Below are 144,179 nucleotides of genomic sequence, written 5' to 3' on the forward strand. Positions count from 1 at the left end.
GTGTAAAAAAAAATCTAATAAAGTTGGTAAACAAAGAACTCTTCTATCTGCACACAATATGGTTTGTGTAGTGCCTGCTTTTAATAATGATCTTGACAAAGATTTTAAAATTTAATGACATTTTTGACCACAAATGCAGCAAACAAGATCAGTTTCAGTGAAAACAGACACTTTGTATAGCTTTGCTATTTATGTAAATCAGTATTTTGTTTGCGATTACTGCAGTCTTCACATTGCTTTTTTTCAGAACAGGTGACAAACACCCCCCGTAGACATTTTCAAAATGTGACACATGCAATAGCATAATTATTGAAGCTATTGGTTACACCTTTAAATACATTAAAAGTAAAATATGCACCTCCAGTGAACATCTGGAAAAAGATAAGAAAAAAGAGCAGCAAACACTGGTTCTCAAATCTGTTTTGGAATAAAACCCTATTGTATTTCATGTTCTCACAAATTATCTTGATGACTCAAACAAACAGGCTGTGTGCCAAGTACACTGCGTGCTTTGTCTGAAATCAGGAAAGAATTTCAGTTAATAATTGTGACATTTTGCCAGTATAATACATTGGTTTTCTCTCTTTTGACCTCACATAACCTTTATCAGCCAGTCCTCTGGGTTAAAACCTCTATTGAAATGTGTTCAGATAGTCCCTTGTGTCTGATTAAAGTTGTGTTGCACAATCAAATCTGCAACTCCCTCCCATCTGGCTCTTGTGCCAGTAATGGGCAGTTGCTAAAGGAACTCTGATAGAATTTAAATAATCATTATAACCAGGTATGGTGTCATTTTTGTTTGAGCATATCACAAGTTGCAGTTTTGCTCAGGCCAGTGCCACGTGACTTCCCTTATCCTGCGGGAGACATTAATCATACACATACAGTCACATGTACACAAACAAGCAAACGCAGGCAAATACACACACACACACACACACACACACATATTCAACCATCCATCCCCACCTAATCCTCTGATTTTCCTCTCTTCTACAGTCTGAGCTCCCCTGTTTTCATTGTAGTCATGGGCCGTGAGTCATCGAGCGTCTGAGCCAAGCTATTTGCGCTGGTTCACACTGGCTGACACACCTAGCACCAGGAAACACACCCATTCCCACATATCCTTGTATTCAACTAAAGTGACCTGCACAAAGCAGTGACACTCAGAGGGGATTCAGTTTGTAAAAACATGCACTGCATGTGCAAATGATTCAGGACATCTCCCTTATAGCTGTTTATCCCGATTGCACAAACCGCATTATCTTAAAGCTCGGTCTCCAACTCTTCTACCAATTTTCATCTGCTTATCTTGATCTTCAGCTCTGGCTGTGGATTGATTTAGATTTTATACAGGCGAATCAATAAGTAATCAAGGCGTTTATCTAGAGTCGCGTCATCAGTGTAAGAATGAGCTCTTAAATAACAGTAAAAGTCAATAATGGTCATTTGGAGTTGTAAAGAACGCACTGCTCAGCCAGTGTTTACTGTGGGGATGACCTTAAACACTAAAACACGCAGAAAAGTTGTTGAACGGCACACAGTTCGGACAGACCTGCCGCTGTTTACATGTGCACACATCTTAGGACTTGTCTGTCTGGAAGCACCAATTGCTCTAAGCTGAAACTGTTCTTCAAAGGCAACAACAGCCACACCTCAGTGCCAAAAAGTCAAACATGCACAGAGCTGAGCAAACAAACGCAGTAGCAGGGAACTTTGTGTTTGATGAGGATAATGATCCTTTTCATCAGTTAAGCAACACAATTGAAAAGCACAGGGCAAGTACTTTAAAAAAGATAACATAAAAGATCTCTGCAGTCAATAAAATTACGTAATGCATGGTGTCCACCTACTCCAGAACTTTCTGAGATCAATTGTGTTTTAAGTTATTTTACTATCCTTCCGAATTGTTTATTTAAAGCACTGTTGAGGTCCAAAGAGTCAAGCAATACCACTCTTCATACAGAGTTCTTTAGGATCTCTGCTTATCTTGCACATAGTTGAGATTACTCCTTCTCTTTTATCTCAGCATGCACAGAATTACACATGCACCCATGCAAACAATCGGTCTTCTTTTATTCACAGAAGTGCACCCCCTTTTGAAGAGATAATAAAATCAGAGCTGTCTTGGCTCATGTGGTGTAATGTGATAATATTCAATTATGTGTATGCACATATGTACAAGCTTGTGTGTTTGTGTGCCACTCCCTGGTCGAGCCCTAAAAAGCCACACAGATAACTTCCTCTGTATTTGCTCTACTACGTGCATGTTTGCTATTTCACCTCACTGAGGACAGACGTGACATATATACAAGGAGGTAAGGGGTGTTTCAAAAACGTTCAGCACTGATGAGAGGCTGGTGAGAGGCTCAAGCGACAATGCATTTGCAAAACTAGATACACACAAATTGGTGATTCCCAGCCAGGAGAACTTGTAGCAGTTGCAGTGTACGCAGAAAGATTATAGAGTCACAAAACACATTTTTAAAAATTGAAATTATAGTTTGATTAAAGAAAATTATCCACATATTAGGTCAGCTAAAGTACCTAAAGCCGACACATTGCAATTAAGAGTGTGTGAATTAATAAATGGTTTTAAGAGATAACTTAAAGCAGTGGTGTCCAAATGTTTTTTAATGGGGGCCAGATTATATATTCCCAAAATACATCAAATAGGTAATTTAGGAAAAATCACAAACAGACAAGACAAACAAAAGTGTTTCATCTTAGTGAAAATATATTTAACTATCCACTGTTCCTGAAAGCAATGGACCTCACTGTCTTCTTTACACGTTTTGCTTTTGCTTTGCTGTGGCCATATCTCGTGCAAAGCAGGAAATATCTGTTGTTAGGCAACCGTTCAGTTTGTTTGTTTACTGTCTGTGTATAAAAATATATTTGTCCTTACTTGATGCATGTGTACAAGCTGTATTATAGTCTTGCCACTTTGAGGTGAAGGGAAAAAATGCAAATTGAACTCACTTCTACAGTTCTACAATTTCATTTAGCAGACGCTTTTATCCAAAGCGACGTACAACACAAGCAAAAATTTAGACTTAAGGAAAAAACCCTTAGTAAGTGCAAAAAGTGCTTCAGGTGTGATTGGTCACAGGTATTGCCGTCTAGTGGCAGAAGAAGTGCTGCACAGCGCCACAACCCCCCCCCCCCCCCCCCCTCGTTTTTTTTTTTTTTCAACACAACTAAAAAAACATGCGCTGCTCTCCCCCCCCCCCCCCCCACCCCCACCTCCCCCCCCACTCCTCCCCCCCCCCCCCCCACTTTTTTTTTTTTTTTTTGAAAACCAAAGTAATAACCAGTAGCGATCTCAGCATCTGAGATTCAACAATCTCAGTATCACTACTTACGATGACAATCAACATACAACATCAATTGTATTGTATGAGTTTTCAATTGTCTCTTAAAAGTAGAAAGGGACTCAGCAGGACGCACAGAGTTTGGAAGTTTGTTCCACCATTTGGGAACAACAGAAGAAAAGAGTCTGGCTAGAGATTTAGAGCCGTGCTGGGCTGGAAGCACCAGGCGTGCTTGATTAATCGATATTGTGTGGAGGGCCACATATAGCCTAATATGTTTTGAAAGTCAAGCCAAGGGCTGTTCAAAATTAGTCTACGGGCCACTATTAGTCCCCGGGTCAGACTTTGAACTTGCCTGGCTTAAAGTGAAGATAGTTCAACTACTTAGTCAAAAATTGATGGATTTTAGAGATGTAACTAAGTGTAATGGGTAAGCTCTTAATTTAAGGTAATGAATAGGCTACATTTTAAAATAGCTAGCTGGGAGTAGCCTTATGGACAAATGGTTGAAATAGCTGGATAAATTTATGGACAACTAGTTGACAGCTAACTACAAGTCATAGATAGAGGCTGAAATTGTTATTCCAGCTAACAGATGAATGGTTAAAACTGTTGGCTTAAAGTAATTTAATGATGAAACATTTGAAATAGCTTACTAAAATAATGGAATAATTAATTTACTTAGGCTACTTTTTCATTTACTCACACATTTATTTATGTGTTCATAATTTAATTAATTTATTTCTCCTTTCATTTGTCCATAGTGTAACACGCTACAGCATCTGCTAAAGGTTAGCATTAGCTTTGATGCAAACCAGCACTACAAAGGCCCAGGAGGAGAGTGACTCTGCCCTTGCACCTCATGTTAAGGTAAGTTTTTTGATTTTGGTTTGTTTTGTTTAATTGTTGTTTTACTTTTTTAATATGCCATTTCCTCATTAAATTCACGTCTAAAAAATGTTTGAGGCAAGCAATCACCTGTGTCACTTCCAACATTTACAGTTTTACAAACGTTTTCGGAGTTGAGAGGCTCCAGGAACTCCTGTGACATCAAGCTAACATTGGCGCGTTCAACATGGATGTATAATGAGAAAGAGAGTTGGAGATGGGGCCCCATTCATTCCTACGAAAGTCGCTGCATGAAGCCAAAATGGTTCAACTTCTGCATTTAAAATGACCATGATGAGCAGCATTGCTTCTGCACCGTGCGGCCAATAGAGCAGGTGCCCAGGTACACGGCTACTTCTAACTTTACGCTTTCATAACTTAAATGGGGATTAGATGATTCAATCATGTGACTCTGCTACACTTTCCAATTGTTATGGGACCTAATTGAATATATTCCGATAGTGAAATGAGTTATTTTGCACAGGTTGTGATACTCAAAAAATGTTTTCCTTTTACAGACGTCTCTTTCACCATGTAAGTCTATGGGAAAAAAGGCCTTTCGGGCAGCAGGCAGGGCATCACATGACGGTGTAATTACAATGTTTGACGACTATGAAAATTGGCTTCAAAGTTTGACACACTCCCTGGGGTCCTGTGTTTACACGAGTGATACCCAACAGACTTCAAGTCATTTTGAATTAAAATAGTGAGATGAAGCTTCAAATTTTCGCTCGAATCTCGCTGCGGATGTGTGTGAGTTCTGCAGTGGCTCGGTGATAATGTAAGTGGTCATGTTGTTGCATTTTCATAACGGAAACACTGCATCAGAATGACTGGCCGGCTGGCTAATATTAGCTCGCAACCCTCACAGGCCAGCATCAGAGACTCACAGTTTGAGTTGTCTGGAGCATTTTCAAGAGACCGATCTTACCATTTCAACAACTTAAAAATCAGTTTGGCCCTTTGGACTCTTCTTATATAAAATATGCTCAACTATCCTCTATTATAAGAAATGTGAAGAGGGGACTGTACCTGTTATCTATGATTTTACACCTAAAAGTAACATTAATGGATCAATGATAAAATAGAAATGGTGAAGATAAATAGTTTAAATGTTCAGCTTCTTTTACTCCAAAGTGATAGAAGCATAAAGACTTTCATAGATAGATAGATAGATAGATAGATATACTTTATTGATCTCAAAACTGAGAAAAAAATGATAGATCAGTAGCATGAAAAAATATTCTTGCTGTATTAACTTACATAACATTGTTAAATGATACAAGGTTTAAAATGAACCAGTGAACGCATTTTGAATGTGGCGGGTGGTGCCGATGAGGATTTTCTTGAGTTCACCTGATAAAGCAGAGAATTACTATCCTAAAAATATCAGTGCAGTTACAGAGTTTTATGAGACATTTTCATCTGTAAGCCTGTAAGGCCTCGTGTGCTGCCCTTAATATTACCCGTAATCCCATGCTGAGTTTTTCTGAGGCACTACCCAAAATGACTCAAAGGCTCATGTCATTTCTTCTTTTGTACTTCACCACACAGATGCATATAAATACATGCACAAATTCAACTGTGTCTCTCGTACAACTTTGGCGTGATCAATTGCAGTGTTTTCTAAAACAAACGTCACAAAGTGTGGGAAAAACGTTTTCTAATATTGGGGCGGGTTAAACAGCGCTCTGTTTGCTTTGGCTGGCCCGGCATTAGAGCTTGTAGAGACAAAGCCTGTGTATGAGCAGACTGAGATGGGTGCAGCATTGTGTGATAGCAAAACTGAAACATCATTCAGTAGACTACATCATGACTGTAAGAGGAACGGCATTGGCTATGACTATGTTTCATTCTAAAAAAAAATCTTTCATGTGACACTAGTGATTACAAATTTTTTTAAGGGAGGAGAGACTCGTCTTCACGCTGACAATGACTGAGATTACTAATACAATTGCAATAATTTCCACCTATGAAATGACAAAATAATGCTTTCAAAATCTTTAATATGTTTTAAAAATCCAAAACAGGCATAAAGTTATTTAACGGAAAACATGCAGCTATTAGTACAATTCAGTGAGACTTGTTTCAGGGTGGGCATTGTTCAAACAATAAACTTTGGAAAATCCTGCCCTGTAAATACACACTTTGTCTTTTGTGTGTAAGTAAAGGACTCACTGCTTAGTCATTTTGCTAATGATAACTTTGTGTCACTTTGTGTGCAGCAGTTTAAATGCTGTAATAACATGTTTATGCCATTGCCTATCATACGATACACATATTGTGGTGTGTTACTTTGTGTAAGCTACTTCATACAAGATTAAATTGGATGAAAAACCCGTTTTAATTTTTTTTCTTTCTATTTAATAAATAGATTATAGAATGACAAGAAGTTATGCAAAGATACAGTGAGTTTTAAAGGCTGCAGTGATTATTGTGTAAGATTTTATGCAAGGCATTTAAGCCTTTAAAACCTGAGCAAATAATTTAATCCCTCCAAAAATATGGGGAGAAGGCAATGAGCTACTCAACACATGCCCCAAAAGAGAGTAGTAAAAAAAAAAAGAAACAACAAAATTAACTAAAAATAATAAGCAAACAAACAAACAAAAAAGAATAGAAAGAAAAAGCAACTAACAAGAAAATGAACCAAAAACTGCAGAAAATGATAATAATAATAATGTAGATTTTTTTTAAATAACATAATTTACAATTATGTTATTTAAAAAAAATCTACATTATTTTGGCCCTAGTTTTGGATATTTTTTTAACAATCCCACCTCCCCCCCCTTTAAAAAAACTAATTTTCAGGTAATTTTCTTCACCACCCTTTACTAATTTTTATGATATTTCTTGACAATGGTCATTGCTGTTATCTCCGTGTTTTTCAGGAAAAATAACACCAATCTGCTCAGTGCTCAGGTTTTAAAGGGTTACATAGCTTGTGAGAGGCATCTGAACGCAGCACAAGAAAGGCCGCCTCTTGTGCATATTTGTCAGTTGGGTAACCTAAAAAAAATGCGTCACATGCCTTGAATTTGCTTAATGAAACAGTCAAAATTTATCTTTTTCAGTTTTTTATTATTATAATAGGCAGCAAAGGCAAATCTTGCTTGAATAATATATGAATAGAAAAAAATCCTCTCAGCCACTGGTAGTCGCTCACTTTGATATTATAATTACCTTTTATATAAAAGCAGTTTCAAAAGCACTGACTGCTGCTAAAAGTTTGGTGATAAATGTAAATACTTTTAAAGACATTTAATGTAGCTATGTTATAGTAAATTAACATTTCTTTCCATTTTTTTAAAGCAGAGGTTGGTTTTCCTACTTCATGTCATTGGAGCCCTCTATGTGAAACAGTGGGTGGTCCCAGGACTGCTGAGAACCACTCCCTCGCACCGGTCCCCTCCCCTGCATTCCCCTCCTTCTGCAAACCAGGAGCCCTACCCCAGCCCCTGTCCAACCACTCTGCTCAGCCCAGAGGAGCAGCCACACAGAAAAAAAGTTTAAATCAACTCAGAGCTGAGGAGGGAGGGAGAGAGGAGGGGGGAGAAAACGCCCTGGAAACTTGGTTGATCAAGAAATAGGAAAAGAGTGATAGAATCCTAACAGACTGCAAAGTTGTGACTGGAAGAAGAGCTTTCCTTGGGCTGGGGAGACAGGGACACGACACGTTTTCAAGGATGCTCAAGCTGGTGTGAGGCTTCTTGGGCGCAAAGACTGCGCACAGGTAAAGATGCACTTTTTTTCTTTTCTCACACTGAAGTGAATGCTTCTTTTAGAAACAGTTTTTGTAAACTTAGTTAGCAGCTGTGCTTTCCTTTAAACTTAATTGTGCTGAAAAAATAGCAAGTTGTAACAACTTGCACAAGGTTTACAGTTGCAAAATCCAACATTCCTGAAATATTCTAATGGGCACTTGTAGTGTGTGTATGTGTGTGTGTGTGTATCAGTGGTAAGATTACTGTGCCTTTGTCCTACTTTATTGCATGTGTTTATCTCCTGTGGTGTCCTATGGCTTTTCCTTCAAGGAAATTGTGCTGTCTGAAAGTTTAGTATGAAGAGAAAATGTGTAGAGAAATAGTTATGTTTTTTTTCTATAAAGCTGCAAAGTGGCAGTGTTTTTGTGTGAATATCATCATACTGTAAGTTTTAAATGACGATTTAAAATTGCAAAAGACCTGAGAAGTGGGTGTGTACCCACAGCCACCACATGAATGCAGAGGACTTGAGTGGAGTTGCGCACTTAATTTTTCTTTTCAACTTCACACAAAGGTTGTTATCCAAGGTGCATATGAGTTCTGAACCAGCTGTCATGGAAACAATATAGAGCATTTTCTCATGATTTAAAGAAATAAGAGGTATGCAAAGTACCTCTACTTGTATACTGATTTGACTATTGTGCAACGTGGATGTCCTTTGCGCACACATAATCTCTTGTCTTTGGGATAGTTAACTTTTTTAGCACATACATCCCACACACTGAATGAAAGTTGAACAGAACAAGTTGGAGAAAGGAAAGAGTTTTAAGCAAACACCCTTTGTTCAGACTAGGAAGTTTAAAAAGTAAAGGTAATTCTCCTCAAGAGCCTGCAGCAACGAGCTTGGGTGTGGATTCCTCTCTTTCACCTCCCTCCGCCCCCTCCTTTTTCCCCTCCCTCCCTTTCTTGCTTTGCTGTCTCCTCACAGAGGCACACCCTTTATAGCCAAAAAAAAAAAAAAAACTGAAAAAAACCCTATACATGCTGCCGATGTCTGTCGCAGTTGGAAACACATCCAAAGGTCTTTTATGGAGTATTCAGATGGTTTCAGCTAAATTAAAAGTACTGATCATAACTTTTCTCTGCCTGTGCTCTGTGTCGTAGGGTGCTGTATAATTATTAGTCATATGGATTAGTCAGTGGAAATCTCATATGTGGGCCTTTTTTAATGCAGTCTGCTTTTGTGGAATGTGACAAACTTGTATGAGGGTTGTTGATGTGATAAAAATCAGGTTTTGAACAGCTGTGTTACGTAAGAGATAGTTGGATACTATCACTACTGCTTTGCACTGACGCATGTTTGTTTCTTATGACTTACTTTTCAAAAAATCTTGGACGGGGCAAGATTTCTCTCTTTCTTTTACCTTGGGTCTCTTAACCTGGGCGGCAAGCCAGGGTGTGCAGGGGAGGAAAGAAGGGGGTAGAGAGGGAGAAGGAGGGAGGAAGACAGGGAAAGAGAGTCAGGGAGTGAGTTAGTGAGGGGGGATGGGCGGGGCGGGGGCGAGGAGGGGAGTAATGGAATGTAGTGGTTTGGAAAGACAAGCTAATTGAAACCAGGTTTGAGGCGTAGAGGGGGGAACTTAGACTTCGCACTTTTGGAGAAAGAGAGAAACACGCTTTATCTGCCCCAAAAAGTTGAGAGATATTTATGTTTCTGCCAAACGTGTGCACATATTTAAAGCACAAACAGCATCTTTCCAGTTGTGCCTCAAACTAGAATCATAACATATAGTCTGGTCTGCGTTTGATGTGACGTATTTGTTCAAGTTGAGGGAAAAGTTTAGGAAAAATGCAGACCAGATGTAATCCCTTGTCGAATCTCAGTTGAAAGTCAAACTTCTCAGTGTGGAGCAGCCTGTCCTCCACTGCTCCCTCCTGCCACACCCAAAAATCATTTCAGTGTTAGGAAGAGTTGCTTTTTGTTCGCTCTGCACAGCCTTTTTCTACAATGCGCAGTTAACTCATGTCGAGTGCCCCACAGCTGTAAATGTCTGGCATTTCTCAAATTACTCTTGTCAAGGTGATTGATTGTGACACAGTCTGCTTTAAGAACCAAATGGTGACATAGGCCTAAAAGGTCTGTGGGCAGTAAGTTATAATCTAAGCAATCACATGTTTTGTGTTCCCAGCATTTCAAAATTTAATGTTTTACTAGCTGATAATATGGCTCAATATGGTATCCATGATGTTACATATGATAGTGTGGATGTTGAATTTTGCTGCAAGCAAGGGTATGGACTTATACAAACACAATAAATATGAAACAGATATTTCCAGCGCTAAAACTTTCAAAACCGGTTCTTGACTGCCTGCAGCTAAAGCGCTTGTCGGTTAACAGGGCCTCATCTCAGCCCAGGGCGGACACTGTTTGTCTAAATAGTTGCGCTGTCTACCAATGCAGCAGTACAGAGGCTACATTATGTTGTCACCTGGGGTAATATAAGACATTTGAGATGCCAAAGAACCACACTGTGAAATACAGGGGAAGCTTAGTTGCTCAGTCATCAGAGGGAGTGCGCAGTGCCGGTCATGCCGATTTTGTTGCACTTGCCACCCATGTGACAAACAGTGTCTTCCCACTAGCCTTAAGAAAAGGACATGCCTCATGACTGTTTGGAGTTCTAGCCCGATCATGTTAAGATATTTTTCACAGAAGCACTATATATTCTTGGACCGTTGAGTGGCAGTCAAGGCAAGAGGAGTGGTGTTACTCAGCCGTGCCAGTGTGAAACGGAAAGAAACTGGTCTCTAGCACACTTCCTCTGTCATTTCCTCATGGGTTTGTTGAGTGGGTGGTTTGAAGGAGGGACAGCGAGGAGAGGCAAAAAAAGGGAGGTGGATGTATTGAATAAGCTAGAAGAAGGGTGGGTGACTGCGATCAAACTAGCTTATTTTTTTCACACTTCTTTAGAATCGAAGCTCAGCTTTCGGACACCCGGCTGACTCTCTGAAGTCACACCCAAGGGATTGGTTAAATAAAACAATAGAAAATTTGCAGATGGGCAACGGCTCCAGGATGGGAAGTTTAGTTTTCACCCAGCTGCAAATAAACATCTAACTGTAGTGTGCGAGTTTAGAAAGTCTTTCGAGGCAATCCATCCAGCTGCCACTCCCTTCTCATCCATCCAGTGCTGGTTTTGGAATGTGTCAGCACGTCCTCCTCAGTATGCTCTGTGGAGCACCTATCATTAGCATGGCTTGCCTTGTTGTTAAGAAATAGTGATTTAAGAAGTATGATGAGATAGTCCTCACAAGTCACTCATAATACCTCTGAAAGTCACACCCATGCACATGCATGCAATTCCGACTTGTTTATTGTCGCTCTTAGCTTGGTGTGGCCTCTGCAGGTTTGGGATTTAAAAAGGGTGTGAATCATTTTTTTGATAAGCTGATAACTTTCCCCACTGCTCTGCTACACATCTGCTATATGACTCCATCCAAAAACAATCAATCTTAGCCCTTCGAAACCTAAGCAAACTGGCTTGATTTCCTTTATAAACATGGGAAGGAGGCAATGAGCAACAAAAGAAGTAATTACCAAATATTAGCAAGAAATTAATAAAGGTAAAATAAAATGACCAGAAAATTAGTTCTTGTTTTTTTTAAGAAAAAGGGGGAATGATCTAGAAAAAGTGCTTAAAATTATAAAAATTCTAAATATTCTGTCATAATAAGTAGCAATAAATATAGTTTTTCTCTGGCTTTTTCTTCTTTCCTTAGACATTTTTCCCTACCGTTACAAAAAAATTCTAAACCTACTAATTTCTTACAATATGTGGAACTTTTTTTTTTTTTTTACCAAGTTGCTTATTAAATTTTTCCCCATGTTTTTGAAAGAAAGTGCTCCAATTTGCACACAGATCAAAGAGTTAAATTCTTTTGAAAGGTGTTTGAAAGCAGCACAAGAAAAGTGATGTCCCTCCTCATTGACTGTTGCCTTACTGCCCAGTCTACTTGCACCCAAGTAATTGTCTGTCTTACACCCCCAACCCCCATGTTGCCCTGCGCAAGGAATGACGCGCAGCATCTGTTACAGAAACTCTATTTGGAGTGAGGCAGCCAAAATGTCAGGGCAACAGGGCTTGGAATGTAAATTTAGAAATACATTCGGCTTTGTTTAGGTTTTCTTTATCTGCCACGAGATACACAAGAATGGTGCTCGTAACAATCCATCACTCCCTCTTGCTCTTAACTCTGCACCACTCTGGTGTGGTCTGAATACGTATGTATGAAGTTTGAATATGTAAGATATGTAAGTATGAATACATATCCTAAAACTCTGTGCTTATGCTTGAAGCTCCTGAGCTAAGGAAGTCTATATATACATCTGCTGCTATGGTTGCCATCTAACCCTCCTCTTAACCTTCTTGTCTCCTGCTCCATGAAAGGACTTGCATTTGTTCTTGTTCAAACAGCAGCTGCGAAAGACAAACTAAATTGAGTTGAAGTTGTGCAGTTATATGGCGTAGCCTATATAAGGTTTCTATGGATGTCTTTACACCTCATGCAAGCTCTTATTTATGTAGCGGCACTGTGTGAACTCCCCTTTCTCTCTCTCTCTCTCTCTGCTGTAACTAGTTATGCCACTTCAAAATTTGCATACACAACTCAGTTATTTTGCAGCTCTGCTTGTCATCATTTTATTACTTGATTAATTTATTGCTCAATGTGTTTGGCTCTAAAACTGCTGTAGGCACTAGTCCAGGATCACTTCTCATTTCAGGACTTCAGCTATAGCAACACTGTTTTGTCACATTTTTGCAACAATATTATTGTTGTTTTTTTTTTCTTGTATAGCCCATGACACTATAGTGCAACTTAAGCTGAGACAGAGGGAAAAACTCCCCTGAAAAACTTGACGCATAAGGAAAAAATGGGAGAAACCCCAGGAGAGGAAATTCAAAGTGCGATCCTCCCTTTTTGGATGCCTAGGGGTGTAATAGAGAACAATGAGTAAAGATAGGAGCCGTGATTTATCTGATACTTTCCGCCTCATATACTGTAAAACATTTCTTTTACCTTCTTTTTGTGAGGACTTAGAATATCATTCACATGAAACTCAAGAAATGAGCCCTGGTCTTGTTTGTGATCTCATAAAGAGGAAGAGAGGAGCATTTTAAGAGTTTTCTTCAGTTTTTCCATTTTGTGCACAACTCCTGCCAAAGTCACAATAGTTTAATCAGCAGCAGGCCAAGTTGGCGTCAGTGGGCAGGCTTTGGTCTTCTGCAGGACTTGTGGTTTGGTTTAGGGCTATGTTGACTATGGAGTGCAGAAAAGAACCATTTATTTTGGAATGGATTCCTTTTATATGTGTCACACATATGTCCTATCTGCGTTTTTTAGGCAGGGGTTGAACCTACGCTGGGGCCTGCTGTGTCTGTCTGTACTTGCTGCGTCAGACTACAATGAAGAGAGGAACAGGGAGTCTTGTCTGTTCTGGCAACACAAATGATTTGGTCACTGCTTGTCTCTTTGCTTCTGTGCTCTGAGTGCCTTTTTATTCGTTCATAATCAAATCTTATCACGACGCAGCATTGCTACGCCTGATTTGCTTACGATTGAGCTTTAATCATTGTCACACTGCTCGTGTTTTGTTCCCCAAATTGATTGGATTTGGCAATCAACCTGATGGATTGCCTGCAGCCATTTTGATCAGTTTCCAGTGTGCTGTGACCTACTTAAGCACAAATGAGGACAGTCCAGGTATGCACCCTCAAGATATAGAAGACACAAGCGCTGCTGGGATGGGGTGTAAACAAACAGCAGTGAGGTGTTCAGTGCTGTTAGTGCATCTACCTGCTACACAGGTGGAGCCAATTAAAATGTTGGCGGTGACATGGATGATGAAAATGGAATCTGCTGCTCCTGTGCTGCTTTCAGTCTCCATTTGAGCGAATGTGCCTTTAAATGTGCATATCTGACTGAGTGTGGTGTTCTTGTTTATTTGAGCAGAACCTGGAGGTTGGGGGTGATTGCAGGGGGAGGGTGGGCACTCAGACAGGGTGCAGGGTGGGCGGCATAGAATGAAGCTAGAGTCAGAGAGAAAGAGGACATTTCTTTGGAGTTAGTCACTGTGGGGAGAGGCTGGGCTCTCTTCCAGCTGGCCTGACGGCTCTATCAAGGAATGTGTGTGACTAGAGGCCTGGGTGGGGCTGTGGACTGAGCTGCTCCCTCTGTAAGCAGAACACACAGGCAAAGCGACGTGATCCGCCTCGTGGACTCTGGCGTGGTATTTCTACTCTGCAACGCGGCATTTGTTTTTATTTGTTTTCCCCGCCGTCGGTGACCGCGCTTCACCTTACTGTGCATGTTTGTGTGTGTGTTTATGTGTGTGGCCCCACACAAGTATTGACGATAGAAGGAGGGGAAATCTTTTTTTGATCTTTTGAGCCATGTTTGTGGATGCTATCGCAAAGCACATTCATCAACAAATCTCAGGGAGAAAAAAGTCATACGCATTTCTGTCACAATCAGAGATCTCACATTCCCTTTTTCTAATTTTGTTTTGGACACTAGTGATGCACTAGACTGATACTTGACAAAAATGTACCTCCGTCATTCAGTCCGCCCTTTACCTGGGTGACTCCCAACATGGCAGTCTGATTAATACGTCTCTGTAACAAGAGTACGTGTTAGAAAGTGTACACAGCTGCTCCGACGCAAGTCTCCCTACACAAACAAAATGACAACCACGCATTGGCTGGCATTTATCTCAGCTATGTCCCGTCTATGTCAGTGTTGGACCTGTTCAAAAAGGAAATCAACAACAATGCACCCTTAGGCAAATCTTTGAAGAATTTTACAAGCTTTGCACCAATGATTTAAGGAGTGTGTTTACTCACCTCATTTAGCATTTAGCATAGGTATTCAAAATCAGAAATAGTTGTGCAATCACAGTCATTTGGCAAAGTTTTCATAAAGTAATGAGCAATTTAGTTTATTGAGCAGGAGAGGAGAAGGTTAATGACGGGGTTGCAGAGTCTGTCTCTGAAGAATTTTTGTGAGGGACATGTTCCCACTGGTAGATGCCTGTCTGTACACGCATCAAGTTTGGTTCTGTTTGTACTGGGACTGACAAAGAGAAGGCTTTGTTTCACATTGTGCCGGTGGGCTGAAGCAATAATCCTCGTAAGTCCGGTAAAATTTTGGGCTTGTCACAGCGGGTGAGAGTAAGATCGACTTGGTATGGAGGCTGACACTAACAATCTAAATCATGAATATGGTTGCAACATTACTTTATTGATTTATTGGCTTATGCGGCTGCCCATTTTTGCAGTTAAACTACACTAGTTTCATACTTTACTCCTTGGTAGTGCATTCTTGTCTGACAGTCATCATAGAAGTAAATGAAACTCGAGCAGAGGAATTCATAATCATAACACATTTCCTTAAAAAATATCTTGTTTCTTTTTAACAATCAGGTTTAAATTCCATCAAGCTGAACTGGATCCTGGATAGGAAGTGTGCCCATCTATCTGGTCATGTGCACAAGTGAGGGGCCACACCAAACAAGTAGCTGGATTTATTTACTCAAAGGGAGTCTTTTGCATAGCTACCTGCCAGGGTCAATACTGCTGCTACTGTTGGTTAACTATTAAAGGCTCTGATTGGTCATGTGCGGTCCATTGAGCCTGAACGATAAAATGCCATGAGTAAATCTTGAATATAAGTGTGTGTGACTTTGTGTTTCATGTTGGGTCACACCTCTTTACACAACAATGACTTGTTGTGGAATGTAATTAAGTACATTTACTCAAGTACTATACTTTAGTTTGAGATGCTTAACTTGTGTATTTTAAACTTTAATCTTATTTTTTTACTTCAACTCCACTATACTCATGAGGGAAATATTGCAGTTTTTACTGCAGTATATTTTTTTGATAACTTTTGTCACTGTACAGACTTTTGTAAGCAGACCATATGAAAACATACAAGTTTTGCTGAAATGGTTGATCAGTTGTTTAGAAAATGTATTGGTAAATATTTTCACAATTGTTGGAAAAGAATCGAATGATTCCAGCTTTGAGGTCGGAGTTGTTTTTCCTTTTAATTATTATGATTTAAATGTTTATGCATTGACTACTTTTACTTTTAATATTTAAGTATATTTACCCGATTGCATTCAGATGATTTCTTTTGAAATGGCTAATTTCTTCGCCAACATATTTTTAAAAATGATTTTGTTATTTATTGATGATTTTTTAAATTTATTTTACATTTTTTTTCTTTGTTTTTTTGTTGCTAAATTTCAGATAATTTTCTTTCAGCTCACAACCTGTAACTTTTCCCCATGTTTAAAAAAAAAAAAAAATCAAGCCAATTTGCTCAGGTGTTAAGTACAATTTTTAAAGCAGGACTTTTACTATCAACAGTGAGGAATATTTTTCGTGATCTGTCAAACATACAACTGAAATATGGCATGCTGCTGTGAATGAGAGCAGCATGATGACGTCAGCGCAGGCTTCTTTCAATGATAACAGTAGAACTTCTTGTCTTCTTGTACTCATATCATTTTAATGTCAATCCCATTTTTTTGTTTTTCTGTCAACAGAAGCTAAGAACACAAGAAACACAGCGTTGGACCGAAGGCCTCGGCCCTGCTTGAGCAATCCAAGGTGAGCGTCCTCAGACATAATGCACAAGATCCAAACATCTGGTACTGGTTCAGTAAAGGAAAGACTACAGTTCTTATCACCCATCACTCTTTTCCAAGGCCATCTAGTCAGTGTCACCTTAGAACAGCGTTTTTTTATGCGGCCAGACGTCAAACCCCTGTTGGAATGTTTGTTGCAAAGCCTCCTTTGAACCTGGAAGGTCATAGCACTGCCATTCAGCTGTGAAAGGCCCGCCTTGTGGAAACCTGACACTCGGCTGCTTCTGCTCCCCTGTGACTCCTCTTTGCACCCCTCCTTCCTGCCCCAAACACCACCTGTTCCGCTCGAACCCCTTTCCCCTTCTTATGAAACAACCCTGTCAAGAGCCAGCCGAGCTCATACTGTTTTAACTGTTTGTAGTCGGCAGCTGTGAGCGATTTATTCCTAAGGAGTGGCGGGAAAGCTAGCAGGAGAGGCTGTACCAAGCGTTATGCAGGCCAGTGACAGGCTATAAGAGAGGCGTTTCCACAAAAGCTCCTTGGTCGCATTCTAGTTAACTGAAGCTTTTGTCTGGCGCACTGTCCTCACATCCCCCCTTGCTCAACACACATACCAGGCCATAATAAAATGTGAGAGATAAACGAGCTGATCTGTTTCCCTTGGCCCCCATGCCTCCACGGTTTCCTCCAACGCTTCTCGCAAAAATCTGGTTTTCTTTCATCTTCAAATATGCTTTTGATGACGTCATTAATCCAATTTACAGACATTTGGCATCAGGAATGTCAATCTCTGGCATGTCGGAGAAATGCAAGGGAAAGGAAAGAGGACGGGTTGATTGTCATGTTGCCTGATTGCTTTGAGTCACAGGCCGCCTGCCTGTCTTATGATCCCAAGAACAGAGCCTTACTTATTTAGAATCCATTCACAAAACAATTCATGTCTGATCACATGATCTTTGTCAACTCAATTGTGTCTCTGTGCTCCATATCCGAAATAGGTTATGCTATGTTGGAGCATATTCTAAGCTAAATAGGGTGATTCTTAAACTTGAGAGTGATAAAGAATGAAGAGTGAGATGTGTAAATATTCAGGATGCCATCTGTGCAGATGTAAGCTGCTGAGGAGACCCTTCAGTTATTGCGCTGTGTTTTTCCTCCTCTTACTTTCAACTCATATGCTGACATTCCACAGAGCGGTTTCACAACCATTCCTCTCCCTTTCTCGCTCTTTAATTTTTTTTATTTTTTTTTACCATTTCCTCTTCTCTCCATCTCCCTCCCTCTCTTTCCTTCCCTCCTATATTGCTGTGAGCCTCAGCTCCTCCCTGCAGCCTGCTGCCAGAAATATGTCAAAGCTGTGAGAACGGGGACAGCTCACATAGTTCAATGAGGGAGAAAGAAAATAAGTTTAAAAATCTAAGATAATTATGTAGGAAAATAGATAGATGGATAGACAAAGTTGTGTCCCAAGGTTATCCCTGTGAGTGAGATATAAAGGAATGAATTAAAAAAAAAATGTTTTCTCTCCTTTGCTCTTGGGGATGTTTTGTGAACACATGGATGTTGCCTCCCCCTTCCTTCTGTAGGATTTTAAAAAAAAAACAAAAAAAAAAAACAACTTAATCCAGCCAACAATAATATGTGCCTTGTTTGGGAGTGAAATGCCTCATATTCACTGCCCCCCTTTCAAACTGAAACTGAATAGTTCTGAGTAATGTCAGCAAGCCCTGAGAAGCATGTGGAAGGAAAAAAGTGGGAAAACGAAGATCATGTGAAAGGTTTGTCGGCTATTCTTGTCTGTTTTCATTAACTGAATGAAGAGAGGAGCTAGATGTGTAAAATTAACCGTATTGTGACCCATGGGATGAACACAAATTGTTTTGGTTCAGTCCAAATACTCTCAGGCTGGGATCAGAGGGGCTTGAAAAAGATGCTGTCAGTGGCAGTGTCAGTTGACCTGAGCGATATTTGATCTACATGAGCTAATTGGGTGAAGCTGGATCTTTGGCACTACAAACGGCCTTGTTCGTCCCACTCGCACATTTCAGCTGTGTTTGCTCCACGTTATGTTGGGAATACTGTAAGACTTGCAAGCTTTACATAGATTTATGTTACTTGCTTCTGTCATGTCACACTGACAGAGACGAGAGAGAGAGAGGAGGGAGAAGATCAGGTTGTAAGATGCCTGCAAGTGTTTGGCGGCATATTTGGCATAAACAACATCCCTATCTCTGGTATTATCATGCTCAGTGGCCCTTGCCCTTGTTTTTCAGTCCTGAGTGTGTGAAGAAAGATATTTTAGTGAGTAGGCTTAATGTTACCACAAAGCATCTCATGCATGTGGGATCAATCTATTAACTGACTAGTGTTAATTGGTGCATTGCTTGTTGCGTGCTCTTGGACAGTGTCCAGTAAGCTAGGGAAACCAGTTTGCAAAACACTTTGCTTTCCGAGCTGTACGTTTATAATGCCTTTTCACACATCCTGACATTCACAAAAATTCTGCTCTGTTAATGTTTGAGAAACAAGTCTACAAGCAAACAAGTCACACACACTCAACGAAGAGCTACTAAATTTACAGTGCACTGTTTGACATCCCAGCAAGCTAGCCAAAACATCAGCATCTTCTTCTAAGCTGCTCATTTGTTTAAAAAAAAAAACTGTAAACTGGCAATGTGGTGAGAGTGGCAGATGGCCGTTGACCAAATGATTCTTATTACCGACCCTTTTGAACGAGCTGTTTCTTTATCGCTGCCTCAGGTTCCTCTTGTTCCCAGCAGCTTGTTATCTTGCAGAACAGTGTGGCAGCTTTAGTGAATGGGGAATGGGGAACGAAAAAAATAACCCTTTCTTCTTCTTTCCTGATCTGTGACTTTATATTATTGAAAAAAAAAATTATGTCACCAGTTATGTTAAAATTTTACAAATGCAATGTCTGAAAAAATGAGTCATGATTGCCAACATCCTATGCCTTAGCATTCTTAAGACTTTTGAAAGATTGATTTATGACATTTTATTGCTAGTTAAGGCCTTTTTTTGAGGAATAAATTTGAAGCATTTCCAGGCTTTTTTAGGATCTGCGAGAACCCTGTAGGAATGTAGCTGTGACCATGCCTGCCCTAAAGAGCAGGAAGGCAAACCACACCAATTTTCAAAATTCATATATGTTATTCCTATGGTCAAAAATGTTAGTAAACATGGATTACAGTCTGGCAAATCAAACAGCCAGAGTGCTAAAACTCAAATGTGTGATGTCCTAAGTATAAAGTCTAAAACTGCTCAAAGACTATGAGTTGGAAAAGATGTTATGGATGACACCCAGGAGGATGTTCTGAGTTTATGGGATTTTTTTCAGGACTGAGAGCATTGTAATAGAATTAGGCTCATTTGAGTTCATTGTTTGTGGAGAAGCTCCAAACTTTATGCTTGATGATATTACAAGTTTGAGATTTCTCTGGTTTTGGGCTTTGAGAGAAAGGAGCTCATGTGCGCAAACACTGATTGATGTTTCTGAGGCCATAGAAAGAAAAATTGTAATTCTTAACTTGTAGTGGTGTGTGGTGTTCCCACCTCTAGTGGGGGTAACATAGGGATGGGAGATACCAAGTTTAGTCAGTCTTGTCACCATACAGTAGTAAAAAGGTGTATTTTTGTAAAGAAAAAGAAATCAAAATACAAACATTAAAAGTCATATGTCCCTCCCCTTAAGCCAAATTAAAAGACAAAGCCCTCCAAAGTGCTTTAAAAATTATTTGACATGCCTTCCCAATTTGTTACCCCTCCCCCTCTGCTCATAAATAACAAATAGTCCCTTATCTGGTTATTTCTACAATAGTATTTGAATAAAATTATCACCAGCAGTTTGTTATGTATTATCTCTGCAATCTCACTGCATGTCATCACCTCTAATAATGATCTTGGAGGAGGTCTCCTTATCTCAAGGTAAAGATAGAGGCAAGACATGCCAAGTTATATAGATCACACAAACAAAGGGAGAAAAAAAGGCATATTTGACTACCCCCAAGTATTAAGTGCTTAGCTGACCACCCAGGACTTGTATCTTGCAGTTCTCTGAAAAATGATAAAGCTCGGTGATAAAACTACTAAAAATCCTCTACTGTCCCTTTCTAAGTTGCTCTCTGGTTGTCAGGTCCACCTCATAAAATGTATGCAACCAGTCACCACTATGACTCATATCCTGTTTCCTTTGTGCCAGCCTGTGGCTAGGCTTTTGCCATTTATTTTGGCTGATTAAAGGCAAATAGACAACTTACTGAAACCTACCAAGTTGCTGTGCAGCTTGATGTGGTAAGCTGCACCAGGCAGCTGTAGAATGAGTCTGTTATTGAAATGGCTGTGGTAATATAGCTTTGTCAGTGTCTCATAGTGCAATATCATTCAGCCAAAAAGCTTCTGTACTGCTAAATATTGACTGGTTTCTGTTGGTACAATCAAGTCAAATTCTCCAGCACTGGATAAAACACTGCACGTGAAATAATTTTGCCTAAATTAAACTATCAACAACAAAATTGTGAGTCATGTTGCACGATAGTGGTTGACAAATGAATGCAATGTAAAACATTCAAAGCATTGCTTGCTAGATAGAGACACATGGGTCAGACAGCTTTATGTAATTGAAGGTTGTGGAGGGTTTGGTAGTAATGAAACAATGATTGTCTGTTCCAAAGAGGTGTATGGGTATGTGTTATGCATTTCTGCGCTTCTGTGTGTGTTTTCATAAAGCAAGGCAGCTTCAACCATCATTTTTCTTTCTATTGACATCGGAGCTCGGGAGCAGGACTGGGCCGCTTTCCTCAGGGCAGGGTGTGGTCTGACTCCAAGCAAATTTCCAAAACATAATAGCACTCAGAAGCGAGGGAGAGAGGGAGGGGGGTGGAGGCTGTGTTGTGTGACAGGGTTTCACTACCATCTAGTGTTGCCCATTGGGTCCTACAAGCCAAACCTACTTGAGTGCTGCTAAATAGGATTTATCTGAAGGGTGACAGAAGATCATTTTGTCTGGAAGAGAATACTTTATGAACATAAAGTGATGCACTGTTTTTATGATTTTGTCTTAATGATTATTGTTGTCTTTTCTGAATGCAGGAAAACCAAGATAGCGCTTCCATCACACCGGGGCTTAAACTCAGGAAAGCAAAAACAAGGTATTTTATAAAGTTAAGATCAGAAAAAAATCCCTTGTATTTTCTATATTTTATCCTGCATACCTTGGTGAAAATGCACATGCTGTAAGTTCTTGCTAACTACTTTATGTTTTTTTCACTTGAGCCTATTATTTACTGTATATGCTTATTTATACAGATGGCTGAAGAGGAGGAAACAAGAGAGGTGCTCTTTCCAGATTGGGAGGGTCCTGACAAAACTGGCTTGACCATTGAACAGACAAGTGGAGGAGAGCTCTATGTTAAGGAGGTGAAAGGAGAGTCCCCTGCGGCACGATCTGGAAAAGTATATGAAGGTAGAAAATACATTTTGTTTCTCAAATCATTAAGTACTAGTGCAACAGGCCGAGTGCTTGGCCTGTAGTGTTGCTGCTTGCAGCTTTCTCAAGAATTACCCATTCAGACACACTTGACACCACACCTTTTTGGGTCCTGAGCAAGACACCTGGAGCCCAAATAGCTTGTTCATTCATCGACATCAGTTCGTTTGTCTTTGAATATTGCGAACATTAGACACATAGAAAACTGTTTTGTTAGAGTTAAGTTACTGAATATTACATAATATTGCACTGCATTAGCATGAATTTATTCATCAATTTTTTTCAATTAAATTTTCTATCAATGTGTTACAAACTAAGTTTTGTTTTATAACCAACAGGACACCACTGATGTGTGACAACTTTTTGGGATAGTAAAATTGTTAGAATAAAGCATTGACTATGTTTCCAAACAAAACACCAAAATTATGCGAAATCATTTTTTTCTCCAAATTAGGCATTGTGGTATAACCAAAAGGAGACCACTGATTTGTCATGTGTGAAGTTATTGAATATTTTTGTAGTATCTTTTTTCGGTGCACTTTGTAGACTGTCCCTTTGCAGTCATCTCACAACAGGCTGCACAGAGAGAGCAGTGTAATCTGCTCAATTGTAGGACAGCTCATTTTAGACAAAAAGTTGCTTGTTGTCTCAGTTGGAAAGAGGCATTGTTTGTATTTTAAAAAAATTTTGCTCATGAGTTTTTGATCTAGGAAGTTCAAACCCATGCATATATATCATGACATATATGCATGCAGCATAAAGCAACTGCTTTAGTCAGGCAGCTGCTGTTCCCTTTTCCTGGTACTGCACACCCGCACTTAGTCTTTTCACAGCACAGAGTAGCGGTCACTGGCCTTTGACCCCTGGTTAGACGTTAGTCAACTATGGCAAAGAAATACACCAAACCTCTCAGATAATGTAATTAGTGGTCAGAAACATTGTGAAATACACATAGTGAGACATACGCTGCTCACAGTCTGCTCTCTGCAGAGCCCTGAAGCCCTGCACCTGTTGCTGCACAGAGTCACAGAGCCTTGTTTGCTTGTTTATTTAAAATGTATTAATACTGAATGTTTCACATGCTCAATTGCACCAAATTTTGACAATGCACATCTTTGGGGTCCCAGCAAAACATTCACCAAATGGGAAGAAGATTGGATGAACAGGGACACACACAAAGACAGACAGAGAATTCTTGTGTTATAGTAAGACGAAATGAGATTTGTCTTACCTACATGTTGACAGGTATTCTAACAGACTTTTTTGTCTCTAAAAAATTCATAGGTGATCAGATTGTGGGTGCCACTGTCTACTTTGACAACATGAGCTCAGAAGAAACGGCTGAGCTACTGAAGACACTGAACCGCCACAAGGTTGGACTGAAACTACAAAACAAATCTCCTTGCTGCTCACCCTTGAGCACACCATGTCGTTCACCAATCGGCACCCTAACATGGGAAGGGAAGACTCGGTTTGGAGGTTCCAGTCCAGACATCATCCTTGTAAGTTGTTGTTGTTGTTATTCTAAATTACATAATTATGTATTTGTTTATTTAGAGGCTACTGCAAAGGACATGTTATAATAACAGTTTCATATGGTACGTCCTTTCTTTTTCTATCAATAGAGTGGGGAGGATGAGGACTATAAGAGAATATACACAAAAAAGATTAAACCACGGCTGAAATCTGAAGACCTTGCAGAAGGAGTGGATGTTCGCACAGAGCGGCATAGCAGCACAAGCAGCGATGGCAGCACAATTACTACCATCACCCGCCGCATCACTACCTACACCGTTGATATGCCAGGTGGCATAAGTGAGCATCTTGAACTTTCAAGCCCAGAGTTCAAGGGGCTAAAGCACGAATCTGGAGATGGCTCTCCTCATATCAGAATCTCACATGGCAGCCCTTCAGGTAAAGTGGGAATAGAAGGGAGTGTTTTTGAGGCAAGCAATATCTCTTACACTGGGCCACAAGTCAGCATCACAGAGACACACTCAGTCAGTGGGGGTGTTCAGACAAGAGAGGTAGAAAGAGAAAAAGGTGCATATCCTGGATTTAAAGGGTCTAACTTTGGAGTAACAGGGGTTAAAGGCCAAGGAGACCTTGAGAGCTCAAGAGGAAGAGGAGAGCAAGGTGATAGAAGCATTCAGGTGTCAGGGACAAGCATGACACTAAGAGACAGCACAAACACTGGTAGTAAGCATGTTTCAATAGGAGGGCTGGTAGGTGCAGAGATAACCTCAACTGATGAGAATGGAGGGTCAATTAGTATGTCTTTGCCAGGAAAAAGCATGCAGATTTTGACTTCATCCACGGATAAAACACAAGAGGGAAGTGTCGACACCAGTTTAAGTGGGGGGACAAAGGTGAAGGTATCAGAAACTACCATCAGTCACCCACAGGCAAAGAAATCAGGCAGTACTGATATTCAGAATGTCAGGCTTGATGGAGGTTCCATACTTACTGATGCTGACTTGAGAAGTGGCAGGATAGGAGGATCAGCAATAACAGTAGGCACTGTTACCTCAGGATATTCCTCAAGGCCAGGCAAGATTTCAGTGGCAGGTGTGGATGTCAACCTCACAGGTTCAAAGTTGAAAGGTGATGTTGATGTCAACCTGCCAAGCACAAAGGGAGTAATAAAACCATCTGGAATAGACACTGAAGTCCCAGGCTATGAAAAAGGTCAGACAGGGACAGATAGTTTACCTAGCGCTAACATTAAAGGACCAGTTGTAAGCGTAAGTCTTCCAGAGGCTGACTTTGAAGCACCAGAAATCAACTCAGGCATTCAAACCAATGTACCAAAGGTTGATAGCAAATACAAAATGGAAGTGTCTAAGGTAAAGAAATTATCTTTATCCGGGCCAGATACAGATTTGAACGTGAGGAGTAGCAAGGCAGATGGAGATATTGATGTAGCAGCGCTAAAGCCTGAGGGGGAACTCAGGGCACCCAAAATAGACATTAAAGGGGCCAAGGAACCAAAAGTTGACATAAAACCACTTAAGGTTGGCATCAAAGCACCAGAAGTTGATGGTGAAGGAGTGAAATCCAAGGTGTCATCCAAAACAGGACCCACAACGCCAGAATGGGATATCGGTCTAAAAGGAAGTAAGGTGGAGGGAGATGTGGATATGTCATTTCCAAAGATTGTGGGACATACAACAAAACCTGAGGCTGAGAGTAAAGGACCAGCTGATTATGGAAGGCCTAAAGGTAGATTTGAGATGCCTGGAATCGAAATCAAAGCATCCAAAGTTAATGTTACTAGCCCTGATGTTGACATTGACATTGAAAGGGCTGATGCAAAACTCAAAGGAGACAAATTCAAAGTGCCAACCATATCAGGAACAAAAATGTCAATGCCAAGTGTCAATCTGAGAGGACCAGAACTTAAAGGACATTTGGATGTGTCAGAGAAAGACATGAAAACTCCTGGAATTGAAATCAAAGATTCAGGCATTAATGTTAAAGGGCCAAAGATTGGATTTGAAAAAACAGAAATCAATGTGCCACCAACTGACATAAAAGGTCCAAGGTTGGAGGGCTCAGATGTAGATATAACCCTTCCTAAGGACAACACTGATGTGAAACCACCTGGAGTTGTCATCAAAGGCCCAGAGTTTGATATCAAAGGACAAAAGATTGGATTTGACAAGCCAAAGATAAAAATGCCAACAATTGACATCAAGGGTCCAAAGGTAGAAGGTCCAGATGTGGATATAAACCTTTCCAAAACCAATATTGATGGGAAAGCTCCTGAAATTGTAATTAAGGGTGCAAAACTGGAAAATAAGGATGTTGATATGAATGTTGCCAAAGCAAACATTGACGTGAAAGCACCCAAAGTTGACATAAAAGGACCCAAGGTTGATGTTAAGGGACTGAATTCAACTGATATGGATTTAAATCTGAGGGGTCTCACACTTAAAGGTGATGTGGATGTGTCAGTGCCAAAGATAAAAGGAGACATAGAAACACCTGAAATAGACATTAAAGGTCCGAAAGTGGAGGTTCCAGATGTTGATGCAAAACTTGCCGAAGGCAATATTGATGTAAACATAAAATCTCCTAAGATTGACATGAAGGGACCAGATGTTGACACCGAAGGTCACGTGGGTGGATTTAAAATGCCCAAAATCAAAGTGCCATCCATCGGGTTGAAAGGTCCAAATTTTGAGGGGCCAGAAGTTGATGTCAGCCTCCCAAAAGCTAAAATTGATATAGGAGCAGCTGAATTGGATATCAAGGGACCAGATGTTAACATTGAAAGGCAAGGTGGTAAAATCCTAGGACCAAACATCAATATGCCAACCATTTCAGGGCCAAATGTGGATTTTAATCTGAGAGGTCCTAGTTTGAAAGGTGATAGTGATGTGAAAGTCCCAAATATAGAGGGAGACTTAAAAGGCCCTGAGGTCAACATCAAAGGTCCACAGGTTGATACTGAAGGGCCAAAGGGTGGATTTGGGTTGCCAAAAGTCAAATTGCCATTATTTGGCATCCAAAGACAAAAAGTGGAGAGCCCAGATGTTGACATAAACCTACCCAAAGGCAAGATTGATGTAGACATCAAACCTCCCAAGGTTGAAGGTCCAGAAGTTGACATTAAAGCACCTAAGATTGACATCAAAGGTGCACAGGTTGACATTGAGGGTCCAAAAGGTGGATTTGAAATGTCAAAAATCAAAATGCCATCACTGAACATTAAAGGTCCAGAAGTGGAGGGTCCAGATGTTGATCTAAACCTTCCAAAAGGAAAGATTGATGTAGACATAAAATCTCCCAAGATCGATATAGAAGGACCAGAAGTTGACATGGAGGGCCACAAAGGAGGAATCAAAATGCCTAAATTCAAAATTCCTTCCTTTGGATTAAAAGGTCCAAAAGTGGAGGGTCCAGAAGTTGATGTTAGCCTCCCGAAAGCTGATATTGATATTAAAGCCCCCGAATTGGATATCCAGGGACCAGATGTTGACATTGAGAGCCCAAGTGGTAAATTAAAAGGACCCAAAATCGGCATGCCAAGCATTTCAGGACCAAAACTGTCCATGCCAGGTGTGGATTTCAATCTGAGAGGTCCCAAACTGAAAGGTGATGTGGATGTGTCAGTGCCAAAGATAGAGGGAGACATAAAAGCACCTGATGTTGACATCAAAGGTCCACAGGTTGACATCGAAGGTCCGAAAGGTGGATTTGACATACCGAAAATCAAAGTTCCATCACTGAACATTAAAGGTCCAAAAGTGGAGGGTCCAGATGTTGATGTGGACCTTCCCAAAGGCAAGATTGATGTAGACATAAAAACTCCCAAGGTTGACATAGAAGGACCAGAAGTTGACATGGAGGGCCACAAAGGAGGAATCAAAATGCCTAAATTCAAATTGCCTCACTTTGGATTTAAAGGTCCAAAACTGGGGTCCAGAAGTTGATGTCAGCCTCCCGAAAGCTGATATTGATATTAAAGCCCCCGAATTGGATATCCAGGGACCAGATGTTGACATTGAGAGCCCAAGTGGTAAATTAAAAGGACCCAAAATCGGCATGCCAAGCATTTCAGGACCAAAACTGTCCATGCCAGGTGTGGATTTCAATCTGAGAGGTCCCAAACTGAAAGGTGATGTGGATGTGTCAGTGCCAAAGATAGAGGGAGACATAAAAGCACCTGATGTTGACATCAAAGGTCCACAGGTTGACATCGAAGGTCCGAAAGGTGGATTTGACATACCGAAAATCAAAGTTCCATCACTGAACATTAAAGGTCCAAAAGTGGAGGGTCCAGATGTTGATGTGGACCTTCCCAAAGGCAAGATTGATGTAGACATAAAAACTCCCAAGGTTGACATAGAAGGACCAGAAGTTGACATGGAGGGCCACAAAGGAGGAATCAAAATGCCTAAATTCAAATTGCCTCACTTTGGATTTAAAGGTCCAAAACTGGAGGGTCCAGAAGTTGATGTCAGCCTCCCGAAAGCTGATATTGATATTAAAGCCCCTGAATTGGATATCAAAGGACCAGATGTTGACATTGAGAGTCCAAGTGGTGAATTAAAAGGACCCAAAATCGGCATGCCAAGCATTTCAGGACCAAAACTGTCCATGCCAGGTGTGGATTTCAATCTGAGAGGTCCCAAACTGAAAGGTGATGTGGATGTGTCAGTGCCAAAGATAGAGAGGGAGAGACATAAAAGCACCTGAGGTCGACATCAAAGGTCCACAGGTTGACATTGAAGGTTCAAAAGGTGGATTTGAATTGCCAAAATTCAAAATGCCATCATTGAACATTAAAGGTCCAAAAGTGGAGGGTCCAGATGTTGATGTAGACCTTCCCAAAGGCAAGATTGATGTGGACATAAAAACTCCCAAGGTCGACATAGAAGGACCAGAAGTTGACATGGAGGGCCACAAAGGAGGAATCAAAATGCCTAAATTCAAAGTACCTTCCTTTGGATTAAAAGGTCCAAAACTGGAGGGTCCAGAAGTTGATGTCAGCCTCCCGAAAGCTGATATTGATATTAAAGCCCCTGAATTGGATATCCAAGGACCAGATGTTGACATAGAGAGTCCAAGTGGTAAATTAAAAGGACCCAAATTCAACATGCCAAGCATTTCAGGGCCAAAACTTTCCATGCCAGATGTGGATTTCAAACTGAAAGGTCCCAAACTGAAAGGTGATGTGGATGTGTCAGTGCCAAAGATAGAGGGAGACATAAAAGCACCTGAGGTCGACATCAAAGGTCCACAGGTTGACATCGAAGGTTCAAAAGGTGGATTTGAATTGCCAAAATTCAAAATGCCATCACTGAACATTAAAGGTCCAAAAGTGGAGGGTCCAGATGTTGATGTAGACCTTCCCAAAGGCAAGATTGATGTGGACATAAAAACTCCCAAGGTCGACATAGAAGGACCAGAAGTTGACATGGAGGGCCACAAAGGAGGAATCAAAATGCCTAAATTCAAAGTACCTTCCTTTGGATTAAAAGGTCCAAAACTGGGGTCCAGAAGTTGATGTCAGCCTCCCGAAAGCTGATATTGATATTAAAGCCCCTGAATTGGATATCCAAGGACCAGATGTTGACATAGAGAGTCCAAGTGGTAAATTAAAAGGACCCAAATTCAACATGCCAAGCATTTCAGGGCCAAAACTTTCCATGCCAGATGTGGATTTCAAACTGAAAGGTCCCAAACTGAAAGGTGATGTGGATGTGTCAGTGCCAAAGATAGAGGGAGACATAAAAGCACCTGATGTTGACATCAAAGGTCCACAGGTTGACATCGAAGGTTCAAAAGGTGGTTTTGAATTGCCAAAATTCAAAATGCCATCACTGAACATTAAAGGTCCAAAAGTGGAGGGTCCAGATATTGATGTAGACCTTCCCAAAGGCAAGATTGATGTAGACATAAAAACTCCCAAGGTCGACATAGAAGGACCAGAAGTTGACATGGAGGGCCACAAAGGAGGAATCAAAATGCCTAAATTCAAAGTGCCTTCCTTTGGATTTAAAGGTCCAAAACTGGAGGGTCCAGAAGTTGATGTCAGCCTCCCAAAAGCTGATATTGATATTAAAGCCCCTGAATTGGATATCCAAGGACCTGATGTTGACATAGAGAGTCCAAGTGGTAAATTAAAAGGACCCAAATTCAGCATGCCAAGCATTTCAGGACCAAAACTTTCCATGCCAGATGTGGATTTCAAACTGAAAGGTCCCAAACTGAAAGGTGATGTGGATGTGTCAGTGCCAAAGATAGAGGGAGACATAAAAGCACCTGATGTCGACATCAAAGGTCCACAGGTTGACATTGAAGGTCCAAAAGGTGGATTTGAATTGCCAAAATTCAAAATGCCATCACTGAACATTAAAGGTCCAAAAGTGGAGGGTCCAGATATTGATGTAGACCTTCCCAAAGGCAAGATTGATGTAGACATAAAAAACCCCCAAGGTCGATATAGAAGGACCAGAAGTTGACATGGAGGGCCACAAAGGAGAATCAAAATGCCTAAATTCAAAGTGCCTTCCTTTGGATTAAAAGGTCCAAAACTGGAGGGTCCAGAAGTTGATGTTAGCCTCCCGAAAGCTGATATTGATATTAAAGCCCCTGAATTGGATATCCAAGGACCAGATGTTGACATAGAGAGTCCAAGTGGTAAATTAAAAGGACCCAAATTCAGCATGCCAAGCATTTCAGGACCAAAACTTTCCATGCCAGATGTGGATTTCAAACTGAAAGGTCCCAAACTGAAAGGTGATGTGGATGTGTCAGTGCCAAAGATAGAGGGAGACATAAAAGCACCTGATGTCGACATCAAAGGTCCACAGGTTGACATTGAAGGTCCAAAAGGTGGATTTGAATTGCCAAAATTCAAAATGCCATCACTGAACATTAAAGGTCCAAAAGTGGAGGGTCCAGATATTGATGTAGACCTTCCCAAAGGCAAGATTGATGTAGACATAAAAACTCCCAAGGTCGATATAGAAGGACCAGAAGTTGACATGGAGGGCCACAAAGGAGGAATCAAAATGCCGAAATTCAAAGTGCCTTCCTTTGGATTTAAAGGTCCAAAACTGGAGGGTCCAGAAGTTGATGTCAGCCTCCCAAAAGCTGATATTGATATTAAAGCCCCTGAATTGGATATCCAAGGACCAGATGTTGACATAGAGAGTACAAGTGGTAAATTAAAAGGACCCAAATTCAGCATGCCAAGCATTTCAGGACCAAAACTTTCCATGCCAGATGTGGATTTCAAACTGAAAGGTCCCAAACTGAAAGGTGATGTGGATGTGTCAGTGCCAAAGATAGAGGGAGACATAAAAGCGCCTGATGTCGACATCAAAGGTCCACAGGTTGACATCGAAGGTTCAAAAGGTGGATTTGAATTGCCAAAATTCAAAATGCCATCACTGAACATTAAAGGTCCAAAAGTGGAGGGTCCAGATATTGATGTAGACCTTCCCAAAGGCAAGATTGATGTAGACATAAAAACCCCCAAGGTCGATATAGAAGGACCAGAAGTTGACATGGAGGGCCACAAAGGAGGAATCAAAATGCCTAAATTCAAAGTGCCTTCCTTTGGATTCAGTGGGCCAAAACTGGAGGGTCCAGAAGTTGATGTCAGCCTCCCGAAAGCTGATATTGATATTAAAGCCCCTGAATTGGATATCCAAGGACCAGATGTTGACATAGAGAGTCCAAGTGGTAAATTAAAAGGACCCAAATTCAGCATGCCAAGCATTTCAGGACCAAAACTTTCCATGCCAGATGTGGATTTCAAACTGAAAGGTCCCAAACTGAAAGGTGATGTGGATGTGTCAGTGCCAAAGATAGAGGGAGACATAAAAGCGCCTGATGTCGACATCAAAGGTCCACAGGTTGACATCGAAGGTTCAAAAGGTGGATTTGAATTGCCAAAATTCAAAATGCCATCACTGAACATTAAAGGTCCAAAAGTGGAGGGTCCAGATATTGATGTAGACCTTCCCAAAGGCAAGATTGATGTAGACATAAAAACTCCCAAGGTCGATATAGAAGGACCAGAAGTTGACATGGAGGGCCACAAAGGAGGAATCAAAATGCCGAAATTCAAAGTGCCTTCCTTTGGATTTAAAGGTCCAAAACTGGAGGGTCCAGAAGTTGATGTCAGCCTCCCGAAAGCTGATATTGATATTAAAGCCCCTGAATTGGATATCCAAGGACCTGATGTTGACATTGAGAGCCCAAGTGGTAAATTAAAAGGACCCAAATTCAGCATGCCAAGCATTTCAGGACCAAAACTTTCCATGCCAGATGTGGATTTCAAACTGAAAGGTCCCAAACTGAAAGGTGATTTGGATGTGTCAGTGCCAAAGATAGAGGGAGACATGAAAGCACCTGAGGTCGACATCAAAGGTCCACAGGTTGACATCGAAGGTTCAAAAGGTGGATTTGAATTGCCAAAATTCAAAATGCCATCACTGAACATTAAAGGTCCAAAAGTGGAGGGTCCAGATGTTGATGTGGACCTTCCCAAAGGAAAGATTGATGTAGACATAAAATCTCCCAAGATGGATATAGAAGGACCAGATGTTGACATAGAGGGACATACAGGAGGATTTAAAATGCCCAAATTCCATCTGCCATCCATCGGGTTGAAAGGTCCAAAAGTGGAGGGTCCAGATGTTGATGTCAGCCTCCCGAAAGCTGATATTGATATTAAAGCCCCTGAATTGGATATCCAAGGACCAGATGTTGACATTGGGAGCCCAAGTGGTAAATTAAAAGGACCCAAATTCAGCATGCCAAGCATTTCAGGACCAAAACTTTCCATGCCAGACGTGGATTTCAATCTGAGAGGTCCCAGACTGAAAGGTGACGTGGATGTGTCAGTGCCAAAGATAGAGGGAGACATAAAAGCACCTGATGTCGACATCAAAGGTCCACAGGTTGACATTGAAGGTCCAAAAGGTGGATTTGAATTGCCAAAATTCAAAATGCCATCACTGAACATTAAAGGTCCAAAAGTGGAGGGTCCAGATATTGATGTAGACCTTCCCAAAGGCAAGATTGATGTAGACATAAAAACCCCCAAGGTCGATATAGAAGGACCAGAAGTTGACATGGAGGGCCACAAAGGAGGAATCAAAATGCCTAAATTCAAAGTGCCTTCCTTGGATTAAAAGGTCCAAAACTGGAGGGTCCAGAAGTTGATGTCAGCCTCCCGAAAGCTGATATTGATATTAAAGCCCCTGAATTGGATATCCAAGGACCAGATGTTGACATTGAGAGTCCAAGTGGTAAATTAAAAGGACCCAAATTCAGCATGCCAAGCATTTCAGGACCAAAACTTTCCATGCCAGATGTGGATTTCAAACTGAAAGGTCCCAAACTGAAAGGTGATGTAGATGTTAAGGTGCCAAAGATAAAGGGAGACATAAAAGCACACCAGAGGTTGATATTAAAGGTCCACAGGTTGACGTTGAAGGTCCGAAAGTTGGATTTGACTTGCCAACAATCAAAATGCCATCATTTGGCTTCCAATGTCCAAAAGTGGAGGGTCCAGATGTTGATATAAATGTCCCTGAAGCTAACATTAAAGTGCAAGCACCTGATGTTGATGTCAAAGGTCCACAGCTTGATATCCAAGGGACGAAGGGTGGATTCGAAATGCCTAAAATTAAAATGCCATCAACATCAGGACCCAATTTGCCTGAAATTTGACATCGGGTTTAAAGGGCCCAAGATAAAGGGAAATGTGTCAGCACCAAAATTTGAAGGAGACATAAAAAACGCCTCAAGGTGAGATCAAAATTCCTACGGTTGAATTTGAATCTCCATCAGGAGAACTTAGCGGGCCAAAGGTGAAATTACCTAAAATATCTGGACCAAAGATATCATTGCCAGATGTTGACATCAACTTGAAAGGATCAAAATCGAAGGCCGATTTGAAGGGTGATGTTCAGCTGCCAAAATCAGAACTTGAGGGACCAGATGTTACTGTTGATGTTCCGGAAATTGGCGCAAAGAAATCTAAATTCAAACTGCCAAAGTTTGGATTTAAGGGCCCAAAGATTAAGGGTCCAGAAACTGATGTGAAAATGGCTAAAGGGGATATCAGTATCAAAGGGAAGACTGGTAGTACTGAAGATCTTGATCTTGACATGGGATTGACTGGTCCAAAAATTAAGGGCTCGAATTCAAGCTGCCGAAATTTGGCTTCAAAGGTCCAAAGGTTGAACTGCCAGAAGTTGATATTGATCTTCCCAGAGCTGACACTGAAATGAAAATTCCAGATGTTGACATTGAGGGAACAGACATTAAAATTGAAAGTCCAGATGCCAAAATTAAAGGCACAAAACTAAAATTGCCAACTATTACAGGACCGAAAATTCCAATGCCAGATGTGGATTTCAAACTGAAGGGTCCAAAACTCAAAGGTGATGTGGATGTGTCGGTTCCAAAGATTAAGGGAGACATATCAATACCTGATGTTGACATCAAAGGTCCAGAGTTTGATATCAAAGGTCCCAAGGGTGGACTTGACATGCCTAAAAATAAAAATGCCGTCATTTGAAATCAAAGCTCCCAAAGTGGAAAGTCCTGATGTTGATATAAATCTTCCCAAAGCAAACATTGCTGTAACTGCACCTGACATTGACTTAAAGGGTCCAAATGTTGAAATCGAAAAGCCCTGATGCAAAGCTCAAAGGACCAAAATTTAAACTACCATCAATATCAGGACCGAAACTGCCAGATTGGGATATGAGCCTGAAAGGGCCCAAACTGAAAGGTGATGTGGATGTGTCAGTGCCAAAGATAGAGGGAGACATAAAAGCACCTGATGTTGACATCAAAGGTCCACAGGTAAACATTGAGGGTCCGAAAGGTGGATTTGAAATGCCAAAAATCAAAATGCCATCCTTGAACATTAAAGGTCCAAAAGTGGAGGGTCCAGATGTTGATGTAGACCTTCCCAAAGGCAAGATTGATGTGGACATAAAAACTCCCAAGGTTGATATCCAAGGACCAGATGTTGACATTGAGAGTCCAAGTGGAAAATTAAAAGGACCCAAATTCAGCATGCCAAGCATTTCAGGACCAAAACTTTCCATGCCAGAAGTGGATTTCAATCTGAGAAGTCCCAAGCTGAAAGGTGATGTGGATGTGACAGTGCCAAAGATAGAGGGAGACATAAAAGCACCTGAGGTCGACATCAAAGGTCCACAGGTTGACTTTGAAGGTCCAAAAGGTGGATTTGAATTGCCAAAATTCAAAATGCCATCACTGAACATTAAAGGTCCAAAAGTGGAGGGTCCAGATATTGATGTAGACCTTCCCAAAGGCAAGATTGATGTAGACATAAAAACCCCCAAGGTCGATATAGAAGGACCAGAAGTTGACATGGAGGGCCACAAAGGAGGAATCAAAATGCCTAAATTCAAATTGCCTTCCTTTGGATTTAAAGGTCCAAAACTGGAGGGTCAGAAGTTGATGTCAGCCTCCCGAAAGCTGATATTGATATTAAAGCCCCTGAATTGGATATCCAAGGACCAGATGTTGACATTGAGAGTCCAAGTGGTAAATTCAAAGGACCCAAATTCAGTATGCCAAGCATTTCAGGACCAAAACTTTCCATGCCAGATGTGGATTTCGATCTAAGAGGTCCCAAGCTGAAAGGTGATGTGGATGTGTCAGTGCCAAAGAGATAGAGGGAGACATAAAAGCACCTGATGTCGACATCAAAGGTCCACAGGTTGACATTGAAGGTCCAAAAGGTGGATTTGAATTGCCAAAATTCAAAATGCCATCACTGAACATTAAAGGTCCAAAAGTGGAGGGTCCAGATATTGATGTAGACCTCCCCAAAGGCAAGATTGATGTAGACATAAAAACTCCCAAGGTCGACATAGAAGGACCAGAAGTTGACATGGAGGGCCACAAAGGAGGAATCAAAATGCCTAAATTCAAAGTGCCTTCCTTTGGATTAAAAGGTCCAAAACTGGAGGGTCCAGAAGTTGATGTCAGCCTCCCGAAAGCTGATATTGATATTAAAGCCCCTGAATTGGATATCCAAGGACCAGATGTTGACATAGAGAGTCCAAGTGGTAAAATCAAAGGACCCAAATTCAGCATGCCAAGCATTTCAGGACCAAAACTTTCCATGCCAGATGTGGATTTCAAACTGAAAGGTCCCAAACTGAAAGGTGATGTGGATGTGTCAGTGCCAAAGATAGAGGGAGACATAAAAGCACCTAATGTCGACATCAAAGGTCCACAGGTTGACATCGAAGGTCCAAAAGGTGGATTTGAATTGCCAAAATTCAAAATGCCATCATTGAACATTAAAGGTCCAAAAGTGGAGGGTCCAGATGTTGATGTAGACCTTCCCAAAGGCAAGATTGATGTGGACATAAAAACTCCCAAGGTCGATATAGAAGGACCAGAAGTTGACATGGAGGGCCACAAAGGAGGAATCAAAATGCCTAAATTCAAAGTGCCTTCCTTTGGATTCAGTGGGCCAAAACTGGAGGGTCCAGAAGTTGATGTCAGCCTCCCGAAAGCTGATATTGATATTAAAGCCCCTGAATTGGATATCCAAGGACCTGATGTTGACATTGAGAGTCCAAGTGGTAAATTAAAAGGACCAAAATTCAGCATGCCAAGCATTTCAGGACCAAAACTTTCCATGCCAGATGTGGATTTCAAACTGAAAGGTCCCAAACTGAAAGGTGATGTGGATGTGTCAGTGCCAAAGATAGAGGGAGACATAAAAGCACCTAATGTTGACATCAAAGGTCCACAGGTTGACATTGAAGGTCCAAAAGGTGGTTTTGAATTGCCAAAATTCAAAATGCCATCACTGAACATTAAAGGTCCAAAAGTGGAGGGTCCAGATATTGATGTAGACCTTCCCAAAGGCAAGATTGATGTAGACATAAAAACTCCCAAGGTCGATATAGAAGGACCAGATGTTGACATGGAGGGCCACAAAGGAGGAATCAAAATGCCTAAATTCAAAGTGCCTTCCTTTGGATTCAGTGGGCCAAAACTGGAGGGTCCAGAAGTTGATGTCAGCCTCCCGAAAGCTGATATTGATATTAAAGCCCCTGAATTGGATATCCAAGGACCAGATGTTGACATAGAGAGTCCAAGTGGTAAAATCAAAGGACCCAAATTCAGCATGCCAAGCATTTCAGGACCAAAACTTTCCATGCCAGATGTGGATTTCAAACTGAAAGGTCCCAAACTGAAAGGTGATGTGGATGTGTCAGTGCCAAAGATAGAGGGAGACATAAAAGCACCTGATGTCGACATCAAAGGTCCACAGGTTGACATCGAAGGTCCAAAAGGTGGATTTGAATTGCCAAAATTCAAAATGCCATCATTGAACATTAAAGGTCCAAAAGTGGAGGGTCCAGATATTGATGTAGACCTTCCCAAAGGCAAGATTGATGTAGACATAAATACTCCCAAGGTCGATATAGAAGGACCAGAAGTTGACATGGAGGGCCACAAAGGAGGAATCAAAATGCCTAAATTCAAAGTGCCTTCCTTTGGATTCAGTGGTCCAAAACTGGAGGGTCCAGAAGTTGATGTCAGCCTCCCGAAAGCTGATATTGATATTAAAGCCCCTGAATTGGATATCCAAGGACCTGATGTTGACATAGAGAGTCCAAGTGGTAAATTCAAAGGACCCAAATTCAGCATGCCAAGCATTTCAGGACCAAAACTTTCCATGCCAGACGTGGATTTCAATCTGAGCGGTCCTAGACTGAAAGGTGATGTGGATGTGTCAGTGCCAAAGATAGAGGGAGAAATAAAGGCACCTGATGTCGACATCAAAGGTCCACAGGTTGACATTGAAGGACCAAAAGGAGGATTTGAATTGCCAAAATTCAAAATGCCATCATTGAACATTAAAAGTCCAAAAGTGGAGGGTCCAGATATTGATGTAGACCTTCCCAAAGGCAAGATTGATGTAGACATAAAAACCCCCAAGGTCGATATAGAAGGACCAGAAGTTGACATGGAGGGCCACAAAGGAGGAATCAAAATGCCTAAATTCAAAATTCCTTCCTTTGGATTTAAAGGTCCAAAACTGGAGGGTCCAGAACTTGATGTCAGCCTCCCAAAAGCTGATATTGATATTAAAGCCCCTGAATTGGATATCCAAGGACCGGATGTTGACATTGAGAGTCCAAGTGCAAATTAAAAGGACCCAAATTCAGCATGCCAAGCATTTCAGGACCAAAACTTTCCATGCCAGATGTGGATTTCAAACTGAAAGGTCCCAAATTGAAAGGTGATGTGGATGATGTGTCAGTACCCAAGATAGAGGGAGACATAAAAGCACCTGATGTCGACATCAAAGGTCCACAGGTTGACATCGAAGGTCCAAAAGGTGGATTTGAATTGCCAAAATTCAAAATGCCATCACTGAACATTAAAGGTCCAAAAGTGGAGGGTCCAGATATTGATGTAGACCTTCCCAAAGGCAAGATTGATGTAGACATAAAAACTCCCAAGGTCGATATAGAAGGACCAGAAGTTGACATGGAGGGCCACAAAGGAGGAATTAAAATGCCTAAATTCAAAATTCCTTCCTTTGGATTAAAAGGTCCAAAACTGGAGGGTCCAGAAGTTGATGTCAGCCTCCCGAAAGCTGATATTGATATTAAAGCCCCTGAATTGGATATCCAGGGACCAGATGTTGACATTGAGAGCCCAAGTGGTAAATTAAAAGGACCCAAATTCAGCATGCCAAACATTTCAGGACCAAAACTTTCCATGCCAGATGTGGATTTCAAACTGAAAGGTCCCAAACTGAAAGGTGATGTGGATGTGTCAGTACCCAAGATAGAGGGAGACATAAAAGCACCTGATGTCGACATCAAAGGTCCACAGGTTGACATCGAAGGTCCAAAAGGTGGATTTGAATTGCCAAAATTCAAAATGCCATCACTGAACATTAAAGGTCCAAAAGTGGAGGGTCCAGATATTGATGTAGACCTTCCAAAAGGCAAGATTGATGTAGACATAAAAACTCCCAAGGTCGATATAGAAGGACCAGAAGTTGATATGGAGGGCCACAAAGGAGGAATCAAAATGCCTAAATTCAAAATTCCTTCCTTTGGGTTAAAAGGTCCAAAACTGGAGGGTCCAGAACTTGATGTCAGTCTCCCAAAAGCTGATATTGATATTAAAGCCCCTGAATTGGATATCCAGGGACCAGATGTTGACATTGAGAGCCCAAGTGGTAAATTCAAAGGACCCAAATTCAGCATGCCAAGCATTTCAGGACCAAAACTTTCCATGCCAGATGTGGATTTCAAATTGAAAGGTCCCAAACTGAAAGGTGATGTGGATGTGTCAGTGCCAAAGATAGAGGGAGACATAAAAGCACCTGATGTCGACATCAAAGGTCCACAGGTTGACATCGAAGGTCCAAAAGGTGGATTTGAATTGCCAAGATTTAAAATGCCATCACTGAACATTAAAGGTCCAAAAGTGGAGGGTCCAGATATTGATGTAGACCTTCCAAAAGGCAGCATTGATGTTGAAATTCCTGATGTAGACATGACGTCTCCTGAGATCAATATTGAAGGACCAGATCTTGACATAGAGAGTACAAGTGGTAAAATTAAAGGTCCTAAATTTAAACTGCCATCTCTATCTGGACCAAAGTTACCGGACTTTGATATGAGTCTCAAAGCGCCCAAAATAAAGGGAGATGTTGATGTGTCTGTTCCAAAGTTTGAGGGTGACATAAAAGCTCCCACAGTTGATATTGAAGGACCAGATGTTGATATTAAGGGTCACAAAGGAGGATTTAAAATGCCTAAATTCCACATGCCATCCTTTGAAATGAAAGGTTCAAATGTTGAGGGGCCAGATGTTGATGTAAACCTCCCAAAGGCTGATATTGATGTTAAAGCCCCAGAACTGGATATGAAAGGACCAGATTTTAACATCAAGAGTCCAAGTGGTAAAATCAAAGGACCCAAATTCAGCATGCCAAGCATTTCAGGACCAAAACTTTCCATGCCTGATGTGGGTTTAAATCTGAAAGGTCCTAAACTGAAAGGTGATGTGGATATGTCAGTTCCAAAGTTAAAGGGAGACATAAAAACACCTGAGTTTGACATCAAAGGTCCACAGGTTAACCTCGAAGGCCCAAAAGGTGGACTTGAAATGCCAAAAATCAATATGCCATCGTTTGAGATCAAAGGTCCCACACTGGAGGGTCCAGATGTGGATGTAAATCTTCCTAAAGCTAACTTTGATGTGAAAATGCCTAAAGTAGAACTTAAAACTCCAGAGACTGACATTAAAGGCCCTGATGGAAAATTTAAAGGGCCTAAATTCACTAAGCCAAGCATATCAGGACCCAAATTTTCAATGCCAGATGTGGACATTGAAGGGCCAGATGTTGACATCAAGGGTCCTAAAGGAGGATTTAAAATGCCTAAATTCCACCTGCCATCCTTTGGATTCAAAGGTCCAAAAGTGGAGGGTCCAGAAGTTGATGTCAGTCTTCCAAAAGCTGATATTGATATCAAAGCACCTGATATAGATATCAAAGCACCAGATGTTGACATTGAGAGTCCAAGTGGTAAATTAAAAGGACCCAAATTCAACATGCCAAGCATTTCAGGACCAAAACTTTCCATGCCAGATGTGGATTTCAAACTGAAAGGTCCCAAACTGAAAGGTGATGTGGATGTGTCAGTGCCAAAGATAGAGGGAGACATAAAAGCACCTGATGTCGACATCAAAGGTCCACAGGTTGACATTGAAGGTCCAAAAGGTGGATTTGAATTGCCAAAATTCAAAATGCCATCACTGAACATTAAAGGTCCAAAAGTGGAGGGTCCAGATATTGATGTAGACCTTCCCAAAGGCAAGATTGATGTAGACATAAAAACTCCCAAGGTCGATATAGAAGGACCAGAAGTTGACATGGAGGGCCACAAAGGAGGAATCAAAATGCCGAAATTCAAAGTGCCTTCCTTTGGATTAAAAGGTCCAAAACTGGAGGGTCCAGAAGTTGATGTCAGCCTCCCGAAAGCTGATATTGATATTAAAGCCCCTGAATTGGATATCCAAGGACCAGATGTTGACATTGAGAGTCCAAGTGGTAAATTCAAAGGACCCAAATTCAGCATGCCAAGCATTTCAGGACCAAAACTTTCCATGCCAGACGTGGATTTCAATCTGAGAGGTCCCAGACTGAAAGGTGATGTGGATGTGTCAGTGCCAAAGATAGAGGGAGACATAAAAGCGCCTGATGTCGACATCAAAGGTCCACAGGTTGACATTGAAGGTCCAAAAGGTGGATTTGAATTGCCAAAATTCAAAATGCCATCACTGAACATTAAAGGTCCAAAAGTGGAGGGTCCAGATATTGATGTAGACCTTCCAAAAGGCAAGATTGATGTAGACATAAAAACTCCCAAGGTCGATATAGAAGGACCAGAAGTTGACATGGAGGGCCACAAAGGAGGAATCAAAATGCCTAAATTCAAAGTGCCTTCCTTTGGATTAAAAGGTCCAAAACTGGAGGGTCCAGAAGTTGATGTCAGCCTCCCGAAAGCTGATATTGATATTAAAGCCCCTGAATTGGATATCCAAGGACCAGATGTTGACATTGAGAGTCCAAGTGGTAAATTAAAAGGACCCAAATTCAGCATGCCAAGCATTTCAGGACCAAAACTTCCATGCCAGACGTGGATTTCAATCTGAGAGGTCCCAGACTGAAAGGTGATGTGGATGTGTCAGTGCCAAAGATAGAGGGAGACATAAAAGCACCTGATGTCGACATCAAAGGTCCACAGGTTGACATCGAAGGTTCAAAAGGTGGATTTGAATTGCCAAAATTCAAAATGCCATCACTGAACATTAAAGGTCCAAAAGTGGAGGGTCCAGATGTTGATGTGGACCTTCCCAAAGGAAAGATTGATGTAGACATAAAATCTCCCAAGATGGATTTTGAAGGACCAGATGTTGACATAGAGGGCCATACAGGAGGATTTAAAATGCCCAAATTCCATCTGCCATCCATCGGGTTGAAAGGTCCAAAATTCGAGAGTCCAGAAGTTGATGTCAGCCTCCCAAAAGCTGAAATTGGTATCAAAGCACCTGAAGTCGACATCAAAGGTCCACAGGTTGACATTGAAGGTCCGGAAGGTAGATTTGATATGCCAACAATCAAAATGCCATCATTTGGCTCCCAAGGTCCAAAGGTAGAGGGTCCAGATGTTGATGTAAACCTTCCAAAAGGAAAGATTGATGTAGACATAAAATCTCCCAAGATGGATATAGAAGGACCAGATGTTGACATAGAGGGCCATACAGGAGGATTTAAAATGCCTAAATTCCATCTGCCATCCATTGGGTTGAAAGGTCCAAAATTCGAGAGTCCAGAAGTTGATGTCAACCTCCCAAAAGCTGAAATTGGTATCAAAGCACCTGAGGTCGACATCAAAGGTCCACAGGTTGACATTGAAGGTCCGAAAGTTGGATTTGACATGCCAACAATCAAAATGCCATCATTTGGCTTCCAAGGTCCGAAAGTGGAGGGTCCCGATGTTGATGTAAACCTTCCCAAAGGCAAGATTGATGTGAGTGCATCTGGCGTTGACATTCAAGGACCACAGATTGACATAGAAGGACCTGATTCAAAAGTCAAAGGACCCAAATTTAAAATGCCAACTGTTTCAGGACCACAATTGTCCATGCCCACCGTTGATTTTAACCTGAGAGGTCCCAAACTGAAAGGTGATGTGGGTATGTCAGTGCCAAAGATAGAGGGTGACATAAAAAACCCTGATGTTTCCATCAAAGGTCCACAGATTAAAGGGCCGAAGGGTCAATTTGACATGCCAAAAATCAAAATGCCATCAGCTGACTTTAAAGGTCCAAAGATGGAGGGCCCAGGTATTGACATAAATATTCCTAAATCTAATGCTGATGTTAAAGTACCAGATGTTGATATCAACCTCAAAGGCAAGATGGATGCATCAGTGCCCAAAATGAAAGCAGACATCAAAGGTCCAGATGCCAGTGTTGCAGTACCCACCATCACAATGGAAGGTGTGTCTCTTGATCCTGCAAAGACAGGCGTTACATTTCCCAAGTTTAAAGGTCCTAAGTTTGGAATGAAATCCCAAGAAGTCGAGGGGAAGACACCCACGTTGAGTGTGGGAGTAAAAGGTTCCAAAACAGAAGTTAGTCTCCCTGATACTGAAGCAAGTCTTGATGCCCCTGATATTGATATAAATGTAAGGGGGAAAAAGGGGAAATTCAAACTTCCTAAAGGGAAAGGAAAGTCAAAGAAACCTGGTATTGACATAGAAATTCCAGCAGTAGACCTAGATGCAGACACACCTAATATTCATGTCAAAGGAACAAAGGTAAAGAAGCCTCTTTTTGGTAAGCTTCATTTTCCTGATGTGGAACTAGATATTAAGTCACCAAAAATGAAAGGCGATGGATCTTTATCAGAGGGATTCAAATCACCTGACATAGAGTTTCCATCTGCCAGCTTCAACACCACTGTTGAGGGTTCTGGTATTGGCAGTCCAAATGTTAATTTGGGAGGGGCAGACGTGAAATTAAAGACTCCTAATATTAAAATGTCAAATGTGAATGTGTCCACATCTGATGTTGATACAAATCTAAACAGACAAGGAGAGGCAAGCATGTCTGCAGGTTTTAAAGGCCCAAAAATAAATTTGAAAGGTGGTGCAGGGATTGATACAACTGGTTCAGGGGCTAGTGCAAGTGGTGGCCTTAATTACCCAGAAGGTACTGTAACATTTCCCAAAATTAAGGTACCAAAATTTGGTATTGCTCTGCCTCAGGTGGAAAGCCAGGGAGATGGAGGAAATGTTGAGTCAGCTAGCGGAGGCATAAGTATACAGTCTCCATCTGTTAGTTGCCAAGTCAGTTCACAAAATATTGAGGTTCCCAGTCCAGAACTGAGGCACAGTGAAGGCAAAGTAAAGGTAAAGATGCCAAAATTGTTTGGCAAATCAAAAGCAAAGGGCAGTAGTGCAAGTGACCTTCAGGGACCGGATGTAGAATTGAGCACAAGTGGAGGAGGTGGAAAATTTGAAGCAGAGGGTGATCCTAGGCTCAGTGTATCAGCTAAAGGCAAGTCAGCCTCACTGGATCTATTTCAGAGATCAAGACATCGGTCTTCTTCTCTGAGTGATGAGGGGGGACTTGCAGTTAGTTCTCCTTCAACTCACTTAGAAGCTGAGGGTGGCGACATTTCATTAGACCTAGGAGGAGGCAAGGTCAAAGGAAAGAAAGGCAAGTTGAAGTTTGGCACCTTTGGAGGTTTTGGTTCAAAGTCAAAGGGCTCATATGAAGTGTCACTTGGTGAGGAGGGTGAAGCAGGTGCAGGAGTTTCTCTACCTTCTAAAAAATCGCGATTGTCTTCATCTTCCAGCAGTGACAGTGGTTCAAGAGGTGGTTTCAGGTTCCCAAGACTTGAACTATCTGTTTCACCAAAAAAATAATTAAATATGAGGCAAGTTAAACTTTCTCATGTACACCCAAATAGTCTTTTCTGATGTGGCATTTTTTCATTCTAAAGCTGTTTTAAAGGCGATGTACAGCCATCTCAATATTGTTAAATATAATTGTTTTCAGTAATTAGACAACAGTGCATGAGATTGTTTAAAATCCCTTCAAACTGTAAATAAGATAAATTTGTATTGTAATAATAAATGCTGTTTCTTGTACATAGTCCAGATTTATTGAACATATGCCATCTCACCAAATTTTTACCAATAGTTTAATATGGGATTTGCCTTTTTGTCATGTTTCATTCTATTACATGAATGGTATTAATAATTGGGTGTGGTATATTTGTATCCAGGGGTCTATTGCACAGAACAGATAGTTATAACAGTAATTTTGAAGGACAGTGTTGCTTATACATCCAGACACAAATATAAACAGTTACCATTTTTTAAATGTATGAAATTATTTTATTTTCAAGCTTTGATATTATATAATCAGTGCAGAAGCATATCTAGGCAATATAGAGCTGGCCCTTTGTAACACATTCTGAAGAGTAATGGTGTTGTATATACCATAATTGCAAAGACAATCACTGTTTGGAAACTATCAACACTTTGAAGTGCTGTCAGTACTTTTCTGTTAATTTTTCAGAAACTTTATTCACCCTCTGATTCTGTGCCATTTATCAAAAATATGCATTGTTAAATTTGTTTTAAATATGTTTTGTCTCCTAATCCTGTGTCAATTTCATTCTTACCTGTTTTGTGATCCTCTTAATTTTATTTCCTGTCACTCTCTCTTTGTACACAGACCTTTTGATTATGTAAAAAGAATGTCACAAATAAACTGTCACTTTTTGATTGCAACAAAATCTGTGTTGATAAGAGAGTTGCATAGTTTTGATCAGATGGAGGTAGAGCATGATTTTTGGGTCTTTTCTTTTGTGTGCATTCTGCCAAATAAACAAAATAAAAAGATTTATATAATTTACCAGGTTTCTTAAGTCAGAATTTGCCAGTGCCTGAATCCCATGATATGACATGGGCAATACTTAATTGTGTTTGTCTATATTTTCTTTTACGTTAAAGTTATTTTATCTTTTTTCTAGTCAAGTAAATTTCCCTCAACTGCATTACCTTTTAATGGTTCCTGTATATATTATGTTTGGTACTATATTTATTTCAGTGACTAGATTCACTGTTATATTACATTATTTGTTATTCAGACTTATTTGGATTGATACATATTTTTAATATTATTGAAGTTGTTCTGAATTTTTAAAGACACATGCATCTGTCTTAAGGAAACATGATAAAACAGATGCTAGAGGGGTATCTAAAGCATCACACTTTGAAGTACAAAGACATAACAACTGTTGTTGGATACAGCAATACACTGAATTTAGTGAGCTGGTTATTACACAAAACCAGAGGTAGGGGAAGTACTGAAGTTTTTTTCACTTAAGAAAAAATACCAATAGTCTATAACAATGTAAAAGTACTCCACTACAAGTAAAAATCCTATTCAAAATCATAGTTTAAAGACTACTTAACCCACATAATGACCATTTGTAAATTAATTGTCATGCTGTGTTAATTTTCTGATGAAAACTTTGTTTTTGGCACATGCCTCCGCAAAAAACAAACAGGTTTTTTGCTGTCGTTAAACATGGTCCAAGGTAACAGGCATTACTAATTTATATACAAATGGCATTTTTTGTGGGTTATGCATTTCTTTAAGCAAAACTACAAAAGAATTGTTAGCTAAATGTATTGAAAGTATCAAGAGTAACATGACTTTATGACTGATCATCATTGTTTTTGCAACATTCTAATGTTGTGGCAGGTTGAGGTGGAACTGTTACAATTAATTCATATACAGTTTTGCTGAATTAGCCTCAAACTGTCATTTAAATCAAACAATCCAAGAAGTTTTGCTTTTTGGTAAATGTTAATAAGAATGTGGGCAGAATCTGCAATCTGATAGGCCACCCCATTATGAATGGCTATTTGCTCAGTTAGTTAAAGCTATTTAAGTAAACTGAATGTTCATTTATAGGTGCAATTCAGTCTTAAATCTGATAGGCAGTAATGTGCCAGGGTAATGTCTAGCCTGACTATTTTTTTTGCATTGTTTCTACATCTCAAGGAGGAATAGACTTAAGACTTTTCAAGGCTGTTTGAATACCAGTTGAAATTAATTGTAAGACCAGTTTGAAGAATAACCAAAATTAAAGAACAGGAACTGACATGAAATACTTAAGGTTGGGGAAGTGACTAAATGTTTATTGTTACATATAAAATAAATTAATGAAGCTATTTTCAATATATAGATCATTTAGGCTAAAATTTAAGCTAAATTTTGGTGATGGAAAAATGACATGGCCATTTAACAGGGGTCCCTTTATCTGACTGACATCTGAATAAAAATGGGTTTGAAGTGTACTCACGGGTCTCCCCTTTACAGACAAGCCCACTTTACGCTAGTCCCCTGCAGTTTTTTTTCTGTCATTTGATTCCTAATCAAGAAAAAACTAGTAAGACGTGCTTTACCTGGTAAATTAGGACTTCATAACCATTTTGTAATGCAAAATATTGGAACTGAAAACATGTTATTATTCAATGTGATTAATCATAATTAACTTTTGAGATCCTGCGATAAATCATGGTTTTAAAAATTGATAATTTGGCAGCCACATTTGTGTGGTATCACTCTGTTGTGTTGTGATTGTAGGTCAATTTATCATTTAAACTAGTAAAGATCATAAGAATCTGCAATGTTAGTAATTAAAGTAGGTAAAGACTAGACACTAAACCAGTATTCACTCTAAACTAAAACAGACCAAAAAAAGAAAAAAACGTTTTTGATAAAAATAACCTACTACTAGGAAATATTCAAAGAATAGGAGAGGGGGAGTTACAATTTAAGAGGAATTGATTTTAAACCTTTTTTTTAAAAAAAAAAACAAAAAAAAAACAGTGTTCATACTGTAGGAAAAGTTTTTGTTTATTAATCTGTAGAGTGAAACTAAGGAACAGTTTTAATGTGGAGCTAAAACAATGTCTAAACATAAGCCAGTGAAAATTAATGTATGACAAAATGATTTTCACAAGGCACAGAGATGAAGATGGGGTTTTACAATCACCAGGTCGTTCAGAGGGGTTTCTGTTTGTTTATTTATTTGGTTACTTAATATTTAATCTTTGCTAGTTTATCTTCCTCTTTTTTTCTAAAATTAATAGTGTAAAATGGTTGAGATGTTTGATTTGGGGTATGTGGGTGTATGCATATATGTTTCATTAATTGGAGTATAGGTTTAAACAAGAAAGCTGTTAATTAAAATGACATGGAAAAGGGGTTGGATTTAATAAATTTGCACTCCTTCTCACTCCCTTTCCAATGTGTGAATAAAGTCATCATGTGTCTGACATTTTCTTTTGCTGTATGTTATACATTGTATGTAAATATTACTTTTTTTTTGTCTGTCTGCTTGTTTGTATGATAATTTCTCTACGTATTTTTTTACATGTTCGAAATAAATTAATTAAATCAAAAATCAAATTAATTCACATGACCTAACCGAAAAGACAAACATAAAAAAAAAAAAAAAAAAAAAAGATATATATATTATAGTAATAATCCTGTGACGTAAATCCAGCGGAAGCTTTGAAATTGGGCGCTGTGTTACCGTGAATCTGCTGCTGCTCAGGCCGCTGCTGCTACAAAATTACACGCCGGTTAGTGGAAGGAATATCCCGTGTGCAAAACTCCTTTAGCCGGCCATTCTTCAGGTCGACTGCGGACCGAAACCGGACACTTGAAGGTAGAAAGCGGAGCCTCCTTTTCCAACAGCTCAACAGGTTCTTCATCCAGATGGAGCTCCACTTCACCCAGCAAGCTAAGTCTCCGTGTTTGCTAACATTACATCCTCCATGGCTTAGCAAATATCACCAGGTAATTTGCAGTTGACACGTAAGTGCGTAGCTTTTTTCTGGCTTTCGTTTTGCGGCTATGTTTGTAAGCAATTTAGCCTGCTTGTTGCTCTTGCTAGCTTAGTGATGTAGGCTAATATTGCTAATGTAGCCTAATATGAGTTATTCTTCAGGCCCATATGCTGAATTATTTCGTTTTTAACCAAAGCTTTTTGATAAACAAGCTCAATTTGTGCCCTTTAAAACACTACAGCAGTGATACTCAACTTTTCAGGCTAAATCTGGCTCCTGATATGGTGCCAGGTGGCCCCAGACAATTTTCTAATTCACAATAAAAAAATAAATGATAAACACTGGGAATTGTTTTTGTACTTTTACTATACTTAAGGTGCCAGAGTGCATAAAACAGCATTAAAATAGAGCTCCTCCCTAATGTCCTAAGATTCTAGAAACATCTTAAAAATCCTAAAAATACTCTTATATTGTAGAAATATCCTAACAAATGTTTTAAAATCCTGGAATTGTCCTGAAGTCCCAGTAATGTCCTAAAATCCTAGAAATGCCCTAAAATCCTACAAAACATCCTAAAATACCCCTACATCCCAGAAATTTCCTAAAATCCCAGAAATGTCCTAAAGTCCAAGAGACTTCCTTAAATCCTTGGAATATAATTTTATAAATGTCCTTAAATCTTAGAAATGTTCTAAAATCTGAGCAATTTCCTTAAATCCTAGCAATGTGTATGGTCTAGTTGAGTATCCTTGCTTTAATGACAATAACAGCTCAAAGTGAGAGGTTTCCAGGGTTTAACGCCTGTGTTTGGCGATAGTGAGGCAGGTGGAGCAGTTTGGGGAATATTGCCCCACGTGCCCATACCTAGAACCGGCTTATGCTTCATACTATGTTCTTCATATCACTAAAGCGCCTCAAGACATATTCTTCACTTTATGTCACTGTTTCATCAGTTGTGTGCTCATTGCCAGTGTAAAATCACGTCATACAGATCGTCGATTGCACATAACGCCTAATTTAAGCATTGTCTGTGTCAGGCCATATAACTGTAAATATACATAAATTCATTGCTTTTTTCTGTACATGTAACCTGCTGCATATCAGGTGGATTCAGTCTAAACCCTAAATCCATCTAAACTTATTGGTAAAGGGCAAAGCCTTTCAACTCAGCATAGTCCTCACTCATTAAAATTCTAAGCTATGGGCCAGTTAACTTTAGGCAGCTAAAACTATCTGGGTAGGGTCAAAGTTGCAGTTATTGATTTTTCGGGGGTTTGGGGGAAACAAAGTTGTGAACACTACAAAAATGTATCACCTTTTATAGTAATATGGCAGATTTGTGAGAAAACAGTCACTTTGCAAATGTAAGTCCAATATGCACTTTCCTTTTTACAGTTTATGGTCTCTACCAACTTAAAGATATCTCACTCTTTAAGGCCCTGACACACCAAGTCAGTTATTGAGCATCTTTTGCCGCAGTCACTGAGGCGTGTCCTGCATTGTTGGCCCTTGTCAAACGGCAGAGCCCAGTGGAGAATGAAATCACTAATAGGCAGGTCAGTTGAGCTGAGAGCACAGGAAGAGAAGTGAGGAAAGCAAACAAACCGCTTAAGTCAAGAGGGAGTGGGATCAAAAGAAACTTGTTGCTTTAGGTAAAATCCTTTTTCTTGTAGCCATTGAGCTCTTTAGCAGAAACTTTTCCTGATGGCTTGTGTATTGTTCAGTGGGAGACAGTAAATATACTTTGTTCTGTCAAGTTTGGATTGTGTTTGTAATAGGGGTGTCAACGTTTACAATTTTTTCTACACGTGTAAACGGGACTTCTAACCGACGTGTACCCGGTTACACGATTTATGATCTTTTTCTATCGCAGTTGCGCTATATAACCACTAGATGGTTCTGTCTCCATTCAAATACCTCCTAATCTCATTCAATCAAAGCCATTCCAGTAGTTAGTTATCGCACAAAAACGTTTATTCGGCGAACAGAACTTAAAAAGTAGGCAATCCATCTCACCATTTAAGGCTTAGACCTACTTATGACAGAAAGTAAAATGAGTTGAAAATAAAATCATCAATTTTGACAGACAAGAAAACGTACAAGTGAAAGCTGGAAAAGGTTTAACCCTTTTTTAATCATTGTTTTAACTATTGCTCACTTTTGTACAATATATTTTTTTAAGCTCCGCTTGTTCATCGCCTGTTGCTTGTTGTCCATGCGGCCCCGAGTCAACTTGAAGTGACGCGACACTGGCTGTGGCTACGTTTTTTTTTTTTTTAATATCAATGTAACATTGCCACCTGTGCATCTATTATGTATGCGGATAACTGCATTAGTGGGAACATTTAAGTGTATAGTTAGTTAATGTTATTATCTTAAGCTTTCAGGCAACATTATCACCCCTAAAAAATACTATTGGTGAGAAATGAAACGAGGAGGAGGAGAGGAAAAAATGACGTGTAAACGGTTATTGATTTTTCTGAACGGTTATGATTTGTTATCCGTGTACCCGTTTACACGTGTAGATGTTGACGTCCCTAGTTTGTAACACATACATGCTGGTTGCCCGTTGGTTGTGGGCAAGACACAGGCAACGTATCAGTTAGCTTTATCGCAGCTAGTTCGATAGTTGATGTCAGTTTGTCAGCCTTTAGCTGTGCAAATATTCAACTATGTTCACCAGCTACTTTGCGGTTGAACATTTGGTTTACAGTTTTTTTTTGTTGCTGCCTGTTGCAGACAAAAGCAGTGATATTGAACAGAAACAGTAAAGTTCTGGACCAAACAACTAGCTGGTTTGAGTGATGAATTTCTCTGGGTTCATCACTATGAGCAACCCCTTTCATTGTCGCAGTGTTTTTTTTATTTTCATTTATTATTGTTGTAATAATAATTATTATTTTTATTATTGTAATTATAGCTGCTTCAAGGAAAGGTCATGGGCATGGATTAAACATTATTATGGTTACAGGTAACCAACAGAGTGCAGATTGTGGACTAGATGCTGAGGTGATTCGTTTTTGTGTCACCTCAGCATCTAGTCTATTTTATGATGGTTTAAAGTCCCTCTCCAGATATGTTTTAAAGAATGATAAAGTACTTATCTCAATACTGAATATGGTTTTCCCACATAATAGCTGAATAATGCTCTGAAAAAGGACTGGAAGCAGATCCTCTCTTTTTCCTCTCATTGTGAAATTTGCTCACAATGACTTTGCTTTTGCTCTCTGATTTCTCTGGCTTGACTGGTGAAAGAACAGAATGCATCATGATGTTTGCATTAGAGGAAACATCAGAGAGATTTAGCCGTACACGTTTGAGCCTCAGTCAGATAGAGGGTCTGTTGTCCATAAAAATTGGCAGACTAGTGTTGTTACTAGTTATTAGTTATTTATGTTGGTTGTTAGCTTGTAGATCAACAGGCAGTGGCTGACATAGTGTTATAGTGTGTGAAAGATACAATAATATTTGCTACAATGGGATTTTTCCACCTTTGTGACTTCATTACACTCACAATTGCAAGAGGGTGCCTGTCAGGGAAAAGAAAAAAGTTTTGTGCTGTTAGTACAACAACACAGTTTATTTTGCTGTTTTGTTGAACCAATGGGATATTGCAATAATGCACAGAAGAAGAAAAAACGATTTATATACAAGGATCACTTCATAGTTCTTTACTTTCACAAAATATTATAACCAAACTGTTCACACTATCTGCACTGTAGCTCAAATTTGCTTAACTGTGAAAATGTTGAAAGAGAATAGGATCATTTTGGCAAAATGAAAATCTTTTATGTCTCCTTGTAATGCCTGATGCTTGAGAGTGAACTTCACTGAACTGTGGATATAGGTCTTCCTCAGTGAAAGTGTTAAATACGCCACCCAGTGGTTGAATGAAAGTGCATCATCACTGATAGAAGAATTTGATTTTTTTAAAAAAACAATCTACAAAGGACTTCTAGCTGAACCTTTTTTGATGACTTGATTCTGCACTATATTTTAACAGACTCAAATATTCATACAAATGCATGTTTACAAATTTTGATTTGTTGTCTGCAACTTTTTGTGCGACATTATGATGACTTAAACTGCATTTGCAACATACACAAACAGGCTAGTTTTCTTTTTTTATTATGTTTTTTTATTTCAGGCATCAGTTAAACCTTGTTAACGGAAGTGTTGCAGAAACATGGTTTGTAGGGTACAGCTTTGTGAAAGCAATGTTTTGCCTCGAACACAGGATGTGATCCCAGAGTTCCTGGTTGCTTGAATGCAATTGTTGTTGTAGCACAGAGGAAGGAACTTATCAGAAGCTTCCTTTGAAAGAGGAAAGTGCCCCCTTCCTTTCTGGAGATGCAAACTTTTTTTTGTGTGTGGTGAGAGAGGGATAGGAGAGAGGAAAAAGTTGGAACAGTTTAGCACAGTTGTGATGAGTAAATTACTGGATTACGTGCAGTTCGCTTCCATTGGTCATCCATTTTAGAAGATAATTCCTCTGTTTGAGCGCTGAAGAGTAACTGTTAGAATCGGTTTCTCAGGTAAGAGAAGAATTGCTGACATCTGTTCTAAATTTATGTGGATACGAAGCCAGAAGGAGAATTGAGTTTCACCAGCAGTATAACTCTTGTCAGTTCTTCTGTTAAAAGACAAACAAAAAAAAAAAAAAACACAGTTTTTCTCTTTGCATTCGGGTTACGGTATTTTTTTGTGACATTCAGATGTCTCGTACAGTAACCTAGCCTGCCGTATCTGCCATCAATGGAACATTAAAAGAAATATTCTCATTCGTTTTCGACTGGTCCCCCCGACCTCCATTGAGTGAAAGGCTGTATTTCTACACCCTAGTCATGGCCATGTCAGGTCAGGTATAAAGAATTAGATAGATCAGTATTTTATATAGCTCTGAAACTTCAGATCAGTATTTGTATGCGTATGTATGAATTGTAGATGCTGTGCGAGTGCCGGTAAGCACGTGATGGTATGTGTGGTTGATTTTGTCATTGCATTTTATGTGGTGAGCTGTACTCATTTGTTAGTCTCATGAATATGGACAACGGTCAATTATATTTGAAATGTCACTGCCCAACACAGTAGGAAATTTGACATGCGAGGCCTTTCCCTCTTTTCCAAGATGCATTTAGTTGATACTGCAGTCCATAGGTGGGGGTGGAGAGAGTGTTCCCATTCATGCTTGCATCCCACATTCTCCGATGTAAACCTGTGTATACAATGTACAATATATACACAAACAGCATATCCTGTTGCCAAATTTTTGACAATGCGTGAATTTTGTAGTTTTCCTAACATTTTTCTGGTTTGCTGCCAGGGCAACCTGAGAATATCTACAAATGAATAGCCGTCTCGGCACGTATGTATGTTCGCTGGAGAGGCAGATGTGTGATGATAATGTGCTTTACCACACCAGTCTGACATCTGACATCTCATGTGTCATGCGGAGTGCAGCCAGATGGTGTCCTTGACTCCTGCAAGAATAAAAGAGGTTACACAGTGTGATGGCTTGTTACTATACATTAGATCATATCTCACTCTAACAGGCTTTTATTATGATAATATACTTAGATGTCCTAGACATAAAGATAGTGTCCATAAAATACAGTATTTATTCTGTGTTGCAGTGATTGTAATGGTAATGGTGGATAATGCATTGAAGCTGATAGATATTTGGATACATGGTTACATTTTTTTTTTATTTTCCATATACAGCTTTATTGAAAGATAATTTTATGAAGGCTGCAATTAAATCATGTTTGATTAAAAAAAAAAAAAAAAAACTGCAAAAAAAAACGAGTGACTCCCAGACTAAAATAAATATATTTGAGGAGATTTTCTTGTCACTTACACAACAGAGGGGATATTACAGTCTCTGTTTTCATCAGTTTATGCATACAGCTAATGCCTCCTGCAGTGAAAATGACTTCTAGTGATTAATGACTGTGCCAAAAGATTAGAAGAGGCTAAGAAGGGATAACAACAAAACCAAAAACTATATAATTTGATTGTTTAGTCACAAAATTAACCCCTGCCTGAGCAGTAATATTTAAAACTATTATTTGATTTAGGTCAAAAACTACTGTTTACATTTTTAATGCCTGTAATAAAGTGTGTCCCATTCTGGTTGTAGAACAGCAGAGGCAGGTTAGTAATTCCACAGTTTTATGTACATGCAAAGAATATGCATTATTATGGCACTTAAAGAAAGTGGTTATAGCATCACTTAATGCACTACCATAAAAAATTTGTGCGCATTTGTGATCAATAAATTATGCACATCTGAAAGATCTTGCTGCCTTTAATTAACGGAAGTCAGTCATTCAGTTATGGCAGTACAGATGAACTCTATCTCAGTCGAGAAACAGCTAATGTCAAAAGCTGAAGGTCAGAGGCAAACAAAAAAAACACAAAGGAAAGCCTGGAGCAACCGAACCGTTGCTATTGTGGATACACAAAGTCAAAACATGAGTAGAAACTCCTTCAATTATCAGACTCCCCATCAGGGACCAGTTGCTGTGTGCTGGTGCTTTTGGGCTCCAAAATAATATAATACAATGTAAAATATGTTTATAAGCAGAGAAGGCTCTTATTAATAATTCAGTGCTTTGCCTCTTGACTGTGAAAATAATATTTGAGGCTCATCCACTCTTATTGTATCATTAGCATAAACACTTGGATAAAAACAAAGGATGATCCACACACTCCATGTAGCCTCTCAACCTCCTGTAGTTTCTACCATAGAGTTGATTGAATAATGTATAGGCTTGAACATTTTACAATGCCCATTTCTTGATCTTACTGTAGATGTGGGAAAATCCTCATCTCTGTAGTAATCATAATCTTTGTCTCTATTGTGTTGTTTGCATGTGAAGGACACAAAGGCTTAAAGTAAAAGAGATACTCTGCTCATTTTAATTGCAAAGACTGGTGGAAATAAAATTGTGCATTTCATCCCTGGCTTTAAAGGGAGTTGTTTGGCTATAATAGCTGGGGTTTGTGAACAGGAAGTGGGAACCTTACTGCTTCCTTTATAGTGAAAATGGAGACTGAAAAAACTGAGCTCTGACGGTAAAACAAATAGAAAGATAAATTAAGATCCCTGTTACTGTGTTGCCTATCGCTCACTTCAAATGCTTTCAAAAACATGTTTTAGCTTACTGTAAAATTACATTATTTATTACCAGTTGGTTGCCGTTGTGTCAAATGGACGAGTTTGCATTACGTCACCCACCAGCAGGAGCGTCAACTGGTCAATGGGACCTAGTGCATTCTGGTAGTTGCGAAAAATGCGAAAGCCACTTTGTGCTGTCTTTGCAGTAGAGCTATGCTGACACTTTTGAAATTGGTGCTATGACCAGAAAAAACGAGATGAAAGACTGTCTTTCCAGCAGTAAAATACATCTGTATGTTACTCATAATAGCAGATTGGAGGCAATCAGTCTTTGAGTGAAAGATATTCAAACATTATTTTGTTGGCCAGATCAATTCCTGTCCTCATCAGATAATGTGCAGTTATGATTGAGGTAGATACTAGTGGGCACAATAGCTGGTTGCGTCCACTCTTCCAAACCTGCAGTGGGAGGTTTGTGGAGGCGGATGAGAGATTGTACAGTATTGAAACGCAGCAGTTTGAGTGCAAGGTCCTCCTCTTACCTTTGTCAAGGAAATGGAAATTAGGAAACAACTACAGAGAGAACAGGAATAAAAGTTCACTGCCATTTTTTATGTCAGTGTGTGGACTTGCAGTGATAAAAAATCATGGAAACAGTTAATTGGGAGCTCAGGTGCCGAACATTAATATTAATTGAGTTATTGCAATATCCATAAATCCTAACTAGATGGTATGCAGTGTTAAGCAGGCAGGTTAAAGCTTGTTGTGTTTCATAATCTTTCATGGCTCACAATCCATTTCTAAATCCAATTACCACCTGCCCCATGGGCACATACAGCTTCCTTTGACAACTGGATCAAAATAAAGTTGTTAAAACACTCAATCCAGTAGTGTAGTGTAGATGAAATACCCTATGGCAGGGGTTCTCAACCTTTTTGGATATGGGACTCAGCAAGCTGGCAAAGAGTGGTGGGAGGATGGGGTTCTTTGTAATTCAAAAATCCAGAATTTATCTGATCTATGAATATGCAAATGTGTTGGACAGAAAATGTCTCCTACTTCACTGAAAAGTCAGTTCTCAATTGCACATCACACTTGTGCAAACTGCGGAGATTTAAACTGAGCACGGAGGAAAAATTCACAGCCTACATCAATCTGCACAGTGAATTTGGAATGATCGGCTCTTGTCAGACAACACCTTTGCAGCCCGTTCACCTACACTATGCCCGGTCCCCCCACAGCATAGCACTATTCTCTTTTCATATGCTGGTTATGCAGTCAGCATTGATCAAATCTCCCCAAATTACCTTGTGTACTGTTCCCCTGTCCCTTTGCCTTTGAAGTATGAGTTAAGGTTTGGTATCTCAATTACCTGCATGGTGCAGTATTAACCTTTTCCAGAAGCAGGATCAATTTAAATGCAAAAGACTGTTTTCTGAAGCCCTGACGGAAGAAGAGGCCGCTTACTGACCTTGAAGGTTCATCAGTATGTAGTTTTTCACTTGTAATCGCAGGGGGCTTTCAAGACAGCGACTGAAGGGGAATATTTTTTTCCGCATGGCTACATACACTGAGACATTCCCCACGGGATTGTGTTTGATGTGAGAATGGCAGACTGCACAGATGTGTGTTAGTGTGAGATAAATTTTGCTTGCCTTGAAGAGTGTGTGTTGGTTATTTATGAGAGAGTTATTAATGTATCCTGCTTTTCTGTTTATGGATGAGCGTGCGTGTGTATCTACATACATTAATGGATTACAAGCTCCTTCTACAGTAGTAGTCCTGATCGTACAGTGTAGTTAGTAGTCTTCCCCTTTCCCCTTCTTGAGCAGTGAATTACTTTAAGGTGTGACCTCATCATCCTGGCTCTATGATACCCCACCTCCCCCCTCACTGGAAGAGCAGGCAGCCCTGTTATCACACACACACACACACACACACACACAAAAACATACACATACTTACACAGGGACACACAGAGCAGCAGCAGAGGGGACTGGGCAGGGCTTGGGAGATTTTCTCATTTTATTTCCAGAGTATATATGTCCATCTCTCAGAGTGTGTGTGTGCATGTGTGTGTGCGTGTGTATCTACATACATTAATGGATTACAAGCTCCTTCTACAGTAGTAGTCCTGATCGTACAGTGTAGTTAGTAGTCTTCCCCTTTCCCCTTCTTGAGCAGTGAATTACTTTAAGGTGTGACCTCATCATCCTGGCTCTATGATACCCCACCTCCCCCCTCACTGGAAGAGCAGGCAGCCCTGTTATCACACACACACACACACACACACACACAAAAACATACACATACTTACACAGGGACACACAGAGCAGCAGCAGAGGGGACTGGGCAGGGCTTGGGAGATTTTCTCATTTTATTTCCAGAGTATATATGTCCATCTCTCAGAGTGTGTGTGTGCATGTGTGTGTGCAGGGGAGAGACAAGCAGAGAGAGAGAGAGAGAAAGCGAAACAGGGGAGACGAAGGGGAGGGAGTGTGGATCATGCATGTGCATTAACTCAGCTCCAGCGGCGCAGCAGCAGCAGCAGCAGCAGCAGCAGCACAGGAGGGAAAGAGAGAGAGAAAGACAGAGAGGGAGAGTTGGAGGGAGGGTAGTAGTCTCAGGCACAGGAACAAAAGCTGCAGAGGACTGCTTTCCATCTCCACCAAAAGAACAACGGAGGAGTAATAGAAGGAGGAGGGGGTGGTCATGATAGTAGTGAGACAATAACGGCAGAGAAGAGGCACATTGTAGTCAGAGAGGACTGAAAACAAGGCTCTTCTCTCCTCTGCTCTCCATGTTTTTGGGGACTCAACGTGCCATTGCCTTCGTCTCCAAAACCAGAGGAGGATGTCTGTGTCGGGGAAGAAGGAATTTGATGTGAAGCAGATCCTCAGGCTCCGCTGGCGCTGGTTCAGCCATTCATCTCAAGGTTCGGCCGGCGGTGGAGGCGGCGGCGGCGGCGGCGGCGGCGGGGTGGGAGGCTACATCCAGCAGGATGGCCTGGACCACAGAGGGACGCCTGTCCAGGGCCGGCTGAAGAGTCACTCACGGGAAAGAGGCATTGGAGGACTACGGAAGACTAACAGCCCGGTCCACAGCATCTTGGCACCGACGCCAGGGCCCACACCTGTCTATGTCAGAGCAGGTCAACAATCATGGCAGCATCAGCAGAACACCATCCAGGGTCTCCAGGTCAACGAGGAATCCTCAAAGAGCAGCTCCTCACCCAGCACCACGAGGAAAGAGGACGCCATCACTGGCCAGGAAGCTGTGAAGAACAGCACAGAGGAACCTGCAGAGGTGGAGGCCAGAGACAGGTACGACTGTGAGGAGACACAGATTTATTATGTGGCGCCACATCAGTCACGCTGCATATCGCATGATCAGTCAGCGGAAACCAGATTATGGGATACTATTTTGGTTCGCTCATGTTTCATAGTGAAAGTATTGCTGCTAGATAAAATCTGCATCTAATTGAGAAAGTCTGATGCCTGAGGCAGCACCCCAGGATTAGAAAGTAGGAATGTTTTGTTGTCATCAGGAAAAATAAGCACAGTTGTGCTATCAACATTAAATGCTGCTTACTTAGCACCTAGCAGCCATACTTAAAATCTGTTTTCAACATTTCTGAGACTATGTACACACACACACACACACATATATATATATGAAGAGTATATCTACAGCTTTTTCACTTTACTAAATATTTGCACTTTCAGCCTGCATGTAGATCCTTTAATTAAGCAAAGATTAAATTATCTGCACAGCTATCATGTTCCAATTTACTCTGGCTCGGCAGCTGCCACCATGGCTCACCTGGGGACAGCTCACTCTCATTGTCCACAGCATGTTAGGCAGGGTAAACCAATAAAGCATCCTTTTAATTATTCAGTTTCCTGAGAGCCAAGGTTTTTTTTCCTGCTATCTGGTCTGTGTTGTGGTCCAGATTATATGCACTGTATGACTTTGCCTGATTCCTTCAGAGCATTTAGTTTTTACACATTACACTAATGCATTCTTTCGTAGAGTTAAAAGTGGATAGCGGGAAAGAGCCATTACATCACGAAACATGTACCGGACCTATAAAAAGAGGAAGCAATGCAATCACATGAATTATCTAGACTGCCACTACAAGCACTTTATAAGCCAAAAGCTGTCATAACTAATGGCTGGCACAGGTTATTTAATTTATTGTCTACTAAAATCTTATCACAAACCCTGATGGCAAACTCTCAGGGTCGTACATGCTTTTGTTCACCAGCTATAAATCCAACCCCCCGCTTTTCCAGGTTGTATTTTCACCCCGTCTTCCCTGTGATGCTACGTCTTCTTCCAGGAAGTAAACAGGTTAGAGGTGTGTGTGTGTGTGTGTGTGTGTGTGCGTGTGTGCGTGCGTGCGTGCGTGCGTGCGTGTGTGCGTGTGTGCGTGCAGAACACTAAAAGCACCTCACATCAAGGATGAAAAGACCAAGTCTCCCTTTTATCTTGTCTGTGACATTCTAAGGTGATTGGTCCTTAAGCTTCCCTGCGTGCTTTTGTTCTATGCACCTGGCGATGAAATGAACAATGAAAGTGAACCTGTTTCTTTGTTTCATAAAGAGCTCGCAGTGATTAAGCAGGCAATTCTAAATACACAATCTCAGTCTACAGCCAAAAATGTGTCAATGTGGATTAAATGAATGCCACAGGCAGTGGACGGTCGAGTTCCCTTAAGAGAACATGAATTATTCTGAGTCAAGATACACTTTTGGAACGGGCTTGACGTTCTGCTCTTCTCGTTGGTATAATTGGCAGATGTTCATGTTTTGGGGTCCCTGTATGTGAGGAGTGCATGCATAAAAGATGTGCCTCACAGTGAAAATGTGTAACTCTGGCTCTCAGGGGGGACCTTGAGTTCATGCTGGCCATGTAAAATACAGCAGAGCCATCATATTTTGACAATGATACTGAAATATTAAAATAGTTCTGCTCTGGTGGATCATAAAATATATCCTTGGCTCGGCTGGACTTGGTTGTAGTGATATCCATTTATGAATTTGATAATCAGCGACAGAACCTGATATTTCAGTATTTTTAGTGGTTTGAATATCTTTTCCCACTCAAGCTTTCAATAATATCTACAGAAAATACATTTTTTTTTTTTTTTTTTTAAATAACAGTGATATCGTTAAAGGTATACTGTGTAGAAGTTGTCTAAAAAAAATAACGCACCAACTCTCAATCATCACTTGTGACCCACTAGAAGTATGTGGCAGTATTTGTTTAATCTACCCACTGCCTGTATTTTCTTCTTATTTTGCGATGTTCAGGATGGTCCTGGGCATAGTTTCCCTTCCAGTTTCTGTTTTGGTACTCCCACCTAATTTTGAACTGTTCAGAGCATTTCGACCAAAAATAAGTTGGTTCTGATTATGCAATGACTTCGATAGTAGAAAGGCTGCAACTTCAGTTTGACCTGAGTTACAGGGTCCGCATGGTCATATGAAGCATGTAAAAAGTCATACATGTCACAAAAAAGTTGTGATATTAGTAAAAATAAATCAGAGTTTTGGAAAAGTCATTGAATTTTATTTTGTAATGAAATTGTTATTCCAACTTCCACTTAATGTGACATGAGGGCAAATTTATGATCTGTAGCTCTTGACCTAACGTAGCTCTAATGTGAGTCGACTTGTGACGTATGTTTACCATCATGTACGTTTCTCATTTTTTTCCCCACTTTCTGTCTCCTTACTCATGTATGCATATTTCCTTCAAGTATTTTTAGACTTTGAATCTCATATGTTTAAAAAAAACGCCTGGCTAATGGAGCAAGAAAAAAAAACATTTATTATGGGTCCTTGAAAAGTCATGGAAAATATTTGAAATTTTGCCCAGCAAAATGTGTGGGAACCCTGTAGTTTTGAAGGAAGTTCAGATAGTTTCATGTGCCATGGTGCCACTTTTCAATCAAGTTTGTTCATAATGGAAGAGCTGCTACTCTGTAACTGTGCAGGACTTTGTTGTAATGTTTGGACAGGCGCCGCATCTGTAGATGTTCAGAGTTGCACGGCGAATTAGGCCAGTGACTGCATGACACATTATGGCTTGCATGTACGTCGGCGACTAAGCAGATGTGTGGATGTCACTGAGATATGCACATTCATTTACTCCACCAGCTGGGTGGCCCTATTACGTCTCATATCATAAATCCTTGACACATAATTTGTCACAATCCCTCAGGCCGAATGAAGAAACGAGATCTGCTGGCTGTGAAAAATACAAAAGTTTTGGCCGTTCCTGTGTAGTTGGAAAATATGTGTCAGTCATTTTGTGGTACATGCTCCTCAGTGATTAGTTTCATTCACACAATGTCTACAAGGAAGCCGTCCCATCAGTTTATTTCACTCCGTCATTAATATGGTTTCTTACATTTTGTTATTAATATTCAAGATTGCTGTCAAACTGAGCTAACTGACAATGTCTATGAAAACAGCTCATCCTAACTCGCTGCTGTATCTTATTGGAATAAACCATGTGATAGAAGCATACATTTAGAATTCTGCATGACTTTAAGGCCCTATCTATACATATAGAGATATTTTTTTAAACTGATATGTCTCCCCTCTGTCTTTTAAAAAAATCTGTCCACACAACCTTCATTTTACAGAATATCCACACAAGAAAAAAATAAAAACGCCAACCCCAAGTAGTCTCCACTCGTCACAAAGTTAGTAAAGCCATTCTTGTTGTTTCTAGTGTATGCTCATTACACAAAGCAACAATGGGCACATGCAAATTGAGGAGATTATTTACATGTCCACACAGATAACACAGTAACCCGCGTTTTGAAAAATCTGCCCTTTAGAAAGCATTTTTGTTTGTTTGTTAGTTTTAAATCTGTTTTAGTGATCCTAAACTTCTTTCGTGCATGTAGACAAAAAGCCAAAACATAAAGAAAAATATCTTTTTATTAATATTCCCATTAATTAACAGGTGTTTTATATGGTAGGAATAGAGTTATTAGTGCCAGAACTATTAAAAAACAAACAAACAAACAGTAACAGTGCCTTAACAGTGCCTGAACCAATGCTTTTTTCAAAAGAAAGCACAAAATATGCTTTTTTTTCATTGCAAAGGCAAGCTTGCACTGGAAATGAAATATTTTACCTCTTGACAACTTGAAGTAAACTTAGATATTTAAATATAAAATTAATACAAAACACTATTAAAAATTCATATAACACATTCACATAATAAAACTTAACCCAACAAGAATAATGTCACACTAAATAACAGTTACAGTAATAATGACAGCAAAATACATTTTGAGTTGGGATCTATTATTGTCTCCCTAACTCAAGAGAAACTCAGCAGCCAGAGATTTCTCCATCATCTGATTAGCAGCTGAGATTGTCACTACAATCAGGATAGCTGGTCCACCTTAACAGTCCACCTCCCAGACTGCATATAAAGATGGACGATGCATCCCCACTTACCCCTGCTATGCTTAAGTGAAGCAAAAATATCCCTAATGGGAGCGCTGCAATCTTGTGTTGGTGATGTCATTCGGAGCCGGAGTATATGCTGTAGCGATCTCAAAGGTGGGGGCGTTTCACCAAAACACCCATTTGACTACCAATGAGCAGCCCCATTGAACACACAGATTGGCTGTCACAGCTATCAGTAATGATTGAAAATCCCCTTTTTGTAGAATCGAATATCTCATTAAAACCAAACTTATCATAAAATCTATCACTTGCAACAAACATCAGGATGATGAGAACTACTTTCAGCGACTGAAACCATCTCTGAGAAACATTAATTTGGCATGTACTTTGAGTTTTTAGTTTGGCCAATGTCCCATTCACTAACATGGAGGGCTGGGCTTTACAAACTATACTGCAGACAAACCCCAGGGGGTGATTAAGATTGAAAAGTTACACTTTGGGGGGAACTGCCACATTGTCCATCTTAATATACAGTCTATGTTCCACCTTAAGAGAGCCTGGTCAATGTCAATATGAGGCTAACTTCGCGAGCTAACTTTGGGGCTAACCCCCTTTCCTTTTATCAGTGGGTGGCAAGCAAAACACCACAGTTTGGCTCGGGTCTTGAAGAGTTGCAGCATTTATTAACTGTCAAATAGCCTCGGCTATACTGACACTGCACTGCTATGTTTAGCTTCATACTCTGCCCCGGTTACGGCAGCCTCACTGTCACTATTGCATACGCTCTCTCTCTCCGGCTTTCTTTGGCACACTTGCAACGCACATAATGTGCCACCAAAATCTGTGTCATGATTCATACTGCTTGAATAGGAACCAGTGTCAATGTAGCACCAGGTTTCGGTACCTAACCCAAGGCTAGAGGGTTACTGGAAACATTATTGAGTTAATGAAACAGACCTTTTTTATTCATATACTTCACTGTAGTTAATTTAGTTTTTAAGCACATTCTAAAAACTTTCCTGAGTGCCATGAAGTCAGTGACTTATTCATGTTGTGGTTTGTGCCGGTATGATAATTCTCATTCTGTTAGCTTTCTACTGAATCTAGTTAACCTTTCTCTTTCAACTGACTGGTACTCATCTACAGAGCTGCTAAATCAAATGCAGTTGAGCACGTAGATGATACTGTGTTGTTTCCTTCATTTGCTTCTAGTGCTCTTTAGTAATACATATACTGCATATCTGTTGTGTTCACATGACTCTCATCCCAGTAACCTCCACCCACCATTGCCAGAGAATATATGACAGGAGTTAACCTGAATGGAATGGAAACCCTGACCTCTCCCATATAAACACTAACAGAGGCTTGAGTCAGCGGGCTGTTAGTTTGAATGATATCTCAATTCCCTCTCCATCGCCTTGGAAAAGAAATACCACCACCTCTTCCCCTGTCAACAGCAGTAATTCAGATATTTGTTCGATGTCTCTCAACAGCACAAGGCTTATAGGGTCTCGGTCTGCATGTGACACATCCAGCAGAGGCGTCCTTAAGAGGCTGTAAATTGCAAAATACAGTGTATCTGTTGTAATCTCAAAATGACATCCTTGGGGGTGTAGGAGATTTTGTGCTTGCATGTAATTGATTCTGAGCGTTCCCTAACTTTGCCAAATCAGCATTCTGTACGCAGCATGGCCATCGCAGATGGAAGCTAAAGATCAAGCCAGAGTTTTCAGTAGCCCCTCCTTGTGCTTTTTGCAGAAGGCGATGAGATACAGTACAATTATATGCTGGACACATACCCTCAGTTCCTTTCAAATGCGGATCAGTCACTTATTTCCCCCAAATGGACCTAATTCAAAGAAAATAATGCCTGACACATCTTTCTATGAATTTTACATGGGCACTATTAGTAGGGGCCATGACTCCGTTCAGGAGTGTCCTGAGGCACTCACATCCAGTAATTTACATCGAAAAAGAATCATAGAGGCATGAACAACTGTGATCAAGCTGAAAATGTGGCAATGTAGACAAAAAATAACTTCTAATCATATTCAAAGTAGGGAGGTGTTTTAGAAAATATCCAGTAGAAATTAGTAGGAATTAGTAGAAATTAAATTTTATTACAGTTTACAGTTATGCAAAGTTAATGGCATTGTCACTTTGAGTGACAGGCTGTTTGCAAGGCATAACCACAGTCTGTAGCCCCTTTCCCACTGCATTTCTTGGCAGAAGTGGTATACAGTATTGTTAACTATGCTTTGATTAGTTTATAATAAACTAAAAATAAGAATACTTGAGCGGTTCCTCTTCCACGGTGTCCGCCATGTTATTCTATAAAACCCAAGAATGAACAAACCAAACACTGGCTCCAGATAGGGACAGTTGTGTTTTTGTGTTGGCTACTGTAGATCTCCTACACACAATGTGCAACCTCTCTGCTAGATGTCACTAAATCCAACACATTGTATCTATAAGCCTACCGCGCTAGATGGGTTGCAAATCTAATATATAGTGGGCGAGCGAGGACCGACTGCTTTAATAATTTGGATTAATTTGTTTACCCACTAACATCAGATGTAAATAAATTATGGACAATCCAACAATGATGACAGTCTCATACACTTTGCAAGTTAACCTGCCATCAGCAAAGCAGAGAGGAGCTTTCTGCTAAGATCTGCACATTTTTCACTTACAGGATGTCCCCAACCCCCAACACACACACACACACACACACACACACACACACACACACACACACACACAGACACTACTCCAACTTCCTCATCATCACAATCCCAAGGCCGAGCTCGTGGTCACAGTTAATCTAAGATCAAGGACTGAAAATCTCATTATGGAATTAAAATGTGCCATTAAAAGATACCATACCTGTACCGTTCTAGTAATAACAGGCTGGGCTTAACAACAGGAATTTAATCACTATTTTAAAATATATTCATCTCCTGGCACATTATTCCTCAGTGGCTTCAAGCAGATATTTCATTTATGCGTGCAAGTCAATTATGGAGATTTTCATTATTAAACGAACAGATTTTTGACTGATGAGTTTTCATTTTCTCTGTGCAAGATTTAACTTCTCTTGACACAGTTTCTTAATATTCAAAACAGGAATTGGTACGCCACCTGAGATGTTCATTAGCTCCTCGCAGACATTCTGCTGACATGACTTCTCCACCATCAATTCTTCTTTACAACGTGTGCGGTTTTGGGTAAGAGCTGAGGGGAGATGCTATAAGGAGGCAATATTTCATTTCTGTTAATAGCAGTGGTAATTTTCCACTGCACTCTCTAACATAAAGGCCCGCTGGCCACATTCAGAGCAGATTTCAAAAGACATGGTTCCCGTACTCGGCTCCATTTCCTCCATCATTATCAATATTAAGTATGTCCGGTCTAACAATGGCATCAGAAGAAGAATGTCTGTTGCGAGGCCTCGGTGAGATAGTAAAAGTGCATAGAGGAAAATCTATTTCTGCTCAGAGTTATCATCTCAGCCTCACTGCCGGGATCAAGTTATTACAGTCAGTGTGTATATTTCTCTCCACACAAAGCCGAATGACAGTAATACCGACTGTCAAAGCACAGAGGCAAAAAGATCTCATGGAATATATAGACTTGGCACATGCTGCATGAGGCTTTGTATGAGTTGTTGGATTCTCAACCCAACCCAAGCTCCTCAGCAGCCTTCAGGGGCAAATGGCTGTTATAATCCATTTTGAAAGAGACATTTCCCATTTGGCCCAGGCAGGCACGACTTTCCCTCTTGTAGAGAGATGGAGTTGACACTAGTTGGAATAAGACTGAGATTCTCAGCAACATGTCTGACTCACAACCTCTACAGCTCGGGGCTAATCCTGGCTGACGAAAGCACATCCTGAATCGTCCGACCATTCGTCTAGGAGGGCAGTTTTCTGCACAGCGAGAGGTTAAACTGATTACAGCAGATGGAACAGAGGAAGAGACATAAAACATGATATTTTAAATATCTCCGATGTTATTAATAAGAGCTGCAACAATAAATCGATTAGTTGTCAACTATTAAATTATATCAGCAACTAATTTTGTTATCACTTCATCAGTTTGAGTAATTTTTTAAGAAAAAAAACCCCAAAAATTATGTGATTCCAGCTTCTTAAATCTTAATACTTTCTATTTTCTTTACTCCTCTGAAGCCCAGTTTGAATGGGACTAATAGAAAACCTCCAAAATGATTACAAATAATCAGAGGTCCCTCAGTGTGATTTTAATTCTGAGTGAATCTGCCATGTCTGTAATTTGTCAAGTTAAAATCCACCACAAATTACCCACCGTATTTCTCCAAACATAGAGATCGTGTGATGAGATTACTCCCAAGCTAATCGGCATCCTGGTTATTCGGGGTTTTATTTGGGCTTCCTTTTTTCTCCATGCCTCATTTCTGTCTGCCAGTCGAGAAATAGAAAGGCTGCGTTGGCAATTATAAAGAAAGTTTGACAGCATTTTAGGTGCAGAAGGCTCATCTCGCTACACAGCATGGAGACCTGTTTGCAAAAAAAGCAAGCTCAAATCAATCAGGAGGGTGAAATCTCGAAAGGTGATGAGAATGAGGTGACAATATGTGGTAGAATCGGTTGTTTGTTTTACCCACATTTCAAAGAACAAAGGAGGTTAACAGTGTACATCACCACTATAGTGCTGTGTAGTGTTTCAGTGTTGTATAGACTTGCAAATACACCATATGGAGTCACTGTGTGCATCATATCTGGGAGATAATGAGTAAATTCAAGTAAAATACAGACTTCACTTATCCCAGGGCTTCCCAGTTAAGGGAAATGGGATCCTGGTACCAGTTTGCATACTAACATTGCAATACAGTAAAGTACAATATGTGTTTGCCTGTTGCCCACCATTAAGTTTATTTTATGGCCCTCCAAGGGAAAACGTGTGGGCACCCTTAGCTCATCCTATCAGAATGCACTGCATGCAACACAGACATAGGGAGTTTCTTTATTAATTCCACAAAGTTACCAGGCAATAGTAGTCCTTTGCAAATATGGCTTTAGACAGTAAACTGAATGTCTTTGGGTTGTGGACAAAACAAGACATATGATGATGTTATCTCGGGCTGAGGGAAACACTAATCAATATGGTTCACCATATTCTGTCATTTTATGGACCAAACAACTAATGGATTAATTAGAAAATAATTAACATCAAAATAATCATGAGTTGCAGCCCTGTTGTTAATGGGTGTCATTTCTTTGTATTAGCACTGTATCTTGTGCTCAAATATATATACCATATGGAGTTACTATATCGCAGTCTTAAAACAGACTCCTCACCACACAGCGTCTGCTTCACCTGAATATCTCGTTAGAGTATTTTGATTATGGGGTGTTTTTTTCTCAGATCCAATTAGTCACATTGCGGTGTGATATCTTTGGGAAGGTGTGAGGCGGAAGTGACAAGACTTCAGGTGAAATGTGCTCACTGTAGAAAGAAAACATCATGTGTACTACTGCAGGATAATGTGGATGTGAAATAGAAGCCCCTGTATTCTGTTCTGTTCTATTGTATTCTTTTATATAGGCTAATTTACCTTCTCACTGTTGAAGGAACACAAGTTGGCACATTGAGATGGTTTGTAGGGCACAAAAGAAATCTATAGTCCCTGTTAGGATCTGTGGCTCTCTGTGAATTGCTTAGTAATATGCGATGCACAGCAGTGTCCCTACAGCAGTTTCTCCAGAGTAAGGTGTTCTGGGGCTTTACTGCCTCAATAAAATTGGGCTATACCTCTGATGATCCAACTCTCTACTGAAAGCGAAATACACACCTCAGAGAAATTTACTGCTCCCTAGAATGTGATACCAAAGCAATTAGTGTCGGAGAGATTGGTAGGCATGAAAAATCCTTACAGCATGCCTTGGAGCCAATACAAAGGCAATGCATCTCAGTTTTACGGCCCCATTGCTTATTCAGTCTTGTTTGGTGTTCCTCTCCAAGACTCCAGAGTCATTGGGGAATTATTGTGACAAGGCAATAAATTACTCTTGCATTTAGCATAAAGTCTCCCAATAAAGGTTAGACTATAGGATACTGCAGTGACCGGAGGGCAGTATAAACAATTCCCAGAGGGAAGATGTTGTTGCTTTTGTTAATCAAAGAGGAGAAAGTCACACACTTGGCTAAAAACTTTATAATAGTGTGTTAATCAGGACATCGATAAGAGCCATCGCCCCCTCTATCCCTTCTGTGTTATCAATCTTAGTATGTGCCAATACATTGTGCTGCCAAGCATTACGGGGTTTGCAGTTCATTTGTATTGACAAATCTGCAAGTTTACTAGCTTACACAGCTCTCATATCAGTATATGAGTTGTAATGAGTGGGGGGAAATAATGTGTTGATTTAAGTAGCAGTGACTTTTTTCTTGAGCACAATCAGTCTTTACACAGCCGCAGGACCGTGAGATGACAGTAAATTCCCTTGGAGAGGCAGCTTGGGTCTGTTTATGTGGCGTAACAAACAACCCTAAATGTCAATGAGTGGACTTGCTCTGTGAAGGACACCGAAGTGTCTGGGCTGCATTATTTGCCACGAGTCTGAGGGATTACTTGGGTGCCTGTAGAACAGCATGTAATCTAGCAGCCTGTGGGGACAGGGACTCAGCCTCAGCCACAATGCTGTGAGGAACAGGCTTGTTCACTTGTTAAGTCCCTGTCTGTGGGAAACCCACGTGCACACACAGATATGCAGATGCACACAGGAACAGACACAAAGGCATCTAGGCATACAGACACAGGGAATTCTGTCTGGAAAGCTGTTGCATAGATTGTGGTGCTCGCTTGCTTCATTGGACTGCAGCGCTTAGTTATCGACTTATGTACGGAGTTTAGTCCATAACAGTTTTAATTTCAGCTTAGAGTGGAAAGAAAGATGCAGATACACTGCTGGGAATAGAGGATCCAGGAGTGCCATGTGTCCAAATAAGCTCTTTTGTGTCCTCAATAATTTGCTCCTTATCTTGCCATGTACAGCTTTTTGATTATTTTTTTCATACTTATGATGGTAAACAGAGAGAGAAAACTGTGGGGGAAATTAATTTGTTTAGTTAATTAAATTAAATTTTCCTTGTTTGGTTCACCTGCAGTTTTTTTGTCTGCATTTTGTGAAGCCTCCCTCAAGTGATGTTATTGCTTATGGCTCACTATTTCTTTAGTTTTCTATTACCAAAATAAATACAGTGAAAACTGCTTATACTGATGAAAATTACAGTGATCAGCTGCATATATGCATCAAAACTTTGGCACAGAATCATTCCTAAACAAATCCTCAGTAAACAATTTACTTATTTACTTTACTGTATACAATACATTTATAAGTAGTCGACTCACAGTGTTAATTTAAGGTCTTTACCACCGTAATTCTATTTATTTATTTATTTTTACACTATTTCCATTATGCTTGCCTTCCAACTTTTTTCCAGGATGGCTACCCGAGACTTGTTTTGCGTGCACACTGAAATCAGGACGGCAAAAAGTAGCTCACAGGATGCAGCAGTGAAACTTGGTGTTCCTCAGGCCACCTTGTCTACTCAAAAAAGAATATGCTTGTTTTCAGACTGTCAACATTGATAGCCTACAGGCTATTCTACAGGCCGTGAAATCATGATGGCTCATGTTTTTGTTTCCCTTTGATTTCAGTAATTGTAAAATTAATTGGTCTCAAATTTAATTCTGAGTGACATTAAAAAAGTCTTAAAATATCTTAAATATATCTAAGCTGTAGAAAGCACATGTAACAGAAAGCCTAGTTCAGTAAGTGCAAAAGTCTTGTTTTTTTTTGTTTTTTTTAATTTGAACCAAAAAATGCATATAGAAAGTACATAAAGTTAAGATGCTGTAGATACCCAGGCAAGGTTCATGTTTTCATTCCATTTTCTTATAACATCTGTCTTCTTTTCCTCAGGTTGGCTCTGAGCACCTTCTCCAGAATGAACACCAACTCCTCCGACGAGTTTTTCCAGGCCACAAATCATGCAGAACAGACTTTCCGTAAGATGGAGACCTACCTCCAGCACAAGCAGCTGTGTGATGTCCTCTTGATAGCTGGGGATCACAAGATACCAGCACACAGGTTGGCGTTTGTGCTTCTGTCTGCTTTGAAGCCATTAATTACACCTGCATCGGTTTGAGTTAAGAGATACACAAGCTCAGCTGGATTCACTTCATTAAGTTGTCGATGCAGGCGTTCAGGTTTTGGTCTGGACCACATTTCGCATGCTGAAATATATTTTCTCAGTCCTGAACCATCTGAGAAATAATCAGATAATCTTTGAAATGCAAAGCAAGTTTCTCTTGAGTTTTTAGGTGACAAGAAAGAAATGCGCACTCTAATGTTCACTGGTTTGCATCTAAATAATGCACACTTCTGTGATCTAATTACACCTCTGCCCTTCCTCATTTCCACATTACATCTTCCCTGTGGAAAAGCACGGTGATCCCATACATGGAGGTGTCAATATTTGGGCATCCAGCCCTCGATTCAGTGGCTGAATTAAACAGATCTAAAGACATCTCCTGAATACAGAAAGCATCACGTTCACTGGGTGCATGTGCTTGTGTATGTCTATCCGCCTGCAAATGTTGTTAGTTCACCCAGACAGACTCATGAAATAGAAACCTGAATGCTCCACAGAGAGAAAGAAACATCAGTAACTGACCTAGTTGAAATAATCAGCTCTCTGACTGCCTGTTTCACTGTGACTTTATATCTGCTCAGAGGACACAACCAAGTACAGCAAGGCTGGTGTGTTGACAAAATAAATTACACATTATATAACAAGTACTATAAAAATATTGGAATCCACAACATCATGGAAATATGGGTTGGACTGTGTCACTCGATCTCAATCCCACGGCATGTACTGCCATATGATCTCTCCGTTCTTTCAACTACTGTGTTATGTGAGCTAGACAAATGAGCTAACATAATTATAAGTCTGACCAGTGTGGCTATTAGCTATTAGCAACATGAAGTATGTGGGATAATTTCATTTATTTTACACTGACAGAGTGGAATAATGCAGGATGTGGGGTGACTAGAGGCTAACATGGTGTAAAAGCATGAAAGCAGTATAAATCAGTTAGAAACAATTAGGGCTGTACCAAATATCTTTTTTTTTTTTACATTCAAAGCTTTTATTGAGATTTTTAAGTGAAACTAGTAATTCAGCAAATGAAATGTGTTAGTCTTTCTTTATTAAACCAACTCCCTTTAATAAGACTGCCTTGTTATTGCAGTTGTGTCATAGAAGGATTGCTGAATGGGCTCACTGGAAATAGACCCAGGAGCCCAAAGTGTATGAGAAGCCCCCTGGCCCTCACTTGCAAAATGTCACTCAAACATGTACTGAAGAGCTTCAAAATTACCACAGAGAGATGCAACAGAACTGAAAAGAGACATAAAGGAGCATAACAACCACAAAGAGACACAAAATGTCCCCAAAAGACACTAAATTACTTTATAGAGATACAAAATGTCCACAAAGAAGCTCAATAACCTCAAAGAAACACAAAATGTTAAAAAAAAAATACACACTGAATTATCTTGAAGACACAAATTATCCAAAATAGATGCTAAATTACCTTTAAGAGACAAAAAATGCTCAAAAAATATACTGAATGACTTTCAAAATGTCCAAAAAAGACACTAAACTACCTTTGAGAGACACAAAATGTCCAAAAAAGAGACTAATTATCATAAAGAGACACAAAATCTCTTCAAAGACACACAAAATGACTGACAATAGATATAAAACCATGCAAAGATGCATTATCACCACAAAGACATGCAAAACAAAGCTGAGCAACTATTAAGTGTGTGTGTGTGTGTGTATGTGTGTGTGTGGGTGTGTGTTGGTGTGTGTGTGTTGCTCCTTTGAAGGAGAGATGGGGGGCCTATTGCATATCTGCGCCCAGGGGCCCGTTGTTTGATAATCTGCTCCTGGGTACGTGCCTCCCTTTGTGTGCGGAAAGCGGTCGAGCAAACACTTTCTGACTGCAGTGAGAATGTTGGTTTTTAGAGGCTAAATGCCAAAAAATCTGGATTGAAGCAGAATGTTTAGTTAGAGAAAAACACATTTATTTGGGAAATTATGACATGATTCCTTTTCTTTATTTCCAAAAAATGTTGTCCCTGGGACTTTACAAAACTTTGGAGTTATAGGAAATATTTGGATCGCACAAGTCTGAAACAATCCTACGCAGCCACGACTGGAATCTAATTCAAACAGTATAAAACTAGTAATGTTAGTATAGCCTAATTGTTGACTGCAACTGTGCAAAAATAAAGTGTTCAAAGAGACAGATTAGACATGCAAGGTTGGAAGACGAGAAAGGCGCTATAGAAGTGCAAGTCCATTTACCATGGTTGCACTAACAGTACGATGACGATCTGCTCTTTTCTTATGCAGCAAAGCTACGTACATTTGAGGAAACACAATCTCAGGATTGATTCAATAACCACTTAAATAATCAGCGTAAAGATCTCCCATAGACCAGTAAACTAATGTATGGTACTGCATTTTGTTTATGGCAGACTGGTCCTGAGTGCCGTGTCGGACTATTTTGCTGCTATGTTCACCAGTGACGTGAGAGAGGCGAAGCAGGAGGAGATCAAGATGGAGGGAGTTGATCCAGAGGCCCTCAGATCTCTGGTTCATTTCGCCTACACCGGTGAGTGCTCGTAAAGACGTTCACTAGCTCTTGTAAGTAGTTATGAGACTTCTGAAATCCAGCATGATTAAAATGGATCAATAAAGCAGTTCATCACAGGGTTGACTGACTGGGCAGCACTTCAACATAATGTTGCTTTATGTTATGGGACAAATCCCCTTCGATAAGTGCTGTTGTTAGGAATATCCACCCCCACAGTATTTAAATTGTAAAATATATAAAAAACAATAATGATGATTATCTCATTTGCTTGTGATACTTCTCTTCCTCCAGCTTCCACCAGTCTTGACATAGATATTTATTTTCTTTGTCCTGACATTGCAGGCGTCCTTGAGCTCAAAGAGGAGACCATTGAGAGTTTATTGGCAGCAGCTTGTCTCCTCCAGCTTTCACAAGTCATCCAGGTCTGCTGTAACTTCCTGATGAAACAGCTCCATCCCTCCAATTGCCTGGGAATACGCTCCTTTGCAGACGCCCAGGGCTGCGTGGACCTGCTCAATGTGGCTCATAACTACACCATGGTAGGAGGGCGGACACAGCCAGACCACATTTACATGGCTGGGTGGGCTAAATTATTTATTTTGGAAGAAGAGATCACACTCTCAAAGTGTCTCTTTATTGCAGGAATACACACAGGTAGCCGTGGTAATAAAAGCTCTAACAGTAATAAGAAAAAAGACACTGAATTCCTTAATCTAAAAATAAGGCCTTAATTTGTATTAAAATGACTTAAATTAATTTTTCAAAAGTCTTAAAAAATGACATGGGAGGTAGGCTGCTATTGTGCGTTTTTTGGGGGGGGGGGGTTGTTTTGGGTTTTTTTTTTAATCACGTTGCATTGTGGAACCTCACTATAACTGGAAACATCTATTTTTGTTAAAAAACCCTAAAGCAATTTCTTGTGCTTAAACTTGTAATGATGGGAATCTAGGCATTGGATCTCACATGCAGAGTAAAAAAAAAAACAAAATCACCAAGAAAACAGGCCAACAATTGTCGGATATTTATGAATTTGGTTGGTAAACCAAATAGATCATTATAATGTGTTCATTGTCTTCGATGTGTTCCACTTTATGTAACGTTTGTTACTGGACAAAAAATGTCCAGTTTGATGTTTATGTTTTTAAATTGTCCTTCAATTTTGTTTACAAAATCAGTCTTTAATTTAATTCTGATTTGCAGTAAAAACTCATAGAAATACATTGTCTTTAGCTGTAGGTACCCTGTGAATATATAACGTCATGGCTTATTGAAATATCCGTGGCCATCCTTTGTTTTGAGGCTAGTAAATTTAAATAACCTGTCATAACCTGTAAAGGAGTGAAGTGTTGTCCTGGTTATTTATATGATCTAATTTCAGCAGAGAAATGGGCAATGTCCACATTTAAATAGAAATTGAATAGTTTCATGCTTTCACTTTATCTAATTTGGTTTTGTAGCTGTCAGTAACAGATACCGCGTTGCCTCACATTGATTAGTGCTCTGCCAGACTTGTGGAAATGCGATTTCTATATATTACTGCAAGTAATATTTGCATTGGATTAAAATTCATGCACATATTTGTCAGATAACGTCTTGCTGGCCATGCAGAAGTGACAGCATGAGGCAGCCCTTATCTCCTAAAGGACATCTGCTCAGGCTGTTTACATACGCCCCATCCAGGACCAGGAGGTTAATCTAATCATCAAACTGCACAAGAGGGCCAACTTCCTGCTCAATCACTTCAGTAATGAACAGCGAGGGCTGTGTTCTTCCTGGAAGTCCGTCCTCAGGGTTGTGAGTGGAGCGAGTTGTGTTATGATAAGCTTGTTTTGAGCATGGCAGCTGAGATCCGCCTCTGACATCCTTTTCCTCTATGAAGGAGTTGCCCTTTTCATGTTGTAGTAGATAAAAATGTGATGTTGTATTGTTTGAGATGACAGTATTTCTTTCCAGCATAATGCTATATTTCAGTTACATATCTCAAAAAATAGAGAAGTTGTATTTGGAATACAAAATCTAGCAATTAGGGATGGGAACTTGAGGTTTTACCGGTAACAATACCATTATTGTTTCTGCTTATTTGTAAGATTCTGTTTGTATTCCCTTATTGATTCCTGATTAATTTTCTGTGTAAAAAAAGCATAGCCCTATGTGGGTTTTCAGTATCAACACACATTTTTTTTCTCTGAACACAGTGTTGAAATGGAGAAGAAACAAGGCATGCATGTGACTAACATTGTCAAAAACTGACTTCTCAATACCTTTAAATTCTGCAGGGTTTCCCAAACATTCATTTATTTGTGGTCAGGAATGCACGATAATATCAGCAAGTCATCGGTATCGGCCAATGTTGGCTTTAAAATGAAACGTCGGAATCAGCCGACATACTGATTGCTGCCAGTATCACAAACCCACAAACCATTTTTTTCCTTGAAAATGTGAACATGTACAAAATAGTAAGTTGAAGTATTTTTCTTACTTTGCACTGAATGAATGAATGAATATTAACTACATAGAAAAGCACTGCATTTTATGTCTCAGTCTGCTGGTGGGCCATCATAATGAAAGTACGCATAATATGATTTTAATTCCACTACAGACGAGAATTGAAATATCGTTATCATTAATCATTGTTGGCCACACGGGGTGATATGTAGCAGCATATTGGACATTGGCAAAATCAAATCCAGTATCATGCATCCCTATTTGTGACAGTTCGCCAAAATAACATCATTTTCCGCCACAAAATTATTTTTTATAATTGGAGTTAGACATTTTTTTCATGAGTTCTATTAGAATATGTACAGTCCATATACACTGTTTGGATATGCATTGTGCCAAGAGCATTATCTGGGCCTAGACGGAGCAGCAGAACATCACGGGGCAGTGAAAGTAAAACTTAACTGTTAACTGCGCTTGGTCTAAATTTTTGCATTCACTCGCTTTTGCAGAAGCTGCCTCTCTCATCCATCAATCTGATCTAATCAGCTCTGATAGGATCAACTGATCAATTCTCCACCCGTGACTCAAACACCACAAACTGCTGCTGGGGAAATAAAGAACTCATGAAGAGCTCCAGTTGCGCTGCATTCATTGACCTGCAACAACCTCAGAATTTAGAGAGGGGACACAGAGTGCTGCTGACCCAAAACCCACAGTTGTCAGTTACTGCCAAACATAGATTTTTTTTTTTTGGCTGAAACACAGTAATTAAAAAAATGAAATGGTTTTTAATCATCATTTTGTGGAGTATTATTAGTATAAACTTGCACCAGCATTTTCTCACTCTTATTATTAGTGTTTACTACCGTCATTCTGCTGTTATCTGCTACTACCCAAGAATAGAAAGTCCTCTTTATCATGTTAAAGCAATGTTTGTTTGTTTTTGTTTTTTTGTTTGTTTTTCAATTACATGACATGCCGTCAATGTCCATTTTTGCCCATGGTATCATACAATGGTATTGAATATAGATATTTTTCAAAGTATTGTATCAGAGTTGGAAGATTTGGTGTTGTGACACAGTCTGTCATCATCTAAAAGAGATGAAAAGAGAGAATATTTGTACAGTGTTTGTTTTCATGTAGGTTTTTAGTCAAACTTAAAACCTGCTAAGCCTGCCTGTGTGGTGCTAATGTTATTATAACATAGAATATTTACCATCTGGAACAGACGAGCTGCTCGGTTGGGAAGCAGTGGCACTCGTGTGTAGAGTATTATTAATGGCATTCCTGGAGTTTAAGCCCATGTTGCGTAGAAAGATGTTTCTGCATATTGCTGGTGTTTCCACCCTGACTTGAAATCATCATTTTACAGATATTTCAAGCATTTTCTCCATAAAAAGAAGTCACGCTTTGGACCGTTTCTTCCTCTCTGCCATGAGACTCCTTCATGTTGCAAGATTTCAGCAGCCTAGACACATGAGTTTGATGTTGCAATGCACAACTATCAGAAAAAAAACATTGATAAAAGGAACTGATAAGCTTGAAGGCACACTATTTGAATGGATCGGATAATATGGAAACTACTCTTAACTGCAACCAGTTCTTGATTCCCCTCCGTGGTAGCAATCTGTCTTTGCCAGCCTCTGCAAATTGCATGGTAATCAAAATGTTGAAATGTAATTCTCCTAGCCTCATTCCCATTAAACATCAGCATTCACCCTCCTCAGAAAACACTGTTATTACACAATTACTCTTTTGCAGTAGTTAAATCAATTAGTATCCTCTCCTGCTGATCTTGTTTTCCAAGCAGTTTACCCACCAATGAGTTTGCCAGCGTTTGAAATCACATCCTTTTAAATGTTTATAAAACAAACTCACTTGAGCTTTCAATTTTGTTGTCAGCTGTTCGAGACTGGTAATTACAAATAATTGGTCTAAAGCAATGTCAGTGAGTTGGCTGGCATTTCTCCCTGTGTTACCACAACAGATCGATAGATGTCCCTCATTTCATTAAGGCTGTCTGTGTTAAGCTCTTAAAACCCACTCTTATAATAGATCAAACCGAGACGTTGTAATTTGCTGCAAGTTGATGATCAATAGCGTGCCTGTTTTTCGTAATTGTTGAGCATCCAGTCTAAGTTATTCAGGCAGCTTAATAATTAATGCTCAGCCGCCTCGTTCATAAAGGAATCAAGGCGTGATTATGGCCACAGATTGCTCTGTATGTCTTTTGTGTGTCTTAATGTTAGATACAACATAAATGTAGAGGCGTGGAGGCAGGAGGGTGTTTTACACGATATCATCTCTAATGGAACTGCCCTGAGACAATGTCCTTGAAGAGGTAGTCATGCAGTGCTGTAATATCGCCTGGGCTTCTGGCCAGTAAATGGAAGATCAATCATAAGAAATACAACAGTGAACAGCTTTCCACAAAACTTAGAGCTGGACACTGCATTGGTGTGATGGTAATATTGGTGTGCAGTGCCTTTCTGTTTCTCATTAAAAGGATTATAGTGGTTTAATGGTGTCATGTATGATCAGAAGCAAAACTGTTGTATAAGCTTATGAAGAGGCTTTTTTTTGGAGATGCTTAATGCCAGACTGATTTGCAGCCTGCTGTTGTTTGGATCATTGGAGCTAAGTGAGACAGACGGCATTATCATCTGTTCATTCAAAATTTCTGAGAAATTGAGTTTTTCACTGTGGTCATCAGTTATGTAAGAAAACATCACTAGAGAGCGCTAAATTGGCGTCCTCTGTATGTTTGCGCTCATTTTTCCACACCTCTCTGTCCTTGTGCCATTTGGTCCTCATAGGTATAGAAACATGAGCACGCACACACAACGCTGCACCGACTGACTCCTCGGCTAATGACTGATGATTATCTGCCTCCTACACGTCTCCTCTGTGTTCCAGGAACACTTTCTGGAGGTCATTCAGAACCAGGAGTTCCTGCTGCTCCCCACGGCGGAGATTGTTAAGCTCCTCTCCAGCGATGACATCAATGTCCCCGATGAGGAAACCATCTTCCAGGCTTTGATGATGTGGGTGCGGTACGATGTCCAGCATCGACAACAGGACCTCGGGGTGCTTCTGGCTTTCATCCGCCTGCCTCTTCTTCCTCCACAGGTGAGATATTGGGTAAAGGGGTGGAGGCGGAGGTGGTGGCTGAGGAAGAAAGGCGTCATATATTGTGCTGTCCAGGGTGCAACTTCCTTGATTTATAATCCACTTTTCCCATAATGTTGTCTTAGTATTTATACAGGATTTCAGTAGTTTATATGGTTTATGGTTTATATAAATGTCAGGAAAAGGAAAATAAATGAATAATAATAATGATTTTCCAGAGCATTAAGTGGGATATATCCTTCTGCGTTGATTTGAAATGGCACCTACAGTGTAGACTGAGTAAACACTCACCCTTTGCCGTAGTCCAGAAATGTAAATACATGTGGTGGCAACGTGACCCCATGTTTTTTTCTGTAGGCTGAAAATTATTCCCCTCAGAGGGAGCAAAGCTTTTACTTACTTACATTTCACAGAAGAATCACAATAAATTGTGAAAACAATAAAGCACCCAAAACATAGAGTTTCAAGTCCTGTGTGTGATTTATCATATCAGTGGAAGAAAATCTGCTGGACACTGTGCTAATTTATGCGGTGCTAAATGTCATAGGCTTCTGCTAATAATGTTAGTTTTATTTGTGGGGATTTGTGTCCAGTAAAAGACTCTTGTTTTGTCGGAGAAACTTGTGAGATGTCATGGAGCCAAATATTGTAATGTTACCTGTTAAATGTTTATGTTGTTAATGGCTTCATATGGGTAGAGGGAAGCTTGTCTTACCATCAGGCTAATTTATGTTATGTAAAATGTAGTAGGCTTGTGCTAATAATGTGAGCATGTTGTAATTGTGCGTAAGATGTGTCTGGCAAAAGACAAGTGTTTTGTCTGTGAAACTTGTGAGTTATAATGATGATTTGTATACATGTGTTTGTAATTGTTGCTATAGAGAACCCCAGGAATGAGTCCTAAAATCTGGTAATCTGTTAGCGTTTTAGCGCCTCCGGTTCCCTCGTCTCAAAGTCAGTGGGGTTTTTTTTTAATGTTTTTTTTTTGTTAGAAGCCTGAAATAAAGTCTGTTGTTAACAACAGTATGATACACTTTCACGTTTTGTTATACCACATAAAATTTGTCAGTAGATACCCCATGTGAACTTTGAAGTTTTTATTTGTCTTAAAGGTGGTTGCTAACAAGGGGCTAAATCAAGCCAAACCTCACCAAACACGGCTTCATGTCAGTGACGATGCAACCGTAGTGTAGTTGCTTTAGCCTAGCAATAACTTTTTACCTTTGGCAACTGCATTTAGGATTCAAAAACCCTGCAAGTGGTATTCATTTATGGAGATTATTTTGATGAATAAGACGTGTATAAATATTTGTTCAGTACAAAGCTTATTTTCTGCAATGATCAAAAATCCAATGGAAAAATCCCATAGGCTTTTTGATGAAGGAACCATAGCTACATAAAAACATCATCCCTGGGGCGCTCTTTTAAGCCATGTTTTGTTTTGTTTTGTTTTGAATCAGTCAAACTGCACATTACAGAAACTCCATTGTCGACTATTGTTTTGGAGGTATAAATGCAGAGTGAAACAGATACATCGTCTTATAGTATATGCTCTCAGTGGTGCAGGCCACTTGCATAGGCTACGTCTACCAATCAATGAATTGACGACTTGTTTCAGTTTAAGTACCATACATTTATGGCAAAAGAACCACCCAGTTCACCTTCAGTCCTCCAGCTTACCACTGAAAGGCAATGAGCTACAGCATTGTCAATAATCACTTTGTTTATGCTAGTGGTTGAAGAAAAAAATCTCCCCTCTCAGTGATAACTCAAACTAACAGTATGACAGCTGCACATGAGTTTTTATAAGCATTGTCAGCCTGCTTAAGTTTGAATTATTATTGTTTAAAACACTGCAGCTCATGTTTTATGAATGCTGTATTTCTGAGAGGAAGCACAACTGTGTCATGTCTGTCTAATTTGCATAACATCAAACCCAGATAAGCAACTTTTGGCAGATCTGAAGTGTGAAAATATCTCCCTTTATAAATCAAGGCAGCTTTATCTTCACTGACAGATTTCCAGAACTAATTATGCACACGTGTATTTTATTTTTTGTATTTGCATCCATTTATTTTGGGTGAACAGATGCAGGAAAAAAAACAACTTGCAACACTGTTGTCTGCAAACAATGATAAAGAGAATGTTTTTATGAATAAAAATGATGTGGAAAATATGATCTAATACACAATTTATCTCATCCATTGGCTGGGGAGATATTGTTGGCTGTGAGGCAAATAAACAGAATGAATCACTGTATTTGTCAAAACTGAGACTGTATGTTGTATAACTGAAAAGATGAGCAAAGCAGTGCCACTGACATTACTTGCAGGCATAACAAGATCAATAGATATATACAAAACCTTCATTCACAAAAATAAAAAAGGGCGTTAAAATATTCAACAAAACAACACAGGAAAATGTTCTCTTGTAAAAGCAACTGCTTCAAACTTCACTGTGGGCGAAATATTTCAAACAGATGCAAAATAAAACTACTGTGGCTACAAATGTTTTTATGAAAATGTTGATTTCCAATAACAATAATATTTTAATGAAAGACTTGCTGCTACCAAATTTAAAGACTTGTTTATGTATAAGGGTCTTTGTGTTACATGAGTTTATCTGTTATTCAAGAAGCTCTTTAATGGTACATTCACAGTACGCAAGGTAATTTTGAGATTTTAGATTTACAGGCATTTCACAACATTTCTTAAAGGTGATTTGTGAATACACTGAAAAATATGGCACTTTGTCTACATAGTACATTTTTAGGGCATTTTTATCTTTACAATGTGGCCTATTAATGTGATCTCTTGAAATTTAGCTCCTTGCAGATCTAGAAAACAACAAGATGTTCTCTGATGATCTGGAATGCCAAAAGCTGCTGATGGAGGCCATGAAGTATCATCTTCTGCCTGAGAGGCGTCCCATGTTTCAGAGCCCAAGAACCAAACCCAGAAAGTCCACTGTGGGTGCACTTTATGCTGTAGGAGGGATGGATGCTACAAAAGGTATGGCCCACACACAGTATTTAGTATTTAAAGATCCCCTCCACTCAAAAAGTCTTTGTGTTGTCTTTGTCTTTGTTTATGTCACTTGAAATGTGTGACATTGACCATACTGACTTGAATTTGTGCAAAGTTTGTCTCAAGTGAGGTATTTTTACATTTTTATACTGGAAGGAGCGTTCTCTATGCATTTCACTAAAATTCAAGATTGAAATTTACACCAAGCAAACTAGATTAGGTATGTCAATAATATGAAAGTCATTTGTTGTCTAATACAAGAAACACATATTGACTGGAGAACAGACTTCGACACAACACCATCAAAGAAAAAAGACATCTCCAGTGCAGAGTGAACTTGTCAGTACAGAGAGCAGAGTTTGCCAGAGGGCTCCCACGGACATGAAATTCCTTGAAAAATTATTAAGTACGAAAAGCTGTCTTCCAGGCCTGGAAATCGTTTGGAATGAAACAGGTGTTTGGGAAAAGTTCTGAATATATATTATTTTGACTTTTATAGAAACATGTCTAACATTATGTGAAATATGTTCCTTGTGTTATTAATTTAAAATCTAATGCTGCATTGCATGATTGTGCAATGATGGAGTAGCATGTGATTCACAGATGAGATCAGCATTGTGTCAGTGCCAAGGCCACGCTCCCTTTTGAGGCAAAGAAACGCTCTGTCACATCAGGAGAGAAAAAGGAAAATACTGAATTAGCTGTTAAAGTTGGTCAACCAAGGTTTTCGTTTTGAGATCTGAGGCACATAAGATACATGAATATTCACTGTCAGTTGGGTACATCAACAGGCTGTTTGGTTTTCTATCCTGCACAAAGACGGCTTTAACATTTTTCAAAGTACCCATATGTGCCTGTATGGTCTGTCACCATAGGCAGGTATTTGTAATTTCTAATGAGCATGTAAAGTTAGCAAGTGCTAGCAGTTTGCTTATCCACAAATGCCTGGGAAATGTGTGTTCAATAATTTATGGCTGTATTGCTATATAAGCCCATCCATTGTAAACTACTTCAATAAAGTCATGGAAATGAGGTTAAATATTATGAAGAAATTTTAAAAATTCATGAGCTGAAAATGTGTGGGAACCCTGGTATTAGCATAATGAAAGTTTTGACAGCAAGCATAGTAGTGTGCAGTTTTTGGATGTAAACTTTGCCAATGTGAACGTAGTGTAACAGCGTAGCAGATATTGTATTTTTCATAATTATAAACACTGTATCAGCCGCTGTATCAGAGAAACAAAACATGATAACTAGACTTACCATTCTGCTAGTCGACAATGTTGGTGCAAAATACACTCCTCATCTGAGTCTGGGTCTGGATGAGGCTTAAACATGTACGGATGAATATCCTGATGCTTCCTACTGACGCTAATGCTAGCTATCTTGATGCATACTGTTCTTGTACCGGTCAGCCTACTACAGGAAGCCGTGGTGAACAAAATTGCGGAGTCCTTTTTACATACTTTAAGCATGTCTGGAGGTGAACTTTAAATTGTAGTACTTGCTGTCTCTGTGGTTTTAGGCTCCACCACCATAGAGAAGTACGACCTGCGGACTAACACTTGGGTCCAGGTTGGTGTCATGAATGGACGCCGGCTGCAGTTTGGTGTTGCGGTGATAGACAACAAGCTGTATGTGGTCGGAGGTAGAGATGGACTGAAGACGTCCAACATGGTGGAGTGCTACAATCCAATCAACAAAGTGTGGTCCACCATGCCCCCCATGTCAACACACAGACATGGACTTGGTGAGTGTGTTCCTCCACATATTTCATTATAAAGAAAGGGAGTCACTGCAAGATAATCGAATGATATGGGCATGAAACATTGCTTTGTTTAGGTCAGATAATCAAAAAAGGGCCAAAGCCATTCCAGAATATATAATCATTTTTTTTAGTCATTAACATTTTTTAAACCAAGTAAGAAATGTGGAAACTCTAGGATGGCTAATATGTCAGTAGGGCTGCATCTAATGCTGACTTTACGCCAAACAACTTTTCACTGTCATACAAACTTCAAATGTTGCTATAAAAAGTCAGTCTTTCTCATGACTTGATTTTCCATAGCATCAAACATGTTTGATATTATTCTAAGTTATCAGTCTTGGCTTCTGAAAGAATTTGGTGTATCTGATCCACCAACTAGAACTTATTTTAATGAGAAATCTTAATTTTTTAAAGCTGTTTCACAGTCCCTCAGACTCCTCACACTAAAATAACCCCAACTAACCAACAGAAGTGGACAGGGAATTGAGATGAGAAAATCCAAAATGTAAAGTTTGTTCACAAATACAGTTTTTATTAAACACAGTATATAAACTTGTACAGTTTTTACAACAAAAGAAATCCCATCAATTTTGGGTGTATGCTAGATTGATAGTGCCTTCACAATGATAACATGGATCAGGATCAGTAATAATAATAATAATAATAATAATAATAAGAATAGGAAGAAGAAGCTTTATTTGTATAGCACCTTTCATACATAAAATGCAGCTCAAAGTGCTTTACATGCAAGATTTAAAACCTAACAGTTAATGAGAAACGTGTTATATTAATACATATATAATCTCATACATATGTACATATACATACATACACCCACATATTTACATATACACAAATAAAATAAGATGAAATAAAATAAAATCATTATACAACACATGTATGAAATTATCTCTGGCAGTAGTTTCAGAACAGGTCAGAGGTGGAAAACAAGTAAAAGAAATAAAAAATATAAAAGAGCTATTAAACAAGAAGAGTCAGGTGCAAAATGATGCACTTTATCTTGTGTTTCTAGAGTTATGTGTTTTTGTGCATCATATATCATATTTTTTAAAGGGATTTTCACATAATATTTTCCACTAGGAGCAGAATTGGAAATAATCTTAAAAGGAATCTTATTATAGTCTTAATTATAACAAAATCCCCAGTCTTTGAAAAATCTCAGTGTGACTAAATAATGTCATTGTGTTTTTTTAAGTCCAGTCCAGTTTGTGGTAGGCATAACTGTTGTTTAGTTTATAATTATTTTCTCATTTAACCAATGAATAGATTTGTCTATAAAATGTTACAAAACAGTGCAAAATACCCATGACAGTTTCTCAGAGCCCAACATGATTGATTCTAATTGCTTGTCTTATCTGTTCTGCAGTTTAAAACAGAGGGACATTTAGTGTACTATTATGTATGACATAGAAAATCATCAAATCCTCTCATTTGAGAAACTGCAACCAGTGGATGTTCATTCAATCAATTTAATAATTACTAATTATTTAATTACAAAAACTCATCCAGAACATTGTTATCATCCTCAAAGTCTTTTTGTCCACTGATGGCATTATGTGTATTTTCAGTAAGATTCCTTGTAACTGACTGTTTTCAGAGGACGATGACAGTATAACACAATTCTTTCAGCTATTGCAAGGTTTGAGGTTTTAGCTTGGTCAGGCTACCTGGTGTTATGAAACACCAAAAACTGTAGGATGCAAGTTCAGGAGGGTCACAGCCGGCTTGCTGTTAAAAAAAAAAAAAAAAAATCATACATTTCTTTGAGATAGACCTTTGATATTTTCCCATTCCCCTATCAAAGCCTGGCAGGCTGTGCTGGCCCTGCTCTTCCTTACCCTTCCCTGCCCAATAAATCTCATATCAGAAGCGTTTTGATTCACAGTTGAAACAGTTCTGGGTAACAGAACAGGGAGATCTTGTCAAAGCATTCAGCTCACTCACCCAGTGTGGTCGGAGGTATCAGCCAGCCCAGGAGATCACACTGTACAGATTACCTGTGTTGTCTTTGATGTTTCCCGTGGCAAATATCTCTTGCTGCTTCGCTTGTGGCGTGCATATTTTGAGCCTGAATATATTTGAGCTTAGTGTCTACCAATATCCCTGCCCAACCATTTCCTGCTGTGTGCATTATGGGTATAGGCAAGAAAAAAGTATTTCCTTTTTATTACAAAGCCACCAGTCGGTAAAAAAGGAAGTCTCACTTCGAGAATTGTTTCTATCTGACAGTGTTTATGTCATTTGAGGTTCTCTGAATGTGGGCTTGCCCTCATGTTACTTCCAAATAATTGAACTCTCACCAAAGGAAATAAGGCTGGTAATATAAAAATCCATTGTGTTAAAACATCCTCGGCATTGTTGCTGAGGAAAAACGGCTTTCCTCTGTGACTTGGGAGTGAGGAGTAAGAATGCAGCTCTGTAGTCTTCCTGTTTTCTACATAGATTTGGTCAGCAGTATGACTCACTCTGCCCACTACTAAAATGAGAAATGGACCTCAGCCTCAGGTCTCTCCAAGAATTTTTGAAAGAAAACAAGTGTGTTTGAGAAATATTAAATTCCATTGAGTATTCACAACAAGCATGTGTGAATACATATATTCATGTAGAATTAAGCACAGAAATTAATGGTACCATCAAAGGAGTACTTCACCTGCCAGATGTCCATTTGTACATCATTTACTCTCCTCTTTCACTGCCTCCACTGAATGAAGAATTCAAAGATGGAGAAAATTCTTGATGAATTTACGCCGTAGGTGATTGTGTCACGTTTACAAAGTCTCACGCAGCTCGTGTAGTATAATCTGAGTCTTATTTATCCAGTCGTATGCTCAATTATTCCCAAACAGAAAGCCTTTTCTGACCAGACACTGAACTTCAAAGCCAGTCTCCAGTGATAAAAACATACTTTTACCTCACTGACCACGGGAGATGCTGGTCTATCACTGCCCCCATTGTTAGTTTCTTTGTGTTATTGTGTGACTCTGGTGAATCTGAACTAACCCTTTAAAACACCAAAGTCATACAGTAACACAAGGAAACTAACTAATCAAGGCAGTGGTGGACCAGCAGCTCTCATGTATAGCCAAGTTTCACATTTAGTTCAGTTCTCCATCGAAATAAGCCGTTTGTTTGGAAAGTACTGAGCATACACCTGGAAAAATGAGCCTTGTATTATACTGCACAAGTTTGTAAGTGATTTTTTGATGTAGTTATGCTATTTGTAAGCGTGGACCCTTATGAATTCAGTTTATTAAGAATTTTCTTCATTTTTAGATTATTTGTTCACTTTGGAGGCATACGAGAAAAGCAGTTTTCTTTAGGAATTCAACATAACACAGGGTGAGAAATTATAATAATAATAATAATAATAATAATAATAATAATGTTTTACTTGTATAGCACCTTTCATACATGGAATGCAGCTCAAAGTGCTTCACAGGGAGATAAAATCAGATGCATGAAGGCATAAAAAACAGCAATAAAGTATACAGATTATAAGAATCAGAGGGCAAAATAAAACATTTAAAAATAATACAGAAATTTAAATAAAAATAATGTACAAATGATCATTTAGATGGGCAAAGTACTTTTGAAATGATCTAAAGGGAAAATATTCTCTTTCTTTTTTCCAAAATCACCTTTCTGTATCTCTTGTTTCTATTTGTGTAGGTATCGCTGTGCTGGAGGGCCCCATGTATGCTGTGGGAGGTCACGACGGCTGGAGCTACCTCAACACAGTGGAGCGCTGGGACCCGCAGGCCAGACAGTGGAACTACGTGGCCAGTATGTCAACGCCGCGGAGCACCATGGGAGTCACAGCTCTCAATGGAAAGTAAGTTGCTTTATCGAAACCTATAGACCCAGTGACATTTTATTGCTAAAAATGTGTAACCTTACACTTTGAGGCAAAGTTTGTTGTTGTATTTCTGCTGTTTTGAAATATCATGGGGCCTGAGGCCAAGGTTGGGTAAAGCCACAACTGACACGAAGGAGGCAGACAAGAACAGGCAATGCACAATAAAAAAAAAAAGGAATGCCAGTGTTAGTCCATGATTTTGAAAGGGCCCTGTCTGTCTTAAAGATACAGTTGGTAACTTTATATGAAAAATATTTTTTCAGATTTTTTTTCACTGTATGTATACAGAACTAAATGAGATAGATAATCTGATAAATCACCTTCCTCTGCCCTTTTTATTACTTTGTAGCACTTTGAAGGGCCTTGCTGCCCGAGAACATAAACTACAGTGGCTGTACGGCGGTACTTCAGTCGACTGTATTGAACACAAAGTCATAAGGTTTCTCATTATACAGCTAAACAGTACACTAAAATATGTGTCTGAAAACTTCTGAGGTGATGATTTGGAAATTCAGTGTCAGAATTTTGATTCACATTTGATCAACGCTGCCAAGTTTGATGGTTTGATCGCAAGTAGTGATTGATTGACAGCTGTGTTACAGACTCCTCCGCGCTTTTGTGTGTGTGTGTGTGTGTGTGTGTGTGTGTGTGTGTGTGTGTGTGTGTCTGAAGCCATATGAAGAAAAGGGACAGGATTTTTTTAAGACTATCAGTTTCATGTCCTCCTTAAGAATATAATGAAAGTTTGAGCAAATATGATACAAACATATTTTCATGGATGTTACCAACTGTAGCATTAAATGTTTTTGCATTTTTAATGTAGAGAAGTCGATTATTACAGTGTTTAAATTGGGGATGCACAAATCCGGTACTGGTACCAGGCTGAAGCTGACTCAAATAGTTGGATCAGGTATTTGTGACAATGGGGCCAATCTAAACAGTTCAATCCTCTGTTTTACCTGCTGTTTTGTTTTATATTGGAATTTAAATTCCTATTTGCACTAACTGTTTCAAAGAATTTGATTCCTGTTTATTTAGAAAGTTTATTTGCACTAATATGTGAATTAATTGTGATTTAATGTTTGCATGTTTTTCCCATTTTATGCAGTTGTATTTTTTTATTCCTGTTTAATTTTTGACCAGTTTGTTGCTGCATTAACAAACGATTCCACTTGAATTGAAATTTCAGTTAAAAAAAAAACCAAACAATACCAAGTAGCTGGTGCACAATATATTATTTTAATGATAAATATTAATTCAGAAAACATGTATCTATGTATTTATTGGTTACATTGTGTTTTACAAAGTTAGGAAAATAATCTCTAAATCAAACCTGATGTTGCCTTACAAATAAAACAACGAGCTAATCACTTCCACATGTGAAGCATACAGCTTAAAAACTGAACAGTGGGATCAGATGGGTACTCGATATTGGTATCAGGACTCAAAAGAGTCAGATCAGAGCAAAAAAGCAGTAAAGATCACCTTGTTTATAGGCTTAAAGGAAGAACATCATGCCTGCATTTAAAAGCCATCTGTTGTTTTCATGCAAAAACAATGTGACTTTGACAAAAAGCTAAGGCAGAGATTATGCTTCTGCCCACCATTAAATTGTCTGAAGGCTGATCTGCAAACTGCACTGAAATGAATAAACACAAAAAATTCCAAAATTTGCTTTTGAAAATGGTCAGCAGTAACGTAATACGTAATTTGGAATGGAGCATGCAATAACACAGGCATGGTTATGTAACTCACTGTGCACTGGTCCAGGAAAAGCTGAAGTGCAGCATTAGTGCAGTAATAGTTTGACAACATTATACCTCTTGAATGCAGAATCGACCTTTGTGGTCTGTGTGAGACAAATTCCAACGTGGCTGCGGTAGTCAGCAGCTCACAGCAGAGGCTGTTATGATCAGTGTGGTAATTTATACAGAGTAATCTAGACTCTATAAAAGCAAACCGCTTTGTGTATTTGTATGTATTAAATGCCTAACAACACTACTTGAAAGTAAATTAAGCAAAGAACAGGCCGGCTCTCAGCCTAATTTAAATATGTTTGTGTGCCGAAGGAGGAAAGAGGCTGCTGCTCGGCTACATCCAGCATTCAGTGTTAAAGTCGATGCTGAGTTATTTCTGCTGCATCTAGGTCAAAAATAGACAACATGGAAACTGTTTCCCTAGTCTCTACTTTCTTGCTGTCGGGCCGGTGCGCTACAAGCACTTAAAACGCTGGTGTGATCATTCTGGGAGAGAACACTCTCAAGGAAAGGGCCTTTGAAAAATGCTATCCACTGCTCACTGCTGTATCTCACAAAATCTGTCACATTATCACTGCTCTGTCATTATTTCTGCAAACATCTGACAAATGATGTGAGCTGCCAGATCCAGTAGTGCTGTACATACACGTCAGATCTTTGAGATTTTGAACCCATTTTGTTTAATTTCTTAGATTGTTTGCAGTGGGTGGCCGAGATGGCAGCTCGTGTCTGAGGTCGATGGAGTGCTTCGATCCGCACACCAACAAGTGGAGCATGTGTGCTCCCATGGCCAAGAGGCGAGGAGGAGTGGGTGTGGCAACGTACAACAACTTCCTGTATGCTGTAGGCGGACACGACGCCCCGGCCTCCAACCATTGTTCCAGACTCTCTGATTGTGTTGAAAGGTCGGTAAACGCTTCTTCTCTGGAATAAACACAAAAATGTTGCATAAGTGGTTTTGGATTGCAGCTGTGGGTAGGGACAACGCTATGAGAACAAAAGGGAGACACTACTCTTGATCCACACCCTGTTTCTGCATTTTGAGACTTTTCTGTAGTGTACTAATATGATACTCACTTGAAGAGATCATAGTTTCCACACATGGTTTTATTTTATAGTATCTGGCACCATCTGGTGGCTGCAATATCCTCCTGTATCTGAATCTGATGTATCTCACGGTGGAGCACCTTCAGCTTTGATTCACTGCTAAGAATATCTTTTCCCATTTTTGACCACAAACTACACTAAATTTTTATGTACTTTCCATTATTTGTGTATTTAAAGGTAAAGAATCTGATGCTGCTTCCACCTTAGTATTTATGTCAAATAAATATAACTATGTTTTGTGACTTGGAAGCACAGATATTTCCACCATATAATGTTTAATTTCAACATCTTAGTACTTTCCCAAACATTCATTATAAATGTAAGCATACATCCCGTCAGCTTCCTCATATTTTCTGAGTTTAGTCAATGTGACTGCACTTCAGTGGTGGTCAAAACAGTGATTTTACTTCTGGAAAACATTGTGGCTCATTTGTAGGGAGCTTTTTCCAGTCAGTTCGCCTCTTATATTAGTATAGAAGTCTCCAAGATTAGATGGAGTATTTTAACTGTTAGATGCAAAATATTTGATGCACTGGAAGTTTGCATGGAGTCTTTTCTATGTACAAAACTACGCACAAGGCAAGGCAGTTATGTTTTTAGAGCACATTTCATACGAGGTAGATTAGAAGTGCTGTAAGAAGTACAGAGAATGCAACATAACACAAAACAATTAATTTGTTTTGACATTAAACACAATCACATTTCAAATTGAAAACTCTACAATTAAGTAAGAGAGAGAGACAGAGATACAACAACAAAAATCAAAAATGAAGTAAACAATTTAAAATAATATAATGATAATAAGACCTTTGGTTTAAAACACAATGAGTTAAAAGCGACCGCGGATAATAAAGTTTTCAGTTTGGATTTAAAAACTGCAATTGGTTCCACCTCTGTGCTGCTGTATAACACAGCACAACATACAGTATAATGTCAAATAATTGTGAGTATATTGGTACTTGCTAGTGCCTGTGGTGGAATGTAACAAAGTCAAGTACTGTACTTAAGTACACTTTTCAGGTACTTGTACTTCATATGAGTATTTCTGTTGTGTAATACTTTATACTTATTCTGCTCCATATTTTGGGATCTAATATTGTACTTTTTTGCTTCACTAAAACACCATAAACTAATAAATGATGATTTATTATTATAGATTAAATTGCCCAGCAGAGTAATTACAATGACCCCCCCCCTAACAAACTGCAACATTTAAAGTGATGAACATATTAATGTTTCACTAATTATAATTCAGTAATTAATATATATGAATCTGAAATTGGCCATTCTGCATAATGAGTATTTTTTTCTTTTCACACTTTCAGTGTATTTTAATGTTGATCCTTTTTTTTTTTTCTACCAATTTTTAAAAAATATTTTCAACCAAACTTTCAGGAATACATCAACCAGTAACTGCCCTCAGTATCACAACACTTAAATATCAGAGCAATTAAAAGATAGGTTAACTAAAGAGCACACAAACACAACAGCAGGACATCATAATTGCTTGTTAATTGATAATACTTTTATACTTTTTGAATTTTAGTACTGGACTTACTTGTAACAGTATCCCTTTAGTATTGCTTCTTTTACTCAAGTAAAATATCGCAATACTTTTTCCACTAAGTTTTCTGACATTATGGCTGTTTTGCTTATTATCAAACAGTGTTATTGGTACTGTAGTTGCATCTGATGTTAAAATATTCAGAATACAAAATTTCCTAATTGCAGATCAATTTCTGTCACATCATTATTTGACCTTATTAACCTAAAACGAATACAAAAACTGCGCGAGGAAGCTTTAAACAAGTCTTAGCAAGACATGACTTAATTTGTAAACATATATTACTTTAACACCCAGAATTCATTGAAAGAAAATCATATAATATGTCTTCACTTTTCTCCTCTAAGCTGTTTTTTTTGTGCCTCCTCTGTATCGAGCCGAGCTCTCTGTGGACCCAGAGGCTGCCAGCTGCTGTTCAGGAGACAACTTTTTGATATATTCAACATTTTATATAAAGTTAAAACAAGGGCACAAGAACCACTCCACTGAACAGGAGATCTATTGGAAATGGCTTCTATATACACATGCACAAAATAAGCAGGATGAATAATTTTAAAAAAATAATTAAAAAACCCAAACAAACACACACTGGCACCTACTCCAAGACTGACCTCTAAATTTTGCTAACAGTTTTAGCAAAGCAGTGCAAGCATAAATAACATGATAATGATAATTTAACTGTTGTAAAAGCCAAAATACTCATTTTCTTTTAAAATGAGGACATGTCATAATCCTAGAGTACCAAAGTTGAGCCAAAATATACAGTTAAATAAACAGCAGAGACTTGGAATTTCATGTTTAGTAATTTGAAAATAACCTGTTGGATATTAATCGACCAGTGTCTAAGTACTGGACATGCACAGAGTATATATGCCTCTTTGCATTTTAACCAAGAGTCCATTGTTATCAATTCCCACTTATGTAATTTTGTGATGTCTGATGCCATCTGTGCACTATTTTCAGATGGATAAACCAAGTGCCCATTTTTTTGTACATTGTATTTAGTTCAATTAAATTCTGTTTTCTTTATAAAGCCCAACATCACAAATAACAGTTTGCCTCAGAGGGCTTTGCAACGTTCAGCATCCCTCTGTTCTTGGATCCTCAGAGCAGATGAGGAAAAGCTCCTCCCAAACAAACTGAGGAAAGGAAAAATTAAAAACCTCAGGAAGTGCAACTTGGGGGGAATCCTCTTCCAGGACAGACATGCAATAGAAGTCGTATGTACAAAACAGATCGATACAGTAAGATTACAGTAATCCATATGACAAAATACTAAAAGAGAGAAAGACATGATGTCCAGTCTTAAGGAGATGTCCACTGCCCGATGTATTTTTAAAAAACTTTTATGAAAGAGTTACACAATCTTTCCCCCAACAAGTGATAGGTCTTGGTAGCAGCGCCCCTTCATGATGATAATGTTTCTTTATTCCTAACAGATGTAGCGAGTTGTCCCAAAGTAAATTTAGAGTGATTGTATCAAAATCTTTGGGAGCAAGACTCAAGGTTTTTTTTTTTTAAAAAGTACAAATCACCCCAAATTTCAAAATTTAGATTTTCCCTTATTTCTTTAGTGACCTATTTTAAATCACCTCTTAAAACCCACTTTTATATACTTGCTTTTATGTCATGTCGTCAGTTTTAAAAAATATTTATTTATTTATTATTTCATCTATTTTAGCTCATATTTTATTTTATCTTTTGACTTTTTATTCTTTATTCTGCCCCGATTGTGTTTATTTCTACTATCAGTAATATTATTTCTGTGTTCACCGCTAATATTCTTCGAACAGCATTTACTCTTATTGGTATGGCTTGTTGTTGTTGTTTTTGCTCTGTAATTTTCTGGCCTTAGTTGGTATTATTGTTGGCTCACATTATTATGTTCTTCTGCAAGTAACCCCTTTTGCACTTTGTAAACTCTGTTTTTAAAGGTGCTATATAAATAAAGTTATCATTATTATTATTTAGCACTATTTATAAATCTAGATTGTTTTGGTGTGGATTCCTGAGTGTTGGAGATATCAGCCTTAGAGATGTCTGCCTGCTCTCCAGTATAACGGATCTATATGTCACTTGGCTTGTGATGCTCCATGAGCAAAAAAAAAAAAGAGAAAAAAAAAAAGTAATTTAAAAGTCAACAGCAATGTCTCATTCCAGAAATCATGACCCACTTAGGATAATCTACAGACCTTTTTGTGAGCAGTTTCATGCAGGAACTTCTTTTTTGTTTTTACTGAACTATACCTCCTAACTGTATCATTGCACAGATCCATTATGTTTGAGTGAAGGCCGACATCTCTGTCATTGATATCTTCAAATCTCAGCAAACCACAACAATCTAGATTGTTAAATAGCACTACAGGTTAGAGAGAAAATATGTATTTTTCATTTTGGCATAAACTGTCCCTTTAAGTTTCAATCTGTTTCTCTATATGTGCTAAAAGGAGTTGCCACCGGTTACCATTCAGTCATTAAAATGCAGACATACGGATGTCTCAGTGGAGTCGGGACACTGTTCACCTTGTCAGATTCATGCTGATTTGATAAAATATTTTTCATCCATTATGCAAAAACTATCCAAAACTTACAGGTATGACCCAAAGACGGACACGTGGACCACTGTGTCCTCCCTCAGTGTTCCCCGGGATGCAGTGGGTGTTTGCCTGCTGGGTGACAGGCTTTATGCCGTGGGTGGATACGATGGCCAGTCATATCTGAACACTGTCGAGTCCTACGATGCTCAGAACAATGAGTGGACTGAGGTAATCACATCGACCAGAACATATTCATAACAGTTACACAACAAAGTGCACTTAGAGTTATTTTTTTAGGTATAGATAAAAATAGGGAACTTTTGACATTTTAGATGCTTAAGCTAAAGGTAAAGCTTTTTTTGCCAGAATTTGTTACATGTAACATAAGGCTAGGCAATATATCAATGTTATATAGATATTGTGATATGAGTCGAGATGTCGTCTTAGATTTTTGGATATTTGAAGTCTTTTTCTGGTTTTAAAGGCTTCATTACAGTTATGTCATGTCATTTTCAATCTTAGCAGACTCATCTAGCTGTTCTGTTGAATGCCTTTACCCACGCAGTCATCATCATATACACATTGCTGATTATCAATTACTATTTATCAATTAATTATTCATCAAAAATCTAATCAAAAACGAGATATTTGCTAGAAATATCCAGGTCCTAATGTAACTTCAGGGTTCCAGTTAAAACCCGTCAGGAACATAAATCCGCTGAAGTCCCTGAATCCTATCAATATTTTATAGCTTTCTTTCCTTTTTTGTTGCAATATGTTTTTCCAATCTTGCTTCTGTAACCCTCTTATCGGCATGAAGTAAAATAGGATTCTTTTTGAAGTCCGTCTCAGATGAGAGGCTGCATGTTAACCTCTCTGTCGTCCTGTAGGAGGTCCCTCTCAACATTGGCAGGGCAGGCGCCTGCGTGGTGGTGGTGAAATTGCCTTGAGCGTTTTGTCTCACGACAGCATGGGAAACAAATGAGAGAGCGGCGAAGAAGAAGAGTGGACAAACAAAACAACGGATCAAGGACATATCCTTTGAGAGTCGTGTTTTTTTTCCTCCTTCTTCTTCTTTGACTCGGCTGTCCACATTTTTCAGAGGGGAACACAGACAGAGCCTTGCCCATAAACCATTGTTTCTATCATTAGTGGACATGCCTGCCCACTGGGGAGGACTTATTCAGAAACTGGAATGCACTGCACATTCTCCACATTCTCAAACGATCAAGAATTTTCATAGACTTGGCTAAGCTGTAGCAAGTGCCAAGCCTTTGTTGTACTGCTTTGTTATACTAGTTTTATGAAATGTCCTGTGTTTGTCAGTAAGATTAAATGTAAAAGTTTTGAGAAAAAGACCCTGCAGGTTAGTTTACATCTTTACAGAGACTTTTCTTATCGGTGCCATCACATGATACAGTCTATTTTGGGGTTTATATTTCACTTTATAGCCACTCAAATGAAAGTTGTTATGATACATAAATGATACCAAGTACCTGTGTCTTTTCTCAGTGGGTGGTCTGAACAGTTTTCTTTGCGAAGATGACCACCGTGAACACTGAGGGTGATGAGGCTAGTTTGAAGAACACGAATGAAATCAAACTTATATCGCTGAATAATATATTTGGACATTTCTTTTCTGTTTTTTATTGAGCCTGTAGCTACAGAACACCAAAGTCATTTGCTTGTCTTAGACGTATTGTTATAAATTAAAGGTCCAATGTGTAAGATTTAGGGAATATATTGGCTGTGATTTTGTTACCTAAGAATGAGCTCTTCAAACCACATAGGGAGCGGGTCCTCACCTACAGAGGTCGCCATGTTTCTCCAGTAGCACAGAAGGGACCAACTAAACACTGGCTCCAGGTAGGGCCATTCTTATTTTAGTGTTTTAGCGTCAGCCACTGTAGTTAGCAGCTCCTCCGCAACAGGCAGCATTGGAAAAAACATGTATTATTTCAATATGAAACTGCTTTATTCAGTGTTTTTACCGTTTTAAATCACCTGTCTTATTTTGTCTTTACTGTTATGCACAGTAAATGTTATAATTAAGTACTGGAGCCCAGGAATAATAGTGGCAGCTATGCTGCAGCTTCTGGGGATCCTAAATGAAACTAAACTAAACCTGGTCAGTTTGTTTTTGAGTCAAGGAGAACCTCTGTGGATAATGTGTGGTCTGAATCTTCAGTTATCAGAGAAAAAGAGCTAGCACCAATTAGCAGGGTGCTGGGAGTGGCCTGTGTCCAACATGCCAAACAGCATGGCGAAACACAGGTCAGTAACGTGACAACTCTTTATTTAGTGTTTTTACAGATTTTAACCTGGACCATTTGTTTTGGAGGGGAAGAGACCTCTGCAGATAATGTGTCTCCTGGTAAAAAAAAAAACCTCCTGAACAATGAGCACTGAAGGATTTCTAACCAGGAGAATTTTAAGCTGGTTGTAGTCTGCAACCCTAACCCTGGATGCCTCTAAATCCCCCTAAATCTTGCACACTGGACCTTTAAATAAAAGTTTACAAAATTGTGAATTACAGAAAATATATCATATTGATATTTCACATTGCTGTACAGATTATTTTGTGAACTTTCTGAAACTACATTTGTGTTGATAGAATCATGCCTAAACCAGTGCACTCTGGTCACAATAGATATTCTTTTGTCTTTATTTCTGGGCATGCTGGCTGAGCAAATCTTTTATTTGATTTATACAGTACTGTATATTAAGATCACTGTTCTGTACTTTTAAGAAGATGCCTTTTAGGTCATATATGATCTTATTATTTACAACACAAGCATTGGATTAACCCAGAAGAATCAGCAAACTATAGCAAAGTGGCACCACGTGCACCTAAACCAGCTATCTGAGTCTTATGAGCAGCACTCGGAAACCTGATCTCGAAAGCACTTCACTGATGTGACTGTGATTCGAATTTTTAGGTTCGTAGTTGGTTGTTCTGCTCATAAAAGGTCAACATTAGTAACTTTGTCACAATGAGAACAATTTGTAACTGTAATTATGACATGTTTTTGGGGCCAAATGTTAGTTTTTATCATAATTTTGTACAGCATGCAAACCTATAAATAAAACAACTTCAGTCTTCTCTGCACGTTCAAATCCATGTTTCTGGCTGATTGTGGCCCCTCGGCAGGCAGATTTTGATTCCTCTTGTTGTTCTCCTAAAAGTAAACCAAACTGATTCTTTGACTAAACAGACTTGGAAACTACTTTGATGTCGGCATTAACCTCAGCGTTCTTCTCATTGCGGCACCCACTTTTTAAATCAAGCAAGCATGTTTGTTGATTTCACTCGACAGACTGCGGACCAACTGCTGCTGCTTGCTTTTGTGTTTTTTCATTGTTTACCCTCCAAATAGTTTCAAGGTCCCCCTACCCAATCCTCCTCCTGCTTGTTTGGTTAGATTTTGATGGTTTTTGTGCACAGAATACTGCCTTATGTGCTCACATGGGCAGTTTTAATTCTCTTCCCAAATACACAAAATATCACACACCTTTATCTTTTTTCATTTTGAGGTACAGCCCTTTTTGCACTATCTCAGCTGATGTGAAGATAAATCTCCTTCTCCAACTTTCTATTTTTGTTTATCTGCATCTCCTCCTGTCAGATCTCATAATGGAGATCAATAAAGGATAATAGCTTTCACCTGAGTTCACCTCTTCAGAGTATAATATTACTGAAAGCCCCAGCATGTAGAATATTTATCTCTATATATCTCTGTCCAATTAATTCAAAGGCATAGTGTAATGGCTGTAGAAACATGAGCCCATAGTGATGAAAATAGCTTTATTCAATTTGTCCCAGCAATGGATATGATTGTTGCAAATGTGTAACATTATATTCTACTCCTGAGGGTTAGCTCAGTATTGCATCTTAAATTCCACATCTGTTAGACTAAACTGCTTTGCCGACTCAGTTGAGTTGCCACCCGTAGTTTGGCAACCACAGTTCAAAAACAAACAGTGATCTAAACGCATGATAAAAGAAAAACATTATCTCAAAGTTATCAGTTTCCAGAGAGGGATATAGAAAAAAAAAGTGCTTTATCGGGGCATCTGCAAGTCTCCTCATTTATTTTTATTTTTGCCAAAATGAATCAAGTTAATCAGACACTGATGATACCTATCTTCAAATCCACAAGTGAACCTAATGCTGTCTTTTTACTTTAATGTTGTACTTACCTGTTGAAGTGAAAAACCTGTTGAAATATAAAAATGTAGATTAACCTAACTCATTCTAATGACCATAAAACCCACCTCTACAGGTTACCACATGTATGCTAGAGCTTTATATACAATGCTTGAATAAGAAAAAGATGATCTGTCCAAAAATTCATCTGAAATTTAGTTAAAAAATGATCTTGAAAAGGTCTTAAAAATCATTGAATATAAGTTTCCGATACCTGACACCCTGTGTTTTGTCACAGTAAAATATAACAATGGCAATAAATATAGTTTCACTCGAGTAATTTTACTGTTGCTACATTTTTTGCTGGAACTCCCGAGTAATAAAATTCACTGATATTTTAGAGGTAAGATGATGCAGCACTGACTTAACTCAAAGCTACCTGAAGTCGAGGAAGCTGATATAAAAATCCTATTAGAATTATTCTTAGAATCCTCTAATTGAACCATTTTAGGTATTTTACATGATCTGCATTTAATAAAACACATTATTACACAAGAGGAACCTTATTTCCTACTTAAATTTAATTCTAAGTACTTAATGTGTCTGCTAAGTAAAACTATATTTGAGTCACCTTCAATGATATATTGAGATTATCACTGTATTTAAAGTCAAGTAAAGTATTCACATCAGATAACAGGCCAAATCCCAATGTAATGAATGAGTGAATAACTAAAGACAGACACACAACAAAGTAGGACATAGAGACAAAAAGAAACAGATGATTTGAGATGATGGGTTTTGGGATTTGAGAGGCTTTTTTGGGGGGGGGGGGTTGACCACAGGGGCCCCACAAATGTAGTGTCAACTCCTACTTCAGGGACTTTGTAATAAAGATATGAAAACAAAGTGATTAAATTTGCATGCACACATTTTGGCGTTGTCACTGATTGTTCATCTTTGTTCATCTTATTGTTCTAGTATATTCCACACACGCACATGCTGTATGCTCCTTCATGGTGATGTAATCGTATCATAAATTATCAAGAGAGGGTGCTGTTGCACTGCAGAGAACATGCCGAACCACACTTAACCACCGCAAACGGCAAATCAAAGATCTCCAATACCATTACTGTTCATAATAAATGTCAGCCGGCATTAAGAATGCCAAGGACAAATACTTGAGCTAATAACCCTGCATAATTATTGAGACACGATGATGAAATGTTGGGAAATTGGATGTTAAGGCGTCTCCTTCTCTTACTTTCAAATGAGCATCTTGCTGAGTTTTAAGGGGAAGCACGGAGACGATGATGAGTCCTGACTTGAGACATGATTTGTCAGGTTTTAAAGGGATTTTGGCGTCACAAAAGTTTGAACAATCTCTCATAATAGTGTGACAAATGTAGACAGTTTGTTCTATTTTTGAGCTCTGCTCCTAGCCTTTGTTTGATATGTTTTTTTTAGGAGTGAGAGAGCAGCTCTCCCTCGTATGTTATTCTCTTTTTTTGTGTGTGACAGTGAACAGAGATGGAAAGTGATGAGAGAAAGATGCAACAGCACAGCGTGTGTTGCAAACATTGTACCGTATTGATTGTTAGTTGTGAAGAAATGAACGTACAAGGTTGCTTTCTTATATAACATATGATATATTAAGATTAAAAGTTTTTGTCAGTTGCAAATCATTGCATTACAAAAATAACACTTTACAGGCACAGATTGTTGGATTTCACCAAACACATTTTCTTCTGCCAGATAAATGATAACGCTGCATAATTGTTTGCTGTCAAAATACAGTCTCAGAACTTCAGTGCAGATCAGTTGGCCTAATGCTCACTGAAGAATGCCTGAGGAAAAAAAAGGATTTGGATGGTTTATTTGTCAAAACACAGTGTTCTAAGAAAGACAGAATAAAAAAAAACAGCGTGCGAGGGATCATCTTCACCACGGGGACAAAAGACAAGATGGATCCCTCTACAAGTGCCACAACAAACTGTCAACTTAGAATAAGATTGTCTCGTCAAGCCTGCTTAAATAAGCCTGTTAACATGGCACGTTTGACATCTTGCAATGGAGTGCCATGTCAGGCAAAATGTTGCGTCTTCTCTTCCCAGGTGACGGCAAATTGATTTTATACTGCGGCGATTTTTTTTTGTCAAGCGACAGAATTCAGAGAGAGAAAAAAGATTTAAGCATACCACATGGGGCAGCAGGACAGTCACCACAGAGATGTGTGTTCCTGTTTGGTGAACCTGAGAAATCTCCTGCTTGGGGAACTACAGTACAAACTATAGCCTCTCAGTGACACTGATGCTGATAAAGTAGTTAGCTACGCTTTCATGAGTCCGGCGCCGATACAAAGAATGACAGTTGCTTTTCTTGTCTGATCAAAGGCTGCAGACAAGTGCTTCTTGCCAGAACAAGGGCTGCAAAAAAGTGCTGGAAAATGTCTCCCCCAGTGCCCCCCCCCCCCCCCCCCCCCACCACCACCAAACCCTGTCTCTATCTAATGATAGTTGAATACATTGTCATCTCATTATCTTTGAAGAGGGGAAAGATCCCTCCCATATGAGTGGGCACTGTGTCTCTTGCCATCATACGGGCCCTAAGATTGGTGAAGCGCATTCTCGTCTCATTATGTTGAGTGAGAGATATCAGACACATCCCATCTGCCTAACGCCTTCCACACACATGCCGCCATGCTTGAGCCATACAAGCTGGTACAGGAATACTGCGAGCGGCTTATCAGTAATTCTATAACGCAGCCATGAGACTTGATTTTTAAGCAGGTTTGGACACTGCTCTTAACTAAATCACTGCATGGTTAAATATCGCTGTCAGTATTAGCCACGGGCAGAAGTTTTGTGTCAACACTGGCAGTAGGATGTATGAGACGGGGTGTTTGAGGGTTCTCAACAAGAAAACTTTGAGCATCTAACGCTCGATTTCAAGCACTCTGGTGAATTTTCATGCACCAATTTGTGCTTTTTTCTGCATCAGTTAATGGTTGTATTTCTTTAATTTTGTCAAAATAAAAGTCTTTTGCTACTTTAAAGATCCCATATTGTTAAAAGAAAAAAATTAGAAAAAAAAGATTTCCAACCAGTGTGGACGTGTCTATTCCCATCGAAATGTGTTCCCACCTTCTCCGTCTCCCTCAATTGTTAGGGTTACGGACTGTTCGTTACTTATGAGGAAGGAAGGGGTGGTGCAAAACAGGTAAGGCATTTTTTTTTTTTCAAATTAAGCACTGGGGCCCTCCCTAGTGCTTAATTTTTTTCCTTTGTGGTTTTGTTTTTTGCTTAGGTGAGGGACACAAAAGTTGTGGTATTTTGTATTTATTTTAAATAACCTCTGGACCCCAAATCCAGCTAGCGAGTTTGAAAGGCATGTTTTTTTTAAAACTGCAAAATCACACAATTTATCATAGCCAAGAACTGTAAAAACAGAAGAAAAAAAAGTTACTGACATACTTTTTAAGGAGGATTTGCATTTTGCTTAAGAAAATAGATGTTTGTTTTGTCAATAACTAATGCCTGAGATGTTTGCTTGTTGCACCTGCTCCAATACAATCTACATTTGGTGTGAAAAAAAAATTATTTATGGTGGAGGGAGGGATTGATTGTTAGAAGTAAAAAAAAACATTTATAGCTTCAGGGAAGGTCAAGATGAAAAATAAAAAGTCACACACCAGCTACCCCCCTCCTCTGATAAGAAAGTACAGTCTCTTTGAAGGTTTGGGTCAGGTCTAGGTATCGACTTGAAAACAGTCTTTAACACAACACTGACACGCTAAGCTGAGCTAAGCAATGTACTGCTGTGGATGAGGCTGCAGCAAAAACATTTTATCCCTGTTAAAATCAATCAATTGATCAATTGATCGATCAATTGATCACTCAGTCTCTATTTGACTGTTTGCTCCATTTTACCTTACACAATAGCTGATTGAGGCACTGGCAAACCAGCAACTCCACCATTTAGTGAAGTGAAGTCTTAATGCAATCTGATGTTTTTTATGTAACAGCTTCAAATTTCTGACGGTAAAGGCTGTCTTACAGCAAGGTAAAACAATGAAAATATTCTAAATATAGCGGATACTTATACTGATATTGATTCCTTTAGGTGGGCCTTTTTAGGTGGTTTGAAACTAATCAATGAAGGCAGAGTTTGCTCAGAGCTGTTTGATTACATGTACATGACGCAGCATTTTTCTGCCTGTAAGTTATCGTGAATACACATCTTGATTCGGTCTATAAATGGTTCCCCACGTTAAATGCTGTTTTCAGGTCTCTTGATACATTAATGCTTGCCTAGCAATGCAATCCCAGTAAAACCTTCTATAAAAATAGAAAGTGCTGCTACCATGCCGTAACAGTCATTCCCTCAACTGCAATGACGATGCAGAGATGCAGAGATGCTGAGAGTGAACATCTTGAAGACCAAGAATCTCTGACCAATCCGAGCAGACTGGGCTTTTTTGGTAGGGGGGCTTAAAGAGACAGGCACTAAGACAGAGCAGTTCATACAGAGGGTGAATACAGGTATGTTCAGGCAGACAATATAGGAAAAACAAAATGTTTTTTGAACATTAAAGCATTTACACTTGCTCTACTATAAATCTAAAATACAGGTAAGAACTTTTTAGGTGAATGTGGTATCCCCCTGGAATGCACACCTATGATATTAAGAGAATAAAGAGTAGCAGCGCTGTTTTTTTTTTTCACAGTAACCATCAAAGAGCCCCGTCTCTTCAGACACGCATCTAGTCCGCATCTCATATCATCATTAATATTGCAGAACCATGTAGTTTATTTCTTAATGGTTTTAAACTAGTACACAACACCCATTTACCTCAAGGCTACTGGCTGCAAGTTTTTTTTCTTCTAGTTCCTTCAGACAAATAAAAGGAGAACAAAATCTGCAGCCCCTCACATTTTTCCAATTTGCAAATCCTCTCCAGGGTAAAGAAACAGCAGAGATTTGGGGGAAACATACAGGAAGACATTATAGAATCACACAATCTGATGCAACGGCAGCTTAAATTGCACCCTCAAAAATGATCATGAATGAATATGATTAGCTTCCTATACAGTGGCTTACATATGTTTTTGTTTTATTCAGTTTAGACATTGTAATTACATTCAGGATTGTTTTTGTGTGACTATTATAATAGGCATGAATAGTGCTCAAAGCCAAAACGCCAACAATAACTTGTGACAGAAATGCCAAATTGGTCCCAGTTTCTCTTGACTGACTCTAACAGATGTCATGGGCCGATTGCCAAAACATCTTATCGTGGACACAGTACAGCGACGCCACAACACTGATCTACATGATGGATGTCAGATCAAAATGAATCCAGCCATGGTTTTACCAGCTTTGAATTCATGCATGGGGAAGCCTGTCAGGGGCGAGAGATGATGTGGACACTGGCTCTCACTGTTTGTCAAGATTTTGCATCCCTCCCCCTCGCTACTCGTTTGAAGCTAGTCATCTGCTGTCTAGCAGCTTGCTGCCAATACGCCTGAGAATCTAGATTCAACATTTGTGGACTTCTTACAGGAATGAATGCAATTAGACTGTTTTGTGGGTGTAAAGCATCCCTTTGCATACACCATGCAATCTATCATTTTAATGGGCCTCAACTTTCCCAGGGAACATGCTTTAATTTGGTAACAACACTTGTCTATTCCCTATTTTACGTGTCTAATACTGACAGTAAACTAGTGACCCATCAGTTGCACATTTTTTCACTGCAGTTTTGCCTCTTTTGAAGGCTGGGCAGAATAAAGAAATACAGAGCTAAAAGCAGACTTTTGAAAGTTGAACATCAGATGATGTTTTGACATCAAATGGGATAATGAGGGGGGAATCAAAACCCGAAGATCACCTACACAAACAGACCGATCCTTTAAATGAGATGTGTTGTTTGTTTTCTGACTGATACAGCCGTGACGATAAAGTTGCTCTTGTCCAACTCACTTTCTAAGCCTTTGCAACATCCATAATTCAGAAAGCATCATGTCCACTTCAATAACACAAGCTCTCCCTCCCCTTGAAGGACACACACAATATATATTTTACTGCCTCTTATTTTCAGATAAATCTTTGCAATGGAAAGGGGGGGAAAAAAATCTGACGTTGCTTTGCGCCACTATTGTGTCTGCTATGCCTCTTACCCCATATGATCTTTCTCTCGGCACATTACTGCTGCTCCTGCAACGCCCGCTTACGAATTGCCTCCAGAACTAAATCACTTCCTTTGTCAGACACGACTGCCTTTCTTTCCCAGACCCATTGCTTACTGCTATTGTTAGTGAAGATGAACAGCCCACGACAATTAAAGGTGTGGACCATTACTTCTGCTGTGAGGAAGGTTAGGCCTCATGCTTTACAGCCTGGGGGAGAAAACCGCCGTATCTACATCTGTCATCCGGAGCCATAATGGAGAGCCTTGGAATGGATGAAGAGCCAACAAATGTCCACCGCTCTGCAGGCACTGGGTCAGGTTTGTGTGGCCACGCTGGAGGTCTGAAGGATGCAGGGAAAGAATATTGTGGAAATATAGTAAAACTAAAAAAAATAAGCCTACTGCAAATACAAAAAAAAAAAAAAAAAAAAAAAAAAGTCCAATACAATGCTATGGAAGTTTCCGGGGCACACAAAAACTGATATATATATGTTTACTTTTAGGTTCAGACATCTGAAATCAATTGCTAGTGTGCTAATCAGTTTAAATCAGAAGTGGGACCAAGTTATTGTTTTCGCAAGCCACAAGTAAGTCTCAAGTCTTTGCACTCAAATCTTAAGTCAAGACAGCAAGTCCCGAGTCAAGTCCTAACTCAAGACTAACAGTCCCAAGTCCTTAATCCTAAACTTTGAGTTTTGTGTCCTAAAAAAGCTTGTATTTGTTTTGTTTTGTTTTTTAAAATGTACTTGCTAATACCAATGTACCATTAGCTGTTGAGGTAATGACAGCTAAACATTAGCCATTATGGTAATATTGGCCTCAACTTACTGCTCTTTATGCAACTTCAAATGTTGAACAAAGTTGGAAGTTGTTATGCCTCTGCCTGTAATTTTCGACTTGTTTTGTATACTGCATTGTTTTTTGACCAGAATTTTTGAATGGGAAGAAAACCAATTTTGGGATCGTTCTCTCCTGCAGCGTGGCTGGATGCTATCAGATTGACACTTTTTGATTAATAAAAATACTTAAAATCTTTGTGCTTGGGGGAAGATATCAAAAATTTTCAGTCGAAAGTCTCAAGTCCAAATGAAGTCACAGATGCTTTAGTCCAAGTTGATTTGCAAGTCTGTTTTTATTTTGTCAATTCAAGTCTGAAATCATCAAATTTGTGACTCGAGTCCACTGATCTGGTTTTATTTGTTTAAAGGTCGACTTGCCTTTGTAACCTGTAGTAAGCTAAGTGTGTTAAAGGGTTACCACAACAGCATGTCAGGAGCAATGCATTTATAATGAACACAGTAAGGGTTAAGACTGGCTTAGAAAACACACACGTGTTAAATGCATCCTCCCATTTCTGCATCAAATTGCTTTATCCTTTGTGACTGTGACAGCACCAGAGACCGTTTCAAATTTGACAACATAAAAAGAAAAATAAATTAATTTTAAAAATAATTCTATTTCCGGTTGTAATGTCAACTGACCGGAAGTAAACGTGGATCCAGGCTTTGGGGCTTTGGTTTCGAAGTCTTTGCTGAAGAAATGCAGTGTCGGCAGATAGTTTCACTATCTCGGTGCCATCAGTCAGTGCACATGTGCGCTTGAATTGATCCTTGTTCACCGTCAATAACGATTGCGGAAATATTGCATGAAGATAAGATGATGAGCTCTGCAGACTGTGTTTGCACAGGTAAGAGCACCACAGAAGCGTCGGTTATGGCGGTGAAATACATTATAAACGTCTGTAAACAGTAAAATCGTGCGTTGTTCCCAAATAGTATTGTGAATTTGAGTTGTCATGTAGTGCTGGGATATGTGTATGTGCTCGGAGGACTTACGATTTGACCGGCTAGCCATCAGCATAACCGGTTAGCGCTAGCATTTAGCATAAATGACGATTAGCACTCGCAGTTCACAGGCTGCCTAACGTTTTAACGGTTAGCTTAAATTGTCGTTCAGAGTCGGTATTTTAAATGTGGACCAACCCCTGTAACGTTAGCTGAGTGTTATTTTAAAACTTTAACTGTGGTCTGTAAACCGTGTCATGTTTTTAAGACTGTGTAAAAGTTGTTGTTAGCAGACTGGCAGTGAGCCAGGCTAGTAGAGATACATCTGTCAGTCTGTAGGGAGTATGGCTAAGACCAGATAAACACTACTTTTTAACCTGCTTTGCACTCGTGCTTTTAATAATGTATTGAACTTTTAGTATTTTTTTAAAGCGCGTCTCATGGATGTGAATGTTAACTTCTTGAGCCTTTAATCAAAGGTGATTTCCTGTCACTATGTGATAGACTATAAAGTTTTCTTGATTCTTTATTAGAGAATAATAAGTCCGACAGGAGTGATTGAAAGCTAGGTTATTTAAATGACACAGCCAGCATAAATGAGCAGGTAACAGGGTTTGTTAGGCTAGGCTACCACCTTAAATCACCAGGTTTTCAACCTGTATGTAAACAGTAAACAAGAGAATTGTGTGGAGAATAATACAGAGTTGTTCTCATATATGATTATGATTAGTGTTGTATATGTTTAATGTGAGTTTTTGTTCTGCTTTTGTAGAAAACATGTTATTTGATTTAAATGCTGACTATGGCTATAAATCTGTTCTGAAAAGGTATCTCTTAGAGGTGTAATAATACATTGGTCTGGATCAGTATATGGATGAAATGATCAACAATCCAATATTATTGATACAAAGTGAAATAAGCAATTCGTATCTTTAACTTTAAGATAAGCCTTTATTTTGAAAATTCCCATGGCATGTCCGTTCTGGAAGAGGGATCTCTCATCATCCTCTGCTGCTCTTCCTGAGGTTTCCTCCAATTTTTTTCTCCCCTGTTTCAGGGGTTCTTTTTGGGAGTTTTTCTTTAGGTGATGTGAGTGTCTAAGGGCAGAGAGATGTCGTAGGCTGTAAAGCCCTCTGAGGCAAACCGTGTTGTGTGATTATGGGCTTTATAAATAAAATTGACTTGACTTGCAAGCAGCCTATGGCCAGGGAGATAATAGTACAGAGCCAAGAAAGAGGCACGGAGGATATTTACTGACACTGTCTCATAGCATCTGCAGCCCCCTGAATTGAATTGAATCAAAATTTTATTGTTGCATACTTTGTAGTATCAACAAATATCTCATCATTGTCCAAAGAATATCATATCAAATCGTGATGGAACTTGTGATTTACACCTCTAGTTACTCCCGTAAATGAATGTGTTGCACCACTTTGGACCAAATGTTTAATTCTGAGTCTGAAACATAATCAGTTGAGCAGCAGCAACACATCACATCGTGTTGCAGTGATTTTGTACTATTGTTTTAGTCGAGAGATTAGCCTGGGATGTTTTGAGTTGGCACAGGGGATCAAGGTTTGGAGAAGCAGCTAGCTGCAACCAAAGGAGGTGAGATGTGACTTTCGGTGATCCCGTGGTTACCTTAATTAAGCTACATGTTGTGTCTCCTCAGCTCACTTGGAAATGTTTGCCGCTGGTAAGCCTACATTTAAGAGTCACCTGGGTTTTGTTCGTTGCTGGAAGTTGTTTGAACCTTGCAGCTTTGTTGTAAGAATGGGATTTCTAGAGTGCTGTTAAAGTATCTGCTTATGTTCTGTAAATACCTCCTCACTTGTAGGCCGGCTGCTTGTTGAACCATTATGCATTGTTTTATATTTCCACAAGTGTTTAATACAGAAGACGTGATGTGTGGGTGCTGAGCCTTTGGAGTTGTTTAAAGGCAGCTTTGACAGAGCTATTCTGAGTAACAACAGTAAAGTAACAAGTAATTTATTGTTGTTGCATAATAAGTAGTACATTTCAATGAGAAATGTCTAACATGTAATTGATCAAACTTTTCAAGTAACTTGCACAACACTGATTGTATATTGTTGTTGTGTATGACTTGCAGGCATTTCTATATTCCTAGGTGTTGTTGCTGTCCAGCGGCTTGTAAGCCCATGTGGGCTGGGCACCATATGGTGCAGGACACTCAAAACAAATGAGTCTATACTTTCTTCTTCTTTCTGTATTTGCAGTTTGTCTCTTAAAGCTGCGTACATGCATTGTCAAATTAGCGATTCTGTTTCCTCATTTGTGTTTTCTCAAGATGCAGTGTTGAGCTCTCAGCCGCCATAAAGTAAGGATATAGAGAAGAATACACAATTGTAACATGTAAATATTTACCACACTATATCCACAACATATTATTGTCAAACTAATATGGGATACTGATTAAGGCAGTAGTTATTCGTTAATTCATATGTTGCTTTCGACTTGTTTCTTTTGTCTGTATTCAGGTACAGTTTCCTCTGGAATGTGCTGGACTGCTTTAAACAGGACATTCACCCCCAAATAAAAAAAATATAGTTTTCCTCTTACCTGTAGTGCTTTTTATCAATCTAGGTTGTTGTGGTGCAAGTTTGAGTTTACAAGATATTGTCCGCAGAGATGTCTGCCTTCTCTCAGAAGTATAATGGTACAAAATAGCACTCAGCTTTTAGGTCTGAAAGTGCCAAAATATACATGAACAACAACAAACAAACTGTGTGTATGTGTTTTTTGGCTCCGTGAGCACCAAAAGACAGGCACACATCTCTACAGCCGGTATCCAACAATCAGCAACTCACTAAAACAATCTGGACTGATAAATAGGTCTGGAGTAAGAGGAAAAATGCATTTTTGTTTTTGGGGTGAACTATCCCTATAAGGCAAACAGATAGAGCCTCCACTAAATCAGAAAGAAGAGCAAATTGAGTCAAATCAAAAAATAGTTTTAAAATGGCAAACAATAATGTTAAATCTCGTGTCAAGGAAACAAAAAAAAGCAACATAATTCACAGCTTGAACTTTCTAACAAACATGATCTGAGAAGTAATGCAGTTGAATACAAAGAACCTTTTGTAAAGCTAATGTTATCTGCATTCACTCTGATTATAACTTATATAAATGAATGTTATGTAATATATGGTGAGACAGCTGCTGACTCACCGGTGCACTGACTGATCTGTTGATTGCCTGGCTTTGAATGAACATACGTGCCTAGTCATCTTTGACATAAACTGTACTGCAGTTTATTGGCTTTTTTTGGCATCATGTGTGGTACCAGCATGCTGTGTTCTTGTGCACCTCCTCACAGAGACTCTGCTTTGATAATGAGTGTTTTTTTAAGTGTAAAAGCTTGTGTTGTTTTCTGTCTTTAGCCAGAGTGGCCAAAACTGTTTTTATGCTACCTGACCCCCCCCTTTTAAAGTTAAGAAAAAGAAAATTCGAAAAAAAGAGAAGTAAAAAACCGTATGGTATGTTGCATCCTGTGCAGCAAAGGGATTTCCCCCAGGAAAGTCCTGCCAGACACTAGTGATTAGACTAACAAAAAAGAAATTCATTTATGTAAAAACGTAATGGATTACTTTAATCTTGAAATCACTTTTAAATCCTTCATATGTATCTTACACTAATATGTCCTCATTTCAAAATCCCATAGAGAAAGACAGTTAGGTCAAACCTGTTTTAAATCACTGACGACGATAGTCATAACACTAGACATGCAAAGTGATGAAATGACAGCTTTGTGAACACGACGAGGAAATGAAAGTTCTAAAGCAATAATAAATGTGCAAGTACAATGGCGTGATATTGAGAAACTGAACACTCCTGCTACAGTGTTTCAGCTGTAGGCAATCGTCTGTGACTACCTACAGATGGGATCTGAACAGAGGCACACCAGGGTTGATTTAATCAATTTTTAGAACATTTTGTTTCTTGCTTAACCCCAGGCAATCAGCATCGCACAGGCAAAACCCACATGGCAGCCATATTGCCAGGAGGATTGCCCACGGTGGACAAAAGCTGAACCTTTCTTATCCTCCTATAGCCTGGTATCTGAATCTCATAGCATATGCATGCAGATAACAACTTCAAAAGATTAATTCTCATCTTACTACACATTTTTTTTTGCAGGAAAATCTCTTGTACTCAGAGTAGCCTAAGTCTTTTGTTACATAGCCTTTAGCTTGGTAAAGAACTTTCCCTTCAAATTCATCCTGAGGCTCATGCCTGATTCCCCTGTTTGACGTGCAGTGGTGATAAATTATTTAGGTTGAATCTGTATTTTGTTATTGGATGGAGTTGGATGGAATACTAAAATGTATCAAGATGCCAGATATGAGGGCTGTTTCGGGTGAATTTAACACAAGATATTGACCTTTTAAATAGTGGGCTTGTACACCAGATCATTACATAACTTAATGTTTCCCCTGACTGCCCCTAAGTTAATCACATTTTAGCAAGTGAAAGTACCCAGGAGAAAAACTTGTACAGGGGGGTCTGCATGCTAGCTGGCATTTGATGACTACAATCTCAATGTATAATAATAAATAATATAGTATAATTACTTTATTAAGGACACAGAGAAAGGTCCATAGTGTACAACATAAAACACAGACAAAGGTCTATGCACAAATATGCAATAGATACAATTAAGAAAAAAGAAAAACAAAACAAATAGGAATTGCACAACAATACATTACCCAATTTAATTAAAAAAAAGCAGAATTCTATATTCAATAGTCAACACAAATTCCAAATTGTCATTAAAATGGCAAAGTAGGGGTCGGCGATGTATTGATTATACTTTATAATAGTCATCATCAAAGCAGAGACTTGTTCCATTTGGGATGTATAACATGAGCATCGCGAACACAAGTATAAATTGTAAAATGTTTTTTTTTTTTTTTTTTCACTGGCACAAACATTAATGTCAGACTACTCTCTCTTGGGCGATAGTGTGTGAGACGAGGCGTGTGCTTTTGCGCCTGCAGGGCTCCAAACAGTGAACATTTAGTCGCATTTTGTGACCATGGAGCACCAAAGCAACTTGCAGATATTTAAAAATATACAAACTGGAGAGCTGTTAGTTTGACTCCTGCTCACAGTGAATAAATCTTTACATTTAATGGCGCCATTGAAACAATTTTAACTTTCTTTTAACAGCCAGTTAACACCAAAGTTCACGCTGAAAAAATCAACACCTCCAGCCCGAGACAAGTCCAATGCTTCAGAATTAAAGCACCAGTGGTTCTGCTGTAATTTATTTTTATTATAACAATACTAAATTTAACTTAATTATAACTTACTTTGACTGTCTCATAACACAATTTTTTTCAACTTCACTATAACAGTACTTTATTTACCTTCAATATAAAGTATCTTATTTAACTTTGTTATAACAGTACTTTATGTAACTAATGTAATACTTTATGTAGTAGTTTTTTGTTTAAGCCTCGTTGTTTAAAGGAGAATATATATATTGTATGGGATGAGGAAAATCAATACAGCATTATGATATTTCACATGGTAATATTGTGTTGATACACAGATGTCAAGTTTTAATTTTTTTATGTATAAATATTAAATATTCCAAATATAATTAAACTTTTGATTGCCTTCGAAAATTATAAAAAAAAAGTTGTCTTTTTTTCAGTCCACTAGATACCTTTTGGTGTAATAAATTTGATTGAAATTAGATGAAACAGACTGAAAACTTTCTTATTAGATGATGTTGAGAGTTTTTCTTTGAGGACAGAATTTACAGCTGAAAATAGGTAATAAATCACAATTTATCATAGTATATATTATCTCACTGTATTGTGAAACATTTAAAATCACAATAATATTATATTGTGACTCAGTTATCTTGATAATGTTGTATCATGGGGCTTCTTGTGATTCCCACCCCTAATATATTGTGTATAGTGATATAGCCTTAAAATATTGCCATATTATTTATCGGCCATATCACCCAGCTCTATGGCGAGGAAGGCTGAAGGTATTCTGTAAATGTATGCAATGTAGCATCAAATAGGCTTTGAAAAGTAATAAAACAAAAGCACTAAAAATATAAGCAAAAGATAATAAATGAAATATTAATTTGAATATATTATCAGGTTGAATATTACACTTTTGATATACTCAGTCTCTCCCTTCACTTCTCTTGCACTGTACTGTAAGCCCTATGTCCTTCACAGCATAGGAAACCATGCATAAAGACCAGGCTTCCCAGCATGCCTCAGGCTTTCCAACATAGTTGCCAGCAGGATGCAACACTGTGAAAGGTGCTGCCTCTTTAAGTCTCCTGTGTGGCATGTTAAGCAATGGTAATCTGCCGCAGTGCAGACAATAAATTCCACTGCATAACTAAGCGTCGCCATGACATCGTACCTGGATGGAATATCATATGGGCAGATGGAGGCGTAGATGGATGGAGGCCATGCCCCTTGCAGAATAAATATGTGTCCCCGGTGTTGACACAAAAGGGACAAAATCTGACAACTAGTCGCAGTGTCACCGCTTGTCCGTGCGCTGTAATAGAGAAAAAAAGAGGACTGTGCATTAATTATTTCCCCTAGCTTAGTGCCGGCTTGGTCAGCATGCGATTCATCTGTTCAGTGCAACAATGGAGCTCAATGCTATGACAAATCTGAAGGCTTGGGCTGTCTTCCCAGTTCCCAAAAGCTTAATAGCGTGCCATGTGGAATGATGTAATGCTAAAACACTGCAAAACTTGAGTGCTCACCAGCTTTAGTGAGGGCAGGGGAAAGAGGGAGAGACAGACTGGAGAGAGAGGGAGAGAGACAGAAGGAGACTCAAAGGGCCTGATTACTGCATATCATCTAGAATACAACTTGTACCACACAAATCTCCAGTGAGATCCCCATACTGTTGGAGTATGATAACAGAAATGAAAAGCTAGTTTGTGTTGGGGCTCTCTTAACGCAGCCGCCTCGCAGTGTTGAGGAAAGTGATCTTCGAATGTTCACTGCATGACTTAGACAGCAACTCTGCAGTTATTTGACAAACTGAAAGCCATTTCAGGCTGTCACAAGCAAAATTATTTGGAACACCCTGTAGCAAGGACCTATAATCCCCAACAAAGAAATGTTATTATTCACAACAGTGTTAAAAGAGACACACCAAAGCTGCCCTGCACTAAGTGTGGGTTTTGCTACGGGGTTTTGATCATTTTTTTTTTTCTTATTTTTTTCATGAAAGATATTAGACGGGCTTTTTTATTCTTTTCACTTCTTTTAACTACAGAAGATTAAAGGGTGGTGCTCTATAGCAACCACAGTAACACTTGATAAAACCTCTTTTTGCATAGATATTGCTTCTTCCATAAAGAAAAGTCAGTGCAATTTTTGCTTGTGACAGCATGCTGTCAAATATAATGAGAAATGCTAAATCACAGACAATGAAAAGTAGAGCTCACTTGTTCTAATCCGTTCATAAGATCTCTTCCATCACTGTGAATACCAAACCTCAGCATGCAGCTCTAATTATCCAGATTGTTTAGAGCCTACAGCAATACAATGCTGCCTATAAGTCAACATTTTGAGGCAAATTGTAAAATTGACATATGGTATGATAATGAGTGACGATCAGTGTATCAACATGTATACCACCACAGATTACTAAATAAATGCCCTAAAATGTATTTTTTTCCATATTCCATTAGATGACCCAAATTTAGTAACATATTCTAAATACTTTGGATTATTTTTTAAATACTACATAATGTTCTTGCTGAACTCATTTATCTACGTCTTAAATTTCCATGTCAAAAACTTGTGTTTGTGTGTGATAGTGTCCTGGTTGTGCATGTCCTTCCACTTTTTAAAATCTGTTTACAGGAAATGCATGCCTCAGATGATTTTAACACTGTGTCCTAACAGCAAGCAAGCGCTGCTTTCTGTCCACACTGAATTTGTTAAATATGCACTTCTGTTACGTCATGTAAACAAACCACATAGGCTTCTTATCAGCTGTGTGCTAAGTAGAGATAATTGGAGATGCAGCCACTTAAAAGATTAGGAGAGTACTTACTATCTTTCTGTGTTTGTTTGTTTTTTTGAAGATAAAATAAGTTTTATATTGCAATTTTTATTGGAAGTTGGAAGTTTGGTTAGTGATAGTTATTAACCAGAAACTTTCAGCCCCCTCCATAAATAAGGTGCTATTTAGGTGACTTAGGTTTTCGTAGTGAAATGAGTTGTTATTGTGTGGATAACTCCTCATTTTAACTTCACAGGTCGACCGTTCCTCCTCCATTGTGTGGCTTTCAAACCGAGCAACAGGAATAAATAGAAACACAACGCTCGGTAAAAGTTCAGCTTAAAAAGGCATGGCGGTGTTGAACATGTCAATAGAAAACAATGCTGTCAAACAGACGCTCCCTTGCATCGCATCCAGTTAGGACACGGTGTTAGAGCAAATTAAAAAATAAAGTAATACCCTCAATTTATCTGTTTTTAAAAACAGCATTCAAGCACCAATTTAAACTGTAAATGTAAAACTCTTACTCATTTTTTGTATTTTGAATATGTAACTCTGTTACTTGTATTCCATTACTCCCCCACCCTATTGATGATAAATAAATGAAATTATTAAATATATTATTAAATTTAAAATTTGCTTTGTTGCATATAAGGCCAAACATCCACATCAGGTTAATGTATTTCTATAAACAATGCTAAGTTATTACAAAAATATTTGTTTTTCCCAAGAAGTTCATGCAACCCACATCACTGTGGCATTTAAATCACTTGAAATGAAAATCTGATATGATTATTTTTATCATCCACTGCAGTCTGTGGGCATATTACAGTCTCTACTCACACTGAGCAAAATACGCACAAGGAATACATATCACATCCTGATCAGAGAATTTCAGAGATTAAGTGTCGTAAGCCGCAGTTTTTTTTATTACATTACCAACCAAATTACATTATATCATTAGGCAACATAATTGCAGTTTGTATTTTAAATCATGATTTAGAGAAAAACATTAGATCCGAGGTGTAATGAGGTCTGATTCCTAAAAGGTCTCGTAAGAGTAGTTTCCTCGTGGTAAGTCTTTATTATTGCATGGTACAGAAATCAATTACAGTTTTATAGAGAACCTTGATCCCTTTATGGGGAATTCAGCAAGGAACACTTTGCATTTTTACAGGTCCTCGGGATTTAGACAGCTAAGAAACTGGTGACATGTTCAAGGTGTTTCAAAGCCAGATGCATTCTGGGAAAGCACAATAATAATAATAATAGTAATAATAATAATAATAATGAACCAACTCCAGTATAATTCCTTAGCTTGATAAGTAAAACCCGATCCAGTAGTACATGTTGAAATGTATTTTTGTGGCTTTTGTGGTGACTGTATGACAAAGTTGATATCATAACATTCATGGTCGATTTTCAATTTCAATTCAGATCCCCGACCAATTTGTTGCAGCCCGTAGAAACACACTCTTTACTATGCATGGCGTTCTAATACCTCTAGCCCTTTTTTTTGGACAAAAGGCAGAACAGAGAGCCAGGGGCATTTCATTTCATGCTCTGCCTCCTCAACCCCAGATGTTCACCTCGAAAACATCTCCACTGATACAGGTAGAAGCTTAATGGCCTGCAAATTGCCCCGAGCTCAGGTAATGAAATGCAACCTCTGTATAATTTTAATTGAGAACTCTGGATGGAAATCAAATGATAATGTGCTCCATGCATGGAAAGTTTTCAAGTAACAGTAAAATTTGTGTCTGGTGTGTAAGTGCAGCTCGGGCTAAGGTAAATGGCTTTTTCCTTGTGAGCCTCTCTCCATTTTAATTGTGGATTGCACGGTGTAATAAACGGGTTGGTCATGACTTAGCATCTGGTAAATGAAGCAGAGGATGTACACACCTCTGAATGCACAATGGTGCTCCATATTTACAATTCAATCCGACAGGGTGCCTATTAGAAGCCATAAAGCTGCTCAACTGTTTGATAAGATACCCTCAATAACCCCCAACCCTCCTCCTCCTCCTCACCTCCTCCCCCTCTTCACAGATACACACACTCAGTTCCCGCACTTAATGCTGTGCAGTCAGTGCGTCTTCATTATATCACACGTTTTCTCTATGTTGGGTATTGCAGGTATTTGTTGTACTTGATTAAGACCAGCACGGAGCAGTGCCCTTATATGTAAGCACCTGTTCTTGTTGCAACAGGGTCGCAGTAGATGGCAGACCAAACAGCTGACAGTTGCACAGAAAAAGGAAGGCAGAAGCTAGAGGGGCTGAGATTCATTTTTATCAAGCTAACATTAGTTTTTGTTATCAGCATAGCCAGTTAGCCTATGAAATTCTCTTTATTTTGGCCTGTTATCTCCCGAAAATACTGCTGTTTTCACAGTTTTAGTTTGACATCTTGCATAATGTTATGATGGAAGACATTTTGGGACAAGAATTAAGGAAAACAATCAGAGATTCCTAGAATGTCCTTGTATATTGGCTATTAGCTAGCATCTTGGAGGAAGTCCACAAAGCCTTAACTGTTACTTAAACCTACATTATTATTATTATTTTGGTCAATTTTATAATATTATTTATTTAGTTGATATGGTAAGTGGTTTATATTATATTATTATTAGCAAACTGTTGCCACATTAGTATTTACCTCAAGTCAAATTTCAGATGACTTGACTTGATGACTGTCCTTTTTGTCTCTGTTTTGGTCTCCACCACAGACTGTAAAAAAGAAATGGCCGTAGCCACCGTGATGTCAAGGATTGGTTTATAGACAACCATTTTGAAGCCTCAAGTTTGGCATTTTTACCCTCGCCATCGTGTTTTTTTGGAGACGGATGTGACCACATTTCAACAAGACGGTGGAGCAGTGGCGGAGCGAGGGGTCGATCTGAATGAGAACCTGAGGACACCACCATGGTATCAACTCGTCAATCACAAGGTAGATTCACTTTCCACATACCCTGCTTTACTGTCTATTTTACTCTAAATGGGATCATAATTTACAAAATTAACAACATGCTGTAATGAAGAAAACTTGAAACTGGTAATTGAGACCATAAACTCAGTAGAAAAATGTTTACTGAGTTGATTAAATCAAGTGAGATGTAGGTTGCCCCCTGCTGGATATTACAAAGAATGCAAGTTTAAGGCACTTTATTGGCTCAGCTTTTCAGACCCACAGACAGCCTCTTTGTCTTTAGCAATTAAGGAAAACATTTGGCTTTTTAGTTGCTCAATTCTTCACTGTTCTGTCTGCCATTTGCCTCTGGGGAGGTAGCTTGGTGTGTGTTGATCAAAGCTGTTTCCCTAAAAAACTTGCTGTTGAAAACAGGGGTGATGGAGGTGTTGAAGTTATACTATACAGGCATTGTTACTGGTTGTAAATAGTATCGCTGGCAAAAGTGAAATCCAACCCAGATTGACTTTGCTTGGAGTTTTGCCTTGATATACTTGCTTTTTTTCGGCGATGTGTCTATGGTCTGACACCTGGTTGCTACCTTTTCATTAAGTCCTTACCTGATCTCTGTGCTGTGCCCTAGAATGTCTCAAACATAGCAAAGTAAGACGAAAATAAGAAAATTCAGGGACAGTCTCTGCAGAAAAATACGCCGGCACACACTTCTAGTGGGTCATAAGTGATGACCGAAAGGGACCACTTTTGTATGAGTCTGTGCATTTTTTTTTAGAAATCATGCATAGTATATCTTAAGGACTGCACCAAAACAGTGAAGTGTCAGGCCTCCATCCTCTAAGCTGCAGTAAATTAGATTTACACCACACGTTTGTTGATCAAAAACAGGTCAAAGTCAACAGGTGTCAGCGATGCGGAGACGCTGTGGGCGCGCTGCACTGTTGGACAGACTTGAACGACTCGGGGCAAACCAGATGTTGTCAAACTGTCAAATGAACCCACGCTATTGCGACAAATATAGTTTTTGAACCAAAACTTCAGTGACAATGACACGATTTAAAAAAAAGTGCGGATGCTGAGATACCGTTCAAGTGTTTGAAATACTACAGAGGCTTCTGAACAGTTCACCAAAAAGCCATTTATATACAGCAAATTATATGTCTTCTTAACTGTGTCATTTGACATGGGGTGCAGAAGTGCAAACTAACTGAAGTGCCGGTATCATCTCCAGACACTACTGCTTATTTGTCACCTGTCTCACCTCTCCCAGATGTTCACAAGAGTCCTAATGACATGCTCTCTCTCTACCCCCTCACTCCACTCGTCTTCAGGACGAGGTTGAAATTCGTGCTCTGCTTAAAGTTGACTCTCAAGTATGTTGCACATGTGCACAAACACACACATACGCACACATAGATACATACACTTAGGGTGTGGATGGACCATATTTGAAAGCCTTCTGACAGGCAGCAGGTGATGGCGCCAAGGCCAGCTGCTCCTGCCCCACCTCTGCTCAGCTGTCCGAGCCCAGAGCAGCCTTTGAACAGCCTATTACCTCGACACAGCACCGGGGGAAAGCAATCAGCTCCAGAGGTACACCGCTCTCACACCAGATGGTGTGGGAGATGAATCGAGCCATTATATTAGTGCTGGATAATTCCTCAGATGAAGCTAATTAAAAAGAAAAATAAGTGCTATCCTCCCTCTTCTTACCTCCTTTGCAATCTGAATGGAAGCTCCACTGACACTTTTTCTCTTCACATAAAAAAGAGACAATTAGGCGTTTTCGAGATTCTTCCAAACCTCAAGACATGCTAAGTTTCTTTATCAAATGACATAGCCAGCGTTTATAAAACACCTGTTCTTGACAAAAATAATTGACAGCACAATCTGATGCTTCTTTTTTCAGACAATAAAGGATGTTGTTGACAAAGTAGACACGCTTAACAGACTGCAACCTGTGTGTTTTAATTAAACTGAATAAGATCATAATCTGATAAGATCATCAGCTTATGATTGTTTTTATCGCAATATGTTTATAATGCTTTGGGATTTAACACTTAAACTGCACGAGCAGTTAGTTTATATAGAGATGCTTTTATAAAGATATTAAGCACATTAGGAAACATGAAATGCTTTTGAATAGGGAAGCTTTCAGCAGCGTCTTAACAGCACAGATTTTATACTAACCTTTTTTCATTCACGCTAAATGTCAAAAGCACTCATTAAAGTACAAAACAGAGGCACAGCGTCTTCGTAAATGGACCTTCTTTATTCCTTAAGTTCACATGGCCAGCTGTGAAATTAACTGTGTCTCTGCTATTGTTTGTAGTCACACCCTGAAAATGCAGCTGAAAAAGTATGTCAAAGAGCTCTGTAAATATGGTACCTGCATTGGCTTAAGCCCAAGCAGACAGAGACGGGCGACACCAGAATGTGAATCTCAGTTAGCTTTAAAGGATTTAGGTAAACTCTGAAACAGTGCTTATTGCTCTCTTATCCACTTTTGTGTTAATGAAAAGCATGTCCTGAATCTGTCAAGGGAGATTAGGTGAATATCATTACTATTGTCCTTTTGCCAATGTAGATTCACTGTATCCACAGGGATTATAGTCCAACCCATCCCAACGTGTATTACCTCTCTCTGCCAAGGAAACTTAAGAAAGGTTGAGCTGATGACAAGGACTAGAAATCATGTGTCATTTCAGACTGCATCAAATTCTGAGAGGTGGATCCTATTTTTGACTACACCAGTGCCATTCTTTGTCCCCAAATCAAAGTGCTGAGCTTCAGATGGAAAGACACAACTCCCTGACCATGATGTCTGTGCCATAGTCTTTAACACAGTCATCACCAGAAATTATTTTTGTATAATGAAAGTCAGTTTTTCATTGAAATTTGACAACTTAGGTATTTATAAAAGGGCTCAATGTCTTTAAATTATGATGTACTATCAATAAAGCAACGCACATATTTATCATGAGTTGAATTCAACAGATCAGTAAGTCACAGCAATAAAGCACACGTAGAGAAATATGCTACATATGTAAGTCCTTAAATACATCAAGGATGGGCATAAGTCCTGAAATACTTTATTTGGACATCAGTTTTAATTCAGTGTATAGAGTATTTGGCACGTAATCTCCTAAATGTGAACATGACTTCATTATTTTTTTATTATTTAAAATGGGTAAAATCGTATTTCATTGTAGAGCTGTGTGCAGTGTGAGTTATTGTTTTACTCAGCGCCTCCTTGGCCCCCTGTTGCTCTGTTTCTGTTTATCATAAGACTGCTGCTGCGGGAGTGGAAGCTCCGCACCGGGGAACAGTTGGTGACAGTCCACTCGTGCGCACACACAAGCAGTGGCAGGGCGAACTGTTAGCATTTTACGGCTAATGTGGCCAAATGGTTATCAATGGACGGAGTCAAACCATTTTGGTGTCTGTGTGAGTTTGTTGGGAGTGTTAAACAGCTGCTGCTGTTAGCTGGTGCCAATCGGGCAGACGTTGAATGAACCTGTATTTAAACAGCTTGAGACCCAGGGGACAGCGGCCCGTCAGTGCTGTGTCTCACGTATGTAAAGGCAATGACAGAAAGTTTGCAGATTGTTCTTACATTTACTGTGAATTACTGGTGGTTGCACTGGTTTTCCATGAGTTAACAATTTTCATTTCTATTCTTACATTAGATTTTTTTTTTCTTTTGTGAATACTCAAGTGCACAATAATAATTTAATGTGAGTACTGGAATTTTGAAGTAACTGATATCAGTATGTACATACTTAGGGATCCAATCAGGTCTGTAATCATTAGACAAGAAAGCAGATTTTTAAAAAGAAATGTCTTCTATTTAATCGTCATTAATGGACAACATTTCAGCACAGATACTACAATTTATCTACATAGACATCAGTTCTACAGTACTCATTGTGTGCCAAACCTGCTTTTGTGAGTCTTTTATTAAAAAAAAAGTTTTCTACTGCAGCCCCCCAAAATAAGCCTTTTTCAAATTCAGTCTTTTAGCTTCTCAAGAAGTTCTTCTCTTTCAGTGGCCCCACACCACAAAACAGACTTCCTGTGTTGATGTTTCCTTTAAATGCCACCAAAATCCATATCAAGGCAAAATTATTCGTATTCAGCACTGAGCTGTGCTGGAGCTTAACTCTCAACTTGGGCACAACATCAGAAATATTTAAATCATTTATCTCTAACTCCTGCCCCATTGCTTTTGAAATCAGGGGCAAAAGCTCTTGGCCTTAATTCCAAGAAAATGGACAGGTTCACCTGCCAATGCCTGGAGATAGCTTGAGGGCTTTTCCATGAAAATTACAGTGACTGAATATTTTTAAATTATTTAAATCAACTATATATTTATATTTACATTCACACAGGGTGCCTTCAGATGAACTTGACTACACATTTAATATATTTCTTGTTTAATAATTTGATGTTTTTGACATTTTCTTCTGATGAAAAATGCTCTAACACTTTCATATCCCTTTGAAATAGTTTCAGAATAAAGTGAATCTTAAAAATTCTGATTATACCCACAATAAAAGATTTACGATGGGATTAAAGCAATCTAAAGTCACATTTCTTTGTTGTATTTTTCAGAGCAACATTGAACTGAACTTAATTCACAGCAGCAGTAAATAATGGCACATGTCAGTTTGGGAGAAGTAAATCTTGGTTATCGAAGGTCATACTGCTTCGTTGAACACTCCCACTGCAGCCGATGCGATGTTTAGAGTTGAGAGCAATGTTCGCTGCACATGTTCAGCATTTTAAAAAAACGCAACAAAAAAAAAAGCCAGCTGAGGATGTCAGCTCGAAATAGAAAAAAAGTCGAACACATCCAGAAAATGCAAAGCAGCCAATTATGTAGTCTGTGTAAGTTGGTGTTAGTCGAAAATACATCACAGGCATGCCAGTTGCTGTCTGTGAACTGTTACACCACATACGCTTTATTTTCAGGCACGTGTGAGCTGGTCAGCAATGGAAAGATTCAACGGAAGAGTTTACCCCAAGACCGTTATTGACTCCCGACCCTATTCTGCAAAGCTTAAACCTGAAGTGCACTTTTGTTCACTTCTCATGTAACAAAAATGGAACACTGTAAAACCAAATCAAGCCTTCTGCTCCACCATTTTTTGGTTTCTGACAGAAGAGATAGGCCGTCTTTACGGATCCATCACCGGCACTTTCGTATTAGTCTTAACACAGCACAGAGCCAAGGGAATTTAAATGTTTAGATGTTTCCATCTACAGAATGCAATTTCTTTTAAACCAACAATAAAGTCAGGAGAAAAATTGTCTGCTTAAAATAAAATAATATGTCTCATATATCTAAGAATTTGAATGGGGTTTCACATTAAATTCATATATTATTGTGCACACTAAGGATCATCTGCCTGTGTCTCATCAAGATAAGTTTGGTACTTCAAACTTACCTCAGAGCTTTGAGGAGGACTGAAGGCACAAATGAGATTGTCAGTGCCACAGGTTACAGGCTATCCCCGGAGCTAAGATGCGCTTAAAAATTCATAGAGTATCGATCCTTACACCGGAGCAAAGTAAAATACCACATATAAAGGCAATATTGATGTATACAGTCTTGAAGTAGAATGTTTAAGATATAAGTTCAGGAGACCACATATTGTAGGTCCAAGTGGAGGTCTGCACAGGTCTTAGCTATTACTCATGTAAGTCCTCCAGCCTTTGCGCAGAATGGTGTTTTTAGTTGACACAGGAAAAAAAGAGGAAAGTTGAGGTATTAGTACGGTGGCCAACAAGGGCAAACCTGCAGTGGCCCAAAACATTTCTATCAGGAGAAACGTGCTTCATAAACACAATAAACACATACAACAGCTGTGTGCTGCAAATGGCAAAGCAAATACTTTATCAGGGAAAAAGCTGCGAATACAGAAACAATGCAAAACCTAAAAAAAACCCCCAAATGCACTACAAAAATGCTGCATATTCAGTCAACAAAACAGAAGTTCATCAGGCCTCTAGGGGGAGGGCTATGTGTAAAAATAGGAGTATGACTCTTACCCTACTTAGCAAATCTATTTCTCTTTGTAATAGCGTAAAAAGACTAAGGCCGAATCAAAAAAAAATGAAAGAAATTTATATGGTTTTGTGTTGCGTCTTCACTCCACTTTTCTTTTCACTTCAAAAACAAACTCCCTCGTCCTCTAGCGTTTTTCTGTTCCATTTATTTTTGGGTGTTTTTGTGTTTTTGACCAGGGATGCGCGACAATATCAATATGTCATCAGTATTTGCAGATAATGGCTTTAAAATTAAAAAATATTGGTGTAACAAATTTTTCTGCCTGTTTGAACGGCCAACAAGATGATGTATTGAATTATGCCACTTTAATGAATTGAAAGAGGTCAAATTTGCCAAATTTGGTTTTGTCTGTCGTCAGGATTGTCTTAGGGAGAACATCATCCAAGCCTGTTAAGTGGGAGGAATAGTACAGTTTTGTTTAAATTTTGTTACATAAGAATAAATCTGGCATGTGTGACATGAAAGGTGAAAGTAGTGTTATTGTTTTGCCCAGTAAATTTTAAAAGAATTAAATTTTATGCCTGTATCTGCCACAAGTGAGACATCACAATAACAGTAGGTGTAATATGATAATTTAACTACAGGAGACTCTTGATAATCTCTGCAGTTAGGTGGAAATACATATGTGCATATATTGTTATCGGCATCAACAATCAGCCAAAATGAGTCAGAAAATATCAGCATATAGCCTATCAGAAAACATCGAATTTCGTGGATCGCTATTTTTGACTTTTCATCTTTTCTGTATTTGCAGAGTGTTTGTTGTTAATTCACTTGTTTTGCCTTTTTTGCAGTTGGTTTGTTCATATGCAGTATGTTATTGTTGTATTTGTTTTGGATTTTCCAATGTGTTTTTGAATTGCTTAATCTGCAGCATATCTCTCCTAATGAAAATGTTTTGGGCCATCATAGCACATTTGTCCTTCTTTCCCACTGTACATAAGGGCAAATAGAACAATAACAGAAGAATATTGAAGTGGCTCTAGATAACAAAAAAACCCAAGAAATCGAGCTTTTCTAAATAGGCACAGATTACCTGTTTACAAAGATACAAGGCATGTTATCGAGATTTTTTGTTCTTTTGGTGTGAAAAAAATCCATAAAGCTGGTCATTTGCTTCTCTCTGTACAGCAGTAATTCCAGACCAGTGCTCAGCTCTGTTAAGCAATAACAACTAATCATGCAAATGTAACCAAGAGTGCCACTTTTGTCTCTTTCAAAGGTGACACTCTGTGCCCACACATCATCACAGGCGTTGACCAAAGCACGCACATGTCTACACAAAACCAACACAAGCTTACACAAAAAAAAATACCGCAGTCAAACATCATGTAATTTCCATACAGTTGTCGTTAACAGCAATTCCATCATGCAAAAGCTGTCGTGTTACATGAGTGGTATACAATCAGTGGCAAAAGTAATCCATAAAATAGCCATGCACTTATCCAAGGTGTAATTTCTATTTCAAGATGTGATTGCATTCAGTTGCTGAGTGAATTGAAATACTGTTTATATTTCTTTTCTTGATTGATTTTCTTATCACCAGCTGAATACTGCATGATTTGGAATGTTTTTCTTGCCGCTTACACACAAGATGCTCAGTTATGGACTGTTTTCATCAAGTATTTAAGCCGGCGATTGTTTTTTTTTCTTCTTTTAATTCTCAAAACCGATGTTATTACTATTTAATGATTGAGCAATTCCATGCCTAAAATGCTAACACTTTGGCTTTGGTCAGAGACACAAACAACCATATAACCGTAAATTAAAAACACACAAAAATAGTATATGCAAAACAGATATGAACATAGTGTAAATGCAACCTTGAAATGCTAATATTTTGCAAGTCTCAAGAGTTTCCCTGACAGATACTCAGAAGACTAGTTTGATGTTTATGTAAATCATATCTTGCTGACAGATGTAATGCCGTCTTTGGAAGTGCAAACAAAGGAAAAACGGGGAAGGGGAAAGTAAGCTCTGAAGAGCATGTCTATTGTTTCGACAGCTTGTGTCCCCAGCATCTGGCATCAAGCAGGAACAGCATGTCAAGATTAATGAAATGTTACTTTTATTGATCTACAGCATGCAGTATATAAATATATACTTTTTTAGAAACTGCAGGCACTCATATAGTACCCAGCAGTGAGTGCAAACTCAGTTTGCAAAGTTTCTGAAGTTTTAGGGCTGCAAACTCAAAAGACAAGGTTTCAGCCATACTGTACCGCAATTTAAAAACAAATGTTCGGTGCATGGTTTAGGGAATAGATAATCTTAATGTCTTCCTTGCTATATTCCGGGGCTTTAAATTCCAATCAATGAAGTGAAATTAAAGACCATGTGAATGACTTTCAGCCCGAGTCGACTGAGCGGACTTGTTAGTGGGAGCAGGGGCACGGTGACAAGAGCGTGGCAGAGACTGCTCCCTCACTCTCCTCTCCCCATTTAATTTTCCAATCCACTTCCTCCACATAGTTAGGAGAAGTGAGTTTTGTTCTGGTTTGATACACCATCTAATGAGAGCTACTAAGAGCCTGTTGAAATCATTCCCTAATAACACATTCTGAAGGCTGCGAATGAGGAATATTTTTCCTCCATCTCTCCATTCAAGCCTTAATATATTCTTTCACTCACCTCTGTTCCATTTCCTTTCCTCCACTGTGTTTCTCCACTTTCATTAACTGTATTTCAGGGGGTGGGGGGATTTTGAACAATCATTACACTTTGATTTGATATGATTTTAACAACCGCTGCATTTTGGTTTTACAGTATGCGGTCACTGGCTGCTGATATACTCCAATAAAACCTAGAAAGACGTCTTTGAAACAGCACAAGACCACAAAATGAGCCGCACACGGTTTGAGATTTTCTATGCAGAGATTCGCAAGATACAAGTCTTGATGTAAGCATAACTTCTTATCTCAATACAGCCATAAGCTTTACCAGCTAACCTTGATTTGATCCGAAATTGGTCACACGTCTACCATGAAAATGTGGTCACATCCTGTTTATCAGGCATGTACTGTTGAGGCATGTGATGCTTTCTACAAATAATTATTTAGCAATATACAAAACAGATGCCCCACTGAACTGAATATTACATGACAGCATGGCTTGTCCACCTTTAATCCATTCTACTTGCTTGACACACTCCAGCTGTAACAAGAACAGGTGACCTGACCTGTGCTGTGTATGCCGTCTGCCTTAAAACCCCTCTGTGGTTTAAATGTTATCTGTTCCAAAGATAAAGCGCCCTCCCCTCTACTTCCTTGGGCTGTGGGTATTAGTTACAGCTGAAACACTGGTTGGTATTCTGCTTTGAATCCTGGAATTGTGTCGGCACCTTGACGTTTGATTGGATCTGTGCAAATGCATGTATATGCAAATTTGCCAGATATCGGTTCTTGCTCGAGGTGAAATGGGAAGCAGTGGTTGCATTCTGACGAGCCTCCTACATGGACTTTCCCTCTCTTTCTCCTTAGAGAGCAGCATTTGGTGATCTATAAATTCCCAGTAAATCTCAGAGCCTGGGTGCCTTCCCTGACATTTCCACGCTCCCACATAGCATATTTTTAAGAAGGTAAAATCCATAATCTGTGTCAATGGTATCACACGGTGTATTTGCAGGGGGCCTTGTACGCACTAAACTGGCCAAGGATGCAGTGCAGAGGCTCAGAGGAGGTAAAAATGTTTGTTCTTACCTCTGTTGTCATACCCGTGCCTGAGGGCCTACACCAGAGTTACTCATACCTCTGCAGAGACAATCCAATATTGTGCTTACTGTTCTGCAAAGACTAAATGTAACCATATATATAGAAATGACACAAATTATTGGTGTACTGAAAAGAAGTAGTGTAATTGTTAATGCTACAGAAAAAAAATGAAGGTCGAAATGTAATAAAAGTGCAGTGCATTGTTTTGTACACTGAATGTATAAAAAATATTAAATGCATCCCTTCTTTGTTGAGTTAAAGACACTTTGGCCCAATACACCTCCTGGTTTAAAAATCACTCTGCTGCTTTTCTTTATCTCCATCTGCTCCTTTTTTAAGAATAGAACATCACTAATGGCTTTAATCATGATTTAAATCAGTGCACAGATATATCTGTTCAGTGTGTCTCTATGCGGTGTATATCTTTTTAGCGCATAATTATGGGAACTGGAATCTCAGGGCACCTCAAAATTTAATTTAATTCAGATTCAGAGGGCTACAATGCAATTATAATATTATCTATGAATGTTGATGCGTCAACATTTCTGATTTTTATACATATTTTTTCTCACTGTGTGACTACTTGCTACCTTCAAAATGTAATTGTAATGATCCATAAGTAAAATAAAATCCAATGGATTTACTTTCATTATCTTATATTAATACAATAGCAGTAAGAAACAGAGGCCTGGCCTAACTTAGAATGTAAACATGATGCGCATGTTTATGTCCATTTTATTTCCCCATCCAATATGATTAGCATTAGGGAACATACAGCCCAGTCTTAAACAATTTTTACAGGAAATCCAGGGTTTACACAAGTTTTTTTTTTTTTTTTGATGGGTAATGTGGTTGTTAATATTTTAGAATTTTGGTCATACAGAACTACTAGACAGATGTTTTAAAATAGCCATATAACAGCCTACATTCAAGCAGCAGGAAATACGTCAGATTAAACAATGTGAAAATAAGCGTCATAATAAATTGCCAAGTCTGCTATCCACCGTTCAGCTCGCAGTGCTGAAGTGAAGTCTCATCTGTGTTCTGATCTCTGAGGGGATCCCTGGTGTGTTGAAAGTCTTCCTGGAGAATGTGATCCATGATGCGATCACTTAACTAGACAGAGCCCGCTAATGCAAAGACCGTGACAGCCTTGAATGTGCTGAATGCTCTGAAGGCAGGGATGCACCCTGCGCAGCTTTAGTGGATGAATAATTATATCATTAGAATTATATATATATTTATATATATTTATATTTAAAATCCTAAAATCTGATCTGCTTAATATATGTTTATATTTAAGTTGTCTTGGCAAAATCTATTGTAGGTTACACAATATAAGATTTTTTTAATACGCTATTTATTGATTAATTAATTTGTTTATTTATTTTGCACCGCAAGTTTTTTGCCATTGGCATTTTCATGTACTGCAAACCTGATACCGGCAAAAAGCCAGCATATGCCAGCTAACGTTAATCCTGAGGCGACCATAATGTCAGTTTTCAGTTTTTGATTTTTGATGCAGATATAATCTTTCAAGAGAAAATTGTAATGCATCCAAGAATGATTTCCCCCCCCCACCCTTACATGATTTGGTGGTTTTTACCTACATTTATCACATGCACAGTATATTTGTCGTCAGTATCTTTGCTTAAACTCCACAGTGTGTGTACCAAATGATGATGCATGACATCACCCGCTGCACATGTACTCCAGAAACAGAGGTATAGTACTGCAAATCTTTTTTTGGAGTAATTCATTTGAATCTAAAAAGAGCTCAGAAATACTTCCCCAGCAGTATCCCATTATTCTGTGCTGACGGCCCAAAGTCTACATGTTCTAATCATTTGTGGTATTTGGATTTAGACACGTTGCAACTTTGACATTCATTCTTGCAGAGAAGAACAGATAATTGTATATGATGGCCACAAAAAAGCGGTTCTACTGCTGTGTCTGCGCATCTATGCATTCTGACAATAGTAATCATTAGTCTCTCAGCGATCTTTGCAATTAATCTATCTTGACATGATAATTTGCGTCAGTTCTATTTGAGGTGTTTTTGTGAACCTTTGCTCAGCAGGGTGGCACGGCGGTGTGCTTCTGAAGAAGAAACAAGAGGCAGATGCATTCAGTGTTCCAGTCTGTCAACACCACACAGGCTGTTAACAGCACAGATCAGAACAGAGCAGGCCTACCAGGTTTTGTTCATTGTGTCACCAAATTACACTTGACAAGATGAGGGAGAAATTGCTTGATTGATGAACAAAGTAATTCTCTACATGTAATTAATACACTACTAATGGCCATCCATTTGTCTTCCATACTGCGCAGTAAAACCCAGAGGAAGGCGGGGAAACAAATCGTGATAAAGGCTCCACACTGACCGTCCTGCGATGTGAGAGACTGGGTTTCCTTTGCGAGATTTTGTTACCTAATGGCTTGTCGGGAAACCGTAGGGACAATGTAATGGAGCATGTAATGGATAAAGGATTGTGTTGATGGGCATGTGTTGACTTAACAATATTGATTTGGAGAATTTATATTGATAAATGCAAGAAACACTTTCCACTGAGGCTGTAATGCAGTTTTTGTGATTTATACATGGAATAGCTTGAATCTTTTGTATCACCATAAAGTAATAATCTCTGACATTTTCATAAAAACAAATGTCCTTTTGCAATCGTTGTCAGTATAAAATATAAGAGAGCATGAAAGCTTTAAGATTTTCCGCTTTAAACACAGACTTCTCCAAGAAGAAGAAAAAAAAACTGCGGTGCATATAGAAGGTGATGCTCTGCATTTTCATGAGCAGAAACAGCATTTGTTTGGAAGAGACAATGACAGAAACTGAACTTAAGAGGAACTAAGCTGCTATAATGAGAGACGATGCTTTCTTAATGTTGAGCAGACAAAAAAAGGAACACCACATACAGACACTCAACCTTTATAAATGGGAAATCAAAGCAAAAAGATGGCAACAGAACCTAACACACTGTTTGATTGAGAGGATATCTCCAGGCAGCTTAGTTCAGCGGCACCGCGGCAATAAGCATAAAGCACGAAAGATAGCGGCAAAGTAAAAAAACAGAAACACTTTTTTGGCAAAGTCTTTAATTTAAACTTTAAAAAGAGTGGGATTACTCTATCAATTAAAAGTAGATAGATGAGGCGGTCAGTTAGACAGATAGATAGATAACAGAGCACCTAATCAAACAATGTGAGCACGGTATGATGGTATAGAGGGAGGGGAAAAAAGAAAGAGGAGAGAGATTGTGATGGATGACACAACATCCAGCATAGTATCATATCTCTGTGGATTAAATGCTCTGGGAAGCTGGCCCCGGAGTGTGCTTGTGCATATCATTAAGCCCCATGAAGAGGAGGAGGGCACGTTGGAGCTGCTGCCAGGCCAAGTGCACGAATAGGCCACGTCTCACAGCTGGTGCTTGCTAGACTCCAAAGGCAACCGTTTCTAAGAAGGATTGGGTTTTATAACTTGTATATTTTTTCACACAGTATTTGAGATGATAAACATTTCATCTGGACAGAGGGAGAAAAATCAAAGTAGCCCTGCAGGACCCAGCAGTTGTTTGTGCGTGCCTGAGTGTGTGCGTATGTGGGTTGTTTGTGGGTGTCTGTGAGGTTTTTGCACATGTATGCACATCGTTGTATACCGTTCAGCTTGTGCGCGCTCCAAAGTGTATTTACCTGTGTGCGTTGGTGTGTGTGCACTGTGTGCGTCATTCTTCCGGAAGGCAGTTTTAAAAACACACTATGTCAGATATTGGATGGCTACTGTATAATTTGACGGGTCTGTGCACAGAGGCCGGCTGTGGTATGAGTCATTGATTACACATCAGCTTAGTATGCTGCAGTGCAGACCCCGACATTGGTGGAGAGGCAACCTGAAGCCCCCAATCAATAGCTGCAGGCCTGTGAAGCTTCCGTCAGGTCCGGAGTGAAGGACTCCCCACCTCTCCTCTGGGCCCGGGCCTAACCTTTTCCAAAGAGAGGTGATGAAGAAGCTCATCATTTCTAATGAGGAATTAGTGATCGGTCCAGAAGAAATGACTGTCAGCACCGCATTGAGGAGTCCAAAAGGTCTCACAGACTGGGAAGTGCCAAACAGTATTCATTAGGGACCTGGAGATTTTCTTGATTCGCTTTGAGCGGCAGACAGCAGGGTTTAACGGCCAGGCTGGGAAGCCAAATGATTAAATATATCTGTGTTCCTGTCATTACATTTTTTTTGTGTTGTGAATTGGGAAAGAACGAATATTGCTTTAAGATAATCCAGTTGTCTCCTCCTGCAGACGGGAGAACAAAGCAATATCAAGAATTATTAAAGCTTTTTTTTTTTTCAGCGAGACTTATGTTCTAATGACAGAACTTTTAACCCAGAAGATGCGCACTTGTTCTTAAATACACCCTTTCTGAAATCACATGATGCATTTCATGTATAAGAGATAAATCACTCCAATTGACAGAAACATATTCACAGCTAATTAAAAACGTAATTGCGTGCACTTTGGCCATTTAGAGGAAGATGAATGTGAAATCATTAGGCATCCTCAGAAAACCAGATGTTCATTAAATCATGTCTATACAAATGCCATTGTTCGATAGATTGCCAGAATATATGCTTACAGTAAAATGCTGGGTAATTCATCTCTTAAAGCGCTTTAATTGATTTAAGCCTGCAAAAATACCCCATCACTGCAGCACAACATTAAAAAACCAGAACCGGCATGACAGTTAAATGTTATTTTCTCCTTTTCTTTCTGTTGTTCTATAGCTCATCTATTATTAAGATCCATTTTAGAATCAGAAATGAATTGTGAATGAAAAAGAAGTTTGATTAATCTAAAGAGAGTAATCCCGTTGCCAAGCTATGTCGCTTTTTAATAAATAATGGCTGTAACCTAGTAATACTTATGAGTGTAATCTGCTTTTGACGCATGGTAATCACAGCAGAGATAAGGCGACATTCCCCTTCGCCTGGCCTCAGACAAAACCATCTCTGGAGAATGCAACAATCATGCCTCAGTCTCTCTCTCTCAATTAGCCCCTGCTGTGCAATTCATTGGGTTTGCTGTAACAGTCCCTTAACAATACTTACCCAGGCTAGTCATTACTCAGTTGTATGAGATGGGGAGCGCTTTCTGCATATTTTGGAGACATAATGTACAGTCTGATAAACGTGATCCAAATCTGATGGCTCCTGATTATGAATAAGAGATAGAAAATTATCCAAATTCATCAAAACTAACTGACAACTGTTTCATTGCTTGTTAAAGCCACCTACATATTATTTATTTCTCTTAGTTCTTGTCAAGTTAAGCTCAAATGCTGGCCACAAAACACAAAATCTCTGTTTGGACTGCCAAGAGCCAGTGACAGGCTGGAAACAAAAATCCTCACAATGTCTTGCTCGCATTTCTCTCGCTTTTTGATTTCTTGGCTTTTTGCGGCTATAAAAAAAAAAAAAGAAAAAAAAAGTTGGACTTAGTTTGTACAAACTGTGTATGCATTTTCTGTTCTGAGGCGAGATCAGAAGGCTCTGCTTCAGTGGAGGGGTAACAGTTGTTTTACTGGTAGACAAAGGGTCTCTGACCTTTCTGATGTTATTCCTCTATCCCGCTCATATGCATTTCCTTCTTTCATAAACCCATTTTTTTGTGTTTTGACAATTATTATGAGTCTCTGTCAGGCGCACCAGGAAGCCAACTCACTGTGGTTTATGTACCTAATAAAAGCTGTGCTGAGTAATTTCAATTTCTGTGAAGCCACTGCCTTTGCTTTTTACATTAGACAACTCTTCCACAGGCTGTGGATTGGACTAATGGAAAGTGTACTTTTGCCTTTTCCTTGGAAGGATCGGGGGTGGAGGGGGGGTGAGAAAAGGGAGGAAGCGAGAGTTAGATGCTGAGGATGACAGATGGGTAGACTGCAGTTCTAATTGGTTTTGAAACGGCATCTTGTTTATTAAACACAGTTTTCTGCGTCTTTAGCTTATATCACGATTAGTCTCAAATGAAAGACACATGTTCTATTTTGTATTAGAACACTTTCCAGGTTTTTTTTTTATATCTAAAATGTCTAACAAAGAAGCCAAGTGATAACTGATTGGATTCTGTAGTGATTTTTTACAAAACCTACAATTCATTTCTTTGTGTTATCGCTGGCAGCAGCCTAAATGTGTTGCCATCTAAAGGGTCTGCAGGAGACAAGCTTTGACTTCTCGCTCAAAGCAGCTGCATCTATCTATCAGTCGCCTCTCATGTGGAAACCAGAGGGGGACCTTTGAACAGCATTCACTAGGTGGCAGTCTAGTTACATACAACCTATCCGCTGATATAAGCCTGCATGCATACATCAAGATACAGAGAGATGAGCCGATAATATGGATTAACAAGATTTGGCTGTTTTACAGCTTTATCAGAATATATAATTTGATGTTTGGCTTGAAAAAAAAACCCCAACAACTTACAAAATAAGTTTGAAACATCAAGAGTCCGGTTGGCTATGAAAATCAGGTTTTTTCTCCTCTTTTTAGTAGATCACTGGGTTTGTCGATGCAGTTGTAAGGGATGGAGTCTGTGCTGCGATGGGTGGGGGTGGTGGTGGTGGTGGTGGTGGGGGGGTCTTTTTACTTTAAGGATCTGTAAATTGTCCAAGCTGTGTTCTTTCCTGTGATACCTACCCACCTGAAACTGCTGTTCCTACACTTCACTGAAGCAATTATAGAGAAGGACTTTGGCAGATCAATGAAATCCCCTTTAGATGAGAGAGCCGTACGGGTGTTTTGATCAATTCCCGATCAATTCCACTGTTTTGCCCAAACCTTGGCCAAATAAAAGTGGGGACTTTTGGTTGAGGAGTAGCACACGGCGATAATGATGACAACGTCTCTGTCGATGGCTGCCCGTATATGGGATGTGGCTTGTGTCTGGCTACAGTATATTGCTTGGCTTAGCACACACCTGCTGGTCTCTCTCTGTCTGTATGTCTCTCCGTCTCTTCCTTTTTTCAAATGTGGGAAAAGTGACAGGTGCTTGAATGCAATCGGAGTTGGCAACTCACATCAAAGCTCTCCGTAAATTCTAAAGAGGAACTGAAAGTCGTCATTAAAGACACTCTGCATGGCTAAATCTGACAAGACTAAGTACTGAGTATAATTGAGATGGCAGGAGATTGAGTGATAGAGTAGCTGTAAATTCTTCCGAATTTCACTGTCATTGTACAGTATGTTCATTGTCAAAAAATACTGTCAGTGCAGTTTTTTATGGATTGTCATGACGCATCCCGTTGGTCTTGATTTATGGTCCCACATTTCCATTGTAAGAGTAAAAGCTACTCGCTGTAACTCTGTTTCTAGATGACTTGGAATTGCAGCTGAAGATTACAGCTTCATTTACACAATCTGTAAGATGACGCCAGTAAACTACAAAAAAGATGTTTATCATTTCCCTAGCTTCACTGAAAAAATACACAAAATGGGATAAAACAATCCGTTGGTTACTCTGTCTGTCCCTGCACAGAGTTTCAGTTGCTAAGACAAATTCATTGCAGCATCAGAATTTCATCTGGGCAAATATAGGCCAAATCAATGGTTTTTCAATTAGTGAAGGATGGAAGTGTCTTCTCTAATGCAGCCTCACTTTGTCTTTTTACATTAAAAAATGCCTTATGCAGCTTAAAAAATATCGACAACTACTGCAGGACATTTTTTTGCCATCTGAAAACTGCTTTGTTAGCTGACAAAATGTATTTGTTAAATCCTCATTTTACTACTCCCATTAGATGCATTTTTTTCTACCCCTTTCCCTTTATACTTTAACCCTCTGGTCATGTGAAGCTCTGTACTCTTAGCAGAGTTAACATAACAAGTGCGAGTGATGATTTCACACACTTGAAATGTAAACTCTGCTCTGATCACCACACAGACACGCACGCTTCGACTCTTCTCCTGTATACACGGGGAGCACAGGCAATATTTGTAGAGTCAAGCATACTCATCCTGTACTTTGCACCAGAGCAAGTCAGGAGCTGTTAATACATTTCTGTGCTGCTCCAGCTCTCCACAGCTTCATGATAATATATTTCCATCAGCTGAAAACAAGAAAAACACATCTGAGGCCTTTAATAATGTAGACAAGAGAGCCACTTTGCCCCACCCGCACAATGCATCCAAAAATTAGTGTCAAATGCATGCATCTTCTGAAATGGCTTGGCAGCCAAAGCAGACTGAAAAATAAATATGTCAAATGTATTGGCGTTCTGTATGAATAATGGATATTCTAATACATCAGCGTGTTGTATTGTATTGCAAAAGAGCCACATGAAATATACATCATCTAATTAGACGATGTTCTCGGACGTGGCACAGCCTGTTTTTGATCAATATGTAATAAGATCTAGTATCAATTAGTGATGGTTGAGGGTAGAGATTTAACAGCAGAAAAATGGCAACTCTAAAAGTAAGTAAAATAACAGTAAAATCACTGCAGCAGCAGCAGGAATAAACAAATCACAGGATAAAGATTTAAAAGTAGCATTTTGAAAGCAGAATATTGAAATCTTGAGATTTACTGCATCATTATGCCGTGGCTCAGCTATAACCACTCTATTGATCAAAGGAATTATATCTGCCTGGTTCTCTGTAGCGCATGAAGACTTTTGCATCTGTAGGAAGACAACTTCTGAAAAGGTGACAACAGTGACAAAATGATTGCTGGCATAGCAATAAATCGAGCAATTAAATGATTGTGTTTATTCACAATTGCAGGGCTTCTGCATGCGCGAGGGTTATTCTTTATTTTATTAAATAGACATTTTTAAGTGAAACAACACAGTGTCACTGGATGACAAAATGATCAACTTGTTCTGTGGATTTGGAACGATGCTGAAGGAACAGTGTTATTGTTTGGGTTATATACACAATCCATTTATTGAAGTCAATACTCTGCCTTGTTACTCAAAGCGGGAGATTAATCCTGAGTTATATGCACATCTATCAATCCACTCATAACTGCAAGTCAGCCCCGCACAAGGATCTCAAGCACGGGAGGGATAGTAAAGGAAGATTGTGATCTGACCTGTTCTGCCGCTGGTGGTGGTGGCAGGCAGCCTATCTGTAACACAGGGGCAGTGTGTGTGTGTGCCTGTGCGCCTGTGTGTGTGTTGGAGGGAAGTCACTGAAGCAAAGACAGAGCATGCACTTGAATGATTGAGGTTACCCGGGTGACCTCATAAACCAAAACCCGTGGCAGTCTCCCAAGGTGAACGCTGAATTATGCCGTCATTAAAGGACAGGCCCAGTTGCCAAGGTTAGTATGTAAAGTATAATCATCTTCCTCCCCCTTCTTCCAGTCACTCATTAGTCCCCCTCATGGGCCAACAGAGATTATACCTTGAACTTGCTTGACTGTCGCTATCAGCCCGCTGGGAATGGTTCCGCTATGGGCCATTTATATCCCCTCCCACTATCGCCAGCAAGCTCGGCCTACAATTCTGCAGGTGTAGTGTCTGTATGCGCCTGATGGAGTCTGAGTGCACTTGTGTGTGTGTCTTCCAGCCCACACTCGGCACACAGATCATCGAGTTTGTCCCATAAAAAATGAGGGGTGCTTTGACTTACCGCCGCATTATGTCCCAATTTATAAAAGAACCGCTGGGAAGAAGCCCACTGGCGTTGCAACAATTTGTTAGAATTAGGACCATTTGTTTTGTTTCCCTCGGCATTCTGTGCTGATTCAAATCCCTTGCTTCCAAAATTGGTCTCAGTACCATTTTAAGTGCAATTCTCCCAAACATCACATAAATATGAGTCAAACGGAACTTCACCCTTCAATTTTAAAGGACTGTCTGTTGAAAATAATGGCAATCAAAATACATATTGCAATCACGCCTGGACACTTTGGGGCACTTCATCACATTAGTATGCATACAGGTCAGCCAAGTTTAATCAAATCCTGGAGAGCAACCAAAGGTTCAGTTTTTAGAGGAAATCATGTGCTGCTAAAATCAACCTGACCATTCATCACATTAATTTCCTTTTGTTTACCTGACATTGACCGCTCGGAAAACAAGTGCCATTCAAAGTCACAGCAACAGCTGAAGTGAACACTTTGATTTAAATTATCAGGTGTCGTTTTGCCTGGTGCTGCCTCTTTTGAATATTCAAAGGTATTACTCTGAGATGAGCTGTAATCTTGTTAAATATTTTAGCAGTAATGTGAACAGACTGTTTATGTTTGCATAAAGTGATAGATAATGTTTATCCACTTTCCCATTTACTCTAGCCAATTGCCTGCTAATGTTAGTATCGGACGCTAAGAGAGGGTATTCATTTCAAAATTGGCAGCGCCACTAAGCACACTTCAAGCTACGAGTGCTTCTGGTCGTATGTACAGCTGCTAAAAAGTAACACATTCTGACTCAATTGATGTGTCTCCTTTGAGTTAGTTGTACATTGCCTTTCCATTTAGTGAGTATCATTTACTGCGCTTTGTGTGAATGGTTTCACGAGAATGGAGCTCGTGCATCAGGTAACCATTATATTGGAGGTTTACAGCATCAGAGTGTCTGACAGCACATCTCAATCCCCTTAAGAGAATAAAGATCTGCTTTGTTCCTCTAAAGTTGGTAAAAAGAGAGAGTATGATCAAGATAACGGAGTTTTTGCTGGACAATGATAGAGAACTAAAGGGAAGAGAGGGAGAGGTGTGCCACCCACTCTAACAACACAAAGCTTCATTATCATAAAGAAGACTTTGTATTGGCAACTAAAGCTTTCTTAGTGTCTTTTTGAAAATACTGTCTTGTGATGTACAATTCTTTCAAATGGATTAAAGCCAACTGACATACGCTGTGAGGCAAAGACTAGCCTTTTCTGGTTCCAACAGGCTTTGATGTACCAGTGTTTGAATGTATTGGACAGTAATAGACAAATATATACAGCACTGCAGCATGTGGTACTGAAGAATGACCCTAAGAATGCAACAGATTACTGATTCTTTATCAGCTTTTCCACTTTCATGTACTGACTGAAACATAACACATTTGTAATCACTGACAGGCACTGGTGGGGGAAGTATTTAGATCTTTCACTTATGCAAAAGAACTAATACCACACTGTGAAAATACTAAAGTCAAGTCCTGCAGCGAAAATGTGACTCAGGTATTGTCGAGTATGCAGTATGATAGCAAGTAAAATGTGCTTAAAGTAGGGCTGGGCATTAAATCAAATGTATCAATTAACTCGAATTTGTGGTTACGGACGTTTTTTTAAAATGCAAAGCTCGATTTTCTCCTCCGTCGCTCACTTTTGGCTTCCGTATTCACAGTGGGCTGTGCCCTACCCACACGCCCCTGACCCAGAGATACACACACACGACAACATGACAGACATTAGTGACAGGGAAGAGTATGGTCCCCAAAAGACACAGTCCCGTCAGTCATATGGAACTGGTTTCAGTTTTGAGCAAACTACAGTCCGCTACAACGTTTGTTTAAAAGCTGTTGTAACTAAAGGCAGCAGCACGATCGATTTATTTCAACATCACAGAAGCATGCAGCTGAGCGGAAGAAATGTGTCTCACTCTGAGATGCACAAGACCGCGTCAGCCCACAAACGGCCGGTAAAAAGCAGCCGACAGTAGATTCACTTTCCCATTGTGTCCCGTATGACAGGAAAGCCACCCGCTGCAAAGCTGCTGCTGATGCAGTTGTGCTGCATATTGCTAAAAATATGATATAAATTTATTTATGTAAATATATTCTGTGAAATTACTGCAACTTTCGGTGCAAATGTAAACAGCTCCCGCTCCCCTGGAACTACATAGTACACTTTTTAAAGTTTGCAGCTTTTACTTAAACCCCAAAAGGGAAATTCAGTTTACTTTATTAACAAAAGGGAAATTAAGTTTGCCTTTTAACTTGTTTTGAGTAATATCTTTGTCATTTGTAGTTTATTTCACAGATGGAAAAAAAATCGGATTTGGTATGAACAAATTGGAAATTTTATTTTTAGGCCACATCGCCCAGCCCTAGCCTGAAATAAAGTAAGCATACTCATGACAGAAAAATGGCTCTTGTAACTGTTACATTATAAAATTCAGTGATGTTGCAATCCCGCGTCTCTGACGCATTAAAATCTGTTAATATGCAGTTAACTCACCATTGATGCATCCAGGGGGCACACCCTGTTATTTTCCCCAGTGATACTACACAACAAATCTGTGTTGAAATCACAGAACAGTGGCTGAACTTATTTTAAAAGTGTTTCTCATGTCACAGAAACCACTGAATTCGAGATTGTGTTTTGGAGGTTATTATCATGCTGTCGGTGATGTGTTGGTGTTTTTGTTGCGGTGCCCTGTGCAGATCTTGACACCTCCCCGCCCGCCCACTTACCTTCTCTCTCTCTCAAAGCTTGGTACGCTGCCATTTCCTGGCCAAGGCTGTGGTGGCAACGGCGGGGCATGGAGGTCCCCAGGGATCGCTAGTAGACAATAACCTTATATTTTTAAGGTCATACAATGTACCCGACTTCATGGACATGTAGATTATTACTACAGACTTTCCTGTTTTCTTATGTTGCAACGTCTGCTGTGACAGCAGATGCTGTGTTCAATTCATGCTAATTATGACTTGATGATACTTTGCCAGCAAGGAGATGCACCCTTTTTTTTCCTGTGATTATGTTACATTGTGATAATGTGATTGTGCTACTGATCCATACTGTATTGACTCATGTCAATGATGATACAGTGATGTAATGTCCAGGGAATGTGATGCGTTAAGAACATTTTCTTACCCTATCTATCTATCTTTATCTATCTATACAGTTTTAGTCTAAATACGTAAATAAGTGAAAGGAATACATAAGAATCAATATTTCTAAAAATGCTGAGCTATTAAATCCATTTAAATTTTTACAAATTATTTATAGGAATAGTATTTCGATAGGATTACCACATATTACAATCACTTACCACATTTGGTTTTCTTGATACTGGATAGATAATTTTGTTGCCCTCTATAATCAAATAAAAATGTGACATTTCTTTAATGTTTTGTACCTAGACTTTACATCAAGATAACGTCTGTGGTTTTGTAAAATAGGATTTAAGACAGAGGTTTTTATTTGTTTGATTATCAGATCCATTTTCAACATACATGAATAAAACCATAATTGGAAATACATAACGTCAAACACAAGTTCAACACTACAGTTTGTCCAAAAATACACATTTTCCCTGGGAACCACAGGTGGTTATTTGGGTGGGGCACAGGGAAAATGTGTGTTTTTTGATGAACTTCTCTACACTGAAAACCTATCATCATCACTGTTGGTGAATAAATTGTTATTACTTTTATATTAATGTAAAAACAAGTCTTTATTGTTGCAAATGGTTGAGGTGGAGTTGATTTTAACTACTTTATATGAGGCTGCACCTAGTGATTATTTTCATCATGGACTAATCTCCTGATTATTTTCTTGATTAATAGATTGTTTGGGTCGTAAAAATTCTGAAAATCGAGGGAAGTACCCATCACAATTACCCAGAGCCCAAAGTGACAGCTTCACAATGCTTGTTTTGTCCAACCAACAGCACAGATTTAAGTAATGAAAAAATAAATTAAACTAATTAAAAGGAAAAGCAGCGAATCCTCACATCTGTGAAGCTGAAACCATGAAATGCTTTTCCATGAAAAATGACTTCAGAGATTATCAAAATGGTTGTTTCTGTGATTAATAACTAACAATTTCACCCTGTACATGCTTTGGAATAGTTTAATCAATAAAAAAACATACATATATAACAGCTTTCTTTATCTTATCTCCTTACTATGATGAATTGAAGTTTTAAAACCTTGTGTGCACCTTTACCTCAACTTGAAAGACTGTCAGCCTGCATGCATTTGTCTCTGCCCAAATGCACCCAGAGCAAATAGGTGTCCATTTGCATTCATTTGTGGCTATAAATTAACTTATATCAACTTGCCCCATTAAACTTACTTTGCAATCTGTCTGAGCACATTTTGTATGCTTACTTGTAACAGTCTTCAGTTTATCCTGGGCTTTAGTCTCTAATGGGACTGTACTTGTTTGAACACCCTGCTGCAATAGTACTGTAGAAAGACTAAAATCTATCTTTCTTGCTTTTCCTGCATCATATCTTGATGTCACAGTGGAGCAGGTCGACCAGCAATGGCCTGCCACACCTACTCTATCCCTAGAGTAGCAGAAGCAGAAGCTCGGTGAGAACGAGGTGGCTCTCGTGATGAATATACAAGCTGTACTGCACTGAACAACCCTTTTAGCTCTTCACAGTGCATCAACACTGTACGACTCTCTCACAACAAGTGTCTTACTCACATCCTTTAAGCACAACCCTGAAGAAAGACCCAAATACATCCAGCAGGTTTATCTGACGAATGGACGGGGGAATGAAACACAATTCTTTTCCACACAGGATGCACTGAACAAGGCTTGATGCCTGAGCACTTCTTTAGGAGCGCGCACAAACCGCTGTAGGAGGATCCCATTTTGGTATGCCATCTTCCTGGGACAAATTATGCAACCTCTCTGTCACTGTCCCTGTCATCCTTACGGTGGGAGGATTGAGTGCCTCGTGCTGATGCATCGGAGCTAAATGTTCTCCGGAAAGAGGGATGGATTCTGCTTGACGCACCACTCAGATCTGCTCTTTTGAATATGCAGCTCATGTTTACCGAAAGGTACACAAATCACTCACGCTCTTTGTTGAGGTCAAAAGGAGTAGTTACACCACCTTAATTGCCAGTGACTTGAGAAATGTGCCAAATGTGCTCGGAGGGCTCCTTTGAAAGGATCTCAATAACTTAATTAAATTCAGCAGAGGAGTCCTCAACACCCCGTATGAAATGCTTCATGTCAGACTATCTTTTCACTAAACTTGTCATGCAAACAGAGGACAGAACTTAAAGTCGAACTGAAATTCAAGAATTTGATTAAAATGTAACCAGTCCTCCCAAACTAAATAACTAAACTAAATAAGTTGCTTTGTTAGCTGTTAGCTCAAGTAAGTAAGCTGTTAGTGCTGACTATAACACACTGCAGAACTCTAATGCGTGATGGCTGCTTACAGCTAACTAGCTCTCATCTCAGTGATAAGAGAATGAAAATGCCGTCCTTTGTAGTCCTTTGATTCAGTTTATTTGCTAAGCGATAGTTACACACACCATTAGTTTGCGCAACCAAACAATTTCTGCAGAAACAATTTCAGGGAAGCGTCTCTGTGTGCTCCTCACCAGGGTGTTGACCTGACAGCACATTTTAACAAATTTGAGTGGGCAAATGATCATCTTTGATGGCGTCCTACACTTAGGAAAGGTGTTCTCTTCACGGATAACACTGCACCGGGCATATAGCAGATGCATGTATGGCGTTGTATAAAGGATTGGTTGATACTGTCATTGTTGGGAACAGATGCTGCCATGGTGGCAATGGAGTTGAAGTATTGGTGGTATAAGCTGCGGACACAAACACAGGTGCACTCTGTTTATGGCAATGTAAACTCAGAGAAATGCAGTGACAAGATGCCTATGTTACAGCATCACAATGCCCGGCCCCATGTTGCAAGGACTTGTACACAGCTCCTGGAAGTTGAAGACATTCTTGCATGCCCATCATTGTTAACAATAGTTGGCCTGTTATTGATAAGGTCAGTTTAGGCGTGCTACCTTCTTTACACGGGCACTCTGACCAAGGTCGAGGTTGTTAGTGTGAATGAACATGAATGCAGGTGGCGGGTGAATGCAGAATTGAATGTATTTAGCTGGTTTTAATACACATTTTTCTATCCCCTTTTCATACCATGTCAGTAATTTGTGGCATTTACCTCAAATCAAAGACATCAGGTTAAATGTGCATAGCAGTGCTGCTGCCTTTAGATGATTGTAGGGTGTTAGTTAACTGAAAAAGAGGGCCCTAGCACTGATAATACGCTAAAAGTTGTATTTTCACTGTGTAAATATATGCGTCTGTTGTCTGTGGGTATGTCTGCTCCCCTGGATGAAAGTTTTCCACATTTTAAAATTAAATGTATTAATGTAGTGCTTCTTGAGAGCTAACATTAAGAGGCTAGATCTATGAAGAACTATACCAATTTAATTATAAAAAGATCAGCTGTATAGATATAAGGGGTTGACCAATATGGCTTTTTTAAGGCGGATTCTGATACAGATTATTGGTACTCAAGGAGACCGTTAAGTGATTCTTGGAGCTGATTTACATTTGCATTAAAAATGAAAATTTTAGAGTCAACATTTAGAGCAGGCATGTCAAACTGGTCCACAGGGGGGCCGGTGTGGCTGCAGGTTTTTGTGCCAACCAACCAAGAGCACACAGTTTGACCAATCAACTGTCTGAAGACGGAGATCAGTTGATTAAATGAGTCAAGTCTGGTGTGCTGCTACTTGGTTGGAAACAAAACCTGCAGCCACACCGGCCCCCCTGTGGACTGGTTTGACATGCCTGATTTAGAGCATAAGTTTAATTAAATGCTGCAAAAGAAAACTTTTCAAAATTATCATAAAAGAAGAGCCACTTTTCTTTTGACACAATACAAGCTTTCTTTGACCACTAAGACCAGTGTTACTTTACAGTGTTGCCTGGTTTGTCGGTGAAGTGTATGAACTACACTTCAGACTGAATCCTCCACTAATACTGACAGAGTGATGGCTGACTCATATGATTGATCCAGTGTGGGTTGAGTGAGCACCGGCAGGTCGGCGCTGTATACATTTGGTGTATGAAATGTCACTGTCCTGCATTTTCATA

The 144,179-nt window shown here is 39.2% G+C and overlaps 2 protein-coding genes across 3 annotated transcripts; both read left to right on the forward strand.

Annotated features, from left to right (window-relative positions):
* Positions 1-7,689: 7,689 nt before the first annotated feature.
* Positions 7,690-44,944, forward strand: ahnak (AHNAK nucleoprotein). Its single transcript, XM_042493907.1, is given in 19 exon segments — positions 7,690-7,935; positions 16,518-16,581; positions 21,666-21,724; positions 21,882-22,038; positions 23,347-23,564; positions 23,688-27,484; positions 27,486-28,248; positions 28,250-29,052; positions 29,054-32,556; positions 32,724-32,983; positions 32,986-33,196; positions 33,382-33,632; positions 33,773-34,090; positions 34,092-34,226; positions 34,228-35,025; positions 35,028-35,243; positions 35,246-37,733; positions 37,736-41,248; positions 41,251-44,944. Coding segments are annotated over 16 exon segments (20,247 nt in total). The 5' UTR covers positions 7,690-7,935; positions 16,518-16,581; positions 21,666-21,724; the 3' UTR covers positions 44,067-44,944.
* A 2,746-nt stretch (positions 44,945-47,690) lies between these two features.
* Positions 47,691-95,729, forward strand: klhl4 (kelch-like family member 4). Of its 2 annotated transcripts, none has more exons than XM_042493109.1 (12): positions 47,691-48,027; positions 57,985-58,460; positions 70,541-70,708; positions 73,172-73,308; positions 73,633-73,829; positions 78,649-78,861; positions 81,686-81,872; positions 83,413-83,637; positions 87,346-87,508; positions 89,982-90,194; positions 94,554-94,725; positions 95,388-95,729. In XM_042493109.1, exons 1-12 carry the CDS (start codon positions 47,947-47,949, stop codon positions 95,445-95,447), a joined length of 2,292 nt encoding a protein of 763 aa, XP_042349043.1. In that variant the 5' UTR covers positions 47,691-47,946; the 3' UTR covers positions 95,448-95,729. The 2 variants fall into 2 exon arrangements, with proteins under 2 accessions (XP_042349043.1, XP_042349044.1); XM_042493110.1 differs by lacking the exon at positions 47,691-48,027 and adding an exon at positions 52,412-52,552.
* Positions 95,730-144,179: the final 48,450 nt, after the last annotated feature.

Source organism: Plectropomus leopardus, chromosome 9, assembly GCF_008729295.1.
Source record: "Plectropomus leopardus isolate mb chromosome 9, YSFRI_Pleo_2.0, whole genome shotgun sequence".
In the NCBI taxonomy this organism is placed as follows: Eukaryota; Metazoa; Chordata; class Actinopteri; order Perciformes; family Serranidae; genus Plectropomus; species Plectropomus leopardus.

Excerpts from the sequence above, each read along its gene's own strand:
- klhl4 (XM_042493109.1), top strand. The coding sequence starts at position 47,947 with ATGGAGCTCCACTTCACCCAGCAAGCTAAGTCTCCGTGTTTGCTAACA. Across the intron at positions 78,862-81,685 it reads TGCCTCTTCTTCCTCCACAG|CTCCTTGCAGATCTAGAAAA; the intron begins GTGAGATATTGG and ends CTTGAAATTTAG. Across the intron at positions 83,638-87,345 it reads AACACACAGACATGGACTTG|GTATCGCTGTGCTGGAGGGC; the intron begins GTGAGTGTGTTC and ends CTATTTGTGTAG.